Genomic DNA, 132,209 nt, shown 5'->3' with positions numbered 1-132,209 from the left:
CTGAAGCTCCTCTGGAGCAGGAGGATAGTATTGACCTAGACTAGAGCAATGGTTCACTTCTGTGGCCACAGAAGGGCACAGTTCGGGAACTGACAGTTGGGCTGAGCTGGGAGAAGAGCAACCAAGGGGAGAGGAACGGGAAGAGAGAGAGCTGGTTGAAACTCCCTCACTAAAAAGTGTGCAGCCCATGAGCCCTAGAGCCAGGTGTCTGGATAGGGCAGCCTCTCAAAAGGCTTAGTGGTGGAGGGATCACACTGAGCCTTTTGAGAGGCTGGTGGGGAGATGGGAAAATGGAAGTAACTAGAGGGAAGTGGAGGAACTCAATTGGGAGCACCTGCACTGTGAGAATGAATGCTGAATGTTTGTGCTGTGTGCAGTAAACCTCTCTGTTGCTGCAAAAGACTGCTTTCACCTTGTGTGCTGTTATCTACAGAGAGGGGGAAGGTTAGCCTTGCCTGGCTGATGGGGTTTACTGAGGCGATGTATTCACAAAGCCTCAGGAAGCCCGAAGGGCAAGGATATGTACAGATAGTTTTATTGTTCTTTGGGTGGCAGGTACTTAAAGGTGTCGGAAACTAAATCCGATAAGGGGCAATTTGTTGAACTCTTGTAACCTCACAATATCCCCTCCCTCCTTGTGACATGCTGCCGATGTATCAATGATGTATCAATGATGCTTCTGGGATGCATTATGGGAAGGGAGGGAAGGTCTTAAAAGGGCATGTAGCCAAATGTTTGGGGTTTTTACTCTGTGTGGGGACTTGTTGCACAACAATAAAGATTGTGGTCTACTGACTGCTCTTTTGCTCCATTACTTGACTGGAACTTCCTTCTTTGCTAACTGTATAGACCCGCGGGGACTTCTTTGCTAACTGTATAGACCCTGACGAGCTGAGCTGCAGAGCATCCTCGCACCCGGAATTTTCCTTAACAGTAAAGATACAGAAGCACTTGGGACACAATAAAGTGTGCAATCATAAGAGGTTGTCATAATTGCTCAAATTACAGTACCTCTTCAAATCCTCTCTCAAATGCCATGGCCTCCTGAGCACTGTCCGCGACTGGACCTAATGGTCAGGGGTACCTTTACCTTCAATAGCTTGGGGCCTCATCAAACCTAAATCCAGCCCTGCCCCAACCTGCATGATCTCTCTGTGGCTGCTCCTTTGCCCACAACCTCCACCGCCCACGTGTGATCTCTCCATGCCATGAGAGTGGTGATCAGGCATTTGGGAGAAGAACCCCCACCCCCATCATGATCTAGCCCTGGAGAGATTGGTCACTCCTCCTGAGACCACCTGGGAGAAAAGAGGCAGCCAGCTGAGAGGTGCCAGAACGCTGTTCCAGAGGGAAAAAGTCCTGAGATCCCAAATCATCATAAAAGGCAGCTCTATGTATAATGCATTACCGTACGTTCTACTACCAGCACTAAGCTTGCCCTATCCCCAAATGGCCAGGGTTGCTTAACCAGCCTCAGCTGGTAAAAGGTATTGTTGTCCCAGTGTTCATCTGAGCCTGAAGCAATGGCACTGGCTCAAGAACCAATACCCTGTACAACTGCTCTTTCGAAGGGCATGTGGCCCAGACCACACAGGAAGCATGCCAGTTTGGTGAATCTGAGAACCACCTACCTATATCTACATGTCACAGAAATGTAAGGAGATTCAAACAAAGGGAACTTAAGGAAGACCAAAGACACCAAATCAGTCCTCCAGCATTTCAAAGCAGACAAGGGATCAAGGCAGCAGCTGAAGGGGGCAAGTTTATATTGGACTAGATAAAGTATATGCAAACTACACTGAGGAAGAGTCAAAGAGCTAGCTGCACATGTAGTCCTGGAGACAGTGTCATGGTGGTGCTTAAAATAAATTTATCACATTATAGAAGGGAACAGAATTAGGCTCAGATGGATATTTCAAGACTGCACCTCTTAAGAGCATTACATTGAAACACAACCCCCCATAAGCTTAGCATATAACAGAGCTGCAGAACTTGGCAGTAGGCAGGGGCCAAAATTAAAATAGGCTAAACTTCTTCAGGCCACAGATAGGTTTTTAGTGACTCACTTTCCAAGTAAAGGTATAATTAATGATTAAACTATTTTGCAAATAGCTGGATTCATTTGCCTTCTGATTTAATTGATCGTCAAGGTTATTGGATATATCAGCTACTCTTCGCTGCATGGTCATACGGTACAAACTGATATTCTCAAAAACACTTTTTTAATTGTGATATAATCAAGAAACTGCAATCAGCAAACACTTCTTTATGAAGTCACCTTCAGTAAAAGACTTCCCAGCAACAGCAATTTCTTTAGAAATCTGAAAACGAACCTTAGCAGCTGCCTCATTTTCTGAGTTTACTTTCTTGAAAAAACGTTGTTTCCCACTGAGATTTTTCAACAAATTGGACACTTTAATTTGTTTTCACTGGTGTCCAATTTACTTAAGTCAGGATGTTTTGATTCAAAATGACGATGATGACTGTATTAAACACTATGTTCTGATTTGATCTTCCATTTCTTTTTATCACCCATTTTACAAAGTCACCCCAAAAACTTTAATGTTGGAACCCAAAAATCTCCACAGCAACTGCTCACATACAAAGGAATACTGAACTGAGTGTCTGACCTTGGAGAGAGCACCAGACACGTGTGTAACTTGGAGGGCAGCAGCAGAACAAGGGAGGGGAAGAAGCCCTCACGTTGTGACCACTCATCACATAGTGGGCATCAGCTGCATTGGTGCTTGGCTGCACCCACTTTGTCCCGGTTCAACAGCAGTAACAACTGAACACACAGTAAAAAGATATGACTCTTGCTCCTCTCGGACTGGTGATGGTTGGTGTCAGGGACCGTGCTGAGGAGGGCTACAATGAGGAGGCATCTCCCCAGGAGCAGGAGGACAGTAAAGATTTAGAACAGTGGTTTGCAGAGGGCCATAGTTAATCCAATATTTCCCAGTATTTGCTGGGAAATACTGGATGAAGAGCAGCTAGGAGAAGAAACACTGGAAGAGGGTTAACAGATTCACATTTGTTGCATCTTCCTCCCTCCTCCACGTTCTAGGAGAGCTGAGAAAGTTGCAGAACAGAAAGCACAGAGACTACAAGGTCAGGTTACCAGATGTAGGGGTGAACTGAGAGGTACGGGGGGGGCATGTAGCCTTAATTGGAAGCACCACCATTGTTAGAAGGAGATGTTCTTATCCCTCGCTGTGATTAGTAAAGAATTCTAACTGGTAAGAAGACTCTGTTCACTTTGTTCTGCCAAGGGGGGGAGGAAGACGATTCCTTGAAGCCTGTCAGTTGGCTGCCGTGGGTCACGTGACAAAGAGGAGAGAGTGAGCAGTGGTAACCCACCCACCAAGTTACATGAAGGGCACAATCGTGACTAGTGGAAGGCAGGTTAAGACAAAGCACACATGACATCTTTACTTTCTATTACATCCGCTACATTTTTCACGGGCTGTTCGAAATCCTTTGGCCGGCCACAAGCGGCCCATGGGGCATATGCTGTGCAGGCTTGGAGCATAGCATCAGTCTTTCCTCCCAACCCCCCAAAAGGAGCAAATAGTGTGGGGATGGTGGATGCAGCATGGGAGCACACCCCCACGCCACAGCGTGTCTAGCCGCCATGCCCACTCTTTGGCCTTTGCCTCCCTCGCAGAAAGCTTTGCTTTATGTTTCACTTGGCTGGAGCATGACAAGTGAAGCAGACTTTCAAGTATCAGGGGAACATTTGAGGGAAGCACCTAGTTTGACGCGTGTATCACTCATGCTAGAAATGTACCCTTGCTGGAAATATGTTAAGTTCAGGGTGGATTCGCTACTGTTTCCAACTGTTGATTTCTGCTAATAAAAAGAGGCTCTACAAAGCTACCGGCAGCTTGCTTGCTTGCTTGCTCCTGCACAGCTCACATGCATTCAACTCCCGTTTCGTCCTCTAGCATAGCTTCCCTATTACCTAAAGAGTCTATCCAATGAAAATTAATTGAATTATTATATCACTTTGGGCTGCTTTCTCCTTTTGCCCATGAAATGAGATTTTATCCTTCTGCAGATCTACACAACACCATACAAACTGTTGCAGCTGAAGTGATTCCTGTGAGGAGAATCCAGTGGCGTAGCGTGGGTTGTCAGCACCCAGGGCAAGGCAAGTAATTTGTGCCCCCTAACCCGTGGATTTGCGCCCCCTAACCTTAACCCCCAGATGTTGCGTCCGGTGCGGCCAGCCCCCCCTGCACCCCCCAGGCTATGCCACTGGGAGAATCAGAACTTACAGGGTTAAAGAGTTCTGTGTGACGTCTCACATTCTGAGGCGTGGTTCTGTTCACATACTGGAATCTTTCTTTGTGTGTGAGTTTCCTTTCGTTTTTGGCTGAGAGATGAAAGAATGCCTGCTCTCTCGCCGGGCTGATTTATGATGTTTTTCTTCTCATTAAAGGCTGTTGGAGATTAGCAAGAAGCCTGCATTCAGTCTGATTTATTATCCACACACAAGGCAACGCTTTCTACCGCTGCAGAACTCTGCTAAGGACTCTGCTAAGAGCTTCAAAGAGAGCTCAAGTTTTTTCTATCGGCACAGGCGTGCATCGGCACAGGGGAAGTGTGTCGGGCGCCATCTCAGCAATTCCCTGCCCCCTTCAGTGCTGTAAAAAGCATAGCACCTTGAAAACAAATTGCCAATACATCTTCTAGCTAAAAGCATCATTCAAACCTAAACATTATTCCTTAGGAGGCTTTAAGGTGTATCCTGCCTCTCAAATAATAGCTATTTTCCCCACCTACTGTGAAATGGTTTGACTTATTCTACCCAGTTGCTCAAGGGGCATCCTCTTAAACCCACAACACTTACTCAAGCAAACTTACTCAAGCAAAGTTAATGTTGGGGTTTGTATTTCTCTACCTAGTTTGAATACTACAGATGATTAAAAGCTGCCAGCACATATGTGCCTCCCATAATCTCTCTCTCTCTCTCAAATTCCCCCATATTTCCCACTTCACACACATTAGAAACAATAATAGGAGCATGTCAGAGAAAGGCTATACATAAGATGTCGGGGAGTAGATTGATTTACTGCTGGGATATTTTTTGCAAGATCTGGTTGTATAACAAAATCCAATCCGGGGATATTCTCACTGTTGTTCAAAATGCACAAGCCACAGCCACAGAGAACTCATATTAAGTGATCCTGGCAATTCTACACATGTCCTGAAATCTCCAGGTCAAACTGTAGGTTGCTGTTAATGCCCAGAATACACTGACATCTCTCTTGCATTTTCTTTAATTAATTACAGCCACAGGAGTTTTTCTTGCAGGGGGGAGGGGAGAGTGTTGTTGACAGGATCACAGGTTATGGGGAAGAGATTTATGCCTTCTGTCACCAGCTGTGCAACTCCCCACCCCACCCCCAATGTTGAGGATTCGTTGTTGATTTTTTCAAAAGTTCCCATTGGTGCTCCATGAGAACTTTTTAATACACTCATAGGCGCCGACTCCATGGGGCCTGAGGGGGCCCGAGCCCCCTCAAAAATTCGTTTGGGGGGGCTCTGCCCCCCCAATAATTTAAGAAAATTATTACTTCACTTCGTGTAAAGTCTGGACTGGAGCAGAAGCGCCTGGAATCCCTCCACTTGCAAGCGGCGGCTCAGCTCGTCGGCCAGCTCGTCGGTGGCCATCGCAAACGAGAGGCGAGCAGCAGACGAGCTGATCCAGCCCGAGCGCACCTCCTCCCGCTCGCTCGCCCGCCGCCGGCTCCGCCCCCACCTGCTGACTGGGCGCGCCGCGGCGCGGATGGGCGGCCGCCGGACGATGCCTGCGCAGGAGACGCCCAGACAGGCTGGTACGGCGGCAGCAGCAGCAGGAGGAGGGTGTTTCTGCTAAGCCACAAGTGTTTCTGAAGCGCTCCTTTCTTTTTAACCAGGTTCGTACCCTAAAGTCACACCTGCTGCAGCATACATTTCAAAGCACATTGCTTCTCCTGAATAATCTAGGGGACTGCATTTTGTTAAGGTTTTGTAGGGTTTTGTAAATAAACAGTTTTTTAAAAAAAGAATGAGTGTTTAGGTTCAGAGAAGGGAGGGGGGAATTTGAATTCAGTTTGCATTTAAAAGACAAACCTACCACATTCTCCAAAGCAGTACGTGAACTGAAACACAGCAATCCTTTCAAAGTTCACCATATAGTTTCCCAGGCCAAGCAACGTGTACAAAACCACATAAACTGGTGAAAATAACATTTTAAAAAGCATTCTATTAGGGGAAATGGTTTTGAAAAAAAGTGTATATTAGGCAAACTTGTGTATACAATACCTATTTGGAGAAACCTGCACTAAAACAGTGGTGAATTTGCATGAGGACTTAAAAAAGAATTCAAACTAATGTGGAGAATTGAACTTCAGGTGGAAAAATGAGAAATGAAAAGAATCTGAAACTGATAGATCTGCTCATCCTTAACTATAGCACGCCCGAGCAAGGAACTACAGAAGGGAGTAACTTCCCATTAGGGAAGCCAGAAAGGATCATAAGAAGTCCCCTTTGTACATTGATCCAGTTCTCTGGGGTCTAACAACACAGAAGACAAAATATTTGCCAACCTTATTTAGCCCTATAACAACAGAGCTTCCTTGTGTTTCATCGAAGTTATGGGTGATACCTGCTCTGCTTAGGAGTTTGCCAGCCTTTGCCTGTGAATTTTGAGAGGATTCATGCCACCAGGAAGCTTTTGCAGTGTCATAGGCATAGTTGTGAGGTGTGTGGAGAGCCCAGAAGCAAGAAAAGCATACAGAATGTTAAATTTTCAGTTTGCGACAGCAATATTTTATGTTTTATTCTTTTAATGATAGTTTAGGATTTATTTAAATATCATTTCAGTCTTTTCAAAGCTATATATTCACTGCTCTGTAATAGTCTATAAGCATAATTGTTACTGTAAATTAAATTAGCTTTTTACGAAAATACCGTGCGTGTTTATGTTTTGTTTCTTTTTTCAAAGCCAAAAAGTGTTTCAGGCTTGTCGAGTTTCCCGGAGTGTGGAGTTATAGAGAGTCGAGTTTTCGGGGTTCTAATGTTGATCATATGACTCTAAAATACTTTTAAAAAACTTTAAAACTCACTAATTTTCATCTAAAATTTAGAAAACTTCCCGGGGCAGGACCCCGGTATGGGCCCCCCCCAATATTTTTTATAAGTCGGCGCCCCTGAATACACTAATCCTAATTGTCCATTTGGAGGGGGTGTAAGACTCCTCTCCTTGCATGCTGTGATCCCAATTACAGGGAGCAGAAGGAGGAGGCTGTTAACTAACTTCAGAAGAATAAGAGATGACCAAAAGTTTTTGTGGCCACCACTGACTATTAGTAACTTAACTTGACTAAAGCTGACCTCAGAAACTTCTGAGATTGCATGGAGATCTCTGATGGATAGCAAAATCTTTGAAGTACAAATCAGAAAAAAATGTGTATTTATATAACAGCTTTGCAGAGCATTCCTGTACCTGTTTCTCTGAAGGAGCACTGTTTACTCCCAGATAAATGTGCAAAGGATTGCAACCTAAGTTAATCTTTCTGAAGCACCTGTAATACTTGGTCTATTTTTCTGTTTCACAACAACTTTGCTATTTCCCTTGACTAAATGTATTTCAGCACTCTCAGGGATTCAGCAGAAAATACTTATCTTCTCTTCCTGTTCCCCACATTTATGAAATGATCAGAAAATACAGCACAGCTGCCCAAGTGAGCCATTCTCTAGTCTTCAGCACACAGACGATGCTTTTACAGCATTTTCTAAACATCTTCAGTTGGAGCAGGGAAACAGAAGTAAAAGCATAAGAACTCTGCTGGATCAGACCAAAGGCCTACCTCGTCCAACGTCCGTCTCTCACAGTGGCCAGCCAGTTGCCACTGGGAAGCCCCTAAGCCGGGCACAAGCCCTCCTCCATGTAGGATTCACAGCAATTGGGGTGCAGAGGCATACAGCCTCTGACACTGGGATAAATTGTGGAGGTAACGCTCCACCTTGCGAAGGCAGACCTCGCACTAGACATGCAACAGTATGTCAAGGAGCGTCGTTGCACCGGCTTTCCCTGACCTTTTGCCTTATCGGCTAGAAAACAGGGTTTTTCCCCTGACCGTTTGTCCTCTCACAGATTTGTTTACTAGACATAACGCTTGGCTGGAGCATGACCGGGAACGCAGACATAATCAAGTATCGGGAAAAACATTCTAGGGAAACACCTGCTGACACATGTATTTGCTAATGCTGGAAATGTGCTTAGATGGAAATACGTCATGTTCAGGGTGGTTTCGCTACTATTTTCAATTATTGAATTCTGCTAATAAAAGGAGCCTCTACAGAACTAGCCGGCAGCTTGCTTGGAGCATGCTTGCCAGCGTGCTTCTGCACGGCTCACCTGCATTCAACCTCCCGTCATATCCATTATTCCTACAGAAATCGAGCCACCAGGACTAGTAGCTGCTGACAGCTGCATCCTCTGCAAATTTGCCTAATCCTTTTCTAAAGCTGTCCAAGTCTGTGGCCATCACTCCATCTTGTCATGAATTCCTGAGTTCACTATGCACTGTGTGTCAGGTCTTAAAAAGCAGAGAGGTGAGTTGCAGAACTCTATTCCTCTCCCTGCTGACAGAAGAATGTGCTGCCTGCAGGTGCATGATAAGCAACAATTGTGCTCTATTTTCTCCCCACAACCAAAGTTTAACTGAGGTCAGGTGGAGAGGCAATCATCTGAATGCAGCAAAAATATTCCAACTTCTCTGCAGAAGCATTTATAACCAATGCCTGTGGCCACATCTATACATTAATCAGCCAAGCTCTCCTTGAAAAACAGAGGCTTCCAGCCCAAGTCATGCTGCAAATGCAAGTGAAGTACCGTCAGAAGAAACAAACAGCACCTGTAATTCACTGAACAAAAACCGCCGTGGTCTAGTAGATAAGAGTGCTTGAATTTGACTCGGAATCGCAGGGCTCAGCATGAAGCTCACTTGGGAGACCTTGATCAGACCACTTTAAAAGATGAGAAGAGCCCTTCTAGATTTTATAAATTGCTTTCATAAACAACACAAGAGAAACCAAGAGACTTTCAGCCAGTGCTGAATGGAAGGAGCAGGGGAGTGGGATTTCTTTGGGTGCCTGAATTCACAGTTGCTACAGGTGCCAGGAAGCCTATGAGTTTATGGTGGCTTGCTCACAGGGTGCTTTATGAACCAGTTTACTGTGTTGTGATGTGGGTAAAATAAGTTCACACTAGACATACAGGACATGGTAGCTAGAAAACAATTCTCTCTAAGATGCAGAGATCTGCTACAATATCAGAAGGAAATTATGGAATGGAAAATTTAAACCAATTTTTAAGGCTTTCTCATTTAAAACAGGTTTATTTGGGCATAAACACTATAGATACTAAACTACCGCAAATGCCAGAATAAATACTGGTATCTTAGGCAGCCTGGTATAAAAGAGCCATAGATTTTTATTTTTAAATCAAGCTTGGTTTCGCCAAGCTCTCACAGTTTCCTATAGACCAAAATTTTCAGTACAGCATTAAATATGTTTTTCATCTGTCTCTTGTGAAAGAGATAAGAATCTGACAGCCTGAATAATAGATAATAGAATGATGCCTTGTCATAACTTCCTAATCCCTTGTTTGTGGAAAGAGTGGGGGAGAAACAGGTGGTTCTAAGCTTTTAAAGCTATCATCTGGCAGATAATAAAACAAGCTGAAATCGTTTCGGTGTGATGGATTTAGTCTGAGGCCATCTTTCAGAATCTTGGAGGCGCTATATTAACAGCTGACCAACAAAAAGGACCAGTTGCTCTCACTTAAAGAAGCATGGCTCAAGAGAAAAATGCCATACACAATTTGAGTATACACATAGAAAATTCTTATGTTTGAGTGGCAGATCATTGTCTTGAATTCAGTAAACATCATCCATTTCTTATGTGCCAATGAATTATAGTTGGGAGTAGGCATTACATTCTAAGAAATTTGCTTGAAGACATGCAAGGGCTACGATGGATTAATATTGTGCCTCATAGAGGGCAGATCATAAGAGAAGGTTTAAAAAACCCAGTTCAGTGACACCTTAAAAGAGGGCTTAATGGCTTGTGAACTTTTGCTTGTACTGAGGCTCTAATAAGAAGACTAAGAGTGCAAGTCTATTCATGTCTACTCAGAAGTAGGTACCACCTAGTTCAATGGGGCTTACTCTCAGGTAAGTGCTCTCAGCATAGGGCTGACACTTAACACAGGAATAAATTATCTAATGAAACATACGCTTATGTAAACTGTTTAGGAAAATAGGCACTGCTTAGTTTGGGGATCTGAGCATTTAGTAGTAGTATTCTTTAAAGTACTGGTGGCACTGGCAACCCCTTTTTGGCAGTTCTGCCACAAGTTCAAAATATTATAGAGAGCCACTCTAAGGCACACTGGAATGCATATTCCATGGGCTAAGCCTTTGGGTGCTTTTGCTTTATTCTTCCAGATGAGGAAACCAGAAAAGCAAGACAAAGGAGTCAGTCTCATTATGCCATGGTCATGCCTTTGGCTCCTCCTGTCTTTGTCCAGAAGTGCCACATATTCTTGCTGCCTGTTCCAGTTGGGGTAGCCATGCTACTGGTTGGCCACACATGCTTTAAAGAGACTAAAACAGTTATCCATAGTCTCTACACACCCACCCATGAGAGAGAGAGAGAGAGAGAGAGAGAGATGAAGCTTACAGGATAAATTCCGTTAGATTGCACCATTTTGAAGAGTCCACTTTGTGCATCATCTCTTGAAAAGATTTCCCACACAAAGGCAGGTTTTGTAACATGAGGGATTCATTGCAGATAACCCCTTGCTGTGCACCTAGAACAAAAAGAAAGGATCTTTTAAAACCAACAAGGAAGCATTAATGATTTCTCAAGCTGGAGAGAGATTGAACTAAACAGTTTGAAAACACAGATCAAAAGAACATAAACCAATTTTTAAAAGAATCGGTGTTTTTAAAAGGATCATTTTGCCTACTTTATGTCTCAGAGCTGATTTGGACATGATAAAATAAAGGCTTTTGTAGCATAATTTATTCCCTTGACAGAAATCAAATCATAGAGATGGAGCAAATTTTGTGTGTACAGAAGTAATCAGCATCTCCAGTTAAAGGAAACACCTAGCAGAGTTGCTGGCAGAGTTGCACTATTAGACTAGACAGAACTATTAGACAGGCTTCCCATACATGTCTGGCTGATCACTGTAAGAATAGGATGCTGGATTAGATGGGTCTTGAGGTTTATAAAAAGGTCAATTCATATTTAAGTCAGTGGACCCAGTTTTACATTTAGAAAGACTGCCAGACTACAAGCCAGCTCACACATTCTTTGCTAAAATAAAACTGAATGTGGCATTTGGAAGTGTATGTGGAGGCCATGGCGGTACTGCCATGTTGGCTGGAAACGGAACAAGTGCACAATTGCATGAACATCTCAAAAGACATTACTTCCTAGTTAGGTCTAGGTCTAGAGCTCATCTAACTGATCTAACCCAGGGTTGAATCTAGACACATAGTTGTTTGCATGGAACTTCAAAGGAAGCAGCCACTGGCACAAAGAAAAGGCAAGAGTGTCAGCTCTGCAGTTGGCAAATTGATCCCAAATCACAGCAATTCTATGCTTCAAGTAACCATTTTGCATGTCCTACTCAGCAGTTGTAAAACATGGTGATTTTACAAAGGCTGCTCCAGTAATGTGGATGAAAGGTCTGTGAGTTTCGCTGTTGTTCACAACTCATAATTACTGCACTGTGCAACTTGTGCATGCTAAAAATATACATAAATGTGTGGTTTATGTTTGAAAGGCTGTGGGATCATATAAACCCCACATATCATTTGTTTACTTTTTTGTACTTTACAGTGTGGGATAATATTGACTCGCATGACATCTGTGCGGCAGTATAATTTTATTGGAAAAAGGAAGGTCTCAGGAAGTACATGAGTTCTTAACTTGCAAATGGTGTCATGTTTGATAACTTCTCCTAAGTGTTTTATTTATGTTACTTTCTTGGGATCCACTTCATCCAAACAAAGAATTGATACTGTCAGGTTTTCTGTTGACGGAGCGTAAACAAACACCACCCTCATAAATCATTTATATGGGAATCCAAATCAGGGGTAGGCAACCTAAGGTCCATAGGCCACAAGCAGCCCACAGGGGTCGTTTAACCAGCCCACAAGCCGCCCCCGAACTGAGCCACCTGCTCAGCGAGTCCCCATGCGCAGCACTAAACCGGCACAGCGTGGTGACTTGCTTTCATGGTGCTGGAAATCGCATCTGCGCAGACAGAAGACAGAAGTAATCTACATTAGACACAACAATTTAGAAAAAGTAAAAAATTTGAGGTCTTAGTGTTGAATGGTCTCTTTAAATTTGAAGGTTCATTATTGTTCCACAAGATGTGTATGTCTTTAAGGGCCAGAGCAAATAACGTGACCCAGTTTTACAGCTGTGAAGCAGTATAGCAGGTGCTGTTAAGTTGTGTTAATTAAGCTGTGTCAGCACCTAGCTCTCTCAGTACCCTGGTGGTTGGGTCGGTCATGCTTGTTGATGTATTTAGTGTAAAAGGAGTTTTTGTTTTTGTTATTAAAACCTTGCTAAAGTTATTTTGCGTTCCTTGTAATGTGTGGTCTCCCTAGCTAGCTTTCTGCAGCGCAACTAATCTGCAAAGAGCCAACACTTAGAACAAAGGAAGGAAGTCAATATGTGTATTTGTATGTAATGACTAAATTAGAATGAATATATGGTTTTATTTGTAGATGTCTGCTTTGTTTTTTGTTTTCTTTTTGTGTTCTCTTTTTCTTTCTTGTTTGAATAGTATTATTTTGGATTCAATGTTTGTAATTTTTGTTGTTATTTCACATTGAAAGTAATAAAAAAAATTTGAAAAGAAAAGAATCTGTGCCCCAAGGTCCTTGAGCTTCCAGCCCAGAGTCTCATAGTTCCTTGCTACACATCAAGGGATGGCAGTATCATTTGAATGCACATGGATCAGAAGGGAGGAGTTGTGGCCAGTGGGCCTTGGCAACTTCTTCGTCACTTCTTGAATCATTGCACCCAGGACATCCCGCTACCTCTGCACACTGCTGCCTCTGTCCGCCTCAGTAAGGAGTCACCTTCTACCAGTGCTTTTTTCTGGGGGGGGGGGGGGAGGTGCTGGTACTCACTCTCCCCAGGCATTTCTGGCAAGGGGAGGGAAAAGGGAAGGCAGCAGAAGCAGCAGCTGTGGTGGTGGACGAGGAGGAGAAAGATAAGAGAGGGAGGGAGGAGAGAGGGCTGCCCATCTGCCTGCCTGCCTGAGAGCCTGGGCACTTGCCTGGCACCAGGGCTGCTGGGCATCGGTGAAAAACTGAGCAGGCAGAAGAGGATTGGGGCATTCTGGGGGAGGCAGCAGAACTGGGGGCTCTCACATTGCCTGGCTCCCAACGGGGATGTGGCAGGAGCTGGGAAAGGGTGTCCTGCTTGGTGCTCAGGGATTTTTCCTCTCCCTCCACTCCATTGCCTTGGAGACAGGGAAGAGTTCAAGCATGTAGGGCAGAGGCCTCTGGAGCAGCCCAAGCCAGCTTCCCACGGCTCACACCAAACCTGCAGTGGCTGCTTCAGTCTGCCCTGGCCTGTCAAATGTAGCATAGGCAGGGGACAGGCTTCTCATGGTCTCATCTCAGATGGAAAAGAGGGCAGGGCTCCTGCACATGCAGGTCTTGTGGAGGAAACAGAATCTCCGTAGCAAATGTCACTTACACACCATAACCAGCCATTGGTGGTGGTAGTAAGACTTGCCACTCCATGAAAGTGCTGCATGAAGTGGGGGAGGGGCAGGCAGGGAAACACCAATGCAATCCTTTCACATTGCTGTATTCTCAGCAGTGGAAAAACATTCCTCAGTAATACATAAATTGGACCACTTGTTTCATCCAAAGTATTTCTGCATGCCTTAAATCCTTCATTAAAAAAAAAAAAGCAGAAAGGGAGCAAAGCATCAATTATACCTGGCTTTGGGCTGTACTGCAGGCCAAGAAATAATCTGACTAGATTTTAACAGATGTATTATATTAAAAATCTATGTTTGTATATCCATGCTTTTAAATCCCATGAACCACTGTTTATTGTATCTGCGCAGCACTTAAAAAGCGGTTGTCAGCGACTAAAGAATAGGTGAGGCGACTTCCAGTCTTGTAGAAAATGATACTTTTATTACCTGCAACAAAGATTATCTAGCTTCATCTATCTATCACAGATATTTCAAAAATATGCACTCTGTAAGAATGAAAGGTAGAAATTAACTAGGTCTGGATTTTTTTAATCTTGTTGAATATTTAGAAGTGTAAATTTATATGCAAATATTCGTTAGCTTTATTGATAGTACAGTACATGCATGTTCCTGATAACTCATTGTCAAGAATGTTGTTGTTGTTGTTGTTGTTGTTGTTGTTTCTATGCTGCCTGTCAGGGGCTTGCCATTGGAACATTGGTAGGGAAGCAGAGGGGCAGTTGGGTTACAGGGAACCTCTGAAAATCTTGCAAAGCAGTTCCTCTTCCTGTGGTGAGGAAAGCCCCACCTCCAGTGGGGAAAAGGGGAAAGGACCGAAGGATGCTGCTGGGAGCCTCAGCACCGCTCCTGGCCAAGCCAGCCAGGAGGGAAGCACGCCCCTTCCGTCACCCACCCTGCGCAGAGGTGTAAAATGCAAAGAAGGAAGGAAAAGGCTGGGGGTGATGAAGCTCTTATGCTGGGGGAGGTCCTGGAAACAACCACTCCCGGATTCTGCTAGCGATTGAGGCATACATGAACTTGTGGCTCTGCACTATAAATAGTTTTGCGCCAAAATAAAATCTGAAAAAGACAGGTCGGAGTCCTGACTCACCAGCAACCACCATTGCCATCTGACACCGCCCATCTGACTGGGTTGCCCCAGCCATGTCCCACCAAAAAATAGTAAAAGCACAATACAACATCACACACTAAAAACTTCACTGAATGTCTAATAATAATAATAATAATAATAATAATCACATAGCTGTTTATCTGTTTGACATCAGCTGGGACAGCATTCCACGGGGCAGGCGACACTACCAAAAGGCCTTCTGCTTGGTTCCTTGTAACCTCACATTTGGCAATGAGGGAACCAGCAGAAGGCCCTCAGAGATGGACCTCAGTGTCTGGTTTTGGACGATGGAGGTGAAGATGCTTCTATTACATTTAATAACAATACCTTTATTGTCAATGTACAACCTGTGTACAATGAAATTAACCGAGCCTCCCCACCCCCCACAAACACTCAATCTTATTGCACTCTGTGTGCTTGTCGCACAAAACACCAACCCCAAAAGTCAGTTGCACTATATTATTTTCCGTTTAGCAGCCTATCAGCCCATGGATAGAAACTGTTTTTTAGCCTGTTGGTACGACTGATTATACTTCTATATCTCCTGCCAGAGGCTGGAAGATGAAAGAGGTGCTGGTCAGGGTGAGAATAGTCCCTGAGAATTTTTCTCACTCTCCTAAGGCAACGATCGCTTGCAAAGTCATCTGTCGGGCTCAGGTGACAGCCCATGATATCATGTGCTGTGTTCACCACCCTCTGTAAAGACTTTCTGTACGTGGCTGTATCACCACACTGTGATACAATATGAGAGGACACTTTTTATTGTAGACTGGTAGCAGGTCATCAATTGTTGTTTAACATTGTCCTTTTGCAGGACCCTGAGAAATGGAGTCTTTTTTGGGCCTTCCTAACCGCCTGTGTTATATTGTTTTTCCAAGTGAGGTCTTCACTAAGGTAAACTCCCAGGAATTTAAAGGAAGAGACTCTCTCCACACAACCCCTCCCCCCCCCCGATATACAACAGGGCTAGTTCCCCTCTCTTCCTCCAAAAGTCCAACACCATCTCCTTTGTCTTGCTAATATTTAGGTGCAAGTTATTCTCTAAGCACCATGGGGTATGTTATGCACTGAATTTCTCACCCTGGGCCAGCAGGGGGATACTGTAGATAGTTATGCAAATAAGGGATCGAAAGTGACGTTCAGTGATTGGATAGTTTTAGAAAGTTGCTACAGTAACATTGTACTGGAGCTCTATATAAGCAGGCTGACTGAACCCTTCAGCTGAGTTCTGTTCTGGCCTCTGAATAAACAAGAGCTGTTTGAAGAATCACTGTGTCGTCTGATATGTTCACCCACAACTTAACAGGGTAGATCAGGCAACCTAAGGTCCGAGGGCCGGATGCGGCCCAATCACCTTCTCAATCCGGCCCGCGGACGGTTGGGGAATCAGCATGTTTTTACATGAGTAGAATGTGTCCTTTTATTTAAAATGCATCCCTGGGTTGTTTGTGGGGCCTGCCTGGTGTTTTTACATGAGTAGAATGTGTGCTTTATTTAAAATGTATCTCTGGATTATTTGTGGGGCATAGGAAATTGTTTTTGTTTTTTTCAAAATATAGTCCGGCCCACCACATGGTCTGAGGGACGATGGACCAGACCACAGCTGAAAAAAGTTGCTGACCCAGATGTAGATACTTTTTGTACCTCCCCCTGTACGCTGATTCATCTCCACCTGTAATTAGACCCATTATGGTAGTATCATCTGCAAACCTAATAATTACAGTGGGTGGATCAGATGAAATACTGTCATATGTATACAACAAGTAGAAGTAGGGACTTGGCACACATCCCTGTGGGGTGCCAGTGCTGAGCTTCAGGGAGGTAGATGTAACAGGCCCAATCCTCACTGTTTGTGTCCGATCCCTCAATAAGTCTTTAATCCAGTCACAGATGGTAGAAGAAAGGTCTACTTCCATCAGCTTTTTGATAAGAATGTCTGGAAGGATGGTATTAAAAGCCAAGCTTTAATCAATAAACAACATTCTAACATGAAATTCTAAGATAATTCCCCAGTCTCTCCAGATGCCTCGCTGCAAGGTGAAAGGCTTCATCTGTTGACCTATTTCTCCTATAGGCGAACTGATGTTTATCAAAATCCAGTGGAAAGCATGTCCTAAGGTGTTGAAGGACCAATCTCTCAAAGCATTTCATCACTACAGATGTTAATGCAATAGGTCTGTAGTCATTTAGACAGTTAGTTGCTGTTTTCTTTGGGACTGGGACAATGGTGGCTGCTTTCAAACATGATGGAACACAAGCTGTTTGCAGAGAGATGTTAAAAATCCTTGTCAGGACCCCTGCTAGTTGATTGGCACAATTTTTTACCACTATCCCCAGCACCCCATCTGGACCAGCAGCTTTACTGGGATTCACCGCCCTCAATGTAGCTTTCACTTGATGGTCATGTAGAATAAGTGCCTGAGAGTTTGTAGGCTGGCGGCAGGAGCTATGATACCTGATCTTTTTACCTCATAGTGGGCGAAGAATATGTTCAGCTCCTCTGCCAACAAATCATCGGCCTTAACCGTGTTCCTCGTATTGCCCTTATAGTTGGTTAGATGCTGCAGTCCCTGCCACACTTGTTTCGTGTTGTTAACGGCTAGGCAATTCTCCACCTTAAGCTTATATTGTTGTTTTGCCACCTTAATGCCTTTCCTGAGCTTTGTTCTTGCCCCTCTGTATATATCTATGTTCCCTGCCTTGAAGGCAGTATCCCGAGCTTTCAGTATCCCAACCTTACTTCAGGTTTGCAGTTCCCATAGACTCTAATGCACCTCTCCATTGTTACATTATCAGTACACACTTTAACGTAAGAAAGTACAGCATCTGTGCAGATTTTGATGTTCAAACACGCTCCAATCAGTACTTTCAAAACAATACTGGAGCTAACTAAAAGCGAGATTCCGGCCAGATTCTGTTTTTTATAACTGGCTGAATTCTTCTCCTAAGAGGGATATACTTTGGACATAAAAAAGTGAAGAATGGTCAGATGAACCTACGTGGGGGAGGGAAATTGCCCTGTATGCCTGCTTCAGATTGGAATACACACAGTCCAAAATATTCTTCCCTCTAGTGGCAAAATTCACATACTGTTCAAACTTAGGAAAAACTGTCTTCAGGCAGGCCTGATTGAAATCCCCTGCCACAACAAGGACGCCCTCTGGATGGATTTGCTGCTGCCTAGGTATGACGTCTTAGGTATGACAACAACAACAAAGGTATAACGTCATATAGTTTAGAAAATGCTGCTCTGACATTAGCATCAGGTGGAATGTAAGCAGCTATGATAATTATCACAGTTACTTCTCTAGGCAGATTTAATGGCCTACATGCTGTTGTTGTTGTTGTTGTTTAGTCGTTTAGTCGTGTCCGACTCTTCGTGGCCCCCTGGACCAGAGCACGCCAGGCACTTCTGTCTTCCACTGCCTCCCGCAGTTTAGTCAAACTCATGCTGGTAGCTCCGAGAACACTGTCCAACCATCTCGTCCTCTATCATCCCCTTCTCCTTGTGCCCTCCATCTTTCCCAACAACAGGGTCTTTTCTAGGGAGTCTTCTCTTCTCATGAGGTGGCCAAAGTATTGGAGTCTCAGCTTTAGGACCTGTCCTTCCAGTGAACACTCAGGGATAGGATAGTTTATGGTAGGATAGGTAAGAATGGATAGGTTTGATCTTCTTGCAGTCCATGGGACTCTCAAAAGTCTCCTCCAGCACCATAATTCAAAAGCATCAATTCTTCGGCGATCAGCCTTCTTTATGGTCCAGCTCTCACTTCCATACATCACTACTGGGAAAACCATAGCTTTAACTGTACGGACCTTTGTTGACAAGGTGATGTCTCTGCTTTTTAAGATGCTGTCTAGGTTTGTCATTGCTTTTCTCCCAAAAAGCAGGGGTCTTTTAATTTCGTGGCTGCTGTCACCATCTGCAGTGATCATGGAGCCCAAGAAAGTAAAACCTCTCACTGCCTCCATTTCTTCCCCTTCTATTTGCCAGGAGGTGATGGGACCAGTGGCCATGATCTTCGTTTTTTTGATGTTGAGCTTCAAACCATATTTTGCGCTCTCCTCTTTCACCCTCATTAAAAAGGTTCTTTAATTCCTCCTCAATTTCTGCCATCAAGGTTGTGTCATCTGCATATCTGAGGTTGTTATATTTCTTCCGGCAATCTTAATTCCGGCTTGGGATTCATCCAGCACAGCCTTTCGCATGGTGAATTCTGCATATAAGTTAAATAAGCAGGGAGACAATATACAGCCTTGTCGTACTCCTTTCCCAATTTTGAACCAATCAGTTGTTCCATATCCAGGTCTAACTGTAGCTTCTTGTCCCACATAGAGATTTCTCAGGAGACAGATGAGGTGATCAGGCACTCCCATTTCTTTAAGAACTTGCCATAGTTTGCTGTGGTCGACACAATCAAAGGCTTTTGCATAGTCAATGAAGCAGAAGTAGATGTCTTTCTGGAACTCTCTAGCTTTCTCCATAAAGACTCTCCTCCCTGGAAGAGGGGGGAGTGGTTGTGGGCGGGAGCCCGAGCTCCGCCACTAGCAGGGGGCGTTAGCCCCCTGCCTCCTCCTATCACCTGGCTGGCGCCCACGCCCCTCGGCAGGCACCCAACCAGGTGCCTCCGAGGCGGCATTTACAGCAGCCTTTTGCTGCGGCGCCAGCTCCTCCTCAGCCTCATTCTTCTCTCTGTCATCTCGTCGCGAGTCATCGCAGGGAAAGTCATCGCAGGGAAGAGCTCAGCCACGAGGTTTGGAGTCGGGGGGTGTTTGTGTGTGTGGAGGCTGTCTGGTTCCTGGCTTGCCTTTTTAAATTTAGGAGGCTTGCGTGCGCTCATTGCTTTTAAAAACCTAGGCACCCAAGTTTGTCTTGCTGTCTTGCTGTGTCCTCTTTTCTGTGTAAAAACCTACATTTAACCTTTTATTTTCCCCCACTCCTGGTGCTGGATTTGTTTGGGCGGTTTAAGTGTGAATTACCTTTCTTAAGCTGCAGCTTGTTCCTTTGCCATGGTCTCTCCACCACCAGCGAGGTCTGAGTGTGAGTGCCGTCTTTCTATCTCCCTTGTCTCCTCACTTTCCTTCCCCGGCCTCTGCCTTGGTGGCTGTGCGTTTTATTTTAATTTTGGCCAGGGTGCCTGTATGTTTTTTCCCACTATTGCCCATGCCCGTCCGATTGCCTGGCTGGTCTGGGTGACTGAGTGGGTTTGCCTTACATTTTAATTTGTTGGCCAGGGTGCTTGTACGTTTCCCCCCTCCCTTGACCTTGCCTGTTCCTCTCAAATTTTAAGTCGTGTGTGTGTGTGTGTGTGTGTGTGTGTGTGTGTGTGCTGGCAGCGTGTGTTTGTGCCTGCCGTTTGTTGATTTATTACTCTTTTAGTGTGGGTTTGATTTACCCTGCCATCCCTTCCATTGGTACCACTTAAATCAGGAGCCCCCTCTGAAATTTTAAATGATGCCGGGGCTTAGAATAGACTGTGCACTTAAACCTCACCCCTCTTACTTTATCTAAGCCACACACCCCTCTTCGCTTGGAATGTGGGGAAGAAATAAGGCAGGGCTTGGGGTGGACAATTCAGGGTTTCTGATCAGGGAACCATTCCTCAGCATTGTACATTTATACGTTTAGAACCTTTGAAGGTGTACCTTTGCCTGGTTCTTGTCATTGGCTTCACTTGCCAGTACAGGGTCCCTAAAGAAAACCGCTTTTAAACAAAAAACAAAACAAAAAAAAAGGTTGCTGCTTATAGACCCTTACTGAAAAGTCCAGGCTAACCCACGGTTTATATTTCCACTTCATTTTGGCTCACTGTAAAGGACAGCTATTTTCCTTTTCTTCTAAACTTTTCCTAGCCCAGCGTGTTCATTTTACCCCCTCCTCCCCCCCAACTCCCCCCAGGCTTTCCTTCTCCTCCCTCCACCCCTCCTCCCTCCCAGCACCCCCCACCCTTTCAGAGTTCCCTTTGCTTCTTGCCTGAGTCATCACAGTTACCAGACAGGTTTTTCAACTGCTGGGGCAGGCTTGATTGCTCTCTGAGTGACTGGCAGTTTGTTAGGCATTGTCTTTAAGCACCTGGCAGATCAGCAGCTCTAGTTGCATTGTCAGTTTAACTAACCAGCAGTTTGACCATTTGCAGTCTTTTGTCTGTTTAAGCACCCTTATGGAGCTGACTTTGTGGGCAAAGATTTACTTTTCTTTGTTTGGCAAAGTTTCCTTTGTTTGGTAGAAGTTTTCCCAGTAGTGAGATATTCCCCTTAAGAGCAACCTCACCCCTCCTTTTCAGAGGGCCACTGGTGTGGGCCTGGAATCTTGTTAATTTCCTTTTCTCTTAATTTGGCTGCAGCTTCTGGGCATTTCCTAGTAAGCAGTTATTTTCAATTCTGTTGGATTACTTGGTGTTGCTTTGCACCTAGATTTGCCTATCATTTAAAAGGGGCAACATTTAATTGTAGGCAATTATCTTCCAATTCTGTCTGACTGCAGTTGGGGTTTCTTTGTGTATGGGTCTGTTCCTTGGAGCCAGGTGCTAACAACTAGCTGAGTGCTGCTGCTTGAACTCTTGCTGGGTTGTGATTTAATAAATATAAATGAATACAAGTGGTGCATTTAAGTGACATATAGCTTATTCTGTATGGGACCCCGTGCATATTCCTGCATTGCAGAGGATTGAATGAGAATTTATTTATTTATTTATTTATTTATTTATTTATTTATTTATTTATTTATTTATTTAAAAGGCTCACTGTTCTGCTGAAATGCTGGTAGAAGGACCATTTCCTTAAGTGTATTTTTCCTACATTTTCATTTGTTAGCAGTTCCTGTGTCTGTTCTCTGATTGTTCTATTGTACCATCCCTCTAAATCACTAGGAGTTTTACCTGAGGAAGCAGCTCTATATAATTGATTGTGTGCATCTGCCTGAATTGTATATTGACTAACAGATACATAAATTAATAAGGAAATACGTTCTGAGCATACTATTGCATGGAATTTGCACAGTGTAGTTAATTCAGCTGAAGTTAAGAATTTATATAGCCAAGCGTTAATAATCAACTCAAGGAAACATTGTCTTTGGCAGCATTTTCCTTCTGCTGGGCCTCCAGCATTACCTTTTGTTTTGCAAAGTGTTAGTAAAGGACATTTCCCTGAGAGCGATTTTCTTTGATTCCTTTTGATTGCAGTGGGGGGGCTGCGTGGCTCTGCTGTTCCTATTGTTTCATCACTACATGCTTGTGAGTTGCTCCTCAGGAGGTAGGTTTAAATATTTAGCTGTGTCTATCCACCTGACCCATTAGTTTGGTGGCAAATAAATAAATTTATAGACATATACAAACGGAACAGTCAAGTGATGAATAATTATTTCATATCATCGTCAGTTACGGTAGACAATTGATAGTATCAGCAATTAATTCTACTTACAGTGGTAATTGATTGAACAAATAATACTGGTTTAGATTTTAATAAATAACACTAATAATAAATAATAATAATAAATAAATAAATAATAAATAGATAAATAATAATAGAATAATAATAATATATAAATGGATAAATAAAAAATTAAAATAAAGAATATTAATAATAATATATAATAAAAAATAAATAGAATAAGTGGAATGGCATCACATACCAAGATTAAATTGATTAATTAAATTAATAAATCTAAAGATAAATATATAAATAGACAAATAAAATTAATAATAATAAAAATAAAATTAATAATAAATAATTTACATATATTTCGGAACCCTCAGTTGCTTAGATCGTGGTGACAATAATGCCAAGGTTGCAGGTTCGATCCCTGTATGGAACAATTGCATATTCCTGCATTGCAAGGGGTTGGACTAAATGACCCATGGGGTCCCACGCAATTCTTGAGAGCCTGGATAGCTCAACTAGTTAGAGCATGGGGCTGATAATGCCAAGGTTGCTGGTTTGATCCCTGTATGGAACAACTGCATATTCCTGCATTGCAAGGGGTTGGACTGAATGACCCTCGGGGTCCCAAACAATTCTTGAGAGCCTGGATAGCTCAACTGGTTAGAGCATAGTGCTGATAATGCCAAGGTTGCTGGTTTGATCCCTGTATGGGACCCCTGCATATTGAATGAGATATTATAATATGAAGTATGAAGCATCATATATATGTATGTATATGGGACGTAGGTGGTGCTGTGGGTTAAAGCCTCAGCGCCTAGGACTTGCCAATCGAAAGGTCGGCGGTTTGAATCCCCGCGGCGGGGTGCGCTCCCGTCGCTCGGTCCCAGCACCTGGCAACCTAGCAGTTCGAAAGCACCTCCGGGTGCAAGTAGATAAATAGGGACCGTTCACCAGCGGGAAGGTAAACGGCGTTCCGTGTGCTGCGCTGGCTCGCCAGATGCAGCTTGTCACGCTGGCCACATGACCCGGAAGTGTCTGCGGACAGCGCTGGCTCCCGGCCTATAGAGTGAGATGAGCGCACAACCCTAGAGTCTGGCAAGACTGGCCCGTACGGGCAGGGGTACCTTTACCTTTACCTTATATATATATATATAGTAATAAATAACACACGCACGCACATACTAATTGGATAAACAATTGAACATTTAACCAAATACTTGGAAAAATCGTTATTTATTATAAGTAAATCGATCATTAATTAGTACATTCGTTTCAGAATCTATAACATGTGCCTGTACAACCGCTTGTAAACAGTAGCACATGTTTGTGACAGTAGCTTTAGCGCGTTATCCATGGCACCTAAGAGGAAGTGCTCTGCGGCGGAATCAGCTCACACCTCAGGCTGCATGGGTGCCACATGGACGGGATAATAACACCAAACCTATTTCACACTACCTAAATGCCTTTAGATCGTTCATTGATGATTATTGTGGCCTTTTCTTGCCCATTAACCTTATATCACGTGTTCTTGTGTATTCATTTCACATTGCGGGGGTCGGGTCCTCGAACCACAATACAGCGTATGTTTGCAATTTGGTCTCTGGTTCCTCTGCCTCTTCTAAATCCAGCTTGCACTTCTGGGAGTTCTTGGTCCACATACTGCTTGAGCCTTCCTTGTAGAATTTTAAGCATAACCTTGCTAGGGTGTGAAATGAGTGCAATTGTGCGGTAGTTGGAGCATTCTTTGGCACTGCCCTTCTTTGGGATTGGGATGTAGACTGATCTTCTCCAATCCTCTGGCCACTGCTGAGTTTTCCAAACTTGCTGGCATATTGAGTGTAGCACCTTAACAGCATCATCTTTTAAAATTTTAAATAGTTCATCACTTCCACTGGCCTTGTTATTTGCAGTGCTTTCTAAGGCGCATTTGACTTCACTCTCCAGGATATCTGGCTCAAAGTCAGCAACCACACTACCTGGGGTATACGAGCCATCCATATCTTTCTGGTATAATTCCTCTGTGTATTCTTGCCACCTCTTCTTGATGTCTTCTGCTTCTGTTAGGTCCTTACCACTTTTGTCCTTTATTATGGAAATCTTTGTACGAAATGTTCCTTTCATATCTCCAATTTTCTTGAACAGATCTCTGGTTCTTCCCATTCTGTTGTTTTCCTCTATTTCTTTGCACTGCTCGTTTAAAAAGGCCTTCTTGTCTCTCCTTGCTATTTTTTGGAAATCTGCATTTAATTTCCTGTATCTTTCACTATCTCCCTCGCATTTTGCTTGCCTTCTCTCCCCCGCTATTTGTAAGGCCTCGTTGGACAGCTACTTTGCTTTCTTGCATTTCCTTTTCATTTGGATGGTTTTCATTCCTTCCTCCTGTATAATGTTGCAAGCCTCCATCCATATTTCTTCAGGCATTCTGTCCACCAAATCTAAATCCTTAAACCTGTTCCTCACTTCCACTGTGTATTCATAAGGGATTTGATTTAGATTGTATCTTACCAGCCCAGTGGTTTTTCCTACTTTCTTCAGTTTAAGCCTGAATTTTTCTATAAGAAGCTGATGATCTGAGCCACAGTCAGCTCCAGGTCTTGTTTTTGCTGGCTGTATAGAGCTTCACCATCTTTGGCTGCAGAGAATATAATCAATCTGATTTCGATGCTGCCCATCTGGTGATGTCCATGTGTAGAGTCGTCTCTTGTGTTGTTGGAAAAGTTTGTTTGTGATGACCAGCTTGTTCTCTTGACAGAACTCTATTAGCCTTTGCCCTGCTTCGTTTTGATCTCCAAGGCCAAACTTGCCAGTTGTTCCTTTTATCTCTTGATTCCCTACTTTAGCATTCCAATCCCCTATGATGGAAAGAACATCCTTCTTTGGTGTCACTTCTATAAGGTGTTGTAAGTCTTCATAGAACTGGTCAATTTCAGTTTCTTCAGCTCCAGTAGTTGGTGCATAAACTTGGATTACTGTGATGTTAAAAGGTCTGCCTTGGATTTGTATCGAGATCATTCTATCATTTTTGAGATAGCATCCCAGTACAGCTCTCGCCACTCTTTTGTTAACTATGAGGGCCACTCCATTTCTTTTATGGGATTCTTGCCCACAGTAGTAGATATGATGGTCATCCGAACTGAATTCACCCATACCTGTCCATTTTAGTTCACTGATGCCCAGAATGTCAATATTTATTCTTGCCATCTCATTTTTGACCACATCCAACTTACCAAGGTTCATGGTTCTTACATTCCAGGTTCCTATGCAATATTTTTATTTACAGCATTGGACTTTCCTTTTGCTTCCAGGCATATCCGCAACTGAGCGTCCTTTCGGCTTTGGCCCAGCTGCTTCATCAGCTCTGAATCTACTTGTACTTGTCCTCCGCTCTTCCCCAGTAGCATGTTGGACGCCTTCCGACCTGAGGGGCTCATCTTCCAGCGTCATAACTTTTATATGTCTGTTGTCTTTGTCCATTGAGTTTTCTTGGCAGGGATACTAGAGTGGTTTGCCGGTTCCTTCTCCAGGTGGATCACGTTTGGTCAAAACTCTCCACTATGACCTGTTCATCTTGGGTGCCCTGCTCAACATAGTTCATAGCTTCTCTGAGTTATTCAAGCCCCTTTGCCACAGCAAGGCAGTGATCCATGAAGGGGGGGCCTACATGTAACTACCATCAGTTCCACATCTGGGGAGCTACTCTGCTGTTAATACACCAACCACTGGGTATATAAATTCAGATTCCTCCTCCCCTAGCCTTACCAAAATTACTGTTTCTGTCAGAGCGATAAATTACTTGGTTTGTCAGCTCCACTGCCGCATCTGGTATTGTTGAAAGTTTCCATAATAGGTTTCCGTAATAATTGCAAAACAGCTCTCACAAAGAGGCTTACTTACTGCCATCTGCAACTCTAGTTTGTCAAATTTATGGACAAGAGATCTGATGTTAGTCAGGAAGACACTTGGCAGTGCTGGTCTAGTGGGTTGTTTTCAAAGCCGAGTCAACAAACCAGGTCTGCACCCTCGCCTTTGTTTTCACTCCTTTCTCTTTCGCTTCTCTTGGCACTTCCCCCTCCCGATGACAATCCATGGAGAACCTGGAGATCTCGCTGTGCAATTTGGTATACTGTGGGACTGCTGAAACCCTCTCGTTATCTCTAATTTCCTTGCAAGCCCGATGTTTACCAGTTCTATGCGCGAGTAGGTGAAGTCCGCTCCTCGCACCACATTGTGCAAACACATCCATACACATATTATTCCAAACAGCACACACCCTTCTTGGGGGCTCAAAGCCGCAGAGTGTGAATGTGCCACCATCTTGTGTATACAGACATTCAGGATGCACCATGTACCATGAACTGCATAGTTACTATTTCATTGTTCTAGTGTGGTTATTTTGGTTCCTTAAGGCTCAGGCAGTAGAGTGCTCTGCTCTGCTCTGCTCCTGGATTACAACTCTGTTTCTGACCAAAATCTGTAAGTAATGCATAATGATGTCTATTTTTGCCTTAATAGAAACTGGAGACTATAGTAGGGTAGGATTTCTTATCTTATATTGGGGGTGGATCTACACACAGGAAAAACCCCCACTATAAATAAGTCTGAATAAGTCAGCTCCCCCCATATTTTTGGGCAGGGGGCAGCACCCCCTCCAATATTGAGAGGGCTATTACTTCCGGTCACTGCCAAGTGCCCTCTGCACGCCCCAGCCTCCGGCCAGCAGCCTAGGAGCCAGGAGGTGACTGGGACAAGTGCAGAGGGCAATCTCTGCATTTGCTCCTCCCAGCCGCAGCCTGGGAGCCCAGGAGCGGAACTGCAGCTGGGACAAGTGCAGCAAAGATAGCCCCTGCCCAGCGCACACCAGGCGGCATCACATGACCACGTCCCCAATGTTGGGGGCAAGTCGGCACCCCTGCCTGGGATTCAAGTCACTGTTTTGCCCTATTCAGGCATTAAAAGCAACAGGATCAGGCCCCTTATTTTATAGTATGATTTTTGTCACTGTTGAGTGACATTTGATTCAGCATATGCAACAATCCAGATCATTCTTTGTGAATGTGTCTATGTGCAAGAGAGGCCATACAAGCAAAGGCCAACCTTGCCATTCCAGATCTATGCAAGAAGACCTGTTTATGGGAATGGCACCAATCCATCCCATCATTGTGGCCGCTTCATATTAAATCTGTATAGGATGAAATGTGAAAACCCTCATTTGTGAAGTATGGTTGGCTTTTTCCTTTTTCCTTTGCATACAGAGATACATGTCAAATTCCCAGTCACAGCACTCATAGAAAAAATAAAGAGCACTTCATACCTGACTTCACACATGTTACTTCTCCAAGTAGGGAGGAAATTGTGTTTCTAAAGCAGCTCTTGCAAACATTTCGAGTTTGTATGTAAAAGCTTCAAGATTGCCACCCTGAAATATAATCAGTTTGCCATCTTTCTTTGATTCAGCACATAATCAAAAAAGCCCAGTGAAGGCACCAGAAATCAATACTTTGAAAGATTCCTTTATAAAAGAGACATCAGGAACAAGAGCAAACAGAAACATGCAAATTAGACCTCTTACCTGCTAATCCAATTGTCAGTAGACCGTTAACTAGAAAGAAAAAGCGTAGCTATTAGAGATCCATTATTCCAAAATTATCAGAAGTACACTATAGTATTAGTAAATTAGTATATAAACAAAATTATAAAGTATATAAACATATATAAACATATGAATTTATATTATATATATATTATTAATAAATATAGTATATACACAAAATTAATCATAAACAATTGGATAGAAATGAAGCTGGTGACATTACATGCTATTGATTTCAATAGAAACTCATTATTAGTTTGTCTCCTTGATTTCAGTGCAAACTTATGTAAAGGGTATATGTTCAATGTATATAAAATATTATGTGGTGGTTTGTATTTGCAGAGTTTCTGCTTTTTTCAGAGAACTGTAGCAAGTGCAAAAGGTACTTGTGCAGCTAAAGCTGCAAAATGTTTACCTAATGAACTTGCTTATCCAAATGGCTCTCTGGGACCAGAGGGAGAATAGTACTTGGACTCTGCACGTGGTCCCACTACCCTAACACAACGCGTTCCTTGGAAATTGTTCATTAGTCGAGCATTCACACAAAGAGTCAACTATTTCTATGATTCCTATGGGAACATTTCTAATCCATGATTTGTCCAATCTCTCTCCTGCCTCCCTCCATGGTTCCTGAAATAGCTGCAGCCAACCAGCAAAAGAGAGATAAAGGAAAAGCTGATTTGTCGAATCTCTCTCCCAGCCCTACATGGTTTCTGCCCTAATATGGCTGCTGCAAACCAGCAAAGCTCAAGCAAGCAAGGAAGGAAGGAAGTGGGCAAACTGGCTGTTTGGATATCTGATTGTGCAAAGTGTATAGTGAGGTCAGGGCATGATTCTTTATCTTTGGATTAGTGAATTTTCACATAGCGAGCAAGCAGATTGAAGGACTTGCATGAATTAACAAGCAAGAACCTAAAAAAAGCTGAACTGCATTCCTAGTTGTTTAACAGTAATGTGTTGATTTGAATTCACAACTGTTTTTGCTAACAAGTCTAAAGACAGTTTACTCTGGAACTCTTTCTTGGTGTAGAGATCGCCTTGATTCTGACTCTGAACAAGGTCCCCAACTCATTAGGCCCCCTTCAGACATTGGGTACCACATGCGCAGCAGCCTTGGGGCAGTGGGGCAGAGGGCCAGCCAAATCCCACCAATGGTGCCATCACCCACCATGGAGAGCCAAGAATGCTGCCAGCTTGGAGCTCCCCAAACCCAAGTGCTCAGGAAAATCTGTCAAAATCTTTCTACAATTTCTACTTTTAGTTAAGTATTTTTATTTACTTACTTGATCGGGGGGGAGCTCTCCCCCAGCCCTGCCCTGGCTACACCCATACCCAGGCCTGAGTATGCTCCTTTTAAGACTTCCCTCTGCAGCAAGGTTGGTGGTGAAATATACTACTTTTGGGTCTCCTGTTGGCCAATCAGGTTGTTGCATTCTAGGATCCTACCAGCCTATTTTTCTAGGATTCAAGCTCAGTACATAACAGAGGGGAAGTCAGATGAGGAGGGATTTAAGATTTAAGCTGGTGCTGAGACTCTTGCAATACTCTCCCTCCAGGGACCTGACAGTCCCGTATCTATCTAATCAGCATTTTCCTCCACAACTGGACCTGCTTGTGCCCGTACACCATCCACCCTGTCCCTCTGGGAATCTCAAGCATGACTCAGAATCTGCTTGCCTGGAGGATTCCCAGCTGTTTCCATGCTTAATGGTGTACCACAAACACACACGTGGCTCCCTCTATGCTCTTGCTGCAATGCAGGTGGGAGCAATAAACAATGATTCCTGGCCTAACATTATATCCAAAAACATTTCAGTGATTTGTTTTGTTCCTAACAAGCCACAAGGTAAAGCCAATGTTTGTTCTTGACTTCCCAACTGCAGTTTGCTTGAGTGAAATAAATTATGAGTTCCCAGCTCTGATGTAATATAAAGCCAAATATTTACTGTTGTGTGTGAATGGGACCAATAAGTTATCTGAAAACATCTTGCCCTCACCCTCTCCGCCTTCAAATAAGATATGAAAAATATAAATTTAGGAAGCTGTTGTCTGCCTAGCTCAGTATGGTCTGCACTGAGGGGCAGCATCTCTCCAGCACTGCGGGCGACCATTTTCCCCAGCACTGCTTGGAGATGTCCAGGGTGGATCCAAAGGTTCCTCAGCATGCGAAGCAGAGGCTCTTCCAAGGAGCTACAGCCCCTCCCGCTTCCCATAAGGAAAGGGCACTTCTGCCTGCCAGAAATATTTAGCTGTAACTGTATAACAAAAGCCATAGAACTTGTAATTTGATTTGGCATGATGCGTTCAGGTCTCTAGGAAACACTTTCCCCTGGTTGGGTGGTAGCAAAGTAGTACAGAAAGAGCCTGAAGGGAAACATTTTTTGAATCTGCTTAATAAAATCAGATAATAATCAGCATCAAGACCTTCAGATCTGTTAGAAATATTCCACTTGGAGCTTGTGACACCATAATGGGTCCCGGAGTTGACCAGAATGTTAAAAAAGGGAAAGCAAAGTTATTTCCTCAGCCCTAGGTATGATTTTCCAAAGCAGTTCTGTCCAAATATTCCAATGTAAATTGATTCCATTAAATTCAACTGAATTAAGTATCGCTAAAGATTAAAATTTCTGGAAATTTCAGTAGCAATCTACTTGCTAAATGATCATAATAAAGTTCAAGCTTCTTAATTAAAGTGCTAATTTTAACAATAGCAATCTGAATTAACGTGCCAGATGTCTCTTTAATTGAAACTGCTGCACAAGAGCATTTAACATCCCCCCCTAGATAGGTATGGAAACTGAAGCAGATGCTCCTTACAGAAAGCTGAAGCCAAAGGAGTAGCACAATTTTAAGCAAGTGGGGGGGGGCGAGCCCACAGCTGACAGGCAGCACACTTAGGGAGACACATCCGAGGTGTGGATGAGCCTCTTAAATAGGTTGACAGCTTCCTTTGAGCAGCTAGCCCCAATTCTGATGAGTCCAATTCTTAAGGCAATCCAGCCTGTTTCAGAGCCACTGGCCCAGTGGAGCAGAGGAAGTGGAAGCCCATGAACTTCATCTGACTGCAGAAGAGCTGCCATCATGGGCTCCTCTGGTGCTGGGATTCCTGAGGAGGCAGGCATGTCAAACTGGCTCAAAGGGCACATTCTGCTCCAAGTCTGACATATCATCTGAATCCATGACCTGAGAACAAGGAGTCAGAGCCCTAGACATGACCCAGGGATGATAGGAGTTGTAGTCCAACAATATGAGGAGGGCCACACAGGTTAACCACACCACCTCTAAATCTTGGCAGTCAGGAGCAGGGGATCCTATGCACACAGCTTGGCTTGATGTGGAAAACTAAACTGAGGTAAAAAGTAAAAGGTAAAGGAACCCGTACGGGTATGTCTAGTCAACGACAATTATGGGGTGTGGTGCTCATCCCGCTTTTCAGACCAAGGGAGCTGGCGTTTGCCCACAGACAGCTTTCCGGATCATGTGGCCAGCAGGTCTAAACCACCACTGGAGCACAGAGGACCATGACAAAAGCCAGAGCGCATGGAAACACCATTTACCTTCCCACTGCAATGGTACTTATTTATCTACTTACACTGATGTGCTTTCGAACTGCTAGGTTGGCAGGAGCTGGGGGAAAACAACGGGAGCTCACCCCATCAAGCAGATTCAAACCACCAACCTTCTGATCAGCAAGCCCAAGAGGCTCAGTGGTTTAGACCACAGCGCCACCCGCGTCCCCTTACACGTCTTATCCCCTGCAAGAGAATAATAAGATGTGGGGATTGGACAGCCAGAGAGAGGCTGGTGAATGGAGCAGGGCCAGGGAATGGGAGGTGGAAATGAGAAAGCAAGATGAGGGCGGAAACAATGAGAAGATATTCTCAGGGGCGGAACCTGGGAGCATGTATGTGTAAACCAACAGAGAAATCAAGTAAATAAAGGTTTGGGGACAGGACACATCTTGTTGGAGGCAGAGCTGATGGCCCTTCTCCTTATGCATCTGATGTGCTCATGAGATCTCCATAGCCCTCCCTCCCCTACTTCCCCCTTTCCCACCATCAGGGAGGTGAAAAAGAAGGCCAGAACAACTTGTTACTCAGAAACGTTGCAGACTAAAACCAAATACACAATTTATCCTATTCAAAGTCAGGGGGAATAAAAAATGGTGGATTGTCTGTCCATGTGTGATTTGTCATGATAGCAGGTAGTTCCAGCATAATATAGCATTTTATTCAATGCCACTTCATCCATTACCTTGGTAATTTTTACAAGAACCCAGTGAGCTAGATGTTCAGTATTATCCTCACTGTGTGCAGAGCTGGTAAGGGATGGGGCAGAGAGAACAATGGCTTGCCAAAGGCCCCCTAAGTTTGCCATATGTCAGGAAAATTCCTGACATGTCCTGGTTTTCTGGTGTAAAAATGGTGTTGAGGGAATTTTGTTGAATTGCCAAAATGTCAGGGAAGCCCCGACAGAAAAAGCAGTGGAAACAATTTTGGCGGTTTCAAAAAAAACACAAAAAAACCCCTCAACTTTGTGGGTGTCAGGAATTTTACTACTTGAAATATGGCAACCCTACCTAAGGAGATCTCAGTAGGAGGGGGTCGACTTTTCCATTCACAATTTCAGCCACTGTATGACCTGGCATAGGTCTTTGAGGAACATGAAGGAAATTTTAAAAGAATGGCAGCTAGTGAGCCACATCACCAAGTGCCAGGGATTTGTGTATTAACAAATGTGTGTGTCACAAATGACTTGTGCAGACACGCATGCCTTATCTTTGAAAAGTCATATATACCAAGTCACATATACTACAATACTTCAGGTAATATTTGCCACATGTGCAGAACCTTCAAGTGTCCCAATTTAATTGGGACACCCCGAATTTACAGAAGCTGCCCTGGCTTCTGATACCAATCCGGGATGCCCCAATTTTCCCAGGGGCCACTCCAGACCACACCACTTCTCCTGACACAACACGGCCTGGCACAAGTTTCCTGGAGGATGCTCTAGGCCAGGCAGCCTCTACTGAAGCCACATGGCCTGGTGTGATCTGCTGGAGGCCACTCTAGGTTGCGCAGCATCTCATGGAGGCCACTTCAGGAGGATGAAGACAGCAAAGGTAAGAGGAGGGAGGTAGGGAGGGCAGGCGAGGAAGTGGTCAGTGAAGATAGGTGGTGGTGGGTTGCCCTAAATTTTTGTCACAAAAGGCTGGAGGGTATACATGCGTGCTGCAGACCTGGTTAGTCCTGGAAATGGAAGCACTAAAAATAAAGTTAAAATCAAAGTCCTCATTTTTCAAGAGGCACACAAACTAAAATAATTATGTCAACAAAACAAACACAATAAAAAAGATACCCATTTCTGTCTAGTTTGGAAGGTTCTTTTTTGTTCCATTACTCATTGCCCACTTTAAGAGCAAAGTAGCCTGCAGTGGGAAAATAGGGAGAACAATCATAACATGATGTGAAAAGAACAGAGGAAATGAGGTAAGTGAAGTTAACAGGGGAAACAAAAGCACTGCACAAAGCAAGGATGCCTGCTGTAAACGGAAGCCCTCACAAATCTACGGGAGTGAAAAAAATGACTGGCACCAATAAGAGTAGCTAATGTGGGGAAACAAAAAGATAGATAACAGGACAAATTGGGGCTGGGAAGCAAGCCCAGGATGTACTTCCTTGTCCATTCTCTCAGAAATAGAGCCCTGCCTGACTGTAAAAAAGCATTGCCGCTTGCCCACATTGGTTTGCCTGGATAACTTCCAATATCTGGATCTATTTTTCCTAAGTGAAGATGCCAACAGCATTCCCATTGGGCATCAAGTTTTCCAAGCTGACCGGGGGGGGGGGAAGCATGCAGTCTCGTCTTTAAGGAGGCTGATTTCAAAAATCTTAAAGAGCTACTAGGTATATCCCATGGTCAGAAATACTCAAAGAGAATGTAGTCCAGGATAGATAGGAGTTTCTTAAATGTATAATATTGAAAGCATAAATGCAGACAATTCCAACAAAAAAGAAAAGTGAGGGGCACCCTTGAAAATTGCATAAGAAGCTTACAGATGAGCTGAAATTTAAGAAAGGCATATATAAGAAATGGAAGAAAGGGGAAATCACAAAGGAGGAATATACACAAGTAGCCAACAGTTGCAGGGTAAAGGTCAGGCAGGCTAAAGCGCAGAATGAGCTCAGTGTTAGGTTATGGGCGAACATAGCAGACAACACAGCAATTTCTCCAGAGCAGCTCTTTATTTGTACGCTGGACAGACCTGAACAGCAAACAGCTCAGCCAACCTGCTTTTATAGGCAGCCGGCTGTCAACATTGTAGCAACAACAACCCAGGGTTTCCCGCCTAAAATAACTGACGTGGACCTGAGTGAAAACTATCTACAGTATCCCCCTGCTGGCCCAGGGGAGAACTTCAGTACATAACACCCCTCCCCACCGAGATAAGGCGTTAGTTACAATCGTAATGGTTTCCTTATATACAGCACTACACGTAATGGTTCAATTAGGCACAAAAGCATATCGGTTACATTTCCCATACTTAGACCAACAGTGATAAATGTCCAAGAACATAGTCCTTTAAATAAGTTGGGCGATTGGAAACTCTGCCAGACCACCGGGGACTGGTAGCCAAGTCCGGGGGGCCACACAATTCTTGCTGAGGCTGTGGTGCGACCCTAGGAGGCGTTGAAACCAAAACCCCTGGATCCGCTGCTGTGGGTGGAGCCTCCGCAAGTGGAGTGGTCTGAGTCTGTGGTAAGTCTGGCAGACCCTCTGAAGCGGCTTGGTTCAGCTCCACACTGGCAGTTTGCGAGGGAGGTGTAGGTGGAGCCTCGCCATCTGTAAGTGTCTCTTCTGGAGCCACGAGCGCAGTTTGGGGCACCACGGTAGTGTCCAAGTCCCCAACCCTGCGCCTAAGCTGGTCTATTTGCCAGCGCCACAAACCTCCATTTTCGAGTGCCACCTGGTACGAGCGAGGTCCAGTGACTCCCACTACTGTGGCTGGCACCCAAGGAATGTCCCCCACAAAGTTCCGGGCAAAGACCTGGTTTCCTGGAACAAATGACCGTGGCGCGTTGGCACAGCCTGGGGGTTCAGCCACGGCAAAGTCCGGGTGCAGCCGGTAGAGCAGTGACCTGAGGCGGTGGCCCATAAGCAGTTCAGCAGGACTCTGCCCTGTGGCCGCAAGAGGGGTGATGTGTTGCACGAACAAGTATTCAGTGACCTGCTCGTGCCAGCCTCCCAGGTCCAGGCGCACCAGTGCCTCTTTTGCCGAGCGCACCATTCTCTCCGCTTGCCCGTTGCTGGAGGGATGGAAGGGTGCCGTTAGGGCATGGTGGATGCCCAGTCCCAAAAGATACCGCTCAAACGTGCCTGACGTGAACTGCGGTCCATTGTCGCAGACAAGGACATCAGGACACCCATGCGTTGCAAACAGGCCTCGCAGCACCCGGATGACGGTAGTGGTGGAGGGCATCAGGGCCACCTCCAGCCATTTGAATAAGCGTCAACCACTACCATTAAGGTCCGGCCGTGAATGGGGCCAGCCAGACCGATGTGCACCCTCGACCAGGGTGTCTTTGGCGTCTCCCAGGTGTGTCCCTTAGCTGCCGGTGGCGCAGGCCTCGACTCTTGGCACGCTTGATAGGCGGACACCCAGGCAGTGATGGCATCGTCCATGTTAGGCCACCAGACGTAACACCGAGCCAACGCCTTCATTTTGACAATTCCCGGGTGGCCAACGTGCAGAGCCTCCAGGACACGCTGACGGAGTCCCTGGGGAATCACGACGCGGTCTCCCCACAGCAGACAGCTGCGATGAGCCAAGGTTTCATGTTGTCTGGTTGCGAAGGGCTGGAACTCCGATGCAAAAGGCCCTTGTGGCCACCCCCTCCACACCCAGTTGAGCACCCGGCTGATGGTGCGATCCTGGGCAGATGCGGAGGCCACAGTGGCAGCTGATACAGGCGCTGCCGGAAGATCCTCAATGAGGAGGAACGATGAAGCTGGAGCCGGGTCTTCCACAAATACTGGAAGAGGGCAACGGCTGAGGGCGTCGGCATGGCCCATCGATTTCCCCAGGCGATGGACGAGCCGGTAGTGGTAGGCAGCCAGGAAAATAGTCCATCGCAGCATGTGTGGTGAGAGGACCGGTGGAGTTGGACGATCACCAGCGAGGAGGCCCAGGAGCGGCTTGTGGTCAGTGATGAGGTCAAAAGTCCTGCCATAGAGGTATTCATGGAACCTCTTCACTCCAGCCACAAGTGCCAGTGCCTCCTTGATGACCCCAGGACCAAGGCGTCTTTATGCTGAGGAGTCGGTGAAGAGGCTCAGCCACCGTGGCTTTGTGGGGCAGGAACATGTTATAAAAGTTCAGCAGCCCCAGGAACGCCTGCAACTCCATCTTGTTCTTTGGGATGGGGGCCTGCTGGATAGCGTGAATCTTGGATTTGGTTGGGTGAAGGCCGGAGCTGTCGATAAGATAGCCCAGGAAGTCCACTTGTGGAACGGCGATCTGGCACTTCTCCCTCTTTACCTTGAGCCCGGCCTCCTGGAACCTGGTGAACACGACGCGGAAGCACTCGAACAGCTGCTGGTGTGAGTCTGCAGACACCAAGACGTCATCAAAATATGGTACCACGCCTGGAAGCCCTTGCAGGAGACACTCCATAAGGACGCTCCATGGGTGACGATCGTCTGGGATTCAGCAGTGGCATCATTGACGGGCAGTTGTTGATAGGCTTGGGCAAGGTCCAGCTTAGCAAAGACCTTACCCTCACCCAGGGAATGCAGCAGGTGTTGGACAACAGGAACCGGATAAGTGTGCTGCTGCAGTGCCTTGTTGACTTGTAGTCAGCGCAGATTCTCACCGACCTGTCTGGCTTGACAGGTGTGACGATGGGGATTTCCCACTTGGCATGGTCAACGGGCTCCAAAACTCCTTGGGCGATCAGCTTGTCCAGTTGTTCGTCCACCTTAGCCTTGAGAGCAAAGGGAACCCGGCGTGGCTTTAGCTTGATGGGGGCGACTTGTGGATCAAGGCTAAAGGAGATGGGTGTACCTGTATATTGCCCCAAAGTGCCGTCAAAAACCTCGGCAAAGTCTTTGACCAGACTCTCAGTCTCTGCATTAGAGATGCAGTTGATGCCGGTGACTTCCAGGCCGAGGGCATCAAACCAGTCTAGCCCTAGGAGGTTTGGCCGCTGACCTTCGACCACCACCAACCGGAGCAGGCCCAAAAAATCCTTGAAGGTGATCCGGAACCGGCCAATGCCTACCACGGGAATGTCGTTTCCCTGGTAGTCTCTCAGGTGTACGTGGTGAGAGTTGAGTTGCCTTTTGGACACTCTGGGTACCAGTCTTTTGATGGTGCTCCAAGACACGATGGACAGGGCAGACCCGGTGTTGATCTCCATATCACATGGAGCTCCTTCAATGAGCACCATGACATTCAGCTTGCGTCGCGTAGGCGAGTCGGTTTGGCCAATCGTGGTTCCAGACGGGCAACGGCAGTTGGTGAGAGCAAAACAGCTTTCCTTGGCAGACTGGAGTGAAAACTTGGACTTGTGAGTCGGTGAGGGGGGGTGTCAGAGGGAGCCGATCGGCAGACCTTAGCAATGTGGCCCCTTCTGGAACACTTCCTACAGAAGTTGGCCCTTGGACTTCTGTTGGAACTTCCTGCACTCCCGCTTTGTCTGGTGCACGTCATCGTCTTCACTGGAGGATGCCTCATCACTGCTGGCCTCTTCATGATGCACTGGAACTGGCTTCCTAGCAAGACGCGGGCTGCTGGACTTGCGGATCTCCTGGGCAGAGCGTTCAGCGGCTTCTGAGGCCACGGCCTCCTCAATGGCTTTCTGTAGCGTGAGGTCTGGCTTGGCGAGGAGACGCAGTTGGAGATGGATGTCCCGGACCCCGCAGAGGATTCGATCCATCAGGGCATCGTCTAAGTCTCGGAACTCGCAGTGCATTGCAGCCTGTCGCAGGGCAGTGGTGTAGTTGTTGATTGACTCCCCCTCTGCCTGGTTCCGGTGGTAGAACGCATGGCGGGCAGCAATCTTGGGCGGCTTTGGTGCGTAGTGGTTGCAGAGCTTCTCTTGGATTGTGTCCCACAGTGTTGCCTGGACTGCTTCAGGCACAACCAATGCTCGGGCCGTCTGAAACGCCTCAGGCCCACAGAGGCTGAGGAATAGGCCCCGCTTACGTTCCTGTGATACTTGCGTCAGTTCATTGGCTTGGAGGTAGCAGTCGAACTGAGTGAGGTAGGAGTCCCATGATTCAGGGGCTGGCGTAAAAGGCGGTAGAGGCACAAGTGAAGCCATGATTCCTATGCCGGCGTGAAGGGCGATGGATGGAACACCGTGCTCTAGCCAGAATAGTCTGCTCTGAATTGGTTCTGTTCAGTGATTTCGTTCAGTGATTCAGCTTAATGATTCAGCTCTGCTCACAGGTGGCTGCATCTGGCTGTGCTCTGATGTCCATCGATCCCATCCTCATCGCCAGTGTTAGGTTGTGGGTGAACATAGCAGACGACACAGCGATTTCTCCAGAGTAGCTCTTTATTTGTACGCTGGACAGAACTGAACAGCAAATAGCTCAGCCGACCTGCTTTTATAGGCAGCCGGCTGTCAACATTGTAGCAATAACAACCCAGGGTTTCCCGCCTAAAATAACTGACGTGGACCTGCGTGAAAACTATCTACAGTATCCCCCTGCTGGCCCAGGGTGAGAACTTCAGTACATAACACTCAAGCGTGCAAAAGAGGTTAAAACTCATAAAAAATGTTTCTTCAGCTATGTTTGAAGCAAGAGAAAGAAAAAGCAAGTACAGTCATACCTTGGTTGTCGAACGCCTTGGTAATCAGATGTTTTGGCTCCCGAATGCTGCAAACCCAGAAGTGAGTGTTCCTATTTGTGAATGTTTTTTGGAAGCCAAATGTCTGGTGTGGCTTCCGCGGCTTCCGACTGAGTTCAGGAAGCTCCTGCAGCCAATTAGAAGATGCACCTTCATTTTCTAATGTTTTTGGAAGTCAAACGGACTTCCGGAATGGATTCCGTTCGAAAACCAAAGTACAATTGTAGGAGATTCCTTTGAATGGAGAAGATGGAGAAATGCTATTGGGTGACAGAGAGAAGGCAGAGCTGCTCACGACCTACTTTTCCCCTGTCTTCACCCAAAAGCGAAGCAGTGCTCAACCTGGTAAAAACAACATAAATGAAGCAAGGAGAGAGCTGCAGCTCAAGATAGGAAAAGGGGTGGCCTGAGAACACCAGGCTAGTTTAATTGAACTCAAATCTCCAGGGCAAATGATGTCCCCATCTTCAAAAGGGAAAAACAGAAGACCTAGATAACTACATCAATTCCAGGAAAGTTCTTAGAACAGATAAATAAAGTCTGTGAGCACTTAGAAAAGGATGCTGTGATTACTAACATCCAACATGGGTTTCTCGAAAACAAGCCAAGCCAGGCGAATCTCTTTTTTCTTTTCAATGCAGTTACAAGCTTGGTGGATCAGCAGAATACTGTGGACTCAGTGTATCTTGATTTCAGTAAGGCTTCTGACAAACTCTTCCATATTTTTGTGAGGAAGCTGGTATGTGGTATGTCGGCTAAATGAGGTAACTGTAAGGTGGATTTGAAACTGGTTGGCTAACCAAACCCAAAGACTACTCATTAATGGTTCCTTATCATCCTGGAAAAAAGTGACAAGTGGAGTCCCTGGGCCCGGTGTTGTTCAATGTCTTTATAAATGACTTGGGTGAAGGAACTGAGGAGATGCTTGTCACATTTGCAGATGACACCAAACTGGGAGGGATAGTGGTGAGAAAAATGCACTCTGCATCTGCTCAGGGATACTTTAGTCTATTAAAATGAGTCATTGGCACTGAGCCTGCTGAGCTGCAGCATAGTTTAAGCTACACTAAAAGCAATTCAAAACATAAAATCCCTGACAAATTGGATACTGAATTCACTGTTCCAGTAAGAACACTAAACTGAAGAGAGCTAATTCAGCTTCAATTGCAGTCCTTCATAATGTACTTTTAGGAATTCTTACAATGTGTGCTTCCTGTTCAGGTTTTCATAGAACACTACTCTTGGGTCAAGCAGACTTTGGCCTGTTCAAATTTATCAATGGCCTTCTGGGAGCGAGAGGCTGCTCCTGTGTCCTTTAAAGAGAGAAATGCCTTGTAGGCTTGAGCTCACTCTACCCTGCAGGTATTTGGTGCTGTTAATTGTACTCACAGCACACTTTGATCCATCCGGACTTTATAGGTTTGGGTCAGTAGCTGAAACCCCAGGGCCAAATCCAGCTCCTAAGAAGTACCCACTGGCCCCTAGCTGCCAAACCTAAGGTCAAGTGGTGGGTGGAGGGTGCTGTGGCTTTGGCACGGGGGCTTGCTCACTTTCCATTTTTAGGAAGGCAACCTTCCCCAATCTGGTGTCTTCCAGATGTAATAGACTACAATTTCTATAAGACCAAGCCAGAATGGCCAAATAATTTGGAGGGAAAGGCTGGCACAGGTGATGCGGGCCAACCACAGATGCACACTCATTGCTCAAGGCAGCACTTTCACTAAACTTGTTGCCAAGCAAAATGACAGATGATCAGAATGGAGGTGAGAGGTGTGTGATGCTGCTTTGAGGCTGGAGACTGAGAACCCTATGAAACTCTGTCAACAATACAGTCCTACATGTTTGTTGTGTTGCTTGGTTAATTTTGGGGGGTGGGGTGTCACTCTATACAATACATAGGAACAAACTTGGATTTCCTGTGTGTTCACTTTCCTGTGAGCTGCACCTAATTGTGTGTCTCTGGTGAGTATACCTGCATGATGCACATACTTCAGACACATTTGTCTCATTCATGTTGCATTTTGTAGGTTTGTGACTAAGATTTGTATTTATTTTTAGTGTATGAAATGGCAGAGGGTGAGGAAGAAATTGGCAAAGCACAAGTGCTTTGCAATTATTCTTTTTAAACTATTCCTAGTCAACATTGGATTCCCCTCCCCCAAATGGATGGACACATTTGCGTATGATTTTTGTGTGTGTGTTTTAAAAAGAAATGGCAAGGAAATATTAGCATTATTGTATATATGTCCAAACAAGCACAAATGTGTTTGCACCATTTATAATGAAAATTTGGTTTTTAATTTTTAATTTTATTTAGGTCTGCATCTCTAGTCATCAGTTTTGCAAGAGAGCAGCCCATGGGAAACGTTTAGGTGGAACAAAGATCTCTCACTAATTGATAAGAGAGGAGAGAGGAGAAGAGGAGAAGATTTTATTTTTTTAAAAAGAAACAGGATTGAATAGTCTCGGTTCCCCAGAGATACTTATCTCACTTGTGGAGCAGATGTTTGCTTTCAAAGGAAGCGGGGGGGGGGGGGGGAGAGGAAGGAGAAAGAGTTGTAAGCAAATCCCTGCCCTTAGAGAGATGACCCGCCATGAAGACAAATAAAGCACTTCTTCTGGCTTTCATTAGGACTTATTTACTATGAAAAAAGCCAAGTCAAAAACAGCCACCAGTGACCAGCTTGCCTGCGAAAATAGATGCAGAAATAATTATGAAGGCAATTGGACAAGTTTCTAATTTAAAGGTAGCTAGAATTCATAAGAATAATTACAGTGGTACCTCGGGTTTCATACGCTTCCGGTTACAGACTCCGCTAACCCAGAAATATTACCTTGAGTTAAGAACTTTGCTTCAGGATGAGAACAGAAATCGTGCAGCGGTGGCGCAGTGGCAGCAGGAGGCTCCATCAGCTAAAGTGGTGCTTCAGGTTAAGAACAGTTTCAGGTTAAGAATAGACCTCCAGAACAAATTAAGTTCTTAACCCGAGGTACCACTGTATGTTTCCCCTAACCCAGATGATAAAACAACCAGAACTTGTACTCAGCTTCCACCCAAAGGAGCCATTCCACAGTACAGTTGGGGGGGGGGGGGAATTTAAAGTAAGACATTAAAACACACAGCTAAATGTAATGTGTAAATATTACAGAAACAAATGTCATGGAGCGGCAATAAGTGCCACCATCCTGCTTGGGATTCACACCCAGGCCAACCTAAGTTTGTCTTTCTGCAATGTTTAAAATGGCCCTAAATAGGCAGCCCTGCACACACAGCCTTTACCAATTCCCAAGTCTGGCATAAGATTAAATGAGATAAACATTGTAAAGCCCTTTGGGAGGGAGGCTTAAGAAGTCTGCAGTGTGTGACTTCCGGTGCTAACTGCCATAGTGGAGGCACACCCGCATTTGTGGGAATCGCTTCACTGAGTATAAACAAGGATGATTGAGGGTAATTGTGCTTGCAAGCCTCCCCCAGGGTTGGGGCGGGGCGAGCTACACTCACAGTTCACCTGATACCTGGCAAACGGAATCCAGGAGGCAGGAGGTGCTGAGTTCAAGCGCTTTGCCTATCGGTAACCTTCCGACTCAGCCATTAGGAGCAGAAGTTCTTCTGTAGTTTAAGATTTTGACTGATTTGGAGTTAATCTACAGGCATGTTCTGGACCAAGGAGATAAAGTGCTAAATAAATCAGCCACGGAGTGATAATGATTTGATTTAGAGAAAGGACTTTCTTTGGAGCATGTGAGTTTTGACTGGGGGTGGGCCTTCACTTTTTCTTTATATATACAACATGGTTGCAGCTTCAATGATTCAGCGACCCTCCCTGAATGTTAATTCTGTGTGAGAATGTTGATATTATTGACTGCACCAAATTTCCACTGGAACGCAATTAAAGTTAAGGCCCTTTGATCTACCGTAGCCCTGGAGGGGCATGCAAAAGTTCTAGAGACCTGAGTCCTCTCCCAATACCAGCTTTCTGCTTTTGCAGTGAGTCTGCCTACAAACATCCGACTCTTGGAGAATGCAGGCTGCTAGAAACATTGCCAACAGAAGCAATTCGAGAAAAAAGCTGGAGAAGAGTGGGGGTGCATTGTATTTCTCGAAATACTTTATTATTGTTCTTCTAGCATGTAAGAAAACCATTTCCTATTCACCTCCATGCTGAGGTGCCAGCTTAAATAAAACAGGGGATGCAGGTAAGCCTCACCTCACATAACTGATCACAAGACACACCCTTTAAATGGCAATGCCCAACAATGGGGGGGGGCTGGCCCCTCAAATATTTTATGGGGGAAGTGAAGAGACCTTGATCCCAGGAGTTGGCTCCTATGCCCCTGGAATTGCCTTGTTTCTTCAAACAAGATCAGAACATTCCCAGAGAGGAATTTTAAAGTACCCACAAGAAGACTTTAGCAAACTCTTTGTTTTTCTTCATTAGCAGGACTCCTGGAGAAGCCGTGCAATTCCGGGGAGAAGGGGAGGGATATTAACCATGAAATCGGCTACAAAAGAGAACCAGCATTCCTTTCATTGACAGGATGGCTGAAATGAATAGCAGCAGCATGTACTTACCCCACAGTGCAAAGAGAAGATGTTGCACCAGCCATAAAGCATGAATCTCCATCCTGAATCTTTCAAGAGCAATAAGCGCAGCCCGCAATTTTGGGGAGAAGCAGCACACATTGGGGATGAAAAGAGGCGGTTCTGGAGCAGCCCTCAATTCCTTTTACCAAGCCCCTTTTCTCACAGGGAGTCTGTTCTTCCTTCCACAACATCAAGTCCCGAGCAGCAACTTGGTGTTGGCGGCAGCTGGGCGAGGAGAGGGGGATCTTCCTTGCACAAAATCCCACCCTTCTGCTCCTCCCATCACTGAGATGGCAGCAGCAGCAGCAGGAGCCACTGCCCTCCGTCTGCTTGCAATGGCTTTTCCTCGCTGCTTTCTCCTCCCCCAGCCCCCAGGCTGCTTTAGCGGGAGAAGGATGAGGATGTCGCAGCTATTCTAGGATCCTGGGGGGGGGGGGGAGGAAAGTGCAGCTGGAAGCGGACCTCCCAGGCACAACCAGGAGAGATGTCCACTCACGGGATGCGGAGATCTATCTATCTATCATCTATCTATCATCTATCTATCATCTATCTATCTATATCTATCTATCTATCTATCTATCTATCTATCTATCTATCTATCTATCTATCATCTATCTATCTATCATCTATCTATCTCTATCTATCTATCTATCTATCTATCTATCTATCTATCTATCTATCTATCTATCTATCATCATCTATCTATCTATCATCTACACATGCAGCCAGAAAAGGACAGCAGGAGGAAGAAGAGAGCTGGGTGTCTCATCCCAGTGAAGGGGTGTGCTCTCTCTCTCGTTCTCTTTCTCTCTCTCTTGGGCAAAGTGGAGGGCAGTTGCAGTCGTCACAAGATAGCTCTCTGACAACTTTGTTATCTCAGGCGTGAGATGAACTTATCTCAATGTAGCTTGCCAGAAGATGAGGGCGGAGGTCTTCTGACAACATCGTGATTTATCACTGTGGGATGAGTTGGTATGCTAACACCTGTTTGCAACAAACCTGATAGGGGCATTAAAGAATCAACTTCAAGGAGCATTTAAAATACTGTAGAGGGGTTGTTGTTGTTGTTTTAAAAAGGGCTTGTCAGCACATTGATGAACAACACATATTGAGTAAAGGACTGTCCTTTTAAAAAATAGTTTCAGTCCAGTGACTAATATTTGGGCAGGGGTCAGAGGTGCCAAGGAAAGCAATTTCCTGTGGATTTAAGAGCTGCAGTGAACATGATACAGAGACTTTGATTTCTGCAAGGGGCTTGCACTACCCCAGTATATATTTTTTATTTCTTTGAATAGCTGAGATCTTGCCAGAAAACTGCCCTTCAAATTTCCCTGTTCTCTCCCTGCGGTTTTCCATTACAAGGGCTGTTGTTGATCTATTTTTTTAAAAATGTACATGTTTGCAGTTTGGGTGAGGTTTGTATATGTTTTCATTGATGCGCCTTTTAAGACTGTTACATTTCCCACCATTGTTGTGCTATGAGAACTTCAGAGGGGGCAGTGCTTACTCAGGTTTAGTTTTGTCTGCAAATAAATTGCTGGAGGCGTGTGTTGTTTTGCAGTGTTTGAGCTTATTTACAAATATACAGGCTGCACATAGGTGGCAGTGCTCTAACGTACACTCATGTCCATTGCCCCACATCAGGAAACTTCCCAACATTAACCACAAAGTAAGCTGGTCAGCCAGAGTCCTCATTAATTGAATCTGCCTTGCAGTGGACTTTTGGAGAGAACAAAGGCAAGGGATCGCAACTGTGATTTTAATAACTGGACTCCCTGACTGGCCACACTACTAACCACACTTGTCTCAAAGGTGGTTGAATGAGCACCAGCCTACCACCAGCCTGAGCCCCATGTCCCCACCAGCTGTGAGCTGCAACACAAGCAGCTGCACTTGGCTGAGCACCCCGTGGCCAGGCCAGCACCCTGCTGCAGCTGCAGAGAACCACTGGTATGCCACTTTCCCTTTATTTTATTTTATTTGAAATGGAGCAGCTGCCACACTTCAAACAAAAGAGAAAGTAATGGCAGCAGCTACCCAGCCACGGCTGCCAGCACCTAGCAGTTGGGAGCATCAGAGCACGCAGGGGCTGCCTAAGACTGAGGCTGAACATGTGGAGAGATACCTTACCTGCTCCTGCCCAAAGTCTCACCCAGTCATGTGTCATGATTGTTGCTGAGACGTGTGGGACTTTGCCAAAGGGTTGGTGACATCTTGTGAAACTTTGGCAAAGCCTCATGGGATTTGGGCCAGCTTCTCTGAGGTGCCTGTGGCAAGTTGCAGCTGCCAAGGGGGCTGGCCCTAGGAGATTTTTTTAAATATATGACACTATTGTATTACTCCTGAAAGAAGAACAAAGGATAATTATTTGCTTCTGGGCAGTCTACTGTAGATCCCAAGTAAGAGGTAGAAGTGCTGGAGAGAGAATTTCCTTGAGAAGGAAGCCCTCACTGGCAGGGTCATCCCTGACTGAAAGTTCATGGTGGTTTATACTCTGGTGGTGAGTGCAGAATTTACGGTGGTTGTTTTTGACCTGGCTTCCCTGGCAGAGGAAACAGGCAATGGGCTGGTAGTGAGGGAGAGCATCCCTATTGGGGCACTGCAGAAAGGGACTTTTGCCATTGTTATGAAAGGATTATATTAGGAAAGCGGGTGATACAGCTCCCATTCTGAGCCTCCAGAAAATGAACAGCGTGCTGGATGTGACATCAGTTGTCCACCATCCACACCAAATTGCCTATTAATTTTAAATAGCCACCAACCCTGTGGCTCTACTGAGAGATATACTTCTCCTCTGGCAGAATAGGAGGATCCTGGCAACTGTTGTAACCATAGCTGGTATACACTTCAGGACAAGCTGAAGATGGGAAGGGGAGGTTAGGGACTTAGGGGGTACTCATGGTTGGATAAGGCTAAGGGCAGGTGAGGATCACATGCCTTTGCAAGTGGGGAGGCATAGCTGCTCAGCTGGAGCAAACCCAGACACGTCCATCCAGATTGGAAGGATAAATGAGAAGCAAGCCAGAGACTCTGGGTCTACGCAGCTTTCTCCGTTGATGGACCATGACTTGGCTGCTTTGGGGAACTCCACTGGACGATGACTGGGGCTGACCACAGGTGTTCCAACCCTGGACCTTCTGCAGAGGTGTGATCCTGACCTTACAGTTTGACTTCAGACCTTGCTTGTTGTATTGGGCCTGGACTGTCTGACTACTCTCTGGTTTGCTCTTGGGACCGTGTGCACTATCAGGACTTGCCTCGGGGTACACCAGGGTTCAGGACATCCTTCTTCTTAACCCTGGTGCATCATCCTTTCCAGTGCTAAAGGATTAAAATGTGTCTGCTCCTTCCCCTCTTTTGTCTAATTAAAATGAAATATAAAAAATCCCAGTGTACATGTGAACAGGGACTGTTTCTTCAGTCCCAAAAAATCAACGGAAGAAAGCTTAATAACCATAGGAGCCAACTCCTTGGGGTCAAGGCCCCTTTGGACCCCACATAAAATATTTGAGGGGGCTCCCCCCCCCCCCGTTGATGGGCATTGCCATTCAAGTAGTATGTGCGCACCATGTTTTGTGATTGATTATGCAGGGCAGGGATTACCTGTCCCCCAATATTTAATTCAACTTGGAACCTGTTACGGAAATTACCAGGTGGTGGGGGGGCACATCTTTAAAGTTAAATATTACAAATATTATGCCTGAATGTATCCTTTCAACTTGACAGCTCAGGGAAGTTACCTAGCTTTAAAAATAATATAAAATCATCTCCTTTCCCAGTTTCCTTCGTTCCAAAGCTATTTTCCCCTTGAAAAAGGGCTCCAGGAAGTTCCCAGAGGTGACAATTGCTGGGCTCATTTTTAGCCAAGGGAAGCCAAATCTCATCACCTGACTCGCCTCAGGCTCCAGACAGGCAAAGGAACTTCTATTGTACTTTTGGGTGGTGGGTACTTAAGACATATTTGTCTATGATAATCTTATACCTGAGTCTTGCCCTGCCATGCCTGCCTATGCTAATCTTGTACCAAGGACTTGTCTGGACATGTTTGCCAAGGTTAACCCCTCCCCTTGTTGTGATATGTCAGTGATGTAGCAATGATGCTGTACGAACTGTATTCTGGGATATGGTGGGAAAGTTTTAAAAGTTTTAAAAGTCTTTGTCACCCCATCCTCGGGGTTCAAATTTGCTCTTTGAACCTATTGCACAATAAACTCTGGTCTACAGCTATTTGCTCCGGTTGGTGGCTGGAATCCTTCCTTTATTCCGCAGGGACCCGCAGGCTCTGCCCGACGAGCTGGGTGACTGAGCAGCCTTGCACCTAAATTTTTCCATAACAAACCCCTGTTAATAACTAATATTTAAGACAGAAATATTTAGATGTGATGCAACCATGCGGCTCTTACCCAATATTTTGACACCTGAAGAAGGTGTCTGAAGAAGTGTGCATGCACACGAAAGCTCATACCAAGAACTAACTTAGTTGGTGTTTAAGGTGCTACTGGAAGGGGAAAAAAAATTTGTTTTGACTATGGCAGACCAACACGGCTACCTATCTGTATTTTGACACCTAGTTACTGTATTTTTCGCTCTATTGGATGCACTGGACCATAGGGCGCACCAGACCATAGGAGGGGGAGAACAGGAAAAATATTTTTTTTTCTTGTTCTCCCCCTCTAAGTCAAGGTGCATTCTGTGCGTTCAAGGTGCGTTCACCTGAAGCCTCCACAGCCCAGCAGGAGTTCCCGCTGGGCTCTGGAGGCTTTGGGTTCCTTTCCACCTGCTCTTTGGGGCTGGTGGGGAGAGCGCTGCTTTCCCCCACCGCCAGCCCCAAAGACCAGGTTGGGGAACAGCGGGAAGACGGCGCTCTGCCTCCCCACTGTTCCCCCAGCTTGTGGGGCTGGAGAGAAGCGCTGCTTTCCCCACCGCCAGCCTCCAAACCAGGTCGGGTTTGGAGGCTGCTATCCGCAAGCCTGCGGAGCCCGGCGGGAACTCCCGCCGGGCTCCCCAGGCTTGCAGATATCTGCCCGAAGCGCGCCCCAGGCTTCGGGATGCAGGCTGCTATCCGCAAGCCTGGGGAGCATACGGGCACTCCCACCAAGCTCCCAAGTCTTGCGGATAGCTTCCTCAAGCCTGGAGAGCCAGAGGGGTCGGTGCACACCGACCGCTCTCGCTCTCCAGGCTTCAGCGAAAGCCTGCATTCACTCCATAGGACGCACACACATTTCCCCCTTCATTTTTGGAGGGGAATAAGTGCGTCCTATAGAGAGAAAAACACGGTGTGCTTTTTCACCATAATCTGTAGCTCCGTCAAAATCTCTTCCAAGAGAAGCTTTAAAGCAGGCATGTCCAACTGCCAGCAGCCTGCAATCTACTATCGAGTATCAAAAACTGGCAGTGATCTACCACACTCTCCCATTGTCATTCTTCAACTTAAACATATATTTGGCTGGGTATGCCCAGCCAGATGGGCGGGGTATAAATAATAAATTATTATGATGAGAAAAATAATAATAAATCATTACCCCCACATCAGCCCCCTCCCAGGGCCCTTGGTGCAGGCGGGAAGTCTACACACCCCGAAATGTCCAATCCCCTCTTTACCAGATGAAGATTTCCGTGGGGAGGGGGACAGTGGCTTACTTTCGAGTAAACACAGCTAGACTGGACCTGCAAAGGTGGGGAAAGAACTAGGAGGAAGAGGGCATTTTTTTTCCACGGCAACAGGAGAGAGGGGGGAAAGAATCATTGTCTATCTCACACTGCAGCCCCTGTATAGCCCGTGTGCCTCAACTTCGCCTCCCAATAGTGCCTGCCCCCCCCCGCACATCAAAGGGAGCTGCGCAGCTGATCCTGATCCCTCCTTCTTCCCACACGGCTCCTCCCCGCGCCTCCCTCTGTCTCCAGCAGCCGCCCCCTTCCACGATAGCAAAGCCACGCTAAGCCCGCCTCCCCTCTTCCAGAATAAAAATTATTTTCAAGACAATCCATCCCTGCCCCCCCCCCCCAGGCCAAGATGTGTATCTGAGCTCTGAAAAGCACAATTTGCAGTTTCCCCTTCTCCGGAAAATAAGCAGCAGGAGGATCACATCACCATCACAAAGACAGTTGCCTGTCATCAATGCTCCAACGCTGCCTTAGGCTTCTCCAGGCTTTTGCCATAGGTAATGGCTATACTCTCTTTCATGCATTTGGTGGCGCTTCCCCTGCACTGCTCACAAGACAAAAGCCGCAGCAGTTGGCACTCTGGGGCCTTGTGGACGGGCAGAGCTGCCAGAAAATCTCTTACACAGAGGCTGGCAATAGCCAGGTCAGTGTCTTTGTCAATCCAGTCCTGCGTGTTCCTTCCAATTATTTCTTACACACTGATGTGTGTTTGGAAATATGCATTGGTACAAGTATTTGAAAGATTCCTAACGGCCCATTAGAAGTCCTAAAGTCTATGGGTTACCTTTACAGTTGGTTGAAACTCTATAATGTTTAAGGGAAGGGGAAGCCAGAGTATTGACTGGATTTTTTGAAATTATTTTTAATACACTTTGTATTACTGTCAGGAGTGAGCTGGTAATAAATCACACTGTGCAAGCTGGAGTTAACTCTTTGTGAGCAAGAACACAATCTGCACAGACTTGGCAGGGTGCCAGGCCTAATGATTACAGCACCTCATTCCTGGTAGCTTTTGCCCCATGGATTAGTTGCCAAGACTGAAAGTCCTGGCCTCCTCACAGCCACCTAAGTCCCCTCCTCTCCACGGCTTTTTGCAAGCAGTCAGAGACTGTGCCACACTAAAGACCCAATTCCTTCTCTGTAAAGTGCAGTGATCAATTGAATATATATGAAGTGAAACAACATTTTGGTATCCCAGTTCCAAACTGTACATACCAGAGATAAAGGTAAAGGACCTCTGGTAAAGGACCTCTCCCATTGAATTTGACTATGGGGTGCGGTGCTCATCTCACTTTTAAGGCCGAGGGAGCAGGCATTTGTCCTCAGACAGCTTTTCCAGGTCATGCAGCCAGCATGACTATACTGCTTGTGGTGCAACGGAACACTGTGATGGAAGTCAGTGCGCACAGAAACACTGTTTACCTTCCCAGAACAAGCACCCTGATCCTGCTAAGCCTGATGTGTGTGACCCAGGACTGCATCCAGGAGTGCTAACTTGAATAAAATATTGGGGGGTCCAGGTAAGCCCTGGCCTGCATAATCAATCACATGACACAACACACACACACACACTATTTGAATGGCAGTGACCATCGACTTGGCTCAGCCCCTAGGAGTTGGCTCCTATGACTGTGTCCATCCACTGGATTTCAGCAGACCCAGTAACATACTGGCTCACACTGGTAGCACGAGATTCTCCTCCTCTTCCACTAGCTGTGGTCCTCCCTTTTGTCCCCAAAGAGGTCAATATAGAAGTCTTAATCCAACACTTTCACACATTGTCCTATAGAGGTGTGGAATACATTTCTTATACTATAAGAAATCACCTTCCCACCCTCGCCCTGAAAGTTGTTTTCTTATATTCTACAATTTCAAGCTCATTATAAATGAACAATAATCTTTCCAAAGTGGCAGTCCTGTAGTAGGAGGGGGGGCGTGGCCCCGCATGTAATTTTTGAGGGGCCACAAGCAAACACTCCTACAGCAGGCTCCCAACCCAGGGGCGGAGGCCGCCTCTGCAGGGAAGCTGTGCCCCTTCCTCGTGCCTGGCTGCAGTTCTGCTCCCAGGTGCGCCCTGGGTGCGCTTTATGAAAGGAGCTACAGCAGGCTTCCACTATTCCCCCTCCCTGTCCCCCTGCACCAGGCAGCGTTTCCATACACTCCACTACAGCAAAGTGGGACTGTCTTCCTACTTGTGGAAACTGGACTTCTACATCTTAACCCCCCATGGTAACCTTGGCAACTCCTGTTGTGTGGACACCCAATAACACATTTGATGTGTTAGTGACCAACAATCAACACCTTTGTCTGTCAATGACTTATTTCCCAGCCCCCAAACTAGGCGAGCTGCCTGAGCTTGTGATCCTAAACTTTAATGCAACTGCACTTGGCATACTTTTAACCAAACTTTGCTTAACCCATGAATTTATGAGTTTGATCCAATTCTAACCCTCTACTGAATCTAGAGGTTATAGGGAGTCTGCCCCTCCCCAATCTTATGACAATACTTAAGGCCCTGCTAAGCTTCTCCCCTCCCCCTGTGCTTGGTGCCTAGTTCATTTCATTTGGTAATAGATCATGATGTAATTGGCCTTCGTTAGATACTTTAGGAACACGTTTACTTTATCTTTTGTTTCTTAGATTTGTTATATATATATTTAAAAATATAATTGATAAAATAATATATGCCAGTTGTGTTGTTGCTGTTCAAGCTAGCAGTGGGCTGCACAAATTTACCTAGACCTAAGCTAATGTTGGAGGGCAATTGTTTACAAGAACAAGAACAAATCCGTTTATTGTGAGGACCATGCCTGTGCACAAAAATCAACACTACAATAGTTAAAAATATTAAAATTCATTACATACTATGCCAACAAAACCTTCTTCCCACAAAATAGAAAAGGAGGGAAAACGAGCAGCGAGTTAAACAGACGATGAAGGGGTCTTTACATTGTCGTCCATAAATCTTTCCCTGGCTTTCATGGCCTTCATCACAAAGACCACTACCACATGGGTAATGCGTGGGTTTGCATCAACTAACAAAAATTTTACTCTATCTTCAGGACTAGTTATAGAGTTGGGTATAATTTGCAGCAATGCATCTCTAAAGCCCGAGTAAATGGGGCAATAGAGGAAGTAATGTGTAAGATCCTCTTTAATTTTCATAAGGCAAGGACATAAACAATGTTCTACTGGGGTTTTTGTGTATCTACCGGTCAGATAAGCAGCTGGCAATGTTTGAAACCGTGCCATAGTGAAAGCTCTCCGAAGGGTGGGATCAGTGATCTCCACCAAGTAGTTGGCACAGATTTTGACTGCTTTTACTCGGGGGAACCAGTAGGAAAACCCAGAGTTTTTTATCTTTTTTTTTTTAAAAAAAAGATATTTATTAAAATTTCCAGTAAAAGCATACAAATACCAATACAGACAACAACATTAAAAAAAAAACACAGAACAAACAAAAAACCAAACAACAAGTATAATTTCAAATCTTATTTTCTCAACCTATTTTTCCCGACTTCCTCATACCTCCCCGTTTTGTATTCTAATTTCATTATCCTGTCAGCAAATCCATTCCCATATTTCCCAAAAAATTTCGCTAATTCCATTCCTTTTCTTAATCAAGGTCTCTGAAAAACCACATTATTTTTAAGACCCCTGTCTATCTAACATTCATTAATCTTATAGTATTTATTAAGATAGTCTTTAAATTTCTTCCAATCTTCTTCCACTGTCTCCTTCTCCTGGTCGCGGATTCTGCCCGTCATCTCCGCCAGTCCCATATAGTCTGTCATTTTCATCTGCCATTCTTCCAAGGTAGGTGTCTTCCAATACTTTGGTGTCTTCCAATACTTTGCAATAAGGATCCTTGCTGCTGTTGTGGCGTACAGAAACAAAGTTCTATCCTTCTTTAACACCACATGGCTAACCATACCCAGGAGAAAGGCCTCTGGTTTCTTTAAGAAGGTATATTTAAATACCTTTTTCATTTCATTATATATCATTTCCCAGAAAGCCTTGATCCTCGGGCATGTCCACCATAGGTGAAAGAATGTACCTTCATTTTCTTTACATTTCCAACATTTATTATCTGATAAGTGGTAAATTTTTGCAAGCTTGACTGGGGTCATGTACCACCTATAAATCATTTTCATAATATTCTCTCTCAAGGCATTACATGCCGTAAATTTCATACCGGTGGTCCACAACCTTTCCCAGTCCGCAAACATAATGTTATGACCAATATCTTGCGCCCACTTAATCATAGCTGATTTGACCATTTCATCTTGCGTATTCCATTTCTACAGCAAGTTATACATTTTTGACAAATTCTTAGTATTGGATTCTAACAGTTCTGTTTCCAATTTTGACTTCTCCACCTGGAAACCAATTTTCCTATCCAGCTTGTAAACCTCCATTATTTGATAATAGTGGAGCCAATCTCGCACTTTATCTTTTAGATTATCAAAACTCTGCAGTTTCCACTTGTCACCCTCCTGTTCTAGAATTTCAAAGTATTTTGGCCATTTAGACTCCATGTTAAGTTTTTTCAATGCCTTTGCCTCCATTGGTGACAGCCACCTTGGAGTTTTGTTCTCCAACAAATCTTTGTATTTAATCCAAACATTAAACAATGCTTTCCTGACAATATGGTTTTTAAAGCCTTTATGAACCTTAATCTTGTCATACCACAGATATGCATGCCACCCATAAAAATTATTAAAGCCTTCCAAATCTAGAATGTCTGTGTTCTCGAGAAGCAACCAGTCCTTCAACCAGCAGAAAGCTGCTGATTCATAATAAAGTTTCAAGTCTGGCAGGGCAAATCCCCCCCTTTCTTTTGCATCCGTTAAAATCTTAAATTTTATCCTGGGTTTTTTGCCCTGCCCGATAAATTTAGAAATATCTTGCTGCCATCTCTTAAAACACTCCATCTTGTCAACAATTTGCAATGTTTGGAACAAAAAATAACATTCTAGGCAATACATTCATTTTAATAGCTGCGATTCGACCCAACAAGGAAAGCTTCAAATTTGACCAAATTTCTAAATCCTTTTTCACTTGATTCCAACATTTCTCATAATTGTCTTTAAATAAGTTCATATTTTTAGCTGTCATATTAATCCCCAAATATTTTACATTCTTAACCACTGTTAGACCTGTTTCATTCTGAAACCTCTCCTTCTCCCCTGTTGTTAGATTTTTCTCTAATACCTTAGTCTTAGATTTGTTTAATTTAAATCCTGCCACTTGACCAAACTCTTGAATTAATTCCAAAACCCTTTTGGTACTAGATTCTGGCTCTTGTAATGTAAGTACCAAGTCATCTGCAAATGCTCTCAGTTTATATTGTTTCGCTCCGACCTGCACCCCTTTAACCTGCTGGTCTTTTCTTACCATGTTCAGCAAAACCTCCAGGACCGAAATAAAAAGAAGTGGGGAAATTGGGCACCCCTGACGTGTCCCTTTTTCTATCTTAAATTCTTCTGTTACTACATTATTTACAATTAACTTTGCTTTTTGTTCAGAATATATTGCGCCTATACCATTTTCAAAACCTTGGCCTACCCCCATCCCATGGAGATTCTTCTTCAAAAAGGTCCAACAAATATTGTCAAAGGCTTTCTCCGCATCCACAAATATCAGAACAGCTTTTGTATTTATATTTATGTCTAGCATTTCCAAAATGTCTATTATACTCCTTACATTATCTGATAGATGCCTTCTCGGGAGAAAGCCCGATTGATCCTTATGAATCTCCCCCATCAAAACTTTTTTCAGTCTCTTAGCTAAAATGTCAGCAAATATTTTGTAATCCACATTTAATAAGGAAATTGGGCGGTAGTTTTTAAGTTGAGTCTTTTCAGTCTCTGTCTTCGGTATAAGCATGATGAAAGCCTCTTTCCACGTTTCAGGTGCTTCTTTCCCTTCCAAGATTTCATTACAGACTTCCTTCAAGGGTTGTATTAACCAGTCTTTTAAAGTCTTATAATATTTGGAAGTCAGCCCATCAGGCCCCGGAGATTTGCCCAGTTGCATGTTTTGAATGGCACCTTCTATTTCTTGTTCCGTTATTTTCTGATTTAAAATTGCTTTACCTTCACTTGAAATTTCCTTCATCCCATTTTTCTCCAAAAATTGTTCTATATCAGTGTCTTTTTGTGGCCCTTGTGCATATAATTGTTTAAAGTATCTCTGGAAGCAACTTCTAATTTCAGCTGGGTTGTTGATGTTCTTTCCATCCACTTCTAAATTTGTCACTGTATTTAGTTTCTGTCTCTTCTTCAATTGCCAAGCCAAAAGTTTCCCACATTTATCCACAGATTCAAACGTTTTCTGTCTCATTTGTTTGATTTTCCATTCTATTTCTTGATTCATCAATTCCATATATTGAGTTTGATATAATTTAATTTCTCTCAAAATCTCCTGAGACTTTGGTTTTGATCTTAATTTCTTTTCTCCTTCTTTGATTTTTTCCAAAATTTTATCTTTTTTCTCATTTTGGCTTCTCTTTTTTATTGCATTTTGTTGTATCAAGAAACCTCTCATAACGGCTTTGCTTGCGTCCCAGATTACTCTTTTTTCCACATTGGTCCTCATGTTTATCTCAAAATAGTCTTTTAATGTTTTTTGGGCCTTTTTACAAAATTCTTTATCTCTAAATAGTGTGTCATTCATCCTCCATCTAAAAGTACCAGCAGTTGTTTGGTTCATCTCCATCTTCACGGCGTTATGGTCGGAGCAAGTTTTTGGGCAGATTTCCACTTTTTTTATCTTTGATGCCAGTCCTCTAGTAACCCATATTTGGTCAATTCTGGTCCAGGTCATTTTGGCTTCAGAAAAAAAGGTTCCTTGTCTTTCGAGAGGATTTTTTACTCTCCAAATGTCCACCAAATCCATATTGTCAGTCATTTCAAAAAAGGTTTTTGGCAATCTTCCATCTTTAGTAATCACTTGTCTTTGTGCTTTGTCCATATTTGTAGAGACAACTCCATTCATATCTCCCATCAAGATTACATTAATGTCCAGATGATCCAAAAGGATCTCATGCAGCTTCTTAAAAAATTCAGATTTACCTTCATTCGGCACATAAATTCCTAAAATCAAAAATTTCTGTCCTTGAATTTGAATTTCAATTGCCAAATATCTTCCTTGCTCATCTTTGAATATTTGTTTCGGCAACAATTTATCCTTTGCATATATAACCACTCCTCTTTTTTTCACTCTGTCTGATGAAATAAATTCCTGTCCTAGTTTTTTATTAATAAGCAGCTTTCTATGTTTTCTTGTCACATGTGTCTCTTGCAGGCAAATAAAATCCAATTGTTGTTTCTGTAGAATATGAAAGACATTCTTCCTCTTTCGAGGAATGTTCAAACCATTGCAGTTCCAACTCAATAATCGCAAGGCCATGATGGGGTTATTTACTTGTTCCTCCTACTGCTCCCAGTCGTTGTTCTTCATCCGTTGGTGGCTGTAGTCCAAAAGATAAATTTGCTAAGTCCAGTATTCCCTTTCCTAAAGATGTTGGCTCCTCTCCAGTTTCAGCTTCCTTTACCAGGTTTTCTTTGTGATCTCTCAGGAATTTGTCTTTATCGCTCAATGTCTTTATTCTGATTTTCTTTCCTCTGTACTTGAAGGATAGGCCTTGGGGGAATTCCCACCTGAAGAAGATTTTGTTTTTTTTCCCAGTAATAAAACCAGGTCCTTGTAATCCCCTCTTGCATCTAAGATAGGCTTCGGGATATCTTTAAAAATCTCCACGAAAGAATCTTCAATTTGCAGTGTATTTTGATAGTGCAAATTCAAAATTTTATCTCTTTCCTCCTTTGAACCCAGGGTAATCAAACAGTCTCTTGCCTTGTTCTTTTTTTGTCTTATTCCAAGTCTGAATGCACTCACAATCTTGACCTCCTCCCCCTGGAGGCCTTCCTGCCAAAATTCAGAAAATTCTTTTGTAAGAAAGTCCACCAGCTTATCCTGTTCACTTTCCGGCACAAATCTCAGTCTTAAGTTACGTTCCCTCCTTTGCAGATCTATCAGAGCAAAAGATAGATCATGATCCACCAGTTTCCTCTTAACCGGTGGTATTTTTCCTTGTGCTTCAATTGCAATCTCCTTAGCCTCCTCTGCAATCTTTCGTGTAGTAGCTGATTCTTCAAGAAGTTTCCCAATATTCTGAGCATTTGCGCTAACTTGTGATCCCAATTCTTTTAGGCTGGAAGTGTTCAAGTCCAGTTTTTTTGAGATCTCAGCTACTTGTTTACTTGTGTCAGTTCCTTGTTTCGTTAGGAGTTCTAGAGATTCATCTATTTTTCCAAGAGCTTTAGCCAAAGCATCTTCTGTAGACATAGTTTTACTTTTTGTCTGCGAGACCACAGCTGTTCCAGTCACTGAAACCCTTCTTTGTTGTGTAGTACTATAAGTTTTGCCAGATCTAAGATTTTTCTCATGAGCCGGCTCTATTTTCCCTTTGCCATCTGCCATGCCACTATCATGCCAAGCCTAGGTCAGTCTCACACTCCAAGATTTGTTTTTGCTAGTAAATTTCCAGTGGCTCAGCTTCTAGCTACTTAGTTATTTTCCACAAAGTAACAAAATCTCCTCTGGGGGGGGGGAATTCCCAACTTAGTTTCAGAACTTTGCAAGAAATATACTGTTTCAAAATCCCCCCCCATCTCCAAGTCCCAATCTCCAAGTCCCAGCTCTTTTTCCAAGTGGTTACAAATGTATAGCAATTCTAAATAGATGTCTTTCAAAACTGTATCTTTCAAAATCTTTCAAAACTGTATCTTTCAAAGTTGTTCTCAGCCTCTCTCTTTGACAGTTCAAAATTCTATTCCCTTGCTTACAGAGCAGTCCGTCTCTAGGATATCAAAGACAGTTGGTAAAATTCAATCCTTTCCTTTCATGCAGGATATTTAATTTAATAGCAGTTCTCCCCCCCCCCGCCCCTGCCAGCTAAGTGGGGGGGTTAAGTCTTGCTTTAAACAATGGAGTTATTATTCCAAAAGCAATCTTCAAAGGTTTCAGCTTAGTAGTTTCTTTGCTTTCTTCTATATACAAACACGGGAAGGCAGACTTCCTTTTTATGCCTTTCCCGTGGTGGTAAATCTTTTAACAATTTAGAGTCCAAATTAAATCTTTGTTCCTACTCACGAGTAAGTGCTTTCAGTTCCAATTTGCCAGAAGAAATCAGTGCTCTCCGATAATGGCGATGCGGCTTCACTCCACGGACTGGGTAACAGCTCTCAGCACCACGTTCTCCCCGACACCGTTCCGAAGCCTTTAAAAAGGCTCTTTTGCAGTTCGGGGGGGTCGCAAAGGTGCCCGCCGAGCCTCCTTGCTTACAGGCTTCCGCGCCTGCAATTTTAAAGGGTCCCCGCTTCGCGGTAGCGACAGGACCCGAACCTGTGGAGCAGGCTTCTCCCGGAGCTGCGGGAAAAGTCTGCCATTAATCGCTGGCGCCGACCGGAAGTTTTTTATCTTGGTGGAGTCCAAAAAGGCGTCTTTTTCAAAGATCCATTCCCGAACTTTATCAGGGCTCCACAATTTGAGAGTATTAAACTCAGGTAGGTTGTATCTAGATAGAATGTCTAGTAGGCTTTTATGCCAAGTGGTATTATTTTGTAATGATACAAAGGCTTGTTTAGCCAATAAGGTGTTCGGGGCATCTATGAGGTTGGTGAAAAAACGCAGGAATCTTAAGTGGGCCCTGGCAGACACAGAAGGTAATCCTACTTCCACTCTTAGGAGAGCTGCCGGAGTACTCTGAGGGAGGCCTAGAATTCTTCTGAGATAAAATTTTTGGAAGATTTCAAGCCGTTCTAACAGCTTCTGATTCCATCCCCAGAGTTCTACTCCGTATAACATCTGGGGAATCACTTTTCCAACAAAAGTTTTTAGTGCCGGGGTCACCAGTTGCCCTCCCCTCGAATAAAAAAAGCTGAGCAGAGCACCAGTTGTCCTACGTGTTAGAAGGGCTACAGTCTTGAAGTGGGCAAGCCAGCTAGATGTAGCTTGGAAGGTGATACCAAGATATTTAAAGAGACATTGTTCAATTTTGTGTTCATCTAGAGACCATCTAAATGTGTGGCGAGCTCTAGTAAATACCACAATTTTTGTTTTATCATAATTTATCTTTAGAGAGTTTTGGGAACAATAAGCTGCGAGCCCCTCCAGCATGCTGAGTAGGCCCCTTCGAGTGAGTGCCATGACCGCCATGTCATCAGCATATAGCAGTATATTCAGGTGTTTGCCTTCCAGGGCAGGAGCTGATGACTTATACTTTGCCATATGTTGAACAATGTCGTTTATATAGAAATTAAAGAGGAACGGCGCTAACAAACAGCCCTGTTTAACCCCTTTCCCCAGTGGCAGTGGGTCAGTATAGTTGCCTGACATCCCAGTTCTGATTTTAACTATGGTGTCTGAATGTAACTCTCTAAGTATTTTGAGACGTCGTCTATCAATATCTGTGTCATATAGTTTTTGCCATAATTTGTCCCTACAGATTGAGTCAAAAGCAGATGTGAGATCTACAAAAGCCACAAAAAGTTTGCTCTTATGTGTCTTTGTATACTTATCTATCATTGTCTGTAGTACCAAACAATGGCCTATTGTACTGTGGCCCTTTCTAAACCCTGCCTGTTCCGGATTAAGCAAGTTAGAGTGGTCAGCCCAGTCAACCAATTTATTTAGCAGGTGGCGAGTATAAAGTTTATACACAATGTCCAGGAGACTTATGGGGCGATAGTTTGAGGGGTCTTGGGGGTCTCCCTTCTTATAGATGAGGGCTACCAGGCTCAGTTTCCAGTTTTCTGGGATTTTGCATGTATCATTTATTGCCGTAAAAAGTTGGGCCAAAAAAGCAGCCCACCACTGGGCATTTAGTTTAAGCACCTCAGGAGGAATCATATCTTCACCGGGAGCTTTGCCATTCTTGAGTGTTTTAATTAGCTGTAAACATTCTGATTCGGTAACAGGATCCCAGCCCACTAATAGATCGTTTTTAATAGGAGGAAACTGGCTCGGTTTAGCAATGTTTGGAGCTGTATATAGCCGGGGAAACTTATGTTGGTACCATAAGTTAGATGAAATACTATTGGTTACTGTCAGGGGTTCAGGAGTGGAGGCACAGGGGAAGGAGGAAGCGGAGAGCGAAGGGGAACAATCCGAGGGCAGTGTAGGTGAGGAAGACAGTGGGGCAAGAGATTCCATGAGTCTGTCCAGTGAGTCGGAAGACTCACAGAAGGGGGCACCCATAGCCAGAGCAAGGGGGTTCCCGGGAGGGAGGCACCAGAAGCAAGGAACCAGCGGTGACTCCCAAAGCAGCAGCTGGAGATCGGGACCAGTTTCCCCACCAGAGCGTAGCGGGGGGGAAGAGTCCCAGCTGTCAGGACCGGTTTCCACTCCAGGGGAAAGAGAAGATGAGGCAGGGCTGACCACGCCCCTGTCGCTGAGTGAGGAAATAGAGGGGAAGTCAGATCCAGCGAGCCCCCCCGAAGGGGGAAGCAGTGACAGAAGCAGCGTAACGGTCAGGAGGAAAGTTGCCAGCTGGGCGCGCGCGCCAAGTTCAAATGCACAGGACAGCTGGGAGCGAGGATTGGGAGCCAGGTCCTAAAGCACGCCGGAGGCAGGGGGAAGAATCCGGAGACTCTTCAGCATCAGAAGAGTCCAGAAAGGGCAACACCCCGGCGGGCAGAAGGACCCAGAGGAGAAAGGAGCAAAGGAAGAGGTGGAGCAAGGCTAGGGTCTTGAACTGGTGTCTGGGGGGAGGAGATTCAGACAGAGCTTCAGCGGTCTAGGGTTGAGACGTAGAGCTGCGCGCCGCGGCTTTGGAATCGAAACTGAACCTTAATAAAGACTTTTGTATATAACAAGAACTGGCGTTGGTCCTCTGTGAGCTGGGACCTTGGGCAGCTCTGACAGTTACAATTTTCCCTTTGGGTGAAACTCCCTGAGCAATTATTTCCCAGAACTTTTTATCGTCCCGCAATTTGATCGCCTTGTCGAGTGCCTCCCATTGTTCCTTTCTATAGAGGGATTTCTTAAATTTTAGAGTATTTTTATAATGAGAGCGCCACCTGCGCAGGTTTTCCACTGAGGACAGGGTCCCTTCCTGTTTTACCTTATTTTGTAATTTCCTAAGCAAAGATCTTAGATTCCTACAGTCTTTGTCGAACCAGGCCCTCGAATTATTTTGTTTTTTGGGAGGGTTGGAGTTCGTAAGTAGTGGGAGAGCGACTCTGAGACCTGCTGAAATGTTAAAAAGGGGGTCAGAATTAGATAAAATACATTGGTCTCTCAAGGCCAGTAAATCTGATGAATGCAGGTGTAGTTTGATTTTGAATTCCAGGTCGCTGTTCCATTTACGCCTACGAAGGGCCAGAGTTGGAGGTGGGTCAGCACAGTGGTTACGGTATTGCGGATCCTCCAAACCATGGGGAATTAGTGAGATTGATATAGGGAGGTGATCACTCTCAGTTCTGTTGAAAATCCTAAAGCCCTGTGACCTCTCCAAGAGTTTTGGGGAGACCAGGATATAATCAATAACGCTCGCTCCTCTAGGCCCAAGGAAAGAAAAGAAACCCCCTGACCTGTCCATATGGGTACCATGCAAATTATACAGATTATGTTTGAAGGCAGTCTCCATTAATGTAATGCCTGCCTTATTCAAGACCTTATCGTCAGAGGACCAGGGAATAAACCAATCTGTCTCTGGCAGTAACTGAGATTTAGAGCAGTACGTATTAATGTCGTTTCCTATCCTGGCGTTGAAATCACCTGCCAACAGGATATCCATGCCAGGGAATTCTAGTTCAGCCTTCTCCAAACATAGCTCTAAATCTTCCCAGATTTGTGACAACTGGAAAGGGGTGCCTATGGGAGGGATATATATATTAAAGCAGAGGAAATCTCCTCCTTCACTGCTAGAAATAAGTAAGATTTGTAGGTTGTTACTCTTCGCCCACTGCTGTTGCCGGACCTTCCATCCTAGCTTGATGGAAACAAAAGTGACTAAGCCACCACTAGGTCGGCCTCGGAAATTTGGTTTTATCGCAGGGGTAGCAAAGGCTTCATATCCCTGAAGAGAAGGGACATGGAGATCTAGACACCATGTCTCCTGTAGACATATAATCTGAAATTTTGTAAGGAAATCCAGAAGGTCGACGTCACCCTGCTTAGATAACCATCCCGCCACGTTCCAAGATAGAATGTGGAAATAGGGTGATGGTGGAAATAGTGGCAGTCAATCTCTTTCCCGGTGGTTTGGGGCTCCTGAGTTAGGCTCCTCCTCCTTCTGCTCTGCTTGGTGGTTCCAGGTTTGAGGTCGCTGGTCCCTAGGTAGGTGTGATGGCTTTAACTGGGGGGCCAATAGGTTGATTTGGCCCAGAGGATCTTCGATGACACCATTACAAATATCATGATGATCAGCTGATGTGTCATGATGTTCAGCTGGTTTTTGCAGAGCGAGGGCTTTGCCGACCCGTATAGGTTGTACAGGTATCAGGTCAACAGCTGAATCTTGTGTCGGTACTGCTAGCGGGTCAAAATTTGACAAATGCTGTGGATCTTGATTGCGTATTGGGCTTAAAATAATAGAAGCCTCCAATTCCGGCATCGAGGCATATGAGGACGAGAGCATTTCAAACTGGTCTTGCTTGGGTAGTCCAATACCAGGCTCGTTGCACGTAGAGACCAGGGTACCAAGCGGGGGGTGTAGAAAATCAATTAAGTCATTTGCGGGCAGGCTTACCACTCTCTGAGGGGTAATGTGTCCCGGCTCCATACCCCCGACTATTTGTTCTTTATGGCGCACAGGCCCGGCATCAGCACAGACAGCACCTATCCTGGTGCATAGTGGTGTTCGGGTCAGATTGGTGAATACCCTTGTGAAATAGATGTGCCATTTTCTTGTACGGTACTGTCTGCCCCAGCAGTTGGGACAGGGAATTTGCGACCGAATGTTTATCCTCCCATTTGTTGTGATTCAAGGGGTGGTTTCCCACCAGTACTGCAAGTTTGCTGTTCTGGAGTTGCAGACTTGAGTTTTGTACTTGGTTAGGCAGGCATCTCACTTGTTTTTGTGCAAGGTTAGCCTGCACAGTTGAGCAGGGGTGAGCAGAGTTTGCAATATTGTTAAGCTGAGGAAGTGAGGGGGAGCAACTGAACAAGCCAAAGACTTTTTCAAGCTTCTTTTCAATCCCATCCAGCCTTTTATATAGGTTGGTGATGGTATGTGTTATCAACTCAGTCTGGCAGATTAGCAGTTCCAGTGCCTCTCGGTCCTTGTTTAACTGGGCTGGTGGCTGGGATAATTCAGGTAAAGTTTTTTGCAGGGACTTAAGAGTCTGTTCCATCTGTTCCTTCATACACAGGCTCGAGGCTAGTTGTGGGCCGTCCACAATGCCGGCAGGCTCCTCATGAGTAGTGCTGGGGGCAAGGGCCTCATAACTGTTTGCTGTAGGGAAGTTTCTACAGATCTCATTTAGGTCATAGTCAGGCAGGAAATCCCTGATATTTGTCTGTTTTTTGGCCGTGCTCGTAGCTTCATTGGAATGCTGCCTGCAGCGTTTCTTCCCTCTCATGTCGGCAAGAAAAATAGGGAGAGGATTTCTCAGAATTGCAGGGTCAGGGCAGGTTGTGCTGTTAATGAGCCCTATTCCCTTTAACAGTCTTTATCTGCCGCGTTTGTCTTTATCTGCCGCGATTTCTTGCAGATTTATGGGAGAAGTAGAAATAATCTGAACCATAAACCATAAAACTTCTAAAATAAACGCCTTAAGGCATCTTAGGGCCCTTAGAACCCGCCAAAGCAGATAGTAAAAACAAAGCTTTACCGAGCATAGGACAAGGCTGCCGTTCACGTCGCCATCTTGGAAGGGAAAGGTCGGAATCAATCAGATCCAATTGTTTACATGACATGGATTAACATCTAAGGGATGGGAAGGAAAAGGGAGCCTACTCTGGTTCCTAGCCATCTTGCGCATACAAGTATTGCAGAAAAAGCAGCCCTCCATTAGATGTAGCTCCCAGAAGCCAAAACAAGTGGGAGACATAGCCCCCCAACTATTTTTCAGTCCAACATGGAACACAACATTCAAGATGCTACTATTCTTTATTTATAATACTATCACTGGGCTTGTTCCTTTCTGGCAGTTTGACCAACTGTGTTAAACTGAAAGGTAACTGACATTCTTTTAGTGCACATTTATTACTAATGCAGGAAAAAAGAAAAATGCTTCCACCTTGTGGAGTGACACATTATAGCATCTGTTTAGTTCATTATGGGAGCCAATTCATTTTGTGCATTCTTAGCAGCAGAGGAATCTTTGGGCATTTTCCACATACATGTCATGACCCTTGGACCTGATCTTTCTAAGGGTAACACCTATTTCCTCAAGGAGAAAGTCCTACCTACTAGTATGAAACAGACATACTAGACAGCAGGGCTTTTGTCTAGGAAAAAAACGGTGCAGGAACTCATCGCAAACAGACCTTTGTACTAGGAGTCCACATGCATCAGCTCTGCCAGTGCACAGAGCAGCCCTGCCTCTCTGGCTTGCACACCCAAGCAGGAGGGACAGGGTGTTTTGCAGAGCAGATGCGCAGGGAGGCTGAAGAGCCTCATCAAAGCTCCACTGCACCTCTGGCTCACAAGAACACCCTCTCTGGAGTCCAGAGGATGTCCCCTTTGAACTCCAGGGAGGGTCTTCTTGTGAATCAGAGGTGCAGCGGGCAAGTTTATGCCGGAACAGCGTTCCAGAGAGTTCTGACTCCAAAAAAGCCCTGCTAGGCAGAAAGGTTAGCATTTTCCAGCCCTGCTTCTTGCTGACTCATGAATCATGCAGTGCATTCACCCAACCTGTAGCTATGGAACTTAGCTGAGAGTCCTGGAAGACCTGCTTCCTGCCTTGCAGGTCTTTTCCCACCTGGCCTGGCCTTGAACAGACTTTTGGCCTGGGGTGTTGCTTAGTGGCTGTGTGGTGCTGGGGGTGGGATGTTGCTCTTGTTTCTGTTAATTTTTTGTATCTTTATTTTGGATCTTATCATTTATGTGGAAATTGTTCAATTTGGTTGTGTAATTTTTGATGTTTTGTTTATTGTTTATGACTACTTTTGGTATGTCTGTAGTTAGGTGTTTTTTTAATACAATAAACCCACAATTTATGTGGGAGTTACATTCCAGGGTCTTGCGCCTAAAGCCAAAATAGTGTATATCAAAAACACATTGGGTTCAATGGTGTGGTGCAATGTCAAAGTCATTTCCCCCCAAACCCCATCCCCCTTTTTATTTTTTTGCCCCACATGTAAAGCTGAATGTGCACAAATGCACGTAGGTTGTGGGCACACTTTATGTTGTAAGCCACCTTGAGCATGGTTTTAACTCTGGAAAGTGGCATACAAATAAAATGGCTTCCTTGATGCCACAATTTCTGTCCTTTCATTTTAAGATTTTTCAGATTCATTTCATGGCAGCTTTCCCCCTTAATGCGTTGTCCTTCTGCCATTGATTTCCATGTGAGCCAACCACGCACTGTCCTTGGTTCCACAATGGCAGGCGGGAGCGCTCTCTGCTGCCGCGCTCTGCTCGTCCGCTCAACAGCTGATGGGAGGGAAGTTGTTACTTGCAGCCGGCTGAGTTGCACAGCTTCCCTGCCCTCCCTTGTGAGATTGAGGGCGAGAAGGGAGGAAGAGGGTCTCCGCTGCCCCTTGTTCCCCTCTTACCCTTCCAAGCAAAAGTGGGGGAGACAGAAAACAAGCATCTTACTTATGTGTGCGGGGCAACCTCCATGTGAGTGAGGAGTCTCCTCTACTGAAAACAAATAATGTTGCTGCTTCTTTGACATTTTCAGCATACACACTATTTATCACTATTTCACTATCATCTGATAAGACATGGAACAGACTCTTCTACATACAGCAGATGGTGCTGAAACAGGCAAAATCTCTTAAAGCAGAGATGAATGAAATTAAAAATGAAATCATAAAGGCAATTTAAAAGGACACGGGCATTTTGAATTAAAAAACAGGTGAACATTTGACATGGTTAGGAAGGGGCTGTTAATAAAATAGAAGCCTTTTATATGCAACTGTCTGGAGAAATGAAGCAATTAAATGATAAAGTGGAAATTCTGGGAAGTCAGACAGAGAGATAAAAAGAAATTTGGATAATTTGGCATTATTAGAATTGAGAGACAAAGAGTCCTACCTATGATTTAGAACAATTCCTGAAGAGAAGGGTGAAGATATTAGGGTTAAAGTCATTAATTCCCTGGCATGCTTTTTGGAAAAGACTATGGATGATTTGGAGGCAGAAACAGACAAAATCTACAGAAGTAATTCACGTTTTCCAAAGCTAAGAAAGGTGCCAAGAGATATTCTGGTCCAATCTGTTAGAAAGAAAATTAGAGACAAAGTCCTGCAGCAGCATTTTGAGACTAGGTTGAAAATTGACAATATAGATGTGATGGTACTGAAAGAAATCCCACAGACGACACCGCATAAAAGAAAGTCAAGTAAACTTATGCAGAAAAGAATCCAATTTAGATGGAACACACCAGAGGGAGTGACTTTCACCTTTAAACATCACAGATATTGACTGGATTCAGTACAGAAAGCAAGAGAAATTTAAACTAGGTGTAAACAAAAAAAAAATCCTTCCAGTAGCACCTTAAAGACCAACTAAGTTATTTCTTGGTATGAGCTTTCGTGTGCATGCACACTTCTTGTGTATCTGAAGAAGTGTGCATGCACACGAAAGCTCATACCAAGAACTAACTTAGTTGGTCTTTAAGGTAAGGTGCTACTGGAAGGAATTTTTGTTTTGTTTTGTTTTGACTATGGCAGACCAACACGGCTACCTATTTGTAACTTAAACTAGGTGTGGCAGTTATGTAAATAGATGAGACTGAAGGAACAGAACTGGGAGCTGTAAGTACAGACTTGACAAAATAATCTGCCCAGATGTGGATTTCAAATATTTAATGTGAAATATAAACAGAGCAAATGCTCCTCAAAAGAGAAAAAAGTTATTGGTCTGAAAACAAATGAAACTGAATCTAATTTGTTCACAAGAGACACATATCAAGAAAAGGGATGTAAAATATTTGATTAAAAGAAAATAGGTGAGGAATCTATCCCTGCAGGACTGAAGAAAAAATGGAGTTCTATATATACATTCCCGATTTTGCCTCAAACTGGTATTTTCCGATGAACAAGGCAGATATGTTGGGGTGGAAATTAATATCTAAGAGATTGAAACTTTGGTTGTAGGCATTTATGCCCCAAATGAAGAGAAATCTGTATTTTATAAAGAACTTGTGGACAGGTTGATGGACTTTTCATATGAAAATTTGTGCCTTATGGGAGACTGGAATGACATGGTCTCCCCAATACAGGACAGTAGAGAGAAAAATGTGGAATCAAGGAGACTGTACAATTAAAACAAGGGGACAGTAAACAGTGAAAGGTTATGGCCTCCAACTGTTTTCTCATTTACAATTAACAGAAATATTTAAGTTGGATAATAAGACTTTTGGTATAGAACAAAAAAAGACAGATATTGAAATACAACTGCATACAGATGACAAACATGTTATTGCAGAAATATATAAACTTAGTTGAAATTTGAAAGGCAAGTAAAACAAGTTAAATAATGCATGATTAAATGGGCAAAATAAATGGTTCTAATATACAGATGAAACAGGAACAAATGTGGACTAAATGGTTAAAATACACATTGCGTTGTGATTTAAAAGAGTTATTACAAAATGATGTAAAATTGGTACCTAACTCCTGAGAAGTTAGGAGTTCTCTTCTCCCCCCCCCCCCCTTTTTGGTCTGTTTTTATTTAGATTAGTTTTTTACCCTGATAAAAAGATATCTGATATTAATCTTTGTATTCCTTTACAAACTTTAATAAAATAATTTTTTTTAATCCTGACTGGTGATAGAACACTTGCCATATGGAAAATAGCATGGACTAAGATCACTTCCAAAAAGCCTCTACATCCCTTTGATAGCCTATTGACTAGATTGAAAAATTGTGCCTCTTTCCTACCTGTGTTTCCCAAACAGAAAAAATGTGTAAAATTACAAAATGATCTAACCTTGCTCACTCAGTATCTCACACTACAGGGAAACTGGAGTGCCTTACAATAGCGAAAATAAAAAATTAGAATTTTCAGCTATTAAAGCAATTCTATGACATAAGGAAATAGGAATGCCATTTGAGTACTGGTGATCCAAGATAAAAGCTGGTAAGTCACATTAACATTGCATTCACCAATGTGTAATATCAGTAAGAGATGCAAATTTTCAGCTTCCAATTTTGTTTGACAGTTGGTCTAACTTGTGCAAGTTCTTTTTGTAAGCCACCAAATGCCACCTTAAGCAAGCCTGTAGCACCAACCCCTTCACCTCACCCCATATAAAAGTACATGCATGCACCTGAGGGATGCAAAAACTTTGTACTAATACACTGAAAATAGAGGGAAATACTTTGCTTAAAACATTTGCCTATTTGTGTGAACTGAAGGTATGTTTCAATTCCTTAATGATTTCCAATTGTCTTTACAAACCTGTCAACTTCTCACTTCTCTGCATGTTTACTTGGAATCAGGTTCCACAGGTTGTGTTTGCATGTAATGCGAAGCCAGAAAAGAAAGTTTATTAAACCACTAGGGATTAAACTTCAAGCTAGGCACTGATACAGGCATTCCTGCTTCAGGAAAATAAACCATGGAGGGTATGGTTTCCTGTGACATTTGAACTCAAACAAATCATGACCACTAGCCAACTTGAAGTCATGGCAACCGTGGTTTGTTTGTGGGAAACAACTATGATTCCAGATTTGGATGACATACTAAGCTAACCACTTTGTGGTTTGGTTTCCCCACTTGCAGAAGGCAGAAGCAAAGTAGGAATTCATATTTTCTGGCTTAGCATTAAATGTGAACGCAGCCACTAGGTCCCACTTAACTTATTCCCCAATAGGTAAAGGCAAAGGACCCCTGAACAGTTAAGTCCAGTCGCAGACGACTCTGGGGTGTGGCGTTCATCTCGCTTTCAGGCCAAGGGAGCTGGCATTTGTCAACAGATGGCTAGCGCCCAGAAATGCCGTTTACCTTCCTGCCGAAGCGGTACCTATTTATCTACTTGCATTGGCATGCTTTCAAACTGCTAGGTTGGCAGAGAAACACGGGTGGCGCTGAGCCTCTTGGGCTTGCTGATCGAAGGTTGGCTGTTCGAATCCCCGCAACGGGGTGAGCTCCTGTTGCTCTGTCCTAGCTCCTGCCAACCTAGCAGTTCGAAAGCATACCAGTGCAAGTAGATAAATAGGTACTGCTGCGGCATTTCCATGCACTCTGGCTTCCATCACAGTGTTCGGTTGCACCAACCTAGCAGTTTAGTCCTGCTGGCCACATGACCTGGAAAGCTAGCTCCCTCAGCCTGAAAGCGAGATGTGTGTCGTACCCCATAGTCACCTTTGACTGGACTTAACCGTCCAGGGGTCTTTTACCTTTTATTCCCCAATAAGGATGCACAGGAAGGTAGCTTTAAGCTGAAGAAGTTGGCAGAAAAGACGCATGGACAATAAAAAGGATCTTAAAATGAATGAATGAATGAATTAATTAATTAAAAACCTCGGCACTTGTACCTTACAACATCCATACAGTCCCCCCCCTCCAGAAGCACATATCCAGCACATGCAGTAATCATTATTCATACATGATCTCTTAATTTTGCATTCATACTTTCACAGCCAAGAAAAAGGTAAAGGTAAAGGTACCCCTGCCCGTACAGGCCAGTCTTGCCAGACTCTGGGGTTGTGCGCCCATCTCACTTAAGAGGCCAGGGGCCAGTGCTGTCCGGAGACACTTCCGGGTCACGTGGCCAGCGTGACATTGCTGCTCTGGCGAGCCAGAGCTGCACACGGAAACACCGTTTACCTTCCCGCTAGTAAGCGGTCCCTATTTATCTACTTGCACCCGGAGGTGCTTTCGAACTGCTAGGTTGGCAGGCGCTGGGACCGAACAACAGGAGCGCACCCCGCCGCGGGGATTCGAACCGCCGACCTTTTGATCGGCAAGTCCTAGGCGCTGAGGCTTTAACCACAGAGCCACCCTTAAAAATACTAAGCAACTAGGTTCTAAACTGATTTGCATTTTACTCATATTCAGTCCCTGTGGGGACTTCTTCCAGTGGTGTCTGCCTGCTACCCTTAAAGTAGGAAGCAGCTAGGAGCCACAGAGAGACAAATTAAACACCAAGACCCCAAAGCACAGAGAAAAGTGTTGATTGTCATATCAATATTGTAATGGGATGTTAAAAATAACAAAATAGCCAAAACATAGGGACAGTTCAGATAAACTGGGAAGCCAGGTGCATGATGAAGAAATTGGAAGGTTCCAATTCTACTTTAAAGCAAACCACAGTTCCCTGTAATTAATGAATTTAGGGAACAATGGTTTATTTCTGCCATATTTTATAATCCTATGCAAACGGATTTGGGAGTAAACCATTTGGATTTCTCAGAGCTGGATAGAATTGCACTAGTTAACAAACCAGGATCTGAAACCATGGTTGATCCTGGTTTATTTCAACAAACTATGGTTTGAATAACTCAGAATAACAATCCCCCAGGTTTATCCATAAAGGGGAACCATAGGTTTTGGGTTGTTGTTGTTGTTTTTTACATAAAAGCAGAAGCTTCCAACCTTCTCCTTGTTGCACCCTGGAGATAGGGAGGCTCTCTTGGGCTTATCTGTGCAGCATGAAAGCAGTTTCCAGATGTGTCTGAACAAAACCATAAAAAGTAAATTGTAACACCAGCAAGAAGCAACTTCTTCCAAAGAAGACATTTTAAAATGTATATTCAGGAAAGCATGCAAAAAATTAAAATATGCTTATTTTCATACTGTTCATTAGTGCCCAAGAAACCTAAAGAAAGATTCAGTCCAATCTCCTCTATGGGACCTGTGTCTCACATTGGTGTCTGACCCTTAAAAAGCACACCTGACATCTAGAGTTACAATTTTGATCTCCACTTGGTTTGCGCTGGAACAGAAGGTTCATCTTTAAGGCTTGGGGGAAGGTAAGGATATTAAAAATAGGGAAAGCAGTAAAATTCCACCTATTCACCCAAGTCTTTCTTTCAGTAATTGCCACAATGCGATTCTCCATATTTAGACAAAATCATTCAGGTTGAAAGAAATGTGATCAGCTATTGTGGCAGGTCTTGGCAAGCATAACTATCCTAAGCCATTTTAGACTATCCTAATCTGAGGTAGAACATCTTCTTTCCAAAGATCAAGAAAAATTGTCCAATAATTTATAAAAAACATTGCTTGGCAAATGTAAATCTAACAGCCAATGCTAGACCATAGGAGAATGCAGTCCTGTTTGTTAGCACCTTTAACAGAACGAAGTCTTCTCTTTTTTGTTTTTATTGGGGAAATACTGTCGAGTCCATGCCCCGTTTTCTCCTGTAGCATTTATTGCAACATCAATAAGGTAATCTGGTGTCAGCCACCTCAAGAGGATCAGGAAAAGAAAGCTGAGCACAGCAAAAAGAGCAAAAATGCAGCCGGTCACTGGGCCACAGTGAGAGATTAGTCTGTCAAGTCGTTTGCCCATTGGTAATACAGTTTCACCTGCCACTCTGTCATACACCTAAGAAAGAAAGGGGGGGGGAATACATGAGGGTTGTCTGCAATGTTTAGATTGCATCATCTAGTAGGCAAGACATCTGCTTATAAGGCTGATTATATTCTAAGTCCAATACAGGGTGTACTTCTGCATATGCACAAGCACTTGTGGGGCTTAGGAGAGATCTCAGAAAGAGGTCCATAGGCAGCAGCTCTCTCTCAGCAGCAGGTCCACAGACTGTTTTGCAAGGGGAGGCTCTTGATTCTCAATAACATTGCATCTAGGGGAGGAGGAGAATTTACTCATCTGACTAGAGTTGCTCCAGTACAGAGTACAATGTATGTGAAGGTTTCTGGTGGAAATAAGTTAGGAGTATCTAGTAAAGACTGTTAGTTAGAAGGATTTCCACACCAACAAGCTAAACAACTAGGAGATGTTATGCAAGGGCCCAAGTGAAGGCAATTTTAATGAAGCTTGCAAATTATGCTACCAGCACAAGGAATTTGAGAACTTATTTCTGTTACGTAATATCACAACAAAGTATGACATAAAAACAACATATTTGTAGAGCTGCTCACCCTCCACTCTGAAAAATACTCAAGCCTCCCTGCTGAACCTTTGACCCTTCAGATGCTGCTGGGCTGCCATTGCCACCATCCTGACCACTGAGCACGCTTTTGGGGGCTGATGGGCATTGCAACACCTGGAGGGCCACAGGTTTCCCCCCCTACACTAAAACAAAGACCAGGAAAATATAATGGGTCTCAGAATATGGAAGTGTACCTACTTTTTCAGTTCTCTTTGCAACATCCTTCCAAGTATAGAAAGTTTTAACGTTGTTGTGTATTATTTCTGAAGACAGAAGCGATCCTGACTTCAGTTGACGAATTGCCTTTTCCAAACCATTACAGAGAGATTTCACGGAAGGTTCACATAAGATTATAAAATTATCTGGCAGCACCTCAGGAATCCCACCAACCCTTGTACTCACCACCTAAAATAGCAGGAAAATTCATATTATACTTATCAGGCAATTTAGGTTTCAAATCAATAATACAACACAGTAATGAATGTTTCACCTCCAAATGATCAGCTGTAAATGTATAAATAAATGTGTTGTCTTGCCCTTCCATCTAGGTGGCATAAATGGCTTTCTCAGCTTCTATCTCAACTTTTATCCTTATAGCAACACTGTGAGGTAAATCAGATGAAGAGTATATGAATGGCCCAAAATTACACAGGGAGACTCATGACTGTGGAAACTCCTCAAGAAAGGAGACACTTTCATTCAGCGCCATTTCTCTCTCCTTTGACCCCCTGCCCCATTGTCAAAACAGGTCACTTCTTGTCCAAACACCCTCCACCAGTACTAATATCTTACAAATCCATTAGACAAGCTGTTTTAATTTTGCTCTTTTGTATTAGATTGAAGGTGGCGTTTTGACATTATAAATCCATATTTTTATTTTTGCTATCAGCTTCCTTCAGTCTTTTTGAGGATAGACTGGATGTGGGACTTCCAGGAGAAAAGCTGGCTGGCTAGTCATTGACTGCTGACACTACAACAAGATAATTATGCTGTGATTAACAATAGGCAAAACATATACCTTTGTTATTACTCTCTACCTTTGAAGATAGGGAGATTAAAGGACCACAAGCTTAATGTAAGTCAACCGTATGATGCAGCAGCATCAACAGATGTATAACGTCCTGATCAAGGGAAGTCGTAATCCTACTCTACTCTGCCTTGGTCTGCCTTGGAATATATTGTCCAATTCAGGGTGCCACAATTGAAGGATGTCGACAAGCTGGGACATGTGCAGAGGAGGGCAACCAAGATGACCAAGGGTCTGGAAACCAAGACTAATTCTCAAAACTGAGCAGCACAACAGATATGCATAGCAGTTCCTAGAGGCTACATTTTTTATGTCTTCCTGCAATAGCCAGAAGGGGCGGTTTATCAATCACCTGGCAGGACACAATACATAGCTGGTGGATCATAAATTGAGATCCATGTGACAAAGGTGGAAATGCACCTTTCAGGGTTCATTATCCCACTGGAGCTGTGAGCAGTCACACCCCTGAGAAACAGAGAGAGGGCTTCTCCCAAAGTTCTGCAGGGCTGAAGGATACCAAAGAGTCCAGAGACCTCAGACTCCAGCCTCCCTGCAGCTTCAGAGAGATGCAAGGAGGAGAAACCAAACTCCTTCCCTTTGCTGTAGAAGCACCATCTCAACAACTTGCAGCAGGCAGAACCAATGAATAGATGAGCTGGATCGCTCCTCACCCATTCCTTGGTCTATGCCAGCCAAACATTACTAGAATAAAAAGAGCCAGTTAGGAATCTATAATTCCTCCTGGTCAGTTTCAGCAGTGCTTGCGACTTGCACTCTTTTCTGCCTAGCTTAATCTAGCAGCCACGACAGAAAACATGGAAGTCTATAATTACTTGAGAACATCCAGAGACTCAAAATGATTTTTTAAATTTAATCCAAACAGTGAGTGATCTTCTTCCAAATGAACCAAAATAAAATTTGATTTAATTCAATCTTTTACCTCAACATTTTCATTTTATATTGTTTTTCTTTCTCCTATATTGCTAAACTGTAGAATAATCTCTCCTTCACTAGATACACAATGTGGCAATCTAATGTTTAAAGCTGTCAATGAATTTTTTTAAGGATAATGATTGAGTCTTCAGTTGTCCAAATGCTGCTTTCTGAATCAAAGATGAGAATAAGACAAATAATCAAGGTTCAAACACACCTTGCATTCCTGAAATATGCAAGCCAGTTATGTTAAAATTCTACATAATGAATACAGAGAACTGACAATCAAGTTGTAAGTCCCATGCAAACTGATTCTTCATTTCCAAAGAACTTGTAGTTATAAGTGTAAACACTTCTGTCAGATATGTTATTCAAAAGTCTGCTTGTTAATGCGTAGTTGTATATTATGTTATTAAGAAAATGTCCAACTAGTCTCTCTAAACAAGGAAACTGTTTTTACCTGTAAGCCACAACTGGCAGCTTCCACAATTGCCATGCAAAATGCTTCGGTGAGAGAAGTGTTGAGAAAAATGTGTCCCTGAACCAAGACATTTCTAACATCCTGATGTTCTAAGGCTCCCAGGAGACGGACTCTGCATGCAATTAGAGAAAACAAGTTTTTAAAGGTAATCTTTGCAAAAGTCTTCATAACCATGTGTATGATCACAGTCAAACGTAAGCACTTGTCAATATCACTAATTTTGTGGCTTATGAACTTTCTTAGCTATTTACACTACTGACAATGATGGGCTGGACTGCATATCAAAACAAGCTCCACAATGCTTTTAAATGGCATTGGTTCACACATTCAGATACAATCCATAACGGGCATAATTCAGCCAACATTTAATGACACCACATAGAGAAAACTTTGTGATGACTATCCATTATGATAGTCTCCAGAATGGATTACTGTCATGTACTGTGAGGCTGACTTTTAAAATGGTGCAGACAGTTTAGCAGGCCCAAAACAGAGCAATGCAGTTATCTGCACTAGTTTCCATGTCATTTCTGGGCCTTATTTTAAGTCCTGGCATTAATTTTTAAAGCCCTAAACATATTGGGGCCAGGTTATTTAGAGGATTGCTCTTTGCCAATACAGTCAAACCTCGGTTGTCGAACATAATCTATTCCAGAAGCTCGTTCGGCTTCCAAAAAGTTCGAAAACTGAAGCGCAGCTTCCGATTGGTTTCAAGAGTTTTCTGCATTCAGCGGAAGCCGCATCAAATGTTCAGCTTCCAAAAACCATTCAGGAGCCGAAATGGTTTGGGAGCTGAAACATTCCAAAATGGAGCTGTTCAGGAACTGAGGTTTGACCGTATATACATTTTTCCTTTTCCACTTTCACTCGCCTAAAGAGATGGGCAACTAGCTGCCGTTTTATTCATTTAATTTTTTATTTTATTAAATTTGTACCCTGCCTTTCCTCCTAAAGGAGCAATTATGCTTATGGAACACTCTTCCCCAGGGAATGCCAACATTAAGACTTTTGTGCCAAGTAAAGAGCTGACTTTTGATAAAGTCCCTCACCAAAGGCTCACGGGGTAAGAGGAGAAGTCCTCTTGCAGATCAGTATTTTGTTAAGAAACAGGAAGCAGACTGTAGAATTAAAAGGACAGTTCGTTCAAAAGAGTGATGTAGAAAATGGGAGTTCAACAAGGATCAGTGTTATGACATTTGCTTTTTAACTTGCTCAAAAAATGACCAAGGGCTAGGAATGAGCAGGGAGGTAGCCAAATTTGCTAATGATACCAAGTTGTTCAAGCCGAACAAAACAAAAAGGGACTGTGAAGAGCTCCAGAAGGATTTCTCCAAACTGGGTGAATGGACAGTAAAATGGCAAAAAAATAAATCCAAACTTCACATACAGTCAAACCTCAGTTGTCAAACGTAATCCATTCTGGAAGCCCGTTTGGTTTCCAAAATGTTCGACAACTGAGGCATGGCTTCTGATTGGCTGCAAGACCCTCCTGCACTCAAGCAGAAGCCGTGTTGGCTGTTCGGCTTCCGAAAAACATTCAAAAACCCGAACTTTTACTTCTGGGGTTTCGGCTTTTGAGAGCCGAAATGTTCCAAAATGGGGGTGTTTGGGAGCCGAAGTTTGACTGTATATGCTAATGTAATCTGGACTGGTGGTGAATGACTAGGAACAAGACTTTGGGGCTATAGTGGCTAGTTCAGTGAAGAAGCTCAATGTGGACCAACAAGGAATAGAAGAAATACAAGTATCTTAAGAAAATAACTGGGCATCTTATTTAAACTGAGCAAGAAAGCAATTTTGAAAAGATTTTGAAGAACTGAATACTGATTGACCATCAAGCACCTTCCAGATTACAAATTTACATATTTGGAGGATTATCCACAGCGGATTATCAGACTGGTGTGCCACCCCCCACCCCCATGTGCACTGAGCTGCATACATGGAAAAGAGTGACTCACCTAAACGAATTTTGTAAGTTTATAATATGCCAGAATTGAGAGCACTCTTCCAAAACAAGAATGTTCCAGAAAAATCACAGCATGCTACCAAGTGCTGCTCAGTATCTGGCAGGATGGTGGAAATTATATGCAAATTTCATTAGCCATATGCACCTCCCCCTTGCAACCTTCCTCCCAATGCTCACCCAATTCTTCCTTTGACCCTTCAATCACCACAACAGTATTAAAACAAGAGCAAGGCAAGTACCTGTCATGCAGCTGGTATCTTTCCCGTACCTCTTCTAATACAATTCTTTTTGGTCCTTCTCCTCCAACTAAGAAATGTAAATCTGGGTACTTCTGACAAAGTTCAGGAATTATACCACTAAGCAAATCTATACCTGAAGACATAATATTTAGAGGCAGTTGGTATTTCAGATTTGTTACTTATCTACCTGACAAAGCATCCCATCATACGTCAGCATCAAAAGAAAATGACAAAAAACTGTGTTAATAAAATTGCAAATAAAAAACTATAGTGTACTGTATTGGGTTCCTTGATTTTTTACTGTGACCAGATTTAGAGTTTATTTTCTGAAGTTTACAAATTTACTTCAACTTTATCTTACTCCATAAAAATTTCATTACTGCTGCGAGATCTCAGTGGTACCTGATTTCTAAGTATCTGCTACACTACAAGCAAAGCTTTGTGCAAAAGTTGCTTATTGGGAAGTAGACAACAATCATATGTCCTACCCACAGAAGCAGGGAGGATTAATGGAGTGTCTTGAACAATTACTTTCTTCTAGCAGTTGCACTAGAAAACCTGTTTCCTCAAAAGTAAGTCCTCCTGGGTTCAGAAGAACTTACTCCCATGTAACACAAGACTGGAAGCAGTGAGGTGGCATGGCTACTGTCAGGAACAGCAGGGAATAAAGTCCACTGACAGAGAAAAGGTAGCAGGGATGGATTCTCTACTAGTATCTAAACTACTAGCCCAGAGGCAACAGTCCAAAAGGAAAATGCACTAGATATTGTGTAGGTGGATGCCTTGTACTGGTGAATGGAAGGTAGCACACTGCACTTTCACAATCATTCCCCCTAAATTAATTGCAGTCATATCCTGCCTTTCCTCCAAGGAGCTGTGCATGGCTTTCCCTTGCCTCATTTTATACTACGAAAAGCCCCGTGAAACAGTACAGGCGGAGAGATGACGTGACTCAGGGTCATGCTGAGCTTCACGGCAGAGCAAGAACTTCAACACTGGCTCCCCAATCTTAGTGTGACATTTACACAACAGCAAATTTTTTAAAGGCAAAACATTGTGCCAGTCAGTATTTTTCTTCTAAAAAAAATAAATGGTGCCGGTACAGCGTATCCCTGAGCATCCCAGAAAAAAACAACAACATTGGTGCCGGTGCTGAAGATAAAAATGTCTGCGAGAAAGAGTTAATGGGCCAATGCCTTTTTATTACTCTTTGCTCTGAATTTGTTGTCTATCCTAGGTTTTTGGTTTAGGCACCCCTATATCTCACAACATTCCTTTTTATTTTATGTATTTGCATGTTTGGAGGAACAGAACAAACTGTATGCATTATGACCGTTCTTCTAGACCCTCTACCTGCAACAACAATAGCTCTTGCTCAGGTCATCATGATCCTATGATATCACAGCAGTCTCACCTGTAGTTTCACTTGTTAAAACTGGCAGCCCCACGCAGTTCCTGCCAAGCAGCATGCGAATCCACATGCAACTGCATGCGGTCTGCCACAGATCTAAACAGGATTTTATACTTGCCAGGTCTTAAAATATTTAGGTGCCAGGCAGAAACTTTCCTCTATAACCAGGTCTTTGGCCTTTAACTATCTGTGACCTTTTAGAAGTGGGTGGGATGCTTTAAATGTATTTCTCTATTCTCTTTGTTTCAATGCATCTGTGTGGGGTTTATTGTCTTTTTGTTTGGCTGTAAGTCACTTTGGGCTTCCCTGGGTAAGATAAAACAACTGACAAATTTAGTAAATAATAAAATAATAATAAAACCAGCCATATCATGCAGCAAAACTTAAGTAAATTTAAAAGGTAGATACAAACAGAAAGGCAATTTCTGATCAACTCTATAGCATTAGAAAGAAGCAACATTAAGTGACACGTATATTTTGGATCTCATTACCTTTTCTATATACAAGCCTGCTGACAACAACAACAGTTATTGTGCTTTTGTTCCTTCTAGATACATCTGGAGTGAAGTCAGTAGGATCAACGGCATTGGGAATGACAGAAACTATTTCAGGATTCAGTGCTGCTCTCAACACAGTATTTTCCTTGCTAGTGTAAGAAACACATATTATGTGGTTTGTATCACATAGCGATACAGTCAAGAGTTTGTTTGTAAGCACCGAACTAACATCAGCAAATCCAAAAAGGGAATGGTCTGTAAAAACTGTCCGTAGTTGCATTGTCTTGGCATGGAACAGGGCATCATGAGCCATAGCAGAAAATGAACTATGGGCATGGACAATGGTGACTCTTTCACGTACAAATATATACCTGAGCAGAGGCAGGCTATGGAAGAGAGTTGTTGCAGTAGACTGGTTGTACATAACTCTTAATGGCAAATAATAGACTTTCAGTCCATTGGTGAGGTAACGAATGCCTTTACGGTCTTCATAAGCATGAGTGACAACGATAACTTTGTGTCCTCTTTCAATTAGGCACTGTGACAATTGGTAGATGTGGCTTTCCACTCCTCCCATGTTTGGATAAAAAAAGTCGGACACCATGCAAATACTATGAATTTTACTTGAACATGATGGAGATTTATGACAGTTCACCGTGGAAGAAGACAAGGGGGATAGGAACTGCATGTGATTTCCTCTTTGACCTGCCATAGTAGTTTAGCGATCAGTCTGAAAAGTAGACATTCAACATGAAGAAAAGGCTCCATCCATTTCCTAAAAGAGCAAAGAAAAAAATACACATTACACATCAAGGCTAAAAAAAACCTCACCACTTACAGAGGTCTTCATTGTACAGCACAATACTATGCATGCTTCTGTCAGAAATAAACCACATTCTGTTCAATAGCATTTATTCTTGTCCCTAGTAAGTGTGTTCAGTATTGCAGTGTTAGAATAAAGACTTTGGGGGAAGCATTATCATGCAATTTATATGCGTCCCACCCAGCGTTCAAAATTAACCAGTCGTCAGTTGCTTTTTGCAACTCAGGAGTGAGTGCCCCCCTTGCGACCGTTGAGATTTCCAGTCACGTGGTTTGCAACCGTAATCTCCTGTGGCTGGGTGAGAGCAGTGTCACTAACTGAAGTGTTCCCTTTCCACTTGCTCCTTTTGATATGCTGAGGAAGAGAAAACCCTTTCATTGTTGTACAAAGCTCTTTCACAGTTAAATGGATTGTTTTTCTCTTGCGAGGGATAGGTGTTACTGTCCCATACATGCCTAAACTTAAGTCCCACTGTGCTTGTTCACTGTACGACCTGTACCCTCCAAGTACCACAAAAAGGACCACATAAATTCTCTATGCAAAGGGTTTTTTTTACACATTTATGAAGATAAAGGTTTTGGTAAGCTACCTGCTCTAATTGCGTAAAAGAGGTTTGGTTTTTACTTTTGCTGCAATGAAACTGCTTTGCAACTTAGAATCATAAAATTGTAGAGTTGGAAATGACCCCAAGTCATCTAGGCCATGCATAGTCAACCTTTTTATACCTACCGCCCACTAATGCATCTTTCTTGATGGTAAAATTTCCTTACCACCCACCAGTGCTTGATGGAACAACCCCTGATCTAGACCAACCCCCTGCAATGCAGGAATCTCAACTAAAGCATCCATAACAAACAGCCATCCGACCTCTGTTTTAAAACCTCCAGTGAAGGAGACTTGATTGATTCTTTGTTTCAAAATAACTTGTCTTTTGTGCACAGCATTTATTCCATCTTTAGCTAAATCCCCCATCTTATCCTCATTTGGTTTAGTAATTGTCTTAAAAAAAAGTGCCTGTATGTATTGTTGTGGTGACTGAAACCTAGGTTGAGGGTGCCATTTCTCCTAGCTTTTCTGAATTATTATTATTATTATTTATTTATATCCCGCCCATCGTGCCGGGTTTCCACAGCTACTCTGGGAAGAACTCAATAGAATATTAAAAACTTCGCTATACAGGGCTGCCATCAGATGTCTTCTAAAAGTCAGGTAGCTGTTTATTTCCTCGACTTCTGAGGGGAGGCTGCTCCACAGAGCGGGCGACACTACTGAGACGGCTCTCTGCCTCACTAACACTGGTGCTGCCGCTGGGAGCTGCATTTCTGCAAGACTTTGGACTACAGCACCAGGAAAGCCAAGCTCAGCACAGGGATGCTCCAAGGGCACGAGGCTCTCCGGATCCCCGCAGGCACCGGAGCGGGAGCATTTCAGAGAAACGGGGCCTTATGGGATGACTATTCCTTATGACACCTGCCCAAGGCGACCCAAGGAGGCTTCCAGGCGACCAACAGCAGGCGAAGCCCCGGGGAGGGAGGCGGCCCACTCCTGAGAGGCTGACGGGCAAGAGCGGCGCTTCGAGTCCCCTCGGGGGAGAAGGGGGCCCGTGGGGCGGAGGCCCCGCGGGGCCTGAGGCTCACCTGGCGCCCGCGCGAGCGAGGGACTGGAGCGGCGCTTCTCCCGGCGCCCGGCTGCTCCTTCGGCCGCCGCTCCTCGGGGACCCTCGCGGCGGGAGGCGGCTCTTGCCCTTCTCGGAGCAACAGCAGGCGCCCAGACCCAGGCACCGCTTGGCCCACACGCCGCCTTCGGAGCGCGAGAGAAAGCGTCCAATGGAAGGGCAGCGCCCGGAGCACGTGGTGCAACGAAAGCCAATGCGGGCGCTCGCGGCGATTTCTCGAGGAAGCGACGCTGGACTGCGCGTTGATGTCTCCTCCGGCGCCTCCCTCCCTCCCTCCCTCCCGCCTCCCTAGGAGGGCCTCGAGGAGACGCCTCCGAGCAGGCCGCCCTTTGCCTGCCTGCCTGCCTTCACGTGGCCGCTTCCCAGCCTCCCGCCCTCGCCCCTCCTGCGGTGCCTCAGAGGGGCCTTGGACTACAAGTCCCATCAGCCCTGACGCCTGCCCTGCTCGCTAAGAGCAGCAGGGGGCAGGTCCTGCCCAGCCGCCCCGCAGCCCAAGCGCCCTCTGCAGGCAGCGATGGCCAGAGCAGGGCTGAGGCTGGCAGGCTCACCATCAAGTGGCAGCAGCACCCGCGTGCCTCTCCAGCCTGAGGCCGCCCAGAGGCCGAGTCCATGCTGATGTTCAGTGTGATCCTGGTGTCAAGCGTCCTGTTCCTGACGATCTAGAAGGGCATTCTGGCAGAGGTGGAACCCCCACTGCTGCACCCTTTCTGAGGCGAGTTTCAGGTGTGGCAAACAAAATCTGCCCTTTTCCCCCTATGGGGTATCCAAGAGCCCGTATAGAGTCCTTACATGCGTTCCCTAATGGTAGGAGAAAATAACAGAGGCCAACCAGAGAATATTGAGAAGCAGCGCATCTAGTGAGCCTGATCTTTATTGATCTTTAAATTCCCTGCCCTGGAACTCAAGACCACCCCTCCATACATACATCACAGAAGGGGTGTAACCCAAGACCATCCCCCACAAGCATACCTACATCACAGAAAAGGTGGTCCACAAGAGAAATTTGAATGTTGTTTTTCCTGTCTCCCAGGTTATCTGATAATGCCTTATCTGATTGCCTTTCCTGGTAGTCTGTCACCCTTTGAAATGGTGATTATTCAATTCCTGAGACAATGGGAGGGCTCCCTGACCGCCTCCCTCCTTGCAGAAAAAACATTTGATCAGCTTGGGAGTCAAAATGGTTTCAGGTCAGTCATCCTGTGTTGATCTATATGACCTTAAATTTTATTATTACACAGGCTAGGCATTGTGGCAGTGCCAGGGTGGAGGACATGGCTGTGCAGGTTCTGTGTGACATCTGCAACCGGACCATCCGTTCTGCGTGCGGTCAAGCAGATGCACCTCGCATGTGGGAGCTCTCGGCAGCAACGGATGGCACTCAAGCACCTCCTGGTGAATGACAAGCACTGCTTCCTGTACTGCTACGTGTCCAAGGTGGCCTGCTCGAACTGGAAGCACATTCTCAAGGTGCTGGACGGCATCCTGGGGAACGTGAACGCAAAGCATAAGCTCTCCCATCATATTGGACTTGAAACCAAACTTATGGGTGATGTTGCACAAGTGCAGACTAGACAGCATCATTTTTAGTCTTGGGTGCCTTGGGTTAGCAAAGCCAACTTTGTCTAACATATTTCCATTCACTTTATTATCATCTACATCTCTGTCAGTGCTGGAGTATGTGTTCCTACATACCAGGAATGAGGGAACACTTTTCCTCAAGGACAAGCTTCTGGGAGTCACATGTCTGCAATGGGTGGGGGGAGAGTGAAAAGTACACAGAGAAATGGAAGTGACATGACTGCAACATGTCACTTTCTCAATGCCCTCCAGCCTTCATGCTCCTTAATATTGTTGATAAGTCCTATTAAATTCTGAGTCGACATGGTTAGGATTGTGCTGTTAAAACTGTTCCTTATGTTTTCAGAGCTTTCCATCATACTGCTGGCTTTAAAAAATATCAGGAAATCTGTGAAGAGACAGGATTTTAAAAATCATGTTCTAGGCCCTTTACCTCAAAAGGAAACTTGAAATAATCACAGATCAATAATAGACAAATCTCTCAGATTATTTACTTGTATCCAATGGTACAAACTGCTCGCCTATTTAAAAATAGTGAGGGCCCTTATTTTACTACTACTGTAGCTGCACAAGAAATGTGTAAGCTTTCAATGAATATATTTTTGTGCCTAGAAACAGAAATATTAAGGGAGCTTGATATATGGAGGTTTTTTTTAAAAAAAAAATCAACAAATATTATGCTGTCTACATTTTTCAGTCCAACATGAAACAGATTTATTTCCTCATTCAACTGGATAGAAAATATATTTCAGTGAAGCACAAATCACTGCAGATTTGAAAAAACACATGTCCATGCATAACTTTACAAAATATTTCAGAATGTTAAACACCCAATTATTGGTTCCAAGGCTGTATCCCAAGGGGTTTGTGCACTTATATAAAAATGGGCACTAGCAATAAACTATGTCTGTGATACCAAAACTGCACATTTTCCATTTGGAGCCACAAAAAATTTATATATATTAAAGCACTGATTACAGACTTTATATTAATTGAGGCAGTCTTTTGGGCAGAGGTAGAAGTTACTTCCTGGCTTTTAATCTAAACTTCTGGCTTTCCCCCCAAACCCATTTATTGACTTTGGAAACAGTAATCATGACTACTGTGGTATTTGTTTTCAAGCTAAGAATTTACTGCACTCTTAATATGTGTCCCTAAATATAGACTGATTAGGTTCCTAAACTCTACACAAATAAAACGAAGGCATCAACTTCCTTCATTTTTCACTGAGAAGCAAAGGAAACTCACACTATGCCTAGAACACAATTTGCAAATTATGAAGATGATCCAAAGATGCTTCCAGATGCACAGCTCCTAGACCTACCCAATCACTGCTTTACATAGTGTTAGTTATGAGCAGACTTGCAATAGATTTCCCACACTGCAGGGATTATTGTGCCTTTTCCACATAAACACTCCACTAAGCTATGTTCACACTCACACCAGTGCAGAAGAGTACAATTCACATCCAGGCAACTGTTCATTAATAATTCCTCAATGGGATTTTTTAAAGCAGTTTCAATGCATTATAGTGCTTTTTAAAGAGCAACTGTCTTATTACTTAGATGCCCTTTAAGGAACTTTTAAAAACAACCCTGCTTTTTTTTCAACAACCCTAGCAACGGGAGAAGAAACAAACAGTAGCAGCAATGACCTTTCAAATATTTACTCAGAAGGAAATCCCACTGAGTTTAAATGGAGTTTATTCCTGTTATTAGCATTGTTGGGATTCAGGGGCATATGTGCTGGGATAAATCTTTGTAAGTTTCTGCTGGTGAAAGAAGAGTAGTCAGGTAACAAATGACCTTGAACTTGCCTAATTCAACCTATGCCTGATGTAAATCCCAAAGCAGTCACTTTAAATTTATTTGATTACTTCTTCAAACTATTTCATTCTCTCTCATCAGGTGCTTCAGTAAATAGTTACTTATTGCCGCACACCATTCTTAAATGCTTGTCCTTTCCTTTCCTTATTGTTTATTTTTAATCTGTTAAATTTCACCAGAGTGCATTAGCACCAATTTAAAAATAGCCACTACACATCTCAAAATGGAAGAGAAGTGCTAGGCCATCTGCACCTGTGGAACTAGCATTGTTCTTTCTTCTTTTAAAGTCAGACTTTATGCAGCATGGGGAAATATGAAATAACCACAGTGAAAGCACAGCAAAAACTTAATGATACTGTAAAGTGAGTAAATAAGAGTAACAGTTCTGGAGTATAAACAGCTAGTATGGAAACACCCCAGAAAAAGAAGTTCCACTTTTTGGTGACTCAAGCAAAATGAACACAAAATCATTAAAAATAGAAGTGAACTACTGATTTACTTTGATTGTAAAACATTTGATTTACAGAGCTATGCTTAAAAAAAATTCAAGACAGAATAGCCACATATCAGTCTATTGTACAGTAGAGTGGGTAACATAATGCTTAATGATAAAACCTCATTGTTAGTTCAAAAAGTTGCCTTTCTGAGCTAAATTGCATAAGGCTTTTCTGGTACCAAATTGTCAAAAGTTGTCTTTGTCAAAGTCATAACAGTCACTTGCTTATTTTTTTCCGTGGTTGTTCTCCGAATCCAGAAGTGCAGAGCGAATTCCTAATTTCTTAAGCTCCTCCACTAGGTCCCCGCTTTGATGCATCTGAAGTAGTATATCACAGCCCCCTACAAATTCACCATTCAGGAAGACCTGGGGAATAGTAGGCCAGTTGGAATAGTTTTTGATTCCTGAATCAAAACAGAAAGACAAATTAAACCAAATACATTAGACAACTTATAACAGTGTTTTTGAACTGGCAAGGCAGTTAAGACTATACTGGAGTAAAGAAAGGAAGCACACAACCCATAGCCTTTTAGCAAATATTATTGGCTTTAAGTCTGTATCACCTTCTCTCTTCTCCTCCTCAACTTGGGGCAGGGGACTGTGTAAAACACAATTTAAGCTGACAAAACTGACTAATTAAAGACCTGAGGTTTCCAAGCATGGAATTATGGAATTGAATCAGTTCATTCAAATTTAAAAAATGCTGCAGAGCCAATTATTTCAGATTAGAGACAGAAGTACCAAGGAGAAACACAAAACTATACAAGGGCATTTTGGAGCCAGGCAAGTGGAAAGCAGTAGTATATTGTTTAAGCTATATGGGGAACAGAGAAGCATTTCATTCCAACAACCCCATAGATTAAGCTTGTCCATTGCAATTTGAAATGGGGTTTCCCCACAATCAAATCCAGTACTGTACTTTAGCTACTTACAGAAAACTAGTGTGGTGCTGTAAACACATAGAATCATAGAGTTGGAAGGGATCCTAAGGGTCATCTAGTCCAGCCCCCTGCACACATAACCCCTTGTACACACAGCAAGTTTCCAAGATTGGTGTTAGGATATGGAGGATCCAGGATAATCTCATAACATTTGAGAAACACTGGCCTGAGGAATCATCAGTTCAGTTTGATTAATTCCCACAATTTAAAAAAAATGCTATCTAGATTTTTTTAAAAAAATTACAATACAGGCAACAACCATTTTGTGTGTGGGTTATGTTCCTGACCCCTGCACACATCAGTGGAGTGTGCATCAGCCCACTCTGCCCCCAGTGCACCCTCTTTTCTGCTGCATATTAATTAGGCGTGTATAAATCAATCATTGCCTGCAAAACACATGTTGCAGTTTATCCTTCCTCCAAAAAGTAGAGACCCTGGTTCCAGATTCTATCCAGCCACTTTCCCCCAAAGCAAAAGATTCTGCTCTCACTGCCCCATTTTTCCTTCAATTGTCTCTCTACATTCCATGGCTACTTAGCATGTTGAAACAGCACTGCATTCTTATCTTTACTATTACATTTATATCCCACATTTCCTTTCAAGGAGCTCATGGTAAAGCACATCATTCACCTCCACATTTTATTTTCACAACCAAGCTGTGAGGAAGGTTCAGCCAAGCCTGATTCACACAAGGTCACCTTCATGATTGAGTAGAAATGTTAAACCTGGTCTCCCAGGTCCTAGGCTAACACTCAAAACACTGCATTGGCTCTTGTTTCCTCCGTTAAGACTTTTCTTCTTGCAACTCATTCAAGATTCAAATTCTAGCCCTGATCCCTGGCCAACAGATTCACACAAACTACATGAAGACTTTCCTAATGCATTAAACAGAAATTTTTGAACAAAGATATAGCACTTCTTGGACCTAACCTTAAGTGTATTTGCATATTAAAAAAAAAGATATTTTACTGCTTTTCAACACCTATTTGCTCTGTTTGGCAAATACAAATTCTTTATCTCTGTCCAAATTATTTATCTATTCCCGACAGACATTTGGAGTTGAGGGAGTGGTGCAAGCTCTTGTGTATATTCTAGAAGTGCTCTGAAAAATGATACAATCTCATAACTCTTTAGAAGCCAGGCAAAAACGTTCCTCTTCAACCAGGCCTTTGGGTGATTTATATTCTACAGCCTTTTAAATGTGTTTGTGGGAGGGGGGTGTCATTGTCTTGCTTTGTTTTTAAGTATTTATTTTGTGCTTTTATCCTGTATTTTTATCTTCTGAACCACCCTGAGATCTTCGGATGAAGGGCAGTATATAAATTTAATAAATAATAAAATATTAAGAACAACTTATGCAAACCCCAAACTGGAAATCTCAATTTGGTCGCAGGGCCCTCCTGAGTTGCAAAAATAGACTGGCGATCCTACAAGGATCATCCGAGCACTTGCACGGACATCTCCATCCAGCTCCCATGTTGCGGGGAAGGCAGGACCAAAGAGCAACCGCTTCCCCTCACATTACTCGATAGCAGGAAAGGCCGGAGGAGAGAAGCGCTGGAGGCTACGGCAGCCTGGCTGGGTCCGTGTGTACACGCAACACTTCACACAGCCTTTCGGGAAACATCAGATTGAAGGGGAGAGGGGAGGGTTGTGCTCTTCTGCCGAAAGAGGCTCAGGGCGCCTGCAGGCAGTGGCACCCAGCAGCACCCACTTTCCCCGTTCTCCTCCTTGGGAAAGACTGGGCGAGGGGTGGCGGGGAGCGAGAACAGTCGTAACCCGCAGCCACGCTTCCCACCCGCCAGGCCACAGAAACCTAATGAGGAAGACTCCGTGGAACCACAGCAGGCCCTTCTAAGGAAAGAGGGGCGGGGGGGCCCACTGCTCAGGCCTTGGCAAACGCAGGCGGGCAGCAGCAGCGAGGTTTCCCGCCTCGGCCCGCCTTCCCCTCAGAGGGGCAGCCTCGCAGGGTGTCGCGGGCGCAGAGGCCCCTCCGCCGAGCCCGCCTACCTTGGCGCAGGCCGGGGTCCTGCAGGACGTCGTAGGCGCGGTAGTCGCTGACGCCGTGCAGGCGCAGGATCTGCACCACAGCGTTGCTGAAGCCGCACTGGGGCTGCGCGGGGCTGCCCTTCATGAACACCACCACCGGGTGAGCGCGCACCAGGCGCCCCACCGCCTCCTTCGACCCGGCGGCCGAAGCGACGCCCTCGCCGCCCTCCGCTTCGCCGCCTCCGGGGCCGGCCTGGCTCAGCGGCCGCGCCAAGAGTGTCGTGGGCCGCGCGCCCCGCCACCGCCGCAGGGCTGCGGGCAGCCGGCAGAAGGACCCGCTCATGGCTGCGGGCTCGCCGTAGGCTCCCTCAGGCGACCTCGCGGCCTAGCCAAAGGGACGCAGGCCACGGTTCCGCTTCTGTCACTCACGCTCGGGCTACCAATAATGTTTAAGCGGGGCTGCCTGCGCTTCCTTAGCACCGCCCCGTACGCGCCGCGACGGAAAGGCAGGCATTCCTGTCAGTCGAACTCAAGCTACCAATGACTATTGAGGCCAGGCCGGCCGGCCGCTTCCTATTCGTCCCCAGTGGCCATTGAATAAAATCTCTCCTGCGGTAGAGGAGCTGTTGCTGCCTCCTATGACTGCGCAAAGGAAGTACCGCGACGCGACGCGACGCTCTGTGCTGTGATTGATGGGGCTTTCTGTCACTTTCCCACGGGAGGCGGGGAAAGTTGGAGTCTTGAAGAAACGAGATTTGCGGCGGCGGCACTTCCGCTTCCGGCGTGGTGGTGGTGTGTTTGTTTTCTGTTTTCCGGCCTCCGAAGCTAAAGGGCTTCAAGGCTAAGCGTCTAGCTGCCTCAGACCCGCCGCCCGCCCGATCCGGCCCCTCGGCGGTTCTCGGGAAGAGCACAGAGAAGAGCAGTCCGGCCGGCGTCCGTCGCATCCTTCGTGGGATCCGCCTCGCTTAGCCGTGCGCCGGGCGAAGAGGCCTGGGGTCGGTCCGAACCCATTGGAAGTCCGAGCAGCCCGAGGTCGGCCGAGATGGGGCCTGTGGGACCAAGGAAACAGCAAGAAGCTATTTGTGCAGCGCTTTCTGTTTAAGGTGCTTCCTGCCCGTCATCCAACCCCGTATTCGTCTACGGCAGCCCACAAGGTTCGTAGGGACATCAGGAGCTGCCTGCTGCCGACTCAGACCTTTGGTCGTTTCACCTTCCTCAGTCTGCAAAAAATGTTAGGAATCAAAGGGTAGTAAAAGTGCAGAAATAACTACGCTCATTTCCTACTTACTGGCGATCTGTATTCTAGACTTCAAAGGGGCAGCCTCAAGGAATTATAAGGATCAATGTAACTATCCGCCCTGCATGAGCATTAAAATTTGGGGGTAAAGATGAATATATAGTATGTGGGACTGCTTGGGGACTCGCCCTCCTTCAAAAACTCAGCGAAAATCCAAGAGGTGACATGGAAGGCAATTTTTGGGTGGTGATGTGCCCATTAGACTTTATCAGAGTGACCCATCTTTGTCTCTGATATGATGGATGGGATGTGGGGAAAGATTTGTCTTTCATATGTGGTGGTGTTGCAGATAAATTGGACACTTTTAGATCCAGGTTTTCACCACTCTTGCTGACATCACAGGTTAATCTCTCCATCCAGAACCAAGTCTTGCTTTACTGTCATATGAACCCCTTGGTACAATTCAACAGCCTGTGCTTAATTTGCTCTTTGTCAGAAGTGTGTAGTGCTTTCTGAACATCTAAGGTAAAGGTTCAGAACCATTAGGTTCAGTCGTAACCGACTTTGGAGTTGCGGCGCTCATCTCGCTTTATTGGCCAAGGGAGCCAGCGTACAGCTTCCAGGTCGTGTGGCCAGCATGACTAAGCTGCTTCTGGCGAACCAGAGCAGCACACGGAAACGCTGTTTATCTTCCCACCGGAGCCGTACCTATTTATCTACTTGTACTTTTTGGTGTGCTTTCGAACTGCTAGGCAGGAGCAGGGACCAAGCAACGGGAACTCACCCCGTCGTGGGGATTCAAACCACCGACCTTCTGATCAGCAAGCCCTAGGCTCTGTGGTTGAACCCACAGCGCCACCCATTTGCCATGCTAGGGTTGTTCAAAGTACCTACAGTATGGTACTCATTCTTATGCTTTGTAAATAAGCAGATGTAAATTTGTCCTCTGGTCACTTAGGTTATCTCCCTGGAGAGGACTAATCTTCTCAAGAAATAACATGAGTTAAAACAGTTTGTTTACATATGTATGTACAGTGGTACCTCGGCCTACAGACGCTTCAGGTTACAGACTCCACTAACCCAGAAATAGTACCTCGGGTTAAGAACTTTGCTTCAGGATGAGAACAGAAATCGTGCGGCGGCAGGAGGCCCCGTTAACTAAAGTGGTATCTCAGGTTAAGAACAGTTTGAGGTTAAGAACAGAACGAATTAAGTTCATAACCTGAGGTATGGGGTATTTTTTATTTCCTGTGTGTATTTGACTAAACCAATAAAAATTACCTAACTGGTAATTAGTTTCAAACTGCCATTTTCCATTGAAGTTCCTTGCTCAAGAGATTACTACATCTAGGTCAATAATATAGTGATCTTCTCAGCTAAAAAGGTAAAGGTATCACTGACCGTTAGCTCTAGTCGCAGACTACTCTGGGGTTGCGCACTCATCTCGCTCTATAGGCTGAGGGAGCCGGCATTTGTTCGCAGACAGCTTCTAGGTCATGTGGCCAGCATGACTATAAGCCACTTCTGGGGAACCAGAGCAGCGCATGGAAATGCTGACCAGAGCAGTACCTATTTATCTACTTGAACTTGATGTACTTTTGAACTGCTAGGTGGGCAGGAGCTGGGACCGAACAACAGGAGCTCACCCTGTCGTGGGGATTCAAACTGCCAACCTTCCGATCAGCAAGCCCTAGGCTCAGTGGCTATTGACTATTATAGTTTGTCGTTGTCGTTGTTTGTGTTGCTCATGGATGCTCCACAACTGCTGGGAGGAGTACAGAGAGAAGAAATACCATGGTGTATCTGCAGCAGTGCAACCGGACGCCTTCATCTGCCCCAACTGTAACAAAACTAGTCTCTCCCACATCTGACCTTTAAAGCCCTAAACGGCCTCGGTCCACTATACCTGAAGGAGCATCTCCACCTCCATCATTCTGCCCGGACATTGAGGTCCAGTGCCGAGGGCCTTCTGGCTGTTCACTCCCTGTGAGAAGTGAGGTTACAGGGAACTCGGGCAGAGGGCCTTCTCGGTTGTGGTGCCCTCCCCGTGGAACTCCCTCCCATCAGATGTCAAAGAGAAAAACAACTACCAGACTCTTAGAAGACATCTGAAGACAGCCCTGTTTAGGGAAGCTTTTAATGTTTAATAGACTATTGTATTTTAATATTCTGTTGGAAGCTGCCCAGAGGGGCTGGGGAAACCCAGCCAGATGGACAGGGTATAATAATAATAATAATAATAATAATAATAATAATAATAATTTATTATTTGTACCCCGCCCATCTGGCTGGGTTTCCCCAGCCACTCTGGGCGGCTTCCATAGAAACCAAAAAACACTAAAATATCATACATTAAATAATATATTATTATTATTATGATTACTATTATTATTATTATTATTGTCATCATCATCAGACCCTATAGTCACAGCAGACGCTGCAACCTTCCATCAGTTGACCTCACTCTCAAAGGCACACTCCTCCATTGTCTCCTGAGACAGATGGATGCCCACAACCTGTTGTTATTTGCATTGCGCATGCATAATGCCTTAAGTTCAAATTAATCTCTGGCGCTGATCAGTTTTGTAGCGCAATATTGGTCGCTAACATTCCACAGCCCCTTTGGTAAATGGAAACTCAAGAATTTGTTGCACAATGCACTCAGGTTATCTTTTCTCTGGCAGCCTGCAAGCCTTTTGGATTATATAATAAATCAGAGTTGGCAGGGACCCTAAGGATCATCTCCTCCAACCCCCTGCAATGCAGGAATATGCAGCTATCCCACACAGAAATAAAACCTGCAAACCTTGGCATTATCAGCATCACACTTAAACCAACTGAGCTATCCAGGTGTTGCTTTTTTCTTTTGGTTTTTTTATTGGGTTTTATAAACAAGAATATCGTTATACAAATAAGTATACCAAGTTTCCTCATGTCATTTGTATATCACAAAAAATAGCATAATAAATGTGGATAAATATCTACAACATATGTTGCATTATTAGTGGTCAATGTATAAGTTCTTGGTTTATGAATTGGTTTAAACAATTAGGAAGGAGAAGAAAAGGGGGGAGGAGAGTGCCAAGTGGGATTGAGTTGGGTGATTATGCTTCTATTACTCAGTGTGTCTGAGGGGTTGTGTCAGCATTACTTGCTATTCAATTGTTGTATTTCCTTGGTGGTGAGAGATGTTGGGTGTGGCTTAGGGTGTGGTTGGTTGTCTTTGGTTGGCTGTAGTGAGATTTGTTTTTGTGTGTGAGCTGTGAGTGAGTGTATTTTTTAATCAGGTTAGCCAGATTGATTTGTATGCTGTTGGGGGATGTTGTTGTTGTCTTGTTGGGTTATGTATGTGATAAAGGGGAACTAAACAGGGGTGAAGGCATCTTCTTCTATTTGTCCCTGTGTCAGTTTCAGTTTATTGGTTAGTTTTTCTAAGAAGGCTGTTTCCCATACTATTTGATACCATTGGTCCATGCTTACTCTTGACAGGTCTCTCCAGTGTCTGGTTATCATGTTTCTGGCTGCTGAGAGTAGGTGGGTTATGAGCTCTTTGTGGTATGAGTGGGCATTGTTATATTGGAAGATTTTTAGTAGGGCCAGTTCTGGGGTGACTTCTAATACTTGTTTAGTTATTTTGTATATTTCTTGTGTGACTGCTGTCCAGAAGAGTTGGTTAATCTCATAGCCTATGTCATCCTCCCATTGTTTTTTGATTACGTCAGGGGGGTTTGTGGGGTATTGGAGCAGTATTTTGTATATTGTGGATACCACCCTTTGCCATGTTCCTTTGTTGTTAGGAGGAGGTTTTTGAAGGTTGTCAAGGGCCTAGTTGCTGCTGATTTTACAATTGGGTTGCTTAGGAGGGCATGTAATTGGTGGTGTGTTAGCCAGGGCATCTGGGTATGCCCTAGTTTGTCTTTTATTTCTTGTGTTGATATGGATTTGTTGTTTTCGTAGAAGTCTGCTAGGAGGTATAAGCTTTTGGCCTGCCAGGTTTTTATCTGAAGGTTTTGTTCTGTGTGGTGGAATAGTGGGTGGTGTGCCAGGGGTATTAGTGGGGATGGGGTTGGGGACAATTTACCTACTTATTCTTTCCATGCTTTAAGCATGGTCTGTGTAAACCTGTTTAGTGTTGTGGGGATTTCCCTTATTTTGTTTGAGAGGAATGGGTATGCTGTGGTGGGGGTATTTTCAGTTGTGTCTCTCTCCAAGTGTACCCATTGTTTCATCTCGTCTTCTAGAATATATGGGATTATGTGGCATACTTAGTTGGCGGAGTAATATGATTCTATGTTGGGGATTCCCCATCTTCCTTCTGAGGAGGGGAAGTGCAGGTATTTGCGGCTTATTCTTGGTTTATTATGTGAGAATATAAATACCATATCTTTTGCTCTATAAGACTCACTTTTTCCCTCCTAAAAAGTAAGGGAAAATGTGTGTGCGTCTTATGGAGTGAATGCAGGCTGCACAGCTATCACAGAAGCCAGAACAGCAAGAGGGATTGTGGCTTTCACTGCTTTCACTCTTACTGTTCTGGCTTCTGAGATTCAGAATATTTTTTTTCTTGTTTTCCTCCTTCAAAAACTAGGTGCATCTTGTGGTCTGGTGCGTCTTAGAGTGAAAAATAGGGCGTGTGTATTTTTTTCTGCCATTTGTGAAGTTGGGCTGGGGGAATTCAGATTAGGAGAGTTTGGAACAGGTAGGTTGATTTGGGAGGGTGATCATTTTGATCATGACTTTTGTCTGAGAGAATGAAGCTGGTATTGTTCCATCTCTTCAGGTCTTAGTTGATTTGTCGCTACAAGGGGTTGTGGTTGTGGAGGTATAATTTGTTGAGGTTTCTGGTTATTTGTACCCCTAGGTATCTGAACTTGGTGCGGGAAAGTTTTATCTTAGTGATGTTTGTGAATTCTTTTTGGGTATGAGGGGGGGTGTTGAAGCACATAGCCTCAGACTTTGCAAAGTTTACCTGTAGGTCTGACACTGTTGCAAATGTGTTGAGTTCCCTGATTACGGATGGGTAGGCAAACTAAGGCCCAGGGGCCATATCCGGCCCATGGACGGTCCCGGAATCAGCGTGTTTTTACATGAGTAGAATGTGTCCTTTTATTTAAAATGCATCTCTGGGTTATTTGTGGGGCATAGGAATTTATTAATTCCCCCCCTCAAAATATAGTCTGGCCCCCACAAGGTCTGAGGGACAATGGACCGGCCCCCTGCTGAAAAAAATTTCTGACTCCTGGTTTAGGGGGTCTGGTGTTGTGACCATTAGGTCTTCTGCAAAGAGCCCCAATTTATAGGTTCTGCCTTTTATTTCAGGTGTTGCTTTTGTGATTGAACAAAATTACCTCTTCACTGAGCATATCAATGGCTACATTTGACACTGACCTAGAATTCCTGCCTGAAACCAACTGCAATAAGCTGTCAATGAGCTGACTCATTGGAATGGAAGTTAGTAAAGAACGGCCAAATTCTCAAAAAGGCAAGTACTTCCCATCTTTCTTAATGGAAATGTGTTCAGTTGAATTTAATATAACTGGGACATAATATGAAACTAGTCTGGGAAGATCAGTATTGCTGATCATTCCAATTGCTAAATGGAGCCTCCAGGACAAGAGGTGGTATTATTTGGCATGCTAATTGCTAGGAGTGGGGAACAAAATTCGGAGAATGGCTGGTTCATATTCACCTATGGGCTGTGCAGAAGCATATGGCTGTCTGCTGTTGAAAACCATCAGCACTGAACATTTACTAAGTGTTTTGAATAAATTGTAGAAAGGTACCCATGTTGGCTGACCACAGAGAAAGCAATACTATTGTGCTTCTTTAAAGACTAGTGCATGTGTAGTTTAAACTTGTAGGCACGGGCCTCCTTCAGAAGCATTTGTACGGGCTCCTACCAAAACACACCACAATCAATTTGTTGGTTCTGAAGGTATCACAAGACTCATTTGCATGGCATGCCAAGCTTATCCATTCATTGCAGTAAATCTGCAGCCTTGGAATTGCCCTTAGTTGCTCTTGTACTCTGGGCATATTGGCTTTGCAGAAAGAATATCTGAGGAAGCCGAGGCAGGACTGTAAAAAGTAGCATCCGCTCCATGTGCAATGTTCCTCTGACATATGCAGTACTGTTGCCACGGAGATAATGATTGTCCTAGTGTCATTATCCATCTATCAACAGTAAGAGTGAATTTGCTGTATGATATTGTTCAGCAAATGGAGCATTTCTGCTGAACACTAAAAACTGCTACATATTTGAGTAGGTTCTCTAAAACCAATTGGAGCATTATATGTTTCATGTTCTGAAAATACCAAAATCACTAACAATTGCCCTTTGTACGTTTTGCTTTTTAGGTTAAGTGACTCAAATCTTTCACTTCCAATCCAGACCTGAAAATTGTATGCCACAAATGCAACTGGTCAGGAACACTGTTAAAATTCTTAAATGTACTACAGCTCATTGCCATTTCCTGCCTTGAAAATTCAGCACCACGGGGGCCGAGGTGTTCAATGGGGACTTATTCTAAAGTGTGCAGAGGATGGCAGTCTTAATGTCTCTTGCTAGTGAGATGGTGTGTGGTAGCTTTACAAACTCAACTACTCATAGATGCTGCATAAACTACAAAGCAGATTTATAAATAACTATGACAGGAGATCACATGGTCAAATGTACTAAACACTGTTTAGGCTGTGGGTGCCCAAGCTGTCTTCCCAACTGCCAAATTTATCTACCCCCTGCAAAGTTTGCTGAGAGGCAATAGGGTTTTTTTTGTTCTTGTTTTTATTATGTATTTTTATGCTGTGAACCACCCTGAGATCTTCACATGAAGGGTGGTATACAATCTATTTCTATGATGATGATGATAAGGATACATGTTGAAAGTCGCCATCCTGTGCCTTCTTCCTCATAAAGTCCACATGCCTCAAAGAGTTGTTTAGCAGGCTGAAAAGACTATGCTCTCCTGTGTGCACACTTGCACACACGTGAACTACACCATTGGCACATGGACCCCAACTGCCCCCCCCACTGGACTGGATGTAGCCATTGGATGCAAAAAGTTTGCCTACTCTTGCTTTAGCTACTGGTTTATGCATTGTTCCAATTATAAGTTGACCAATAACCTGAGGACTGTGAGTAGTATTATCAAATTGAAAATAGAATTTTATTTGATCATAATTTGTATGCTACTTAATTGTAAAAACTGCTACGTTGGGTTTACAGAGAATCTAAAATGTACACAAAAATGAACAATAAAAGTCAAGTTTAATGTAAGTTTACCTTAAACTCAAAATATAAATAAAATAAGCAGTTTAAAATATACATCATAAAATAAAATTGCACATTAAAATACACACTAACTTTACATATTTGGATAGGTTCATCTAAACACATGTATTTAACTGGTGTTGAAAACAGTTATAGCAAAGGAACCTGATGAATGTAAATGGTATGAAAGTTTCTACATTTCTACATTTCAGGTTCTGGCACCAGCTGTTTTATCCCCATCTACCATTTTAATTAGAGAACATATAGAAAACAGTGCTTTTATAATGCCTGTAACATGCACACTGTTATAGAATGCAAAGCAGGTCATTGCAGGGAGAGGGGGAGTGATGCCTCCTTCCACAAGTAGAGTTTTATGAAACGGCTGTACACAAAAATTATATAAAATCGACGCATCCACTGAAAATATATCTAAAGTAAGGTTGACTTCTTTTTAGAGTAGATTAAGTTTATACCCTGCTTTTCTGTTAAAATTGTCAAAGCAATCTAACACTGAAAGCACAATATAAAAGCATTAGAAGCACCGTATTTTTCGCCCTATAGGACGCACTTTTTCCCCTCCAAAAATGAAGGGGAAATGTGTGTGCGTCCTATGGAGCGAATGCAGGCTCCTTGGCTTCAGCGATAGCAACGCGAAGCCTAGGAAGCCTACGCTCCGGAGGCTTCGCGTTGCACGACGCCTTCCCGCTACTCTCCGACCCGGCATTGAGGCTGGCAGTGGGGGAAAGCAGCGCTTCCCCCCATTGCCAGCCCCACAAGCTGGGTCAAAAAGCCCGCAGGAGCGGCGCAGCCTTTAAAGAGCGCACGGCTTTTGCCTGCTTTTCCCCAAGGAGGGAGAAGGGGCGGACTGGCCGAGTCTGTCCCTTCTCCCTTCTGTGGGCTTTTGCGGGAGATGGGTGAAAGGGGCTGTGCGGCTTCTGCGAGCTTTTCTACGAGGTGGGAGAATTCCCCCACCTCGTAGAAAAGCCCGTAGGAGCTGCGCAGCCTTTAAAGAGTGCGCTGCTCTTGGGGGCTTTTCCCCGAGGAGGGAGAAGGGACTGACTGGCCATTCCGCCACCTCCCGCAAAAGCAGGAAGAAGGTCTTGGAGTAGTGGACAGGCTGCATGCTCCCAGAGCTGCGGGGGGGGGGGGAAATAATATTTTTTCCTTGATTTCCCCCCTGAAAACTAGGTGCGCCCTATGGGCCGGAAAATACGGTACATATTTAGCATGACAGTATAAAGGATAATATTTTCCAGCTGCTGCTGCTCAATGTTGTTTCCAGAGCAGAATTTCTGGGGGTTGGACTTTGATCTCCAAAACACCATCCTCTTGGGAGCCATCAGAAAGCAATCTATGGTTTTTCCCCCTAATTTATATTATGATGCTTAGAACCGGATAATGCCAGAACACTGGAGAACGCCAAAAAATTATTACTACTACTATCTGAATGAGAAAGTGAAATATGAATATGCAGTCACAACTTATTTAAAAGGCAGAAGATAGTGCAAATTGTACTTAAAATTTGTTTACATGCATTTTATATTTGGAAAACAAAAGCACATTTGCTACATTTGTTATCTTTTTATATGCAAACATTGTATATAATAGAAATGTAAGAATCATTGCATTGGAGGATTTGCTTTGCCACATTGCAATCCTGGATTTGTATAAAGTCATGGCAGTCATGGTAGAAGTCTAAGTAGAGCAAGCAGGGGTGACACTGAGGAGAGGCAGTGACTGTTTAAAATAAGGTTTGAGTACAACAAGAAGGAAGTTAGGATTGTTAGCTTTTTGGAGTTAGCGTCTGTGGTGAACCCATCTCTTTAATTTCTTGTTAGAACTTTTTAAAAATCCCTCAGTGTTCTACCATCCTTGCTTTACTCAAACCTTTACTGCTGTTTAAAACTGCCATTTCTCCTTACATAATTACTACATAATTTATGTGGAAATGGTTTAATTTGGTTGCATACTTTTTGATGTTTTATTTGTTTATGACCACTTTTGTTATGTTTGCAATTTATATTTTTTCATGTTGTTAGCCGCCTTAAACATGATTTGAACTAGGAAAAGGTGAAACAAATAAAATTATGTATGGCCATTACTGCTTTATTCAAATTTCTGTCATTGTTTAAAACAACCACTTTCCCCCTCTCACCGTACTACCCTTCCTGCTGTACTCAAACATCTCTCTCTGCCATTGCTCAACTGTCTTGTGTGAGATAAAGGATGCAGAGCCCGCAAATATTCCATAATACCTTCCCACAATGTATTTCACTTCTTGTACAATGTGGTGTGCTCAACATTAAGTGCAAGATTCAATGTAGTACCGTAATTTACAGCAGAAGAGATATTTTGTGAGCAGGCAAACCACCCACACGTGTGCAACACCCCCCAACTGATCTTAACTGAAGAAGCTAACTGGGAGGCTTGCTCTTAAGATTCCATTCATCTTAAAGATGGAATAACATATCATGGGTGCATGCAAAGGGGGATGCAGAATAGGAGAGAAGCTAAGGTGTGGATATGGGGGTGATCTGTGCAAGTATTGTTGGCATCCGACTTGTCTCAAGAAACAATGAAGTGCATCTCTGGGGGTGAAGTCAAACCACTGTGTTAGCAGCATTGAAGTGAGCTCCCTGTGACACAAACCTGGACTGTGCATGGAGGTTCTGTGCTGTCCAGACAAGACCCCTTGGCCTTGCTGATATGGTCCAAAGGAAAGCAGAGCAATACATTTGGCACCAGTTAAGCTGCAGGTGATATCAGATGCGTACCATTTTCATCTAACCATTTTAGGGACTCCACTCCAGATTCGTGTAGGGTTTACTTCTGAGTCTTTACTTCTCCTGAAGATATCCCACAAGGCAGCGGAGGTTTAGGATCAATTTCCTTCTAGATGGGCTACCTTCCCAGGTGGACAAGCCCCATCTGCCCCTCACATACCTCAACAACACCTGCAGAAACTGCCTTCTTGATCGTTGGACCCCCTCTTGCTCTCATCCACTCAATCTGCTAGAGCCTGCCTTTCCATGCAGGAGAAGTCCCTAACTCGCCAAGGGTTTGAGACCCATTGGCTCCCCTCATCTGGTTTAGCTGGCCAGATAAATCCATTCGGGAGGGGGTAGCGTGGCTGCTATCGCATACTGACAGCTGCTAGGAGCCAAAGGTGAGAGCTGAGTGCATGATGGGGACCGAAGGTGGGCAAACTACCCCTGGAGGAACATGACGTGTCCACCAGCAGAGGTGCTACCCCCATATATCTGTGTGAGTAAGAGGCATCAAAATAGGCGTGAAGATTAAAGCAGGGGCATAAAAGGGTCCACAGAGTAGAAGGGTATAGTGGCTTCATAATTAGAAGGAGAAAAGGATGCGGGAGGAGGAAGGTGCACGTTACCATGGGGTAGTTTTGTGTGCAAGGGGGTGTTTGGGCTATCAGGAAGGCAGGTTCATCCACAGGTCAGAAGGAAAACTTGAAGTGCGATCAGCTTTTTAATTCAAAAATGTCAAGGTGAATACAATGCTGAGACTTGTCTGGCCCCTCCTTCCCTTTCTAGTCCTCCTCCTCTGGACTCCTCCTAGGCAGCCATAAACTACAAGGAGGAGGAGCCCCTCTGGGCTTCCTCTTCTGTGTCATCCGAGGAGGTGGGGGACATTATTGGGTGGTTAATGCGTGGTTATTGGGTGGTTAATGCGCACAACTCTTCCTCATCCAGCGAGGCCCTGACATCGGGGGAGGAGGTGGCATGGGCATAAATGTTAAAAGGGGTGTAAAGCAGGTATGCAGAACAGAAGAGAGAAGTGTCTTCAGAAGTGGGGTTAGGAAGATGAAAGTGAGCTTAGTAGTTGTAAAGTGTAATGGTTGAGTGTTGATGTGGTTGGAAGGTGGGTGGCGGCTAACAGATTGAGGTTGAATCCTGTCCCCCCAAAACAGTACAGATGTACTGTTTTGGGGGGACAGGTAATGGGCAGGTGTGGAGGACTCCCTGGTCCTGAATGGGGTAACTGTGTCCCTGAAGGACCAGGTGCGCAGCCTGGGAGTCATTTTGGACTCACAGCTGTCCATGGAGGCGCAGATCAATTCTGTGTCCAGGGCAGCTGTTTATCATCTCCATCTGGTACGCAGGCTGAGACCCTACCTGCCCGCAGTCTGTCTCGCCAGAGTAGTGCATGCTCTAGTTATCTCTCGCTTGGGTTACTGCAATGCGCTCTACGTGGGGCTACCTTTGAAGGTGACCCGGAAACTACAACTAATCCAGAATGCGGCAGCTAGACTGGTGACTGGGAGAGACCGCCAGGACTACAACACCGCTCTTGAAAGACCTACATTGGCTCCCAGTATGTTTCCAAGCACAATTCAAAGTGTTGGTGCTGACTTTTAAAACCCTAAACGGCCTCTGTCCAGTATACCTACCCCCATCGTTCTGCCCGGACACTGAGGTCCAGCTCCGGGGGCCTTGTGGCGGTTCCCTCACTACAAGTAGCGAAGTTACAGGGAACCAAGCAGAGGGCCTTCTCAGTAATGGCACCAGCCCTGTGAAACACCCTCCCACCAAAGGAAAAAACAACTACCAGACTTATAGAAGACATCTGAAGGCAGCCCTGTTTAGGGAAGCTTTTAATATCTGAAGGATTGTATTTTAATATTGTGTTGGAAGCCGCACAGAGTGGCTGGGGAAACCCAGCCAGATGGGCGGGGTATAAATAATAATTTATTTATTTATTTATTTATTATTATTAATTTGTGGCCCACATTCTTAACACTTCTGGATTCACCCACAACAGGGAAACTAGAGAGAAATGTCATGATATATGCAATTCTAGTGTTTATCTACCTGCAAGATAAAAAAATAGATGGGTGGGGTATAAATAAAAAATTATTATTATTATTATTATTGTTGTTGTTGTTGTTATGGGGAAGCCCATGGGGGTTAACGTGGGGGGAATGGCAAGGTGTCGGTGAGTGGAGTAAGGGGGTGCAGCCTCCCATAAACCTAAACCTAAAGACCAATTGTTCTAAGAGCTCATTGGTTCCCACAGTCAGTCCGCTCTGGAGGAAAATACAGTGATACCTCAGGTTACATACGCTTCAGGTTACAGACTCTGCTAACCCAGAAATATTACCTTGGGTTAAGAACTTTAAGAACTTAGATCATGGCCACTGGGCCCATCACCTCCTGGCAAATAGAAGGGGAAGAAATGGAGGCAGTGAGAGATTTTACTTTCTTGGGCTCCATGATCACTGCAGATGGTGACAGCAGTCACGAAATTAAAAGACGCCTGCTCCTTGAGAGAAAGGTGATGGCAAACCTAGACAGCATCTTAAAAAGCAGAGACATCACCTTGCCAACAAAGGCTTGTATAGTTAAAGCTATGGCTTTCTCAGTGGTGATGTATGGAAGTGAGAGCTGGACCATAAAGAAGGCTGATCAACAAATAATAATTGATGCTTTTGAGTTATGGTGCTGGAGGAGACTCTTGAGAGTCCCATGGACTGCAAGAAGATCAACCCTCTCCATTCTGAAGGAAATCAGCCCTGAGTGCTCGCTGGAAGGACAGATCCTGAAGCTGAGGCTCCAATAATTTGGCCACCTCATGAGAAGAGAAGACTCCCTGGAAAAGACCCTGATGTTGGGAAAGATGGAGGGCACAAGAAAAAGGGGACAGAGGACGAGATGGTTGGACAGTGTTCTCGAGGCTACAAACATGAGTCTGACCAAACTGCGGGAGGCAGTGGAAGACAAGAGTGCCTGGCGTGCTCTGGTCCATGGGGTCACGAAGAGTTGGACACGACTAAACGACTAAACAACAACAAAGAACTTTGCTTTAGGATGAGAACAGAAATCGCATGTTGTCGGCACAGCAGCAGCAGCAGGAGGCCCCATTAGCTAAAGTGGTGTTTCAGGTTAAGAACAGACCTCCGGAACCAATTAAGTTCCTAACCCGAGGTACCACTGTACCTGTGCCAGCAACCACCTTGCTATGTTGTTGTACATCTGAGTCTTCTGAAGAGGCAAAGCATGGACATAACCATGGACCCATTTGACCAGTTAGACTCCTGTACCTGTGATGCTGGATGGTCCCTGCATATTGTGTAGTTCCTGTCCGCTAGCACCAACCACATATCCAGCACGAGTGCTCTTTATCTTTTTTTTCTTTTTTTTAAATTAACTTTTATTTTGCTTTAAACAGGTACAAATAAACAGGTACATATAAATATAGACAACCAAAATTACAAAGGAAAATTCCTTAATAGTAATGAAAAAGAACTTTCAGAACTACAAAAAATATTGAAGTACATGACACAGAACATAAGCAAAGGGAAAGCAATGGGAACATAAGCAATGGGAAAGATAAAAGAAAAAGAAGAAAAAAAAGGAAGACGAGCCAAAGCAGGAAAGCTCATCTATTGTACACTTCTGTCAAGCTCACAACAGATCATTATTCTTATCAATTAACTCTATCTGCATTCCAAAGGAATCCCTCATCTTGGTATCAGGGAACATTTCTCTCTCTTATCACCCTTCTTCCTAGGAGTAAGAGCTGTTCTGAGGGTTACTTTATGCCCTAGCCCTACAGGGTCATGGTGCTTGACCATCAGCCATAGCCATTCTGATGGCCAGGTCTTGTAGAGGTCTGCAGTTTGTCAAGCATTGCCACCAATAGGGTCTCCTACCTGTTGAGGAGGTGACCCTATGCTATCATCATCCTGGAGCTCATCCTGATTTCTAAAACACGGGTCCATCTACCCATGTGAATGCACAAGGCAGGGACCATTTCAGCTGCCACTGCTAATCTCATCATCCTTTTCCTACACTACAGCTTTCTTTTTAATACCCACTTTAATGGACTATTCCTTTTCATTCAACCAGAGTAAAGAAGGGAGAGGCCACACAGCTTCTGCAGCACCCCATGACGGGTGCAAGAGGTGTTCCAGGACCTTATAAGGAACAAAAGGAGAAAAGAGGATTGGGGTCATTCCCAGATCATGCCAGTCAACCTAGCCAGGACCTCTGAGCCACTGTGAGACCAAGCCAGCCCAGGGAAGGCCAGCAGCCCCTCCTGACAGCAGCTGCCACCATTTGGGAAAGGAGTGGGGTGCTAATGCTGGCAGTAAGAAGGCTTTTTCCTGGATCTAAAATCTGCAGAGAGGATGGGAAAGGTTGTACAGATGCTTTCCATTCTCTTGCTAAATTAGAGATCTGCCTGAAGACTTCTAATTCATTGTGCTCAACGTCCTCTATGACACTCTGTTATGATAAAGGGAAATATTCATAAACCAGAAAAGAACTTGTAGCGTCTTTTGACACTCTCCTGTGGACTTGTAAGGGGCCAGTCTTTAACAAAGAAACCTTTTTTTTAAAAAAAGGGTGACATCAGCATGAAGCCACAGAATCTCATCTATAATTTCTGGATAGAATAGTAATTTTGGGATGTTTGAGTTATCAAATCCTACTGTTGCAAATTACTGTGTTTATTTTGCAATCATGTAAATTTTAACAAATTTGCCCAACTGTATTTTTCCCCCCATTTCATCTCTAATCCTGTATCAGGAAGTTTTTTATGTTTGATGTTTTATATATGCTGTAAGCCGCCCAGAGTAGCTGGGGAAACCCAGCCAGTTGGGTAGGGTATAAATAATAAATAATAATAATAATATAAATAATAATAATAATAATAATTCCATTTGACCTCATTGTTTACATTCCCCCCCTCCACAAACATGTATACAGACACCTACCAATTGAATATAACACTTCATGGAACTGATGAAATAGCTTCTAGTCAGTGAGTTAGGTCAGTAAGGCAAAAAACTTCCCAGGAGCATCTGAGGAATAAATTCAAGCATGTGCATTGGTGGTTCAGTGGTAGAATTCTCGCCTGCCACGCGGGAGGCCCGGGTTCGATTCCCGGCCAATGCAACTTTCTTTTTTACGTTACAAATTCATAATATATTGTAACAAGTGTTTTCTTACAATCTAGAAAATCTGCAAGAACTGTGTTACTTAAAATGAGGAAGAAAACTCACGTTTAAGCCTGTATTTTCAATGTTCTAAGTAATGAATTTCAAACAGTCTTAGAAACACATAAACTCAATAGACAAAAGTATACATGTTTTATATGTACTGGCAGACAGAGGGGATTGAAATTGGAAAATTTGCACAAGAGAATAAAAAACACTGGAGATGCCGGGGATTGAACCCGGGACCTCACACATGCGAAGCGCGCGCTCTACCACTGAGCTACATCCCCCAGCTCCCAGTGTCTGCTCAGTGAAGTATATGCATTCTACACTTATCCTTCAGAAAAATGTTAACCCTTTAATAATGGTTGTGTACTTGTCTCAGCATGGAAGGACAAGCAAAAGAGCAGAGCCAAGCCACAACATCCACAATGCTACACAAAAAGATACGAAAGATCGCTCGCTGAAAGTTCCCTCAAGTGTCAAATTGCATTTTGCACAACTCCTCCTCTGACAAGCTGGCAGGCTAGTCTGAGAGGAGGATTATCTCATTGTGCTGAAATGAAGCTAGAGACCTTGTCAGAAAAACACACAAAGGAAAAAGCTACCCAAGGTGCTTAGGTAGAGATTTACAATTGCTCTTTTCCTTTACTATTTTATCAGTCGACATATTGAAGAATACCGAGTTTACCTTTCAAACCCGTGTGAAAGCCATAAATGAGCAGCAGACCTTGGAAGCTCCCCAGTTCCTGACACCCGCCTGACTAATTGTCCTAACTGGGCTCTGCTTCCTCTTGGGGGGCGAGAGGGGGATGCGCAAGCAACGTCCTCGGCTGGCGGGCTGCCCGGGGGCGGCGGGGGGCCTTGGTCGCGGCGAGGCCGAGAGGGAGGCTGGCCTCGAGGGGCCCCTCTGGCAGCGCGCGCGCCCGCCCGCCCGCCGATCCCGCCCCGCCTGCCCGGCTGACGTGGAGGCGCCTCAGCGGCTCCCGCCTTCCCGGCGACCCGTCCCAGCTCGAGGGCCTCCCTCGTGACGTCGCCACCCTCGAGCCAATCGCGGCGCGAGAAGTGGCTCCTCGTTGCCACGCCCCGCCCTTCAGGATTTGCTGGCGCTTCCCCCCGAGTGGCAGGCCGCGATTGGTGGTCTTCCAGGCTTGTCCAATCCGAGAGAGGCACCTCAGGGCATGCTGGCCGTGTGCGGGCGCCTGTTAAAGGGGAAGGCCTCGCCCGCTGCGCGCGCACCTGCCCCGCCCCCTCTCGGCGGAGCGGCGGCTGCGCGTGAGGCGAGCTCGCCTGGCGGCTATAAGGGCTGCGCTGCTGCTGCCGCCGAGTCCGCGGAGCGCCTGGTCCGAGGCCGCCTGGCGGGGAGAGAGCGAGATGGGCGCGACCAAGGTGCTCGTGCTGGCGTTGCTGCTGGCCGTGGCGAGCCTCGCCTCGTCCGCCAGCGCCCAGGCGGAGCGCGAGGGCCCCGCGGACGGTGAGCGCGGAGGGGGGTCGCGGGGAAGGGCGGGCGGGCTTCCGGGCCCCGCGGGGCCTTCAGAGCCTCTTTCCCGGCCAGGCGCCGCTCTCGCCTGCCTCTTACAAGACTTGCGGAAGCGAGCAGCCGCTATCAGAATGCGAGTTCCCGGGCTGACTGGAGAACGGCCCCAATGTCTCCTTAGCGTTTGGTCCGTGCCGTGGTTGCCTCTTCCTCTGCCTCGGGCTGCAGGCCAGAGCTGCAACGTCTGGGTCGGAGGAAGGGGTCTGCCCTCTAGGGAAGCTCAAGCGTGGTAAATTGGTTAGTCTCTTAGGGTGCCACAAATACTCTGTCTGGGGTGGTGGTTCTTCCTGCAGGAAGATGTAGAAAAGAGTGCTGAACCCCTTTGTCTGATCTGGAAAGGTGATTCTTGCCTCCTTATGTACGTAAATCTGAGCACAAGGAGCACCAAAAGGCAGTAAATGAAGTTTCTTTTAATTGCCAGATCTGTTTCTGACTTGAGTGACCTTCGGGGAGGGAGGTCTTTAACACAGTGGCAGAGCACATGCTTCAAATGCAAATGGTCCCAGGTTCCCTTCATGGCATCTCCTGGTAGGACTGGGAAGCTGCCTTCCAGAAACCCTGGAAAGCTGCAGCTGCTATTTAGTATTGAAGACAAAGCAAAAACTATGGACTGACATTGTGAGACAGCTTCCTGTGCGCACAACTTTGTTTTTTGTTTTTTTTACTTGCATCCTCTTTTGCAGAAAATGGAACCAGAGTTGTGCTGTGTACTGCTCCAAGGCACTGTGTTTTCACAGTAGATGTTCATACTGGATTGTGCTAGTTGTTTGCGTTGTTATACAAATGAGTTCTCTGGAGACACTTGTTTGCAATTTTAATCATACTGATTTAAAAACATGTAATTAAATCTGCCTACACCCTATTATCAGTTCACCTTGTATGTGTAAATTGGGGTTAATGGCAACATTCAGGATAAAAGGTCTTCATTTATATACTGGGCATGAAACAGTCATTTCTCCCTCACACAATTTGCTGTTATCCCAGCATTCTTTTTCATTTCATCTTGTTGGGACTTTTAGAATTAAATATTCTAATTTTGGAAAAGGTACTTAACAGTTTTTAATGACTGGTGTTTTAATGTATTTTAAATCTTTTGTTGGAAGCCGCTCAGAGTGGCTGGAGAAACCCAGCCAGATGTAAAGGTAAAGGTACCCCTGCCCGTACGGGCCAGTCTTGACAGACTCTGGGGTTGTGCGCCCATCTCACTCAAGAGGCCAGGGGCCAGCGATGTCCGAAGACACTTCCGGGTCATGTGGCCAGCGTGACATCGCTGCTCTGGCAAGCCAGAGCTGCACACGGAAACGCCGTTTACCTTCCCGCTAGAAAGCGGTCCCTATTTATCTACTTGCACCCGAGGGTGCTTTCGAACTGCTAGGTTGGCAGGCGCTGGGACCGAGCAACGGGAGCGCACCCCGCCGCGGGGATTCGAACCGCCGACCTTTTGATCGGCAAGCCCTAGGCGCTGAGGCTTTTACCCACAGCGCCACCCGCGTCCCTCCAGCCAGATGAGCAGGGTATAAATAATAAATTAATATTATTATCCAAGTACCTTTCAACATGGGTTCTGTTGTAAGAATCTTCTATAAATGATTGTAGATCAGGGCTGTAAAAGCTAGAAAATAAATGTCCTTCATGGCTTACCTGCTTCTTTTCTTTCAGTTTATTAGCCACTGAGACCTTTCTATTCTAACACAAGCTGGATAACAAGCTTGAATTTAGGTTTGTTGATGTTGGAGAAGCTGTACAGGTGGCATGATAATAGTAGTGAATGTTATGCCTATTTTTTTGTGACCAAATATTATAGCAGCATGTTTCTTGTTCAGAGAACGACTTATATTTTCCACATTGATGTTTGTTGCTTGATGAACTGGGCTTGTTGGATTCCCAACGCACCACACTAACAGCATACTCCACCGTAAGGCCTGTTCATTAACAATTGTTACTTTTGTTTCTTTCTAAAGCTAGCCTACCAAGCCAAATGAAACCCACTATTCTTTGGGAGGTTGGTGGGATTAGGGTGGGCCTGTAATAGAAGCCCAATAAATGGGACTTCCGGGTTGGCTCCATCGCCGAATGGCGGACTCCCTCCGAGCTCCGGAGGGAGCCTGCTCGGCAGGGGCTGGGTTCTACCGCGCCGGCGACGCGGGGACCCTCAAAAACCATGGGCGCTGAAACCCATGGGCATGGTGACTCGGCGGGCACCGTTTGCGCCCCCCCGACCCGCGAAGGAGCCTTTTTAAAGGCTACGGAGCGGGTGACGGGGGGTGGTGCTATGAGTCCTCCGCTTTCCCTGCCGAGCGAAGCCGCATGCCATTCGACGGAGTGCGCTGACTTCTTCCATTGAAAATTTGGACTTAAAAGAATAACCCATGAGTAATTGGAACTCGGATTAAAAAGGGGAATTTTTTTTAAAAAAAAAATCGGAGCGAGCGGGGGAGGTGCAAAAAGGAAGTCAGCCTCCCCCCTGTTGTAGAGGAGTTACAGCAAAGGATTTGACAACTAAGATCGAGTGCAACCTTATTTTGATAAAGTTATTAAATTTCGCGATGGAAAATTATAAGACTGGGCTGGAGGAGAAAAGTGGAATGTGAATTAAAATGCAACACCCCCCCCCCCCGGGAACCCCGGGAGCGATCCGTGAGAGCGCCGGGAGAGGAGAAAGAGAGGTTTTGACAGCTGTCAAAGGAGCTGTCAAAGCGGAAGAACAAAAAGAGAACTTTGTTACGAGGACTTTGCCGGTTACATTTGCTACAAATTGGATATAAATGGTTTAAAACAAGGAATAACAAGTTACTTTGACTGTTGGGTGTGATCTGGAAGGAAACAGAGTTACTATAATCCCTCTAGAGGAGCTGTGGGACACTACAAGTATTGCTGGCATGGAATTGGAATAGGACTTTTTATCTCCTGGGAAACTGCAGAAGTGGAACACTATTTTGTCTACACAGGTCTATACACTAAAGGAGACAATAGATTTATCTATTGAAGAATGGAAGGGACTTGACGTAATGTTTTGTTCCTGAATAACAAAGCCTCTGCAGAGGAATTAGAAGCTTTTGGAATTAGAACATTTGTGCAGGAGAGCAGGAAAAAAAAGGAGGAGAGAGATCAACAAGAACAACAAGAATAACAAGAACTGGGCAAAGTTGGAAGTGGGAACGTTTGGGACATCCAGATTTGAAAGGTCTAAAGAAATAAAAATGGAGTTTTTACTCTTAAATACAAAGATCTGGATGGAAAAAATGGACCTTTTTGAGTCAGACTCCTTCCAAGATTGGACATTCGATATTAAAGATGACTAAAAGACGGCAAAGACTATTAAAAAGACGGCAAAGCGGACTGGTGAAGAGCTATGGCTTAGATGTGGGAGCTCCAGGACGACAGTAGACATTGATGGACTTTGGGAACGCAACCGGGAAAGGGGGGAGGGAAACTTGGAATCCAAAGGGTGCTAAATTATATTTTATTCTTTTTTCTATTGTTTCTATTCTAATCTGTATTGCATATTAAAGAGGGGAACTCGTGGAAGGGATCAGGTCGATTTTAGGGGATGGGAAAATATTTTTTAAATTGGGTCAATGATAATAAGTTTAAAATTTGGGGTAAGAATTTGTTGAATTTATTTAAAAGAATTGGAATACAAGAGGGGGAGGGGAAGTCCTGGAAAGATGCCAATGAAAATAAGGTTTTAATTTTGGATGTTGTTCTTTTTTTGTTATATTTGAAAATCTTTAATAAATATTATATAAAAAAAACAATAAATGGAAGAGAGAGGGACTCTCCTGATTCTGGGTAAAAGACACTGGGCTGCAAAGGCCCAAGAACCAATAGGCAGGGCAGCTGAATTGTCTGCTCTCGTTTCTTTTATTTATCTCTTTTGCTACCGCTCTACCCCGCCAAACACCTGATTGGTACTGCAGCAAAAAAAGGTGCATCGTTTGCTGCCACGCTGCTGGGGGGATAAGCGCTTCAAAAAAAGACATGTATTGATAGATTTAACGTGGCTTGCAATGACAAACCAAGTGCAATGTGTTATGCATCAGGCTGCCTTTTGAACAACTTGGGAACTGTGGCTGATGCAGAATTCAGTGGCCAGGATTGCTTACTAGATTGCTGACTGGAGCACGATGGTCTGAGTATAAATCTTGGCATGACTGCATTGGCTACAAACTAAGTTTGGGGCTCAGTTCAAAGTGGTGCTTTGGACTTATAAAGCCTCGCGCAGCTCAAGGGTGCAGGTGGCGCTGTGGTCTAAACCACTAAGCCTCTTGGGCTTGCCAATCAGAAGGTTGGCAGTTCGAATCTGCACAATGGAGTGAGCTCCTGTTGCTCTGTCCCAGCTCCTGCCTACATAGCAGTTCAAAAGCATGCCAGTGCAAGTAGATAAATAGGTACCGCTGTGGCAGGAAGGTAAACAACGTTTCCGTGTGCTCTGGTTTCCGTCACAGTGTTCCGTTGCATCAGAAGCGGTTTAGTCATGCTGGCCACATGACCTGGAAAGCTGTCTGTGGACAAATGCCAGCTCCCTCGGCCTGAAAACAGACAAGTGCCACACCCCATAGTCGCCTTTGACTGGACTTAGCCACCCAGGGGTCCTTTGCCTTTTTTACCTACGCAGCTCAGCACCCCAACATCTCAAGGGCTGCCTCTTCCCAAGTGAACCAACCCGAACCCTGTGCTCTTCATTTGAAGGCCTTCTCAGTGGTGGCTCCCCATTTGCCCAGGGAGGGGCAGCTGACACCACCTCTGTTTTTAGACACCAGATTTTGGATCATGAATTAAGAGGGTACTTGGGTACGTTTGTGGTCTCTTGTGTTACCATAAAGCACCAATGCAGCAGCAAGCAAAGGCTCTAGCAGCCAAGTCAGCTGCTTGTGGCTGGAAAGCCAAACAGGATTGTTGCCATGGGAACAAAGGGGCAGTCCATTCTGTACTGAGCACCGGATGTTAGCTCAGTGTGTGTGTCATATGACCGGTACTGGAAGTACATGGGTGGAGTTTATTCTTACTGCTGTGGAGTGCAGACATGTTTCTCTGTACTGATGTAAGAGACAGAAATAAAGGATGTAAATAGATTTCTGTCTGCTTCTTTCCCCTCCCTGGGGATACCAAAGGGGAGAGAGAAGAAACGGTGTGTTCTTCTCACATCTGGGAAGAATCGCCGAGACCTCGCCTGCTTATCTGCCGGGAGTAGCAGCGGGGAGGTCGACAAGGAATATCTGCCGGTGCCTACGTCGTGGCACATTCCTCTGACCCAGGCAGAATTCCAACATCTTGCTGTGCTCATCTTTTTGGGGGTGGTTTAGATCTGTCATTTAATATATTTCTATGTTATGTGCACTTTAGGTTCTTATTTTATTCTTGTTCTTATAGCTGATTTTAATGTTATGGGGTTTTTTTACATTATGAAAAAAGTGACAATAATATTATATTTTTCCCTCCCCCTTAATTAGACTTTGTTGCCCCAGGGGAGACCAGTGTTGATGATGAGGAGGAGGACATTGATGATTATGATGAAGATGATAGTTCAGAAATCAAAGAGGAAAATGGTGTTGTCGTATTGAATGATGCAAACTTTGATACTTTTGTTGAAGGAAAGGACACTGTGCTTCTGGAGTTCTATGCCCCTTGGTAAGTCTGGTTCCAGTGTTTTCATCCTCCTCCTTGAAGTTAATTCATATTTCATGTCTGCCATGCTGCAGTAGGATGTTTCTTCTTCCCGCTGTGAGTTCCCATAAAACAGGACGAAAGCTACTTAGTGCTGTTTGTATTTATTTTTAAATCAGTGTGCTATATATTAAATACCCATTTCTGTACTTAAGCACAATTGTTGATGGAGGGGATTTAAAGTGTTCAGAAGAAAAAAATATGGTTGGTGCTGTTGAAATGTGCATGCTGGAGTGGGAGTGCACAATCTCGTGGTGCACTTGCATCCAATTGCAAAAAGTGTGTGTGTTATGTCTGCACTGATGATGGTGGTGATAATGATAATGATAACAATAATAATTTATATGCTGCCCATCTGACTGGGGTCCCCCAGCCACTCTGAGCAGCTCCCAACAAATTAAAACAATATCACATCAAAAACTTCATTGAACATGGCTGCCCTTAGATGTCTTCCAAAAGTCATATAATTGTTTATTTCCTTGACATCTGATGGGAGGGTGTTCCACAGTGGGGGCTCAACTACCAAGAAGGCCCTCTGCCTGGTTCCCTGTAACCTCACTTCTTCCAGTGAGGGAACCAGCAGAAGACGCTTGGAGGAGGACCTCACTGTCTCAGCTGGATGATGGGGGTGGAGGCACTCCTTCAGGTATATTGGGCTGATGCCATTTAGGGCTTTAAAAGACAGCACCAGCAGTGAATTGTGTGCGGAAACATCCCGGGAGCCAATATAGGTTCTTTAAGACCACTGTTCTATGATCCTGGCAGCTGCTCCCTTCCACTGAGCCCTCACAGGAACATCTGACAAGTAAGGAGCTTTCACATCTGTTGTCAGAAGTGGCACAGTCTTGGGAATTCTGCACCCTATGACTTTTCTGAACGTGTGGGTCAATTCTAAATCTTCTGTGCTCAGGCTTGACTTACTCGGTACTGCTTTTAAAAAAGTAATGGAGAGTTTCCATGATTACGCTGTGCTGTTTCCTGCAGCCACAGGGATGGCTTACAGCTCTGCACTTGCACAGTGTAGTCCATAGTCATTTTGAAGAAATCTGCTAGTCAAACTGCTTTCTTAACACGACTGTGCGGCTGCATACATGGCTGTATGGAGCAGTGTGAGCAGACAAGAAGCACTTGGCTGGACACAGCTTCAGTAATGCCTGCAGCCAGCAAAGCCCCAGTGTTTAAGTGACCCTGGAATTTATTTCCTGGTGGGCTTTGGCCTTCTGGGCAGTGACTTTGTTTCTTTCCAGAATTTGAGCCAACCTGTTCAAGCTACCCAGACATGTGACATACCTGACTGCTGTGTTGTAAAATCAGCCCTATCGTTTCTCAAAAGGTGTGCTGTAGAAATTGAGTGCTGAAGTTAAACTCTTGCAGAATTAATTTGTTTTTCTTCAGGTGTGGGCATTGCAAGCAGTTTGCACCAGAATATGAAAAAATAGCCCAAGCATTGAAAGAAAATGACCCTCCCATCCCAGTTGCCAAAATAGATGCTACAGCAGCCTCCACGGTGTCAGGGCGTTTTGACGTGAGTGGCTACCCAACCATCAAAATTCTGAAGAAGGGGCAGCCTGTGGATTATGAGGGCTCAAGGACAGAAGCAGGTGAGCAGCAGCACACTTCTGATCCTGCAGGCTTTTCTTAGGCTGTTTAATACACCCTTTCATTCACTCAAAATCTGAGTGGTGTCTTCTAAAATACAGGAAGGCTTAAGGCAGGTAAGGATCCTTTTTCCGCCCGGGGCCCCATGCCCGTGGTAGCGGAAGGGCCAGAGGGAAAAGTGAGCAGAACAAGGCCTATACCTTTTGTCTTTGTGCAGTAAACTAGCTTCTGCACCCACACCTAAACACCCCTCTGTCCTCCATCCAGGCAAGGCAGCAGCATTTTCAGAGGTCAGGGACACCACCCAAGTTGTGAAGTGAGGTCTGAGGGTCCTATCTGTGGTTCTAAGGGCATGTTACAAACTTGCATTGATAGAGGATGTACAATTGACTTCCCATAATACTTGTGTATACCGTAATTGACATCCATCTTCTGGATATCATGCAAAGGAATTGTGTAATTCCCTCCACAGGGAGTTGTGCTAGCTGTCCCCACACCAGGGGCCTCTTCATCTCCACTTGGGGCAGAAGCTCCGGAAAAGGGATGCATGGGATGCTTAACACAGCACTGTCATATGAAAATAATCCTAATGCAGAGTATTTTGCATTAAAAGCTTTTAAAATGGCTTAAACGCATTGCAGTATCCCCAGAAAAATAAGCTGTGTTAACTGAAGGATTTTCTAGGAACCATGCCTCCTGCCCCCAGCTCCAAGCTAGGTGAGCTAGCAGCAAATCTGTTGGTGATTTTTGTAATCAGCAGTACTGTGGTAGCAAATTCTTTTTTCTGTGCAATTGTAGAACTGCAACAGAATTTCAGAGCAAAGTCAGTTAAGAAGGGTTTGTTTTTGTGCATTTTAACTCCTGTGGGATGTGAAGTAGAATCAGAGCTGGTAATCTAGTCCAACCCCCTGCAGTGCAGGAATCTTTTGCCAAATGTGGGGCTCAAAGCCACAACCCTGAGATTAAGGGTCTGGAGCTTTTTGGATAGCTCAGCCGGAAGAGCCTAGGACCAACCTGCCAGTTCTCCATCATTCTAAATGGGTGGCTGGAAGACTGATAGTGCCGTGTACAAACAGATTAGGTTTCTATGTGATTAACATTTAGTATAATGGATTTTTTTTAAAAAAAATTATCTGTGTGCTGACATGCTGTAACATGACTTAGAATTCAAGGTGAGTGTATGTAGATAAGAATAGGCAGGTAATAGAATTAGTCGACAGGCAGTATTCTGCCAAGGTTCTTTCCGCATAAAGGGATAGTTGTTGTAAGGCGAAGGCGACCTGGTTCCCTCTCCACATGCAAGGTCTTTGAGGTAGACAAGCTGTCCCTTCCACCTGTCATTGCTCATTTTTCTCTTCTTATTCTTTTTGTAGAAATTTTGGCTAAAGTGAAAGAAGTTTCGCAGCCTGATTGGGTCCCACCACCTGAAGTCACATTAGTGTTGACCAGCGAAAACTTTGATTTAGTCGTGAACGAGGCTGACATAATCCTGGTTGAATTCTATGCTCCATGGTAAAGGGAAAGAGAGTTTTTTGCCTTTTAGCTTTCGCAGTGTTTATATATTCCTTCATTTGATATAGGAACTGCAAGCAGACTTTGTGTGCCCTGCCCCTGGTACAAAATTATAGGGCATGTTCAGTTTGGCTTTATGGAGTCAATATTCCTGCTGCATTTAGAGCTTTGGAAAAATTTGGAGCTAGTGGGAGGGGACTGACTGTATCTCCGGAATCTCCAGTGTACACTTTTATCTGGTATGTGCAAAAACATTACACCATGGTTTATCTTTTCAAAGAGATTGATTTGTTTAAAAGGCTGGGTAACAAAAATTATAGCTGTATGTATGGTGTATTCAGTTTTTGATGTAGGTTGCTTCTAGGTAGTACTTGGAGTAGACCTGCAATCTTATTAGTTTTGTGGCATGCCTTCAGATGAAATGAAAACGTGTAATGTCTTGAGATGAAGATTGGCAAGATCATTTTCTATTTCTGCCTTCCTGTTTGCTGCATTTGAATACAGTGGTACCTCGGTTTACAAACTTAATCTGTTCCTGAAGTCCGTTCTTAAACCGAATTCTTTCTTAAACTGAGGCACGCTTTCCCTAATGAGGGCTCCCGCCACTGGTGCCCTTCCACCGTTTGGATTCCGTTCTTAGACCAAGGTAAAGTTTGCAAACCAGGATACTGTTTCCAGTTTTGCGGAGTTCATAAACCGAATTGTTCTTAAACAGGACTGTTCTTAAACCGAGGTACCACTGTATTGACAAGTATTCAGTCTGTTGAACCTCTATGCAAATGTGCAATTTTCACTGCTTATGTAAGTTATTAAGCAGCCACTGGATAACCAAGGTCCTGTGTGTGTGTGTGTGTGTGTGTGTGTGTGTGTGTGTGTGTGTGTCTGTCATCTGCAATTTGCATAGGAACTTGAGGATCCAGCTCAAAACATTGACAGTATTTTCAAACCAGCTGCATCTCTGGGGCACTTGCCTACAAAATGGATACAGATGTATGCTGTGATATTTTATCTTACCCAATCAAAGTATTGGCACAGAAAAGACAGGAAGCTTAAGTACTAGGGGAAGGGGAACAGAGCTATCTTTTCAAGCAGTGAGAATAGATTTCTCTCCATTATCTTTGAGAGCTTTTGGCTACCAAGTTATCCATTCTTGTTCCCTATTGAGGTGTGGGCACTGCAAGCGGTTGGCTCCAGAATATGAGAAAGCAGCCAAGGAGTTGAGCAAGAGAACGCCTCCAATTCCCCTTGCTAAAGTTGATGCTACTGCTGAAACCGATCTTGCTAAGAGATTTGACATTTCTGGATATCCATTACTCAAGATCTTCCGCAAAGGCAAACCTTTTGATTACAATGGTCCAAGAGAAAAATACGGTATGGTTTGTAAAGCATCTTCTTTTTCTTCACGGTAAATACATGAGTTTGGACCTGTTTGTGTTTCATAGACACTGAGCTAAGAATTGCATTTTATATGTATGTAAGATGATGTTCAAACTGCCCTGGACTTAGGCAGCATTTCTTGTTTCTATTAATGCTATTTGTATAATTGGTCTGTGATTGGTAATTGCCTGCACCTTATTTTATAGAAAGTTTTTGTTAATGTATAAGGGTTTATGCATGCAGAGAAAAAGGACAAAATAGTTAATTTCAGTGTTTTGTTTAATTTGGGTGTGTTTTGTCTTGCACCTAGTCAAGCAAGTGGGAATGACTCACCACGATCTATAGTATAAATACTGTTGTATTTAAGGCAAGTTTGCTCTTGGCCAGAGCCTAGTCAGTCTGTGCTGGATCTACAATTGTATGTAACTGAAAATGCATTATGCTGTCAGTAAAGCAACTGACTCTTCCTAGATCTGCTTGGTGTTTCTCTGTTGCTTTGGCACACTCCATGGGCATTAGGATGGGACGTTCCCAACATTTTTCATGCCTAAGGCATAAACGTATCAATGGAGGGAGAGAGTGGAATCTTGTTTCTTCTGTGGATTTAAGCTTCCAGCCTGAGAGCTCATTCCACACCAACTGAGGAACTCCTGAAGATGTGACACAAAACCTCAATGTATTCTGAAGATTGCTAGGATTTTTGAGCTTCACTATTTTCTCACTGGCATTAGCAAAGCACCAGGGAACCATAACCAGACAAGCAGTAACTATAGCACAAGGATATCATTTTGAACCAGGATAAACTCCGTACTGTATGATGACAGCACTTTTTAAATTGTTTTGAATCTTGGCACTGCTTGTTGTGTTTGGTCATATATAAACTTTATTTATTTTTTAATATGTATTACTGCTTTCAGTTTGAAAACTTGCAACATGGTTCATCTGATGTTTTATTTGCTACTGTAATTTAACATTAATAAGGCAATAGTTAGCAGCTACATAATAGAATAAAATTACTAACAATAATAAAACTATCGACAGGTTTTTTTTTATATTTAAAAAAAGCCCTGGGGAAAACAAGTCTTTGGAACATGTTAATTTTTAGTGGTCACCTAGTGCCTCTTTCAGAGAATAGAGCACTTGCAAAACATAACCAATTTTCACTTTAAAAAATAAAATGCTTTTTGTCAAGCAATAACACAAGTTTGTGTTTTTCTTTTTGTTAACCAGGCATTGTTGATTACATGATAGAACAGGCTGGGCCTCCATCCAAACAGATACAGGCTGTCAAACAGGTACAAGAATTTGTGAAAGATGGAGACGATGTCATTATTATTGGGGTTTTCAAAGGAGACCAGGACCCAGCCTACCAACTGTATCAAGATGCTGGTAAGCCCTTCCTCTCTTGTCCATAGTATGTCAACATTTGCTCAATTCCTACACTTGGAAAGTGCTTTGTAGACATTTCTGATAGTGCAGACTAGGAGACAAACTTGCATCTTAGAAATATTAGTCTATTTTCTTGTAGCTACAGTGGCTTGTCGGTTCTCAAAATGTTGCCCACATCCATTTTCTGGCTTTTCCCCTTGATGTTTTCTGGGGTGACTGCCTCAAGAATGGAGGCAAAAAAATTGAAATTTATAGGGAACATGAAACATAGGTATAAAAACACAAACACATGAAAATGAAATTTAAGCAAGTGGAAGCAGCATCTGTGTCTCTTGATGTAATTGAGCATGTGCAGAGCAACAGAAAAGAGCTAAAGCAGGAAAGAATGGTTTTATTATCTGGGACTTGAAGACTTCAGTCCTGTTCTAGTCATCCCATCTCAGAAAGGGCATTCTCCAAACAGAGTACTAGAAAGAACTACTAAATTGTTTAGGTGTTTAGCACTCTTTCCCTATAAAGAGAGGCAAATGCAATTGAGACTGCTTGAGAGGGGGATGACTACAGGGAATACATGAAAGGTTCTTAAAATTATGAATAATATGGAGAAATTAACAAGTGTAACTTTCTTGGTCATCCACTGAAATGATTTGTAGTAGCTTCAGGACAGAAAATATTAGGTTCTACTGTACACATTGGTTTGGTTCCGATGTAATGTTACAAGAACAAACCCAGCAAGACTCCATCCTTCATGCAAGACAGAAGGAGATTTGAAAACTTCCACACCCAGTTTTGAATTAGTTGCAGTTCACCATCCCTTGGAAGAGCAAGGGAGCCCATGAGCCTCATATTTTCCCCAACTAGGTCTCATGATGGCAAATACTGATGTCCAAACCATGCCAATGTGTAATTAATTTACAGAATGCAAAACCACAAGAATGGGGGTGAGGCCACTAGTAAACAGGCCTTTTTTTAAAAAAAGGATTAGACACGTTCATGGAAGAGGTCTGACAACAGTCATTAGCCTTCATAGCTACATGGAAGCATTTGATCAAGAGAAAGTGTGCCTCTTAATTCTCATTGCTGGGGACAAACTAGAGATGAGCATTGCCTTCATGCCCTTTTGTGAGCTTCCAGATCCATTTGAAGGTTGGTAGTGGTTCATTATTGGATTTGTGTGTACTGTTTGAAGCTTTGTCATGTAAATTGTTCCAAAACTAAAGGATAGTAATGCTATGCAAAATAATTCAGATCGTTCTGCATTTATTTGAGTTTTCAAGCTCTGCATAAAACAAATACAGAAGGAAAAAAGGAAAAACAACAACCGGGTGTATTCAGTCTCTGTAAGAAATTCAGTCTCTGTAAGAAATCATATCATTACATAAGTTTTCTAATAGCAACAGAACTTTAGACCAGAGTTGTCTGGGCAGTAATCCTTCCAAGAGGAGATCTGGGAACTCAGCAGTACCATAGACCCAGATGGTCTGTTTACAAACCCTCACTCCAGGTGTCAATACTTTTGCATTTCTGACCCAGCAATTTCCTTTCTCCTCTTTGGTATTCCTCCAAACATGTATGTGTGTGTGTGTGTGTATATATATATATATATATAATTTTTATTTTTCAGCTAATAACCTAAGAGAAGAATTCAAGTTCCATCATACCTTCAGCAATGAAATTTCAACCTTTTTGAAAGTGGACCCAGGAAAACTGGTGGTGATGCAACCTGAAAAATTTCACTCAAAATATGAACCTAAAATGCATGTTTTAGACATTAAAGTGAGTACGTCTATCAAGGCTATACTGGGTACAAACAAGTTGGTTTTCTTTCATTCATTTTATTTCTTGGTGCTCCAGCTTGCATCTTAAATCTAATGCTCAAGACCCAATATAGCTAGAGCTGTGGCTACTGAAATGAACATATGAGAATTCTGAGTGTGCCCAGTTGAAGCAAACCCCAGCAAGTTCCAAGAAGAAGAAGAAGAGTTTGGATTTGATATCCCGCCTTTCACTCCCTTTAAGGAGTCTCAAAGCGGCTAACATTCTCCTTTCCCTTCCTCCCCCACAACAAACACTCTGTGAGGTGAGTGGGGCTGAGAGACTTCAAGGAAGTGTGACTGGCCCAAGGTCACCCAGCAGCTGCATGTGGAGGAGCGGAGACTTGAACCCGGTTCCCCAGATTACAAGACTACCGCTCTCAACCACTACACCACACTGGCTCCAAAGTGATAGATGTGCAAAATCTGAACAGTCACTTGCAGGAGAGACTAAGCTAAGAGAAAATGGAAGCAGGCTCTTAGGGAGACTTCAGAAATGAAAAATCTTGGTGGAGCACAAAAATCTAGGCTTGGCGGGGGCGTGTATAGTGGTGGCAGGGGTGGAGAGAAAGAAATCTACCCAGCCAACATGTCATGGAAGAAGCTGTTTCACTTAGCAGACACTTGGAAGTAAGCTACACATCGCCAGAGCCTGTCACCCAACCTGTCTTGTAATCATGGTAGCCAGGCTTTCTGTGAGATAGCAGGAAATCCTGAATTCTGTAGCTAATCCTATTTTCTGAGTCTGAAAACTGAAATATTTTCAACACACCTGTTGTTTCTTCTGGGTGGTGGTGGTGGTTTTTTAAGAAAAGGTTTTTTAAGGAGAGGCCTTCTGTAATGTAAACTCCTCCAATGGTCACATCCCACTGATTTTTGTTTCTGTAAACAGGATTCCACTGATGCCACTGAAGTGAAAAACCACGTGGTGAAGCATGCCTTGCCTCTTGTGGGTCATCGCAAATCTGCCAATGATGCTAAGAGATACACCAAGAAGCCTCTGGTAGTTGTTTATTATACAGTGGACTTCAGCTTTGATTATCGTGTTGGTAGGTATTACTTTTAGTTAGTGTTGTACCCAATGTCATACTTGGAGTGGCCCCAATGAAGTCATACAAACATAGAAATGTAGAGTTGGAAGGGACCCCGAGGATCTTCCAGTCCAACTGCCTGCGATGCAGTAATCTCAGCTAAAGCATCCATGTGAGAGAGCCATCCAATATCTGCTTAAAAGCCTCCAAGGAAGGAGACCGTTCCACTGTAACAGCTCTTACTGTCAAAGTTAACTGGAGGGAGAGCTCAGTCAGTAGAGCATGAGATTCTTAACTTTAGGTTTGTGGGTTCAAGCTCCATGTTGGGCAAAGGATCCCTGCATTGCAAGGAGGTTGGACTAGATGAGCCTCGTGGTCCATTCCAATTCTATTATTCTGAATCCATTGGTTTGAGTCCTACTCTCTAGAGCAGGAGAAAACAAGCTTGTTCCATCTTCCATGTGACACCCCTTGAAATATTTTTAAATGGCTATCATATTTCCTCTTAGTCTCTTCTCGAGGCTAAACATACTCAACTCTCTTAACTGTTCCTCATATGGCTTGGCTTCCAGACCCTTGATTATCTTGGTTGCCCTTCTCTGCACACGTTCCAGCTTGTCAATATCCTTCTTAAATTGTGGCATCCAGAATTGGACAGAGTATTCCAGTTGTGGTCTGACCAAGGCAGAATAGAGTGGTAATATTACTTTCCCTTAATCTGGGCACTCGGCTTCTGTGGATGCAGCCTAGAAGAGCATTAGCTTTTTTGCTACAGCATCACACTGTGGACTCATGTGACGCTTGTAGTCCACCAAGACCAAGGTCATTTTCACATGTGCTACTGGCAAGCCAGGTGTCCCCCATCTTATATTGGTGCAGCTGGTTATTCCTGCCTAAGTGCAGAACCTTACATTTGTCCCTATTGAACTTCATTTTGTTAATTTGGGCCCAGTTTTCTGATCAAACAGTTCATACAAGCAACCAGTCTTAATCCAAAAGAGACACGCTCACCCGCTTTCAGTCTCCTCCACCAATCTCTCACAAACGCCCCTATTTCCAAGTCCTGGTCATGAGCTCCCAGAATCGGCAACCAGGTAAGTATAACTGGGTTGAATATAACCTGCTCCAGAATAAACCAGATGTCTCTAACTTCATTGTGTGTTTGTTGTCTTCAGCTACTCAGTACTGGCGAAACAAAGTCTTGGAAGTGGCTAAGGACTTCCCAGAATATACTTTTGCAATTGCGGATGAAGAAGACTATTCTTCTGAGATAAAGGATCTGGGACTTGTTGACAGTGGAGAGGATGTCAATGCTGCTATCTTTGATGAAGGTGGTAAAAAGTATGCCATGGAACCAGAAGAGTTTGATTCTGATGCGCTGAGGGAATTTGTTGTCTCATTCAAAAAAGGTAAACTGTAGTTGGATTGTGGACAATCCATGCTTCCTGAAGGCAGACCTGTTTAGGGAAGTTTTTAATGTTTAAAGTTTTATTCTGTTTAATATTCTGTTGGGAGCCACCCAGAGTGGCTGGGGAAACCCAGCCAGATGGGTGGGCTATAAATATTATTATTATTAATTATTATTTACAGTATTATGCTTCCTTAAATTTGCGTGTAGGTTCACTAGCCCCCTGTGTAATTCATGAGCTTAGTTCTCTCACACACTTTCCCAGAAGCTGGATAAACCTGGATGTAGCACCATTTAAAGAGAAAACTGAGCCTTTCCCCCTTCAAATGCCAGCAAAAATAGTTTGAAATATCTAGTCCTACCCTCTGCATACTTGATATTACTATTTTATCATAGGGAAATTGTCTTAAGATGAACCACCCAAAATGTCACAAATAGTGAGCCAGCTTTTCAGCTCTTCACCAGGTTATTATTATTATTTATTAAATTGGTTAGTGGCTTTAGCTTGCACAGGGCAACGCAAGGGAACAAAAAACCCCACATAGATACAGTAAAACCAGAGGTGTGGGGGGGGTATATTAAAATCATCCCACACACTTCTAAAAGGCCACAGACTGCTTAATTAGCCAAAGGCCTGGTTAATGAGGAAAGTATTTGCCTTGCCTCTAAAGAGATGTAACAAAGGTGCCAGGCAAGCCTCCCTGGCGGGCAGCCACTTCAAAAAGGCCCATTCTCATGTTGCCACCCTCTGGACCTCCCTTGGAGGGAAGGGAGCACACAAAGGGCCTAAGATGATGACCGCAGAGAGGGTCCGTTCATATGCAGAGAGGTATTTTGGTCCTGAGCCATTTAAGGCTTTATAGGTAAAAACCCAGCACTTTAAATTGGGCCCTGAAATTGATTTGCAGTCAGGCCCGTCTTTCCTCAGTGAGCAACCTGGCTGCTGAATTCTGTATCTTAAATTGCAAAAAAGGAAATATTTTAGTTTTGTTCTTCCCTATGTGCCAATATGCCATATGTCCCAAATGCTGTGAAAGGCAATTTTCGTCAAACTGTACTTTGTGGTCTAAACTTTTCACAAGTGATCATTCAAGGAGCTATTTACAGAAAAATTGGAGCTGTGGATTGGGGGGTGGGCAGGTTGGCAGTAACTCATCTACGTTAGTAGTTTTGTTGCCAACTTCTGTGAACTAACTGCAAGGGACATGGTCTTTTATGACAGTATTCCTGTTTCCTTTCCTAGGTAAACTGAAACCCATTGTGAAGTCCCAACCAGTACCAAAAAATAACAAGGGTCCTGTGAAGATTGTAGTTGGCAAAACGTTTGAATCTATAGTGATGGATCCAAAGACTGATGTTCTCATAGAGTTCTATGCTCCCTGGTGTGGACACTGTAAGAAGCTTGAGCCCATTTATACTGAGCTGGGTAAAAAATACAAAACTCAGAAAAACCTGGTCATTGCCAAAATGGATGCTACTGCCAATGATGTCACCAATGAAAATTACAAAGTAGAAGGATTCCCCACCATCTATTTTGCTCCTAGCAATAAGAAAAAGGATCCTATTAAATTTGGAAGTGGAGAAAGAGATCTGGAAAGCTTGAGCAAATTTGTAGAAGAATATGCCACCAAACTAAGTAGGACAAAAGAAGAACTTTAGGTGGAACAACAATCATTGGTGAAGAGTTAATGCAAACTTACTGAAATATTGATTGGGGAAAACAACTTAACACCTGGAGCAAAGAGAATTTGGGGAGGGCAAAACAATGCTGTATGAGATTTTTGTATTACAAAAGAAATCTGAACACTGAACTTTTTGATGTAAATGGTTTTTATTAGTTTCATCAGTTTTGATGTAAGAAAAATACATTATTTTTTGTTACTAACTTGAGCTCCCCCCCCCCCCCGAAAGCAAAGCTATAATACTTTTTCCAGACCCTTGTAATAAAATCACTTCTAGAGCTGTTGTCCCCTCAATATTGCCTCTTTCTCCTTCTTCCCCCTCAACAAGAGACACACACACACCAGGCCTGGGACTCAGTGCTGCTGCTGCTGCTGTGGCCGCCCCAGAGCACCAACTGGGTGCTGAAGTTGGAAGCTTGAATCTCACCGCCAGCTGCTGCGTAATCCTGGTCATGTGGTTGCTCTTGCCTTTCCCCGCAAGACATCCTGCTTTTCCTGTGTGCTCAAATTATGCAATGTCCAAAATAATAAAAGGAAACCTCCAAAGGAACAAAAGGTTCCAAAGCTTGGCAGAGGAGTGGCCACAGTGAGTGCAAAACAGGTGGGGAGGGAGGCTGCCATGAGCGTCACCAGAATTTATGTTGCTGGTACAGGACATCCTTTCGTCATCTATCTGGCTCAGTCTAGCAGATTTGGAATGAAATGCCTCAACAACAGTTGTTTTAAATTGCTTTTGACCTCAGCAAGCAGTTCAATTCCAAATTTTCTGATTACTTTTACCTTTAAGTATTTTTATTTATTTACGTGTTTTAGGGGATCAGCTGTCCCCTGCCTACACCCATGGATGCTGCTGCTACAAGCCCCCCGGAATAGCATGCTGCAAGGTTGCTGGTACAGTGGTGCCCCGCAAGACGAATGCCTCGCAAAACGAAAAACGCGCAAGACGAAAGGGTTTTTCAGTTTTTGCATCGCTTCGCTAGACGAATTTCCCTATGGGCTTGCTTCGCAAGACGAAACGTCTTGTGAGTTTGTTTCCTTTTTCTTTAAGCCGCTAAGCCGTTAATAGCCGCTAAGCCGCTAATAGCTGCTAAGCTGCTAATAGCCGTGTGCTTCGCAAGATGAAAAACCGCAAGACGAAGAGACTTGCGGAACGGATTAATTTCGTGTTGCGAGGCACCACTGTACTCTGTGAAAGGCAGCCCCATGGCTCACGGGTGAGGTTAGAGGCCACAGGCAGGAGGGCTGGCCCAGTTGGCCTCGCAGGGAGGATGGAGACTGAGCAAGTGCCTTCACTGTTGGCTTTCATGCATGCCCAAATGTTGCAGAGGGCCACAGAAAACGCCTCAAGGGCCGTGTGATCACCCACCCTGACCTAAGGCCACAGGGGATGCTGCTGCTGGAGAGTGCCAGGGGTGTTATGCCAGGCAGTCTGTCCTGCACTTCCTAAGAGAGGCCACTGCGCCCAAGTTCAGGGCAGAATGCTTGTCCCTCATCCTTGTTGGAAGTAAAATTCAGCTGCCCATCCAATCGGCTTTTTGTACTTTGAATGGTAATACAACTTAGGTACTGTACTCTGAACTGCACCATTATTTTGTAAACTGCCCCGTTGTCTTTGGATGAAGGACAGTATGTAAATTTAATAAATAAAATTAAATCTTGTCCTTCGCCTTAGGTAGGAGGATGTTAGGCTGGGTATTACTAAGAAGCTACTTAAATGTTAGGAGAAAGCATGTGATAAGGTGCAAATAACGGGGGAGAGGAAGCCAACCTCCTGAAGCAGATTCCAAAGCCAGCACACGAGAACTGGAAGCCCCCCTTGTAGAAAGGACTCTACAAACAGAAAGGTGCTGCATGTACTTTTGTTACCCAAGAAAATCTTAATAAAAACATTTTTTAAACCATAAAACCCCCTCCTTATTTCCCCCAACAGGCAGACAGGAGTCGGTGATGCTATTGACCTCCTCATTCAAACCATTTAGGCCAGGCCAAGGGGAACGATCTGACCTTCCAGCCAATGGTCGGGGGGATGGACATCTTCTTGAGCAGTTGCCTTTATAGTGGGCCTATAGATCTCTTATAACTTTTTATGATTTTACTGCATGGTTTTAATGTTTTGTAAATGACTGTGATGTGTGGCATATCACAGTGGCATATAAATAACCCAATAACCCCCCCTCCAAGAAACCCCCCCACATTTTAAAAGGGCATAGGATGTCAATCAAATCAACCAAAGGTCTGGTTAAAAAGGAACATTTTTGCCTGGCACCTGAAGCTGTATAATGAAGGTACCAGCTGAAACTCCGCTGCAGAGAAGGCCCGTTCTCGTGTTGCCAGCTTCCGGACCTCTCAAGGAGGAGGCACACAAAGAAAGGCCTCAGAAGATGATCTCTGAGTCCAGTTAGATTGATATGGAAAGAGGTGGTCCTAAGCAACTTAAAGCTTTATAGGTCAAAACCAGCACTTTGAATTGGGCCTGGAAACTAATTGGTAGCCAGTGCAGTCGGACCAGAATCAGTGTAATATGCTCAAACTGTCTTGCTCCGGTGAGCTACCTGGCCGCTCAATTCTGCACTAGCTGAAGTTTCCGAACCATCTTCAGAGGCAGCCCTATGTATAGCACATTGCAGTAATCTAACCTTGAGGTTACCAGAGCATAGACAACAGTAGTTAGGTTATTCCTGTCCAGAGAGGGGCGTAGCTAGGTCACCAGCCAAAGCTGATGGAAGGCGCTCTGGGCCACTGAGGCAAAGGAATCCAGGAGTAGCCCCAAGCTACGAACCTGCTCCTTCAGGGGAAGTGTAACCCCATCAAGAGCAGGCGACCTCCCACCCATCTGGTCTAGGGAACCACCCACTAACAGTCTTATCTGGATTGAGCTTCAGTCTGTTGGCTGTCATCCAGTCCATTACTGAGGCAAGACACTGGTACAGCACTTCCACTGCCTCACCTACAGATGTAAAGGAGAAATAGAGCTGAGTGCCATCAGCATACTGCTGACAACATACTCCGAACCTCTGGAAAACCCCACCCAGCAGTTTCATGTAGATGTTAAACAACATGGGTGATAGAACTGAGCCCTGTGGAACCCCATACTGAAGGTTCCACAGGGCAGAAAAGCATTCCCCAAGGAACACTCTCTGGGAACAACCATCCAAGTAGGACTGGAACCAGAAGGATACCATGGTCGATGGTATTGAAAGCCTATGAGAGGTTGTGAAGAATTAACAGGGACATGTTTCCCTTGTCTCTCTCAACAGAGGTTGTATACAGGGCGACCAAAATCAGTTTCTATGCCAAAACCCGATTGAAATGGTTCCATAAAATCAGTTTCTTCCCAAAGCGCCTGGATCTGGTCTATTTATTTTTATAAATAAGGCGAATAAATAAATAATATTACTAATGGACTCTCAGACATGTTGCTGTTCCTTTGGACCATTTTTTCCAGGACTGCTGCATGCAATTGGAGGAGCGAGCAGGGAGCAAAAGCCTTTGCTGAAGCCTGTGTGTGCATGACCATGGAGCTGTTGGTTCTGCCTTGCATTTGCCCAGTGGCAGACTTTGCGTTCTCAAATTTCAGTGGTGCTATGTGCAATGCTAAAATTCAGCACCGCTCTCCTCTCATGCTCCACTCTGTAGCATTGTTTTGGCGCCCCCTGAAGTGACCATCCATCCTATGCACTATATGTGGGAGATTTTGCAGTCAGTCTAACAATGCATATTCTTGCTTGTTAGCACATGAAAGTGTTAAGACCATAAAGCTTTATAGTTGATTGGTAGAGAAGGCTCTGTTCAACATAATTTCCCCTCCACTCCTAAGAGGAAAGGAGCATACAGTGGAACCTCAAGTTGCAGACATAATCCGTCCTGGAGGCACGTCTGCAACTCAAAGCGTTCACATCCAGAGCGTGCACATGCACACAGCACAAAGCGTGCACATTCACACAGCACAATTTAGCGCTTCTGCGCATACGCAAGTGGCGAAACCCAGAAGCAACCCATTCCAGTACTTCCTGGTTGCCATGTAATGCGAAAAGACGCAACATGAAGCAGACGCAACACAAGGTATGACACTATAGTATTTCCTGTTCCTTTTCTCTTTCTCTCTTTCTTCAGCCAACGATGGAGGAAGACAGGCTTCCTCTTGTTCCATCCTGAGTCACATGCCTGGAGCTGTTTTGCTGCAAATACAAGTATTTTCCCTGCAATTATTTTAATGCTATTGCTTCTAAGGATTAATGCTTGGCTGTGATTAAACTATGTTTTTCAGTTTACTTTTCAATCTCTAGTTTGTTTCTTTGAAAAATAGGTAACAAAGGGGGAGATGAGCCTAATGGCTAATTCCTATGCTTTCAATTAAGCTGCCTAAAATGAGGTTGAAACTCTGCTTAGCCCTATTATTTAAAACACAAGCGATAAGCTGATTTTGTCTGTTAACTCACACATGTCTGTCTAGATGGATAAAATACAGTTAATCTATTCCCTTGTCACCTACCTAATAAAACATTGCACTTTACACCAGCGTTTCCCAAACTTGGTGTTGTGGGTGAACATATCAGACGACACAGCGATTCTTCAAACAGCTCTTGTTTATTCACAGGCCAGGACATAACTGAATACTGTAACAACTTTCTAAAACTATCCAATCACTGAACGTCACTTTCGATCCTTTATTTGCATAACTATCTACAGTATCCCCCTGCTGGCCCAGGGTGATAACTTCAGTACATAACACCACTCCCCACCAAGATAAGGCGTTAGTTACAATCGTAATGGTTTCCTTATATACAGCACTACACGTAATGGTTCAATTAGGCACAAAAGCATATCGGTTACATTTCACATACTTCCACATACTTAGACCAACAGTGTTACATGTCCAACAACATAGTCCTTTAAATAAGTTGAGCGCTTGGAAACTCTGCCAGACTGCCGGGGAGCGGTACCCAGGTCCGGTGGGCTGCCCGATTCTTGCTGAGGCTGTGGCGTTGAAACCTAGCGTTCAACCCTAGGCGTTCAACCCTAAGTGGCGTTGAAACCAAGTCCCCTGGATCCGTTGCTGTGGGTGGAACATCCGCAAGTGGAGTTGGCAGAATGTCAGGAATGGCAGGGGTTCGGCTCCATGCCAGCAGTTTGCGAGAGAGGTGTAGGTGGAGCCTCACCATCTGTAAGTGTCTGTTCCAGAGCCACAAGTGCAGTAGGGGGCACCACGGTAGTGTCCAAGTCCCCAATCCTGCGCCTAAGCAGGGCTATGTGCCAGCGCCACATGCGTTCGTTTTCGAGTGCCACCTGGTACGAGCGAGGTCCAGTGACTCCCACTACTGTGGCTGGCACCCAAGGAATGTCCCCCACAAAGTTCCAGGCAAATACCTGGTTTCCTGGAACAAATGACCATGGTGCTTTGGCACAGACTGGGGGTTCGGCCACAGCAAAGTCCGGGTGCAGCCGGTCAAGCGGGGGCCTGAGGCGGCGGCCCATAATCACTGTTCGACCTTTTTCATCATTATAAAGCAGTTTTGGCTCCAGCTGAGGTTTTACATAGATTACCACCCCTCTCTTTTTTTCTTTACTTGATGCAATAAACTCAAGCCCCAATCTTTTATTTATTAATACTCTTTTATGTTTTTCCGCTACATGGGTTTCTTGCAGACAGATTAGATAATATTTTTGCTTAACCAGAATATGTTCCACCTTGTTCCTTTATGATTTTTCATTTAAACCATTTATGTTCCAAGTAATAAATTTATAATCCATACTTTATTTCTTATGATACGTCAACAGATTAAATAAATAAATAAATAAATAAATAAATTTACACATTCAAGGTCTCAGTATACGTAAATTCCCTTCTTAGATCTGTCTCCTAACTCTCAACTGTTTGTTCAGTTTCCTCTGATTCTCCCAACAATTGCCTTTTCCCTCCGAGCTCTTTCCAGTACTTTCTCCAGAACTTGTCCGCATCTAATGCCGACAAGCACTTTCTACGTTTCCCTTTAAAGAAAAAGGAGATGCCTTCAGGGTACTCCCACCTATAGTCCACTGCCTTTGCCTTTAGTGCCTCTGTTAGAGATTTGTAAGCTTCTCTTTTTTATCAATCGATTTGGGATAATCTTGTGGACGATAATATAATTTCCTTCCGAAATTCTATCTTCTTACTAGCTTGTAAAATTCTATTTCTGAAATCCATAGAGTTAAAAGAGACTAAACAGTCAGCCGGCCAGTTATTTGCTTTTGCTACATTAGATTTGACTCTAAATGCTTTTTCTATTTTTTGTGCTACTTCTGCTTCTTCTAGGTCTAAGCAAGCTGCTAACTCTTTTGAGATTTTTTTCTCAATTATTTCCTCTGTGTCCTCTGTTAGTCCTCTGAATCTTAGGGTATTCTCCCTTCTCTGCATTTGCAACATCGCAATAGAGTCCAAAGTTGAATCCTGCTGCACTTTCAGATCTGCTGTTTCTTTCCTTATCTTATCGCATTCCCTTTTCAACTCTCTATTTTCATTTTGTAATTTTTTTCTGAGCTTCCTCTAGGTTCTGTGTTTTACCTTTAAGGTCTAGCACTATTTTCGTCAGTTCTGAATTTTTTTGTACTAAAATGTTGACCTGAGTTGATAGCTCAGCTGTTATTTTCACATTTTCATCTATTTTAACTCCCATTGAAATAAGTTTTTCTTCCGTTGCTTTTGCCTTTTCATTTACATTATTTTTAAAATCTTGGATATCTTTCTTCAAACTTAAAATTAATTCTCTCATATCTAGTGGTTGATCCATGTCAATTACTGAAGTTCTCCTGATTTGTGAGGCTGAAACTGCCGCAGAACCTGACACAGTTGCTTTTTTACCAGACATCAATAAAAAAATTCAATTAGCTCACAAGGTAACTTGTTCTCTTTCTTTCTGTCTTACAGACTGGATATCAATTAAATTCAATCTTTCATAATACAATCGTGACAATATCTCCAATGTGATAATTAATGAATGTCAATTAAATTCAATCTTTCTTAATACAATCACGACAATTTTACCAGTCTGATAATAATCTCCAGCCCATGTATCCACTAATTCTTTATATTCACCAGTTTCACTAAATATATTTAAAATTGATTATGAACAGTTATCTAATTAGTTACAGCCAATCATCAATACAGCAATATCACAAATTCATCAGATCAAATATATATAATAAATGATTGCAATCCTTGCGTTCACTTACTCATTCAGGGTGATAGATCGTATATATAAATCTTTAAACAGGTTAGCGGTTCAGTTAATCAGCACCTTGCAACAATACTAATGACATCTGATGCTAATATCAGCTATGTTAGCTACCAATAGATAGCGAAAGGCAAAACAAACAAAAACAAAAAACAGCAATGTCACGGCCACCCAGGACGGGTCCCAGCTCACAAGAGACCTCACTCCGTTGCAGTTTATTTACAGGAAAAGTTTATTGAAGATTTCTGCTTCTCGTACAGTTCAGCATCGTGGCCGTACGTCTGTCACGTTAGACCGCTGAAGTCCCCTCTGACTCCTCCCCTCTTCCACACCAACTTAATAGCCTGGCTCTAGACCACCTCTTCCTCTCCTTTCTTTTCCGCAGGGTCTTCCTGCCCCCCTGGGTTCCCTCTCTCCGTGACTCGCCTGAGGCTGAATCCTCTGCCGCCTCTTCCCCCCTCCTTCTGGCTTTAGGGCCGGGCTCCTCCCCTGAGCTCTCTCCACTTCCGCGCGCCTCTACGTTTGAACTTGGCGCGCGTACGTTGCTGCTGACCTTTCTTTCGACCGCTACACCACCCCTTGTTCTGCTCTCCACCCTTTCCGGCTGAACACCTTGCTCCAACCCCCTTTCTCTGTTCTCTCCTAATCCTGCTCCCTCCGAGAGGCTGACGACTCCACCCCCTTTACTCCGTTCCGGCTGAGACGCCTCTTGCTGCGTCTGTCTTCCACTGGGCTCCTCTCCGCTTCTCCCTTCTCCTCCCTTTTGCTTGATTAAGGTAACCCCCTTTTGAGAATCCTCTGACTCGCTGCTCAGACTCGTGGATTCCCTCAGAATTCCGTCATCTTCTTCCTCATCCTTCTGCCCCTCCTCCCACTCGCTCTCCGTCTCCTCTGTCATCTCCTCCTCTCTCCCAGAAACCCTGACAAGCAACAAAAAACAAAAACACAAGGCAAAACCACACAAGTCGAAAACCACACAAAAACACAACCAGAAAAACAACAAAAGTGAACCAAACAGAGAAACAAAACAAACAAAACAAAACAAAATACCCAAAAAGAAAATTACAAAGGAAAGAAACAAAGAAAAGATGGGGGGGGGTAAGAGAAAAATAAAGCAAGAGAAAATAATAAAAATAGTGCAATTTATAATTTGTAAAGGAATAAAGAGGGGGAAGAAAATACAAAAAGTATATATAAATAATAAGAAAAGAGGAATATTTTCAATTAATGATGTACAATGCAATAATGTTATGTGCTATTAAATTCTCTCTAGATATTACTCTTCCAGAGGCAACAGGAATGCTATTCCAGTAATGGGGTATAGGGTCTATAAAAAATTATGAAACCTTGTCTCCTTCAGCAGATTATGATGCAGCGCTTT

At 44.2% G+C, this 132,209-nt stretch overlaps 3 protein-coding genes and 4 long non-coding RNA genes across 10 annotated transcripts; 3 read left to right on the top strand and 4 right to left on the bottom strand.

Annotated features, from left to right (window-relative positions):
- Nucleotides 1-10,757: 10,757 nt before the first annotated feature.
- LOC309372038 lies at nucleotides 10,758-39,062 on the bottom strand. The gene is made up of 3 exons (XR_014169388.1): nucleotides 38,741-39,062; nucleotides 27,880-27,909; nucleotides 10,758-10,867 (listed from the first exon to the last, which is right to left on the bottom strand). It is a non-coding gene; the product is annotated as an uncharacterized lncRNA (long non-coding RNA).
- Nucleotides 39,063-63,923: 24,861 nt separating this feature from the next.
- Nucleotides 63,924-70,544, top strand: LOC309372020. Its single transcript, XR_014169367.1, has 3 exons — nucleotides 63,924-66,650; nucleotides 66,895-69,788; nucleotides 70,133-70,544. It is a non-coding gene; the product is annotated as an uncharacterized lncRNA (long non-coding RNA).
- Nucleotides 67,846-111,585, bottom strand: LOC309372028. Its single transcript, XR_014169375.1, has 3 exons — nucleotides 111,410-111,585; nucleotides 110,632-110,945; nucleotides 67,846-69,442 (listed from the first exon to the last, which is right to left on the bottom strand). It is a non-coding gene; the product is annotated as an uncharacterized lncRNA (long non-coding RNA).
- Nucleotides 70,685-81,829, bottom strand: PIGA (phosphatidylinositol glycan anchor biosynthesis class A). 2 transcript variants are annotated; one of them, XM_081915136.1, is made up of 7 exons: nucleotides 81,267-81,829; nucleotides 78,801-79,581; nucleotides 76,899-77,031; nucleotides 74,673-74,805; nucleotides 72,451-72,657; nucleotides 71,428-71,687; nucleotides 70,685-70,811 (listed from the first exon to the last, which is right to left on the bottom strand). In XM_081915136.1, exons 2-6 carry the CDS (start codon nucleotides 79,516-79,518, stop codon nucleotides 71,430-71,432), a joined length of 1,449 nt encoding a protein of 482 aa, XP_081771262.1. In that variant the 5' UTR covers nucleotides 79,519-79,581; nucleotides 81,267-81,829; the 3' UTR covers nucleotides 70,685-70,811; nucleotides 71,428-71,429. The 2 variants fall into 2 exon arrangements, with proteins under 2 accessions (XP_081771262.1, XP_081771261.1); XM_081915135.1 differs by having other exon boundaries at nucleotides 70,685-71,687.
- Nucleotides 83,572-88,527, bottom strand: GLRX5 (glutaredoxin 5). The gene is made up of 2 exons (XM_081916267.1): nucleotides 88,156-88,527; nucleotides 83,572-85,608 (listed from the first exon to the last, which is right to left on the bottom strand). The coding sequence occupies exons 1-2, from the start codon at nucleotides 88,475-88,477 to the stop codon at nucleotides 85,430-85,432; spliced, it is 501 nt and encodes a 166-aa protein (XP_081772393.1). The 5' UTR covers nucleotides 88,478-88,527; the 3' UTR covers nucleotides 83,572-85,429.
- On the top strand, nucleotides 88,751-96,647 carry LOC309372588. Of its 2 annotated transcripts, XR_014169568.1 has the most exons (4): nucleotides 88,751-89,288; nucleotides 92,056-92,221; nucleotides 94,691-94,853; nucleotides 95,729-96,647. It is a non-coding gene; the product is annotated as an uncharacterized lncRNA (long non-coding RNA). The 2 variants fall into 2 exon arrangements; XR_014169569.1 differs by lacking the exon at nucleotides 92,056-92,221 and having other exon boundaries at nucleotides 88,788-89,288.
- PDIA4 (protein disulfide isomerase family A member 4) lies at nucleotides 105,942-123,911 on the top strand. Of its 2 annotated transcripts, none has more exons than XM_081915097.1 (10): nucleotides 105,942-106,075; nucleotides 111,592-111,769; nucleotides 113,201-113,406; nucleotides 114,778-114,916; nucleotides 116,082-116,287; nucleotides 117,524-117,682; nucleotides 119,307-119,458; nucleotides 120,389-120,545; nucleotides 121,703-121,936; nucleotides 123,179-123,911. In XM_081915097.1, the coding sequence occupies exons 1-10, from the start codon at nucleotides 105,976-105,978 to the stop codon at nucleotides 123,592-123,594; spliced, it is 1,947 nt and encodes a 648-aa protein (XP_081771223.1). In that variant the 5' UTR covers nucleotides 105,942-105,975; the 3' UTR covers nucleotides 123,595-123,911. The 2 variants fall into 2 exon arrangements, with proteins under 2 accessions (XP_081771223.1, XP_081771224.1); XM_081915098.1 differs by lacking the exon at nucleotides 105,942-106,075 and adding an exon at nucleotides 106,810-106,858.
- The last annotated feature ends 8,298 nt before the right edge of the window (nucleotides 123,912-132,209 follow it).

The sequence above is a fragment of the Podarcis melisellensis genome (genome assembly GCF_964234715.1).
Source record: "Podarcis melisellensis genome assembly, chromosome: 6".
Lineage (NCBI taxonomy): Eukaryota > Metazoa > Chordata > Lepidosauria > Squamata > Lacertidae > Podarcis > Podarcis melisellensis.
This window is presented reverse-complemented; position numbering and strand designations above follow the sequence as displayed.

Bases quoted from the DNA above. Each gene is read 5' to 3' on its own strand.
- GLRX5 (XM_081916267.1), bottom strand. From the start codon at position 88,477: ATGAGCGGGTCCTTCTGCCGGCTGCCCGCAGCCCTGCGGCGGTGGCGG. The intron at 85,609-88,155 runs GTAGGCGGGCTC...GTTTTGATTCAG, and splicing joins GGACCCCGGCCTGCGCCAAG to GAATCAAAAACTATTCCAAC.
- PIGA (XM_081915135.1), bottom strand. From the start codon at position 79,518: ATGGCAGGTCAAAGAGGAAATCACATGCAGTTCCTATCCCCCTTGTCT. The intron at 77,032-78,800 runs GTAATGAGATCC...TTATGTCTTCAG, and splicing joins CAGGCTTGTATATAGAAAAG to GTATAGATTTGCTTAGTGGT. The intron at 71,688-72,450 runs GTAGGTACACTT...TTTCTTTCTTAG, and splicing joins TTGCAAAGAGAACTGAAAAA to GTGTATGACAGAGTGGCAGG.
- PDIA4 (XM_081915097.1), top strand. From the start codon at position 105,976: ATGGGCGCGACCAAGGTGCTCGTGCTGGCGTTGCTGCTGGCCGTGGCG. The intron at 117,683-119,306 runs GTAAGCCCTTCC...TTTATTTTTCAG, and splicing joins CCAACTGTATCAAGATGCTG to CTAATAACCTAAGAGAAGAA. The intron at 120,546-121,702 runs GTAGGTATTACT...TGTTGTCTTCAG, and splicing joins CAGCTTTGATTATCGTGTTG to CTACTCAGTACTGGCGAAAC.